Genomic DNA, 127,784 nt, shown 5'->3' on the forward strand with positions numbered 1-127,784 from the left:
TCTGGTTTTTTGTTACATGAAATATTGTTTTCCATCCTTTGACTTTTAATCTGTGTGTTTCTTTTGGGTCAAATGTGTTTCTCCTCTGCAGCATATTGTGGAATCGTATTTCTTGATACATTCTGTCAACCTGTATCTTTTGATTGGTGAATTGAGGCCATTTACATTTATGGGTATAACTGATATGTACTGGCTCAACTTTGCCATGTTATGTTCCAGTTTTTTTTTTTTTTTGTTTTGTTTTTGCTTTTCACCCTCGTTTAATTGGTTGTCCAGCCTGGTGATTTCTTTCTTTTGTTGTTCTGGGGATTGTGGTCATTTTTATCTTCATCCAGTATGTCTTTCAATACCCTTTCTAGGATTGGTTTGGTGGACACAAATTTCTTCGGTTGTTCCTTGGAATAACTGTAAGTATCTTCTTTCTCCATTAAATTTGAAACAAAGTTTTTCTGGGTACATCAATATAAGTTGAAAGTTTCTTTCTTTCAGGGCTTGAAACACCTCATTCCAAGCTCATCTTCACTTTAGGCTTTGTGTTGAAAAGTCTTCCATGATTCTAATGGGTTTTCCTTGATAGGTGAGTTGTGTCTTTTTTCTAACAGCATTTCATATTCTGTTTTTATGCTGTAACTCTGGAATTTTAATTATCGTATATTTGGGTGTAGATTTATGTTGGTCATGAGTGTTTGGCATTCTATGTGCCTCACTTATGTACATATCAGAGGTTTTCCCCATGTTGGGGAAATTTTCTACTATTACTTCTGTGAATAGTTTACCAATGTCATCATGTTGACTCCCGCATTTTCACTGATGCCTATTGATCTTATATTGTTTCTGTAGCTAGCATCTTGAAGCTGTTGGATTGTCATTTCATGCTGCTTTGTTATTTTTAAAAGTTCTATATTTACATGATTGTGTATCTTAGGGTCCTACTGTGTAGCTGATGTTTGTCCAATTGTTGGGACCCACAATGAAGAGGTGGTGGTCACATGAATTTGTCCTGCAGGGCCTGTTTGATGAGTCCTATATTCTTTTTAGGCTCATAAGCTTAGGGGTATTGATGTAAATCATCCCTTAGTTCCTACTGTTACTACATCTTCAGGTTGTTCCAGGTCACCAGATCTCCCTGTCTATAGTGTTTGCCTTGGCTGGAACCCTACTGTTTCACTAAATGTCTCTTAAGCCCTTTTAATTGTCTTCAGATTGGGGGAGGCCTTATTGGCAACCTCCTCAACCTACCTTATGTTCTCTGTGTGGAGGAAGGACTCACCCACTCTTGCCAAGCTCGCAAAGTTCCTACTTCTGGATGGGGCTTTGCTGTTGCTCCTGTTTACACACTGAAGGTGGCAAACTCTATTCCTATTTTAGGGGCCAACTCACCACACTAATAGAAGCCTACTGAAGTCTTCCTTTTGGATGAGGGGTTAGTGAGTATCTCATCGACACAGCACAGTTAATCCACTGCAGTCCAACGTTCTGGGCAGAGGAGTGGGAGCTGAAGATCAACAGCAATACTAGGTCCAGGAGCTGGGGGTTCCTGAGGGCAGTGGTGGGAGCAAGAGAGTGGAAGGGGCTGGCTCTGGCCTGGCCCTGTGCACCAATAGAGGTCTTCTGTTTGATCATTTTCATGCTTATATCTTGTAATCTGAGCAACAAATTTGAAGATATCCATATAAAATATATCATCCATTGTAAATCTTCTATTACTTTGTTTTGAATCTTGTGTTATCATTTTAATTCTTTTTTCATTTTAAAATTAAAGGAAAGAAACTGAAAGAGGAGTCAACTTCAAGAAGTGGTATATAGATGAAAAAAAATATGTGAATCCAGCAAGCATAGAAATGGTGGTGGTAAGTTTTCATTTGCTTTTCAGTCACTCTAGCACCTCTATGCCCTGGTGGAAAAACAATGGCACATATGCTGCAGCTGGATGCTTGTTGTCACAAAATCAACAAAAGGTTTGCCATCACTGCTGTCATAGAGTCATGTTGGAGTAACTCAGATCACCTGGGAGGTTGCACTTTGGAGACATTGTAGGCAGGTTGTCTCACACACTCCTTAGCACACCAGTTCCCCTGGTGAGCTGTTCTGCTGCTCCAGGTGTCACTGACTAGAGTTCAACTTGGTCCACCAATATTAAATTGAAACATCTTAATTCATAAGCTTTAAAATAACAGCTACTCTGAGTAGTACTGTTATGTCCAGTGGAACTGGAGTTACCAGCTCACTTGCATACATTCTTAGAGTTTTTCTATCTCACAACTTGGAAAAAAAGGAAGCAGAGTCAGAAGACAGTGTTAGGTGAAAGTAAGTTTATTTATAATGGGGAGTGCTTCAAAGTCATTCCGAAGTCTGGGGGCCTCGGATTTTGATAACTGCTGAATGTGAGGCAGTGATTCTGTTTTTAAGGGGCATGGGCCCAGGGACCCCTCCCTCTGAGAGCAGTTACTCCTGCTTGGGTAGGCACTTGTTAGGGTTTGGCTCATGCAGGAAACCCGCACAGGCAGGACAACCTGCACAGGGACAAAGGAGGCTGCGTGCACAGAATCAAAACCACAGGCTTCTTGCTTTACAGGAAAACTACAAAAACATCTACTGCTCATTGTCACAGAGCATTGTAGAGACTGCTTCTTCTGCCTCTTAAAGGGCCATGACCATATTTTGATTCTGCTTAGGGGTTTTCCACCTTTCCCTACAGCACAATGAACTGTGTCACTTTCTCACACCATCCCAAGGGACATAAATCAATCCTCTGTCTTATGTATCTACACTGTATATGTCACTCTCCCATTAGTCACATAGTAGCGATCTCAGTTATCACATACACTGTCAGTGTCACACTGTGTCTTAGTTGTTTTCCCCATGCTGAGACAAATTACCCAACACCCATAAGTTAAAGGAGGAAAGATTTATTTTAGCCAACAGTTTGTAAATATTTCAGTGCATAGTCAGTTGGCTCCAAGGCAGAGAGACATGACAGAGAAGCATCACAGAGGAGAAATAGTCCAGAGAAAAGCAGGTAAGAGACTCTGAAGCAGCAAGCAGAAGCAAGCTTGCCCTCCCTCTCTTTAATGTTCCTTTCAGGCTCTCAGGCTATTGATTGGTGCCACCCACACCCAGTGTGGCTTTCCATTATCCACATACAGAACTACGCTCATTCCAATCAGTGAACCAATTTAAATTTTTAATTTTTATTTTAGAGGTAATAAAACCAAGCAAAATATAACAGAATAAAACCAATCAAAACAAAGCAATGTTACATGGGATTTCAAAACAAATAATAGGAAACCAGCAATAGTTAGCACAATGCCTCATTGTCTTCAGAATAACTGTCCATACCTTCAGACATATCAAAATCAAGCAAAACAGAAGAGAATACAACCAATAAAAATAAAACCCCATGAATACAATATAGGACTTCAAACAAAATGATAGTAAATCTTAAATGACTATCATTCGATAGCTTTTCTTTGAAATAATGCCCATGCCTTCAGATACAATAAAATCAAATGAGACAAAACAGAATAAAACCCAACCAAATAAAACAAAGTGATACAAGATTTCAATACAAGATAATAGAGAATTAACAATGACTATCATCATCCAAAGGAGATCCCCCATAGATGCTATACTGTATATTGTTATCCTCTAAATAGATGATCAGACTACTGGCTGTAGGACTGCAAAGTCAGTGAAACACTAAACCGTACAAGCATTATGTTGTACTTTACCTCAATAGTTATCATCTCAGCCTGTGTTTCTCTGAATCAGCAGGTCACTTACAGGGGTTGGTGGGGGACATTAGCGCTTCTTGTCTCTCAGCCCACATGCCTACAGGGGCTAGCATCTGGTTCTCTTCCCAGTGGCCTGTGCATGGAGCCTACTCATAGGAATGGCTCAGCTTCTTGATCTCCTCTCATACAGTCTGCAAGTGATGCCAAACTACCAGAAAGTTGGCATCTGGGTCCCCCCACAGTGGCCAGCATGTGGTGCTGACTCACAAGAAGGGCGTAGCTTCTTGCTGACTTCTTGTTATCCTCTCCTACAGTCCAAGAATGGAGTCAAATCACAGGAAAAGGATGATGTCTTGTTCTCCTCCTGGCAGTCTGTGCCTTGCACTGACTTGCAGGAAGGGCTTCTGTCGGTGGACTGATTTAGTACCACAAATCCTTAATCCCAGTATCATATCCTTAATCCACATTTACACAGCCTCATTCAGTCACCTTCAAAACTCCCCACCTATGATCTCGTGAAGCTTTGAGGAGCCAACTAAATACAGGCATAATAATGCTATACTCAGATAACTCTTAATTTTGCTTAATAATAGTTCCAAAGCACAAGAACAATGAGGCAAGTAATGCAGAGATGCTAAAGAGAAGCATTGAAGCACTCTTTTTAAGTGAAAATGTGAAAGTTTTCAAGTTCATAAGTATATACAGAATACACAGGGTTGGTGCTGTCCACAGTTTCAAATGTCTGCTAAGGGTTTTGTACTCCACCTGCATGGCAAGGGGGAATTACTCTATGTGAAGACTTGGCAAAAGCTGGCAATGTACTGAACACCAGGCTACTACTCCCATTAACCCACGAACTGAATTCTTTGCAGCTGCCCCCTTGCATATAAATGACAGTTGCTTTAGTAGCTCCCAGAAGCTCTGAGTTTTCCAAGGCATTTCACTGATGAAGCTAGCAACATGATGAGACAGTTACAAAATTTCCTACTATATTGTATTGGTGGACTATTAGTCAAGAAGACCACATGCTAGATTTTATTTTAATTTTAAAGAAATTAATCTCTGCAAAGAGAAAAAGTTCTCCAGGACCTACACTTTCCATCCCAGTCTTTATTTGCTCCTAGAATATATGAATGCTTTGTTTTGTTTTGTTATCAATGCCAATTAATTTTTATAAAATATTGATTTTGACAGGTATATTTTATTCATATTCATGCTTCTATTACTCTATATCTTTCTCCTCCCTTATGTATTTCCTTTTGTTTTATAATAACCTTTTTATATTCCACATATTATGGAGAATATATGATGCATTTCTTTCAGAGTCTATCTCATTTTGATATAATGATCATTAGTTTCCTTCACTTTCCTGTTAATAACAAAACTTTATTCTTTGTGGCTAAATAATTCACTATTGTGAATATATAGAACATGTTCTTCATCCATTCATACTTTAATGTGCATCAAAGCTGGTTTGACATCTTGACTGTTGTAAAATTCACCCCCAATAATCATGGGTATGTGGGCATTTCTTTAGTATGCTCACTTCAATTCTTTCATGGTAGAAAAACTAAGAGTTTTTCAGGTACTTATATTTTTATTAGTACTTTTTCTAAGAAGGATTTCATTTCAATTGTCTGTTTTTGGATTAGGTATTTTATTTGAGGTATTCTTTTATTTTGAGTTCTTTATATATTCTAGATATTTCTCTTCTGTATGGGGAGTCATGGGCAATGTCCTTTCCATTCTATACTTTGTATCTTCACTCAGTAGCTGTTGAATTTGATATAGTTCCATTGGTTAACTATTGATATTACTTTTTGTGCAGTTGGGGCTCACTGTTAAAATCTCTGTTCTGGATTAAGAACTGGTGGTCAACTTAATGCCAGCTGGATTACATCAACATAGCACTGAGCAAAGATGCTCCACCTGAGGAAAGTTGTCAGGATAAACAGGTGGAGAAGAAGGGAGGTGTGGAGGTGTTGAGGCATTAATGCATTGTTGCATTGAGGCATTGTGGGTTCTCCCATGAGATGCTGTTTGAGCCGTTGGTTCTCCTGGAGAAGCTTTGGTCCTCATATCGAGCATTGCTTCCTGGCTCCAGAGGGGAAGACCTGTGCCGCTTGGTCTCCAGGATGAACTCGCCACACTGCTTCCTGGCATGTACCCGACTGTGCTTGTTGTTGGAGGAGCTCAGGACCTCCATGTTGCCAAGGATGGCTGTGGTGCCTTTCAGGACAGCCCTGGTCTTTGTTGTGAGTGTGACTTCTCTGCTCCAGCATAGAACAATCATTCCACCAGCACAGCTCCTTCACCTTGCTGGCATGGACTTTCTGGCTTCTACTGCTGACCCTTGGGTCTTCCCAGCACGGATCCATAAAAGAGACTGGCGTGAGTCCTTCTTGTGGGCTCTGGATCTCCATTTGGACTCATGGGAGGCATTGTCCTGAGCTCTGGGTTTTTATCTGGACTCATGTGGAACACTGCTGTGGGATTTAGGCTCTTGACTAAATACTCTATGTCTTTGGTGTTGCAGCTAGATTCCCTGCATTTTCTTGTGTTAGCTCCCAGTGACCATTATAAAAATAATATTATAAACTCCATGTACTGATTCTAATTGTTGTCTGCATAACCCCTGACTACAACTTCCCCATATGCTTATATGTGAGATTTTCTGATTTTATTCAAGCAGATTACTTGTTTCTGTTTTAATATCTAGATCTTTTGTCCATTTTTATTTTAATTTGCTACCTGGTGATCAAAATGGATCTAGATTCAACTCCTACATGTATGTGATCAGTTTTCTCAACAAACTTTCCCAAAGAGGATATATTTTCTTTGTATGTATTCATTGTCCTTTTTCTTAAAGATGAGAAGACTGATTACCCTTGAGCTTATTTCTGCATCCTCTATTCTGTTACTTTGATCAACACATCAATTTTCTGCCACTTCTGTACTGACTTTACCACTATAGTTTTATGTTATAACTTACAATCAGGAATGTGAAGATTTCATCTTTGTTCTTGTTACATAGGATTGTTTTTGTTATCGAGGACCTCCTCTGGCTCTATATAATGCTTTACATTTTTTTCTAATTCTGCAAGGAATGTTGTTGGTATTTTGATTGGAATTATAATAAAGCTATAAGTCAGTTCTGGAAGTATGATCTTTTGACTGTATTTGTCCTAGAGTTGAGGACTTGTTCCATTTGTTTGTTTGTTCTCTTTTGGAGACAGGAGTCTTCATCATGCAGTTAAAGCTGGCCTTCAGCTCACTTTGTAACCCAGGCTGGCCTCAAACTTGCAGTGATCCTCTTGCCTCCGCCTTCCAAGTGCTAGGATTAAAGCATGCACCACACGCCTGGATTGTTAAACATTCTTCCATTTTCTGATGTTCTCTTTGATCTCCTTTTCCAGAATACTGTAGTTTTATTATAGATATCTTCAATTTCATTGCTTAAGTTTGCTCCTATTTAATGATTCTTTTTTTTATTTAAAGAAAAAAATACAGAAAAAGGGTAGAAATAATACATAATTTCTAAAAACTAAACAGTAAGAAGTCACTAGTTGGTAATTACATATCCTCTTACAAATAGTTGTTCAAGTTACAAAAGTGAAGCATATAAAGTGGACATTCAAACAGCAAGACTGCAAACAGTTCTGTTCAAATATCCAACAAAAACTTAGTAATATGGTTATCAATCCTATACACTTAAACATAGATGCAGTTATATCCTTTAGAGCACTTTCTTTTCCTCACTCTTTTACAATAGCAATTACACATTTGGGGTTTTATTACTCCTACATTTCTTATTACTTTTTACACTAGAGACACAATGTGATATTTATAAATATGATTCTTGTTTACTTCATTAATGAGGATAGCCTCAAGTTGTCTCCATTTGCTTATGAAGGCCTTATGAAGACCTCAAGATCATCCTTTTTATAGCTGAGTAATATGCCATTGTATAAAAATACCACATCTTTTTCATTCACTCTAGTTGGTGGGCATCTGCTGTGAACATGATGCACATATATCACTGTGATACGACCTTTTCAGATTTTCTGGGAAAATACCCAGGAGGGGAATAGCTGAGTTAAATGGAATTTCCAACTCTAGCCTTCTGAGAATACTCCATACTGATTTTCATAGTGGTTGCACCAGTCTACAACCTCACTAAGAGTGGAACAGTGTTCCTCTTTCCCTGAAGCATCATCAGTGTTTGTTATTAGTTGATTTCTTGATGGCAGCCATTCTTTCTGGAGTGAGATTAAATCTCAGTGCGATTTTAATTTGTATTTCTCAAATGACTAGTGATGGTGAACATTTCTTCATGTATTTATTTGCCATTTGTATATCTTCATCTGAGAACTGTGTGTTCATCTCAGATGCCCATTTTTGGAGAGGGTCTTTGAATTTGGGGGGGGTGGTGTTTTTCAATACTTTATATGTTTTGGATATAAATCCCTTGTCTGAGGGGTTGCTGGCTATAATTATTTCTTATTCTGTGGGTTTTATTTTCATTCTGTTGGTGATTTGTTTTGAAGTGTAGAAACTTTTCAATAACATCCCAGTTGTTGATTCTTTAAAGTGTTTCCCATGCAGTTTGCATTTTGTTCAAGAATTTTTCTGCCTACCCCTATGCTTCCAAAACTTCTACCTACCTTGTCTTCTGTCGATGTCCGCTCCCGGCCGGCAGGAAGGACACACGACAAAGTCTGGTAGTGGACAACCTTTTCTTTTTATTTTCCTTCTCCGTACAGCCTGCCCTGGGTTCTCCCAGCTGAAGCCTCCTCTGGTCCGCTCCCCGCGGCTCCTTTTGTGCTTCAGTCTGCCCCAAAGCCTCTACCGGTCCGCTCTCCGCGGCTCCTTTTGGGCTTCTACTTCCGGGCTTCTATCTGGCTTCTTCTTCCGCCCAGGGGTGGCACCGGTATATATACGGGTACAGTGTCCAATCATGTTAAAGTAAGCAAGGCAAGCTGATTGGCTAACATCATCAGTTGCCAGGCAGACTATATTGTTGAGCGGGTTGTTTACGCGGTAAGCAGGAAACTAACATATTCGATGGGAGGGGTAATCTACCTCAGGCCTCACTCTTTACTACAGGCCTCACGTCCGCCAAGTGAGGCGACCGGGCTCGGGGCTGCGGCTCCCAACATCTCCCCCTTTTTTATTTTTTATGAATGTGCGCATCGTAGCCCTTCCTGGACTGGGTGCAGAGGCTTATGCCCTATGCGTAGGCCCACCGTAGGTCCTTGGCTTAGACCCTGGTCGGCCGTCCCATGGTCTGCCAAGGCCCTGAGGCCCTCGTCCTTTTTCTAGGGCCAGGCACAAACTGGACGGAACCTGGATGCACACAAGCTTGCACTCATTCTCTCTCCGTAAAGAAATCCCCTCGGAGAGAAATTTAGACCTGGGCAGCATCTAACAGTCCAGCGGCTTACGTGCAGGATGGGGTAGGGCCTGGCTTAGGTCGAGTCATGCTGGGGAGGCACGCTCTTACCCGTCATTGACTCATCTACCCTGCTATATCATAATTTTTTAGAGGAGGAGTGTGGGAAGCTCACCGTCCCTAGACTCGGTCGTAGGCTAGGCGAGCGAGCCATGCATATGCCTGAGGATCTTCTTGTCCATTTCGGGCTACCGCTATTTCTATTCATCTTGTTGGTTGGTCTGTGATGGATCTCCAGTAGGGCAGGTCTGATCTTTAGTCGAGGGCTTTGTTGTCCGTGTCAATCTCTCCGGTATCCACAGTGGTTCTCGTCCCGATTCCTGTGGGAAAACACAAACCGCGCCTCGGTTCCAGCTGACCACTGGATCCGGGCCCATCCATTGTCCTGTCAGGACATCTTTCCACTTCACCCACCCTTTATGGTTGGGGGAAGGGTTGCAGTGCTCCACAGCTGGGGAGCGATTATCATTATTTAAATTTAAAAAATTGTGTGTGAATAGTGCCATGGATAATCGTGCCTTTGGGGCCAGGCCTTGGCCTACTCCCCCTTTTTGTTTTTGTAAAATTTCTTTGAGGCTTCTATGAGCCCTCTCAATGATTCCTTGACCTTGGGGATTGTATGGGATACCATGTTTTAATTGAACCTCCATCATTTTGCAGAACTCATTGAAGGCTTTGCCTATATAGGCTGGTCCATTATCAGTTTTTAATATTTTTGGTTTGCCCCATGCGGCCCAAGCCGCCAGGCAATGATTGATCACATTAGACACTTTTTCACCTGTTTCTGCTGTTGCAAATATGACGCGAGAACAGGTGTCTGTGGAAACATGAACATATTTAAGAGTCCCAAACTCCTGTATATGTGTGATGTCCATCTGCCAAACATCACCAGGGATCAAACCTCGAGGGTTTACTCCCATCGGTATGGCAGGTTTGTATGTGGCACAGGAGTCACATAGTCGCACGATATCTCGTGCATCTGCTCTAGAAACATGGAAATGGTTTGCTAGTGTCCTGGCATTAACATGAAATTTATCATGGAAGGCACGGGCTCGCTCGATTGGTGTTAGTAAGGTAAAAATCCATAACGGGCGAGTGGCAGTGTCAGCAGCCGCATTCCCCTGTGCCATAGGCCCTGGCAGGGATGTATGTGCTCTTATGTGGGTGGTGAAGACCTTATGGTGTCTGTTCTGAAGCAATGTCTGGATAGACAGGAACAGCCCAGCCACTGTGGAAGTGGATCTAATTAAACCGGCAGTCTCAAGCACTTGCATAGCATTGACCACATACCTAGGATCGGAGACAATGTTAATGGCCTCTGAGAACCGTTCAAGAATCATTTTAACGATCTGCAGTTCCACCACCTGAGGCTGATCTGGTTCAAATTGTATGGTAACCGGGGGCTTGCCTAGGATCACATAGGCGCCTATCCCCGTCTTGGAGCCATCTGTATATATTGTAGTTGCTGGGACTAATGGCTCAGAGGCAGTAACCTTTGGAAAAATTATAGGGTGCTGAGTGACAAATGACAAGATAGGGTCTTTAGGGTATTGATTGTTTATATCCCCATGGAAAACACATCTCAGAATGGCCCAAGTATCTATGCAGGCAGCCAGGGTCTTGATCTGGCTGGCGGTATAGGGTACTCGGATGGCTTGTGGTCCTGAGCCAAAATGTTGGACAGCTCTATCATGCGCTTCAAGGGCCAATGAAGCGACTGCCTCCGGGTAATGCTCTATGACTTTTGCAGGTGAGACCTTAGGGTGTATCCACAGTAGTGGTCCTTTCTGCCAAATCACCGCTGTAGGCTGTAGACTAGTCTGTAGCAAACAGACATCAAAGGGTCGCCCTGGTTCAATTCTGTGTAAGGTAGCCCCACCTAAGGCTTCCTCCACTCTCTGTAAGGCAGCTCTTGCCTCAGGAGTGAGCCTCCTGTGGGAGGCTATATCTGGGTCTCCCTTCAGAAGGTCAAACAGGGGTTTGAGATCTGAATTTGGTATATGTAAATATGGCCTAATCCAATTAATGTCTCCCAATAGCTTTTGCATGTCATTTAGGGTCCTAACGCCATCCGTCCTAATGGTGACCTTCTGCGGAGAGACTAGCATAGGGGAGATTCTCGCGCCTAAGTAGGTCACCATTTCTCCTCCCTGAATCTTGTCGGGGGCAACATGTAGATTAGCTTGTCTCAGGGCCTCGACCAACTGGCTGAGCATATTATTTAGCATGTCTGGGTCCCTGCCGCTGAGCAAAAGGTCGTCCATGTAATGCATACATCTTATCTTGGGAAAGGATTTTCGTAGGGGGGCCAGTAGGGAATCAAGGTAAATCTGACACATAGTGGGACTGTTGGCCATGCCTTGGGGCAACGTTACCCACTCGTATCTGAGATCAGGGCTTTCTTGGTTAATGGTGGGCAAAGTAAAGGCAAACCTATGAGTGTCCTCTGGGTGCAGGGGAATTGAGAAGAAACAGTCTCTAAGGTCTATAACATAAACTGGCCAGGACTGAGGGATGGCTGAGAGAGCTGGCAGCCCCCTCTGGACCGCCCCCAGGGACTGCATCTGCGCGTTGACCGCCCTTAGATCATGGAGCAGCCTCCACTTGCCAGACTTTTTCTTAATTATAAAAATGGGGGTGTTCCATGGGGAGGTTGACGGCTTAATATGTCCTAATCTGAGTTGTGTACTGACTATTTCTGACAAGGCTAATAGCTTCTCCTTAGGCAGGGGCCACTGAGGTACCCAAACCGGATCATTTGATTTCCAGGTGATTTTGATCGAAGTGGGTAGGAGAGCTTCTTCAGCGGCCCCTAAGAAAAACCCAATCCTTGCCTACCTTTTTTGTTTTCTACTGGTATTGGGGATGTCCGACCCTGTAGGGCATTGCCCAAGCCTTTGCCGGGGGTATATCCCTGGTTCCTGAGTATATCCTTAGCCTGGGGGGAGCAGTTTGACGTAAGCGTGACATCCATCTGAGTGAGGATGTCCCTTCCCCATAGAGACACTGGCAACTGCAACACAAACGGTTGGAAATGGCCCTGATGACCCTCCTCATCGCACCAGAGCAGGGTTGAAGCACTAACCTGAGGAGCTGACACCATCCCCAGGCCCTGCAGCGTGTTATCTGCAGTGTTGGTGGGCCAGTTGGAAGGCCAATCCTTTCTGGAGATAATGGAACGGTCAGCTCCTGTGTCTAGGAGCCCTGTTATATTCTTGCCATTGACCTTAAGTGAGAGCATGGGCCTTTTACCAAGTGTCATATGGAGTCCCTCAAAGACTTCCCCTGAGGAACCGAAACCTTGACTTTCTCTAATTTTCTGCTTTGAGGGAAATCTCTTGTGGAGACTGGGGAGCAGCAAGAGCTGCGCTATCTTGTCTCCTTTATTAATTACCATAGTACCCACAAGAGATTGAACCATAATTTTAATATGTCCTGTGTAGTCTGAGTCTATGACCCCCGGGACTACTGTGAGACCCCGAAGGGCCGTGGAGGATCTCCCGATCACCAGACCCACGGAATTTTCGGGTAACGGTCCCTTAAAGGTGGTTTCAACCACTTGAACACCCATATCAGGCACTAATATAAGTCCTGAGGCGACACTGAGGTCCACACCTGCTGACCCAGGGGTGGCCCTTGTTGAAGGCTGCCACCCTGAGCTGTCCTGTCTCTGGGGCGGGGGCCCGCCTTCGAAGGGGGCCCCCTCTGGCCGTTTTTTGGCTCTCTAGCATCTTGTCCACAAATACGGTTGCCCTGAGCATCAAAGACCGACCTACACTCCTCAGCTTTGTGTGATCCCTTCTTGCATCGCCCACAAACATATGGTTCTTCATTCCTAGGGCGAGGCCTAGCATCTGCATTGTTTGGGCAGTGACGTTTAATGTGTCCTGGCTCCCCGCAGGCAAAACACCCTTTAGCCTTACATTCCCCTTCTAACCCGCGAGGTCCCCTCTGCTGTATAGCCGCGGCCAGGAGAGCAGCCACTCCCGAGTTGGAGAGCGGCCCCCCTATCTCTCTGCATATCCTAATCCAGACATTGAGGTCCTTGTTCTTATGAGGAGCTATCGCTGCCTTGCACTCCTTTGTACACTGTTCGAAAATCAGCTGCCTTACCAGCGGTCGAGCCACTCCCGGATCAGAAAATATCTTATCGGCAGCATCTTGCATTCGGGCCACAAAGTCAACAAATGGCTCTGTGGTACCCTGAATTATTTTTGAAAGACACAAGGAGGCTGTTCCAGCACCACTTACTTGCTTCCAGGCGCGGAGTCCTATGGCATTGATTTGCTCATAGACAGCGCCGGGGAACTGGGTCTGGTCATCAGCGTGCCGACCTTCTCCCATAAGCATTTCCTTGTTCCACCCCCGGTTTCCTCGATTGGCGTTTTTCTCAGCCTGCTCGGCAGAGAACTCTGCATACCAGGCTCGCCAATCCAGGTAACTGCCCGAGGGCAGACAGGCCTTTGCCAGCTGAATCCAGTCCGCGGGGGTGAGGGGCCCAGAAGACAGATTCTCCAGCATGGCAATGGTGTAAGGCGCAGTCGGCCCAAAGGTTGTAACTGCATTTTTAAGTTCTCTAATCTGCTTTATCTCAAAAGGCTCCCATACATTGCGTCCCTGGCCCATAGCTACTTGTACAGGAAATATCTCGTAGGGGCCACTATCTATCCCAGGTGGATGTACCTCATGAGACAAGCGTCCCCCCTGCCAAAGCCGCCTGTAAAAATACCGACCCGCCGGCGGCGGAGCATAAGACGGCGGCCGTGATTGGGCGGAAAATGGGGGCCCGTGCATCACTTCCTGTTCTGGCGAAAGGGGAGGGAGCTCCCAGGCGGCCGCCTCGTGGCGAGGGACCGCCTCCCTCTCGCGCCGGGGCGCACTCAGGAGCTCTCTACTCCTCCGCAGACCAGGTTGAGCAGAGCGCAATTCGCGGGGCAACGCTGGAAAAGAACCCTGCGACTCCTTATTGAGCGATTTAGGCTCCTGACAGCTGGTCTCTTTGGCCTCCTTGCCATTCAACTTTCCCTCGTCCTCGGAGTCAGACGACTCCGAGGCTAGAGCCCCGTCCTCCTCCTTAGCATCCTTGTTCCCCTTGACAGACACCTCTCGGGAGCTCCCTGACTGGGCCTGCTCAGATACCCTGCGTACTTTTGTAAGCTCTTGAGAGCTTTCTCCACAACCACCCTCGCTCTTAGTGCCGCTACCTAGCATGTTTCCCATCTTTTAATATGTTACTCACCGCGTGAGGCCCAAGGAATCCGCCACTTACGCGTGAGCCTGAGGGGAGTCTAAAAGCCCTGTAGGTGCGCGCCACCCAGAGCCCAGGCTTATCCCCAACTCACCTGTCTCGCAGCTCTGTACTGGAGCGTTGTCCACTTCCACGTCTCGGGGGTGATCAGTCCCCGGGTGGGCCTCCAAATGTCGATGTCCGCTCCCGGCCGGCAGGAAGGACACACGACAAAGTCTGGTAGTGGACAACCTTTTCTTTTTATTTTCCTTCTCCGTACAGCCTGCCCTGGGTTCTCCCAGCTGAAGCCTCCTCTGGTCCGCTCCCCGCGGCTCCTTTTGTGCTTCAGTCTGCCCCAAAGCCTCTACCGGTCCGCTCTCCGCGGCTCCTTTTGGGCTTCTACTTCCGGGCTTCTATCTGGCTTCTTCTTCCGCCCAGGGGTGGCACCGGTATATATACGGGTACAGTGTCCAATCATGTTAAAGTAAGCAAGGCAAGCTGATTGGCTAACATCATCAGTTGCCAGGCAGACTATATTGTTGAGCGGGTTGTTTACGCGGTAAGCAGGAAACTAACATATTCGATGGGAGGGGTAATCTACCTCAGGCCTCACTCTTTACTACAGGCCTCACGTCCGCCAAGTGAGGCGACCGGGCTCGGGGCTGCGGCTCCCAACAGTCTTCCAGTAGATTTTATTTCTGTTTTGGTATTTAAGTCTTTGATCCACTTAGACTTTAGTTTTGTGCATGGTGATAGGCATGGATCCAGTTTCAGTCTTCGGCCTGTGGAGAGCCAATTTTTCCAGCACCATTTATTAAAGAGGCTATCCTTCTTCCAGTGAACATGTTTAGTCCCTTCATCAAATATCAGATGGCTGAGTGTTTTGTACTTGTGCTTGCAACTTTTAATTTCTTCCATTGATCCTCAGGTCTATTTATTTGCCAGTATCATGCTGATTTTATCACTGTGGCTTTGTAGTATATTTTCATCAGGAATTGAGATGCCTCCTGTCTTGCCTTTGTTGCCCAGAATTGCCTTTGTTATTCCAGGTTTGTTATGTTTCCAAATGAATTTTAGGAGTGTTTTCTCTACATCTATGAGGTATGTTAATGTTATTTTGATTGGGATTGAGTTAAATCTATATAACAGTTTTGGAAGTAAAACCATTTTCACAATGTTGGTTTTTCCTAGCCAAGAGCAAGGAAGAACATCCTTCCATTTTCTAATATCCTCTTCAATTTCCTTTTTTAGTGTAGTGTAACTTTCAGCATATAGATTTTTTACATTCTTGGTTAGGTTGATTCCTAAGTATTTCATTTCTTTAGATGCTATTGTGAAGGGCAATATTTCCATAATTTCTCTCTTGGTGAGTTTTTTGTGTGTTACAGGAATGCTATTGATTTCTAAGCACTGACTTTGTATCCAGCTACATTCCTGAATTTGTCTATTACTTCTAGAAGTCTCTTAATGGAATTTTTTGGATCTTCTATAAAAAGTATCATGTCATCTGTAAATAGTGATAATTTAATTTCTTCCTTTCCTATCTTTATTCTTTTTATTTCTCTCTCTTATCTGATTGCTCTGGCTAGTTTTTCCAGAACTATTTTGAATAGAAGTGGTGATAATAGACATCCTTGTCATGTTCCTGATTTTAAAGTGAAAGCTTTCAGTTTTGCTCCATATAGTATAATGTTGGCTGTTGTTTGTTATTGATGGCCTTTATAAGATTGAGGTAGACAACGTGCATTCTGAGTTTCTGAAGGGTTTTTATCATGAACTTGTGTTGGACTTCATCAAAAGCCTTTTCTGCAACTATTGAGATGACCATGTGGTTTTTGGTTTTGGCTTTGTTAATGTGGTGTATTACATTTATTGATTTGTATGTGTTAAAATATCTGTGCATTCCTGGGATGAATCCCACTTGGGCATGATGTATAATCTGCTTGAGGATTTGCTGCATTCTATTTGCCAGTATTTTATTCAGAATCTTTGCATCACTGTTCATTAGTAGACTGGCCTATAGTTCTCCTATGGTTGAGTCTTTCTCTGTTGTTGGTATAAGAGTAAAACTTACCTCCAGTAATGACTTAGGGAAGATTGCTTCCTTTTCAATTTCATTGAAAAGTTTGAGAAATATTAGCATCAAATCATCTCTAAATTTCTTGTAGAATTCCATCAGGACCTTGGCTTTTCTTTCTTGATAAGTTTTTCATTACATTTTCAATTTCAATTGCTGATACTGGGTTATTTAAAATTGCTGTATCTTCTTGGTTGAGCTTTGATAGTTCATATGTTTCTAGAAATCTGCCCATTTCCTCTGTGTTTTCCACTCTATGTGAGCAGAGATTTTCTTTTTTTTTAATTTTTTTATTTTTTTTTTATTTAAGAGGAAAAAGAGAAAAACACAAAACAAAACAAAGCAGTGTAAGGTTACATATAATACAGAACTACAAAAACAAGCATAACAGTAAGAAATCACCTGTTAATAGATTACATATTATCATCTTGGAAATAGTTGCTCAAATCACAGTATCAAAGAATACAAAGTAGACATTCAAACAGAGAGACTACAAACAGCTGTGTTCAATGATCCAAAAACATTAATATAGTCAGCTATTCAACATCCCTATACACACTTGCTGTTATATCCGTTAGAGCTCTTTTTTCCCCTTCCTCTCTTTTTACAACAAAATTTACACATTTTAGATTTTATTACTCCTTAGTTCTTATTACTTTTGGGGGGGGAGAATAAAGTCAAATATGGCAGAACAAAGCTGTCAGTGAAAACCAAGGATAGACTTAGCACATGATGTAGAACAGAGTATACGGTTATTAACAATAGTTATCAACGTTGTCTCTTGTTTCCTTAAAAAGATTTGTCTATCTCATTAGATATTATAAAGTTGGACAAAACAGTAGAGAACAAGACCAATAAAACTTAGACATTGTAAACATTACAGGACTTCCAAAGGAGACAATAGTCAAACCAGAATGGGCATCTTAGTGAATCTTACTGCCTTCAAAGTAGTTGCCTATACCCTCGGACCTGATACTATCCCACAGAATGGAACAGAGTCTAATCAGTCAAAACAAGATCGTGGGAGCATTACAGGACTTCAAAACAAGTTAATGGGAAATCGAAAAGAGTTACTATTATATATCCTAATTTTTTAAATTTTTCCCTTAATTAAAATAAACATAAGAAATAACTAAATAATTTTTTTAAAGAATAATAGTTACCATAGTGTCTGTCTTTTTCCTTGAGATATTTGGATAAAACTTCATATACTATAGCTTCAAATATTTCCATATCAAGAAGCCCGGAATAAAGCCTTTCTAATTAATAAGTGAAAATTTTATAAGGCTTCAAGGCCACATAATGGGGAATCATGATTGCCACATATTTTCATATATTTGAATCATTACTTACATTAGGGAAACTATTCGGTATTCATACATGCGAGATTGATTTATTTCACTTATGAGTATGGTCTCAAGCTGCGCCCATTTATTGATAAATATCTCAATGTGATCCTTCTTTATAGCTGAATAATATTCCATTGTATAGAAATACCACAACTTTTTTATCCATTCCTCAGTTGATGGACACTTGGGTTGTTTCCAAGATCTGGCGATTACAAATTGTGCTGCTATAAACATAGGTGCACATAAATCACTGTGGTATGATGCTTTCAGTTCTTCTGGGAATATGCCTAGAAGTGGAATAGCTGGAATAAATGGGATTTCCAATCCCAACTTTTTGAGAAACCTCCAGACAGACCTCCACAAAGGCTGTACCAGTCTACACTCCCACCAACAGTGCAGGAGAGTTCCTTTTTCCCCACATCCTCTCCAGCATTTGTTGTTGTTGGTTTTCTTGATCCTGGCCATTCTTTCAGGAGTGAGATGGAATCTCAGTGTGGTTTTAATTTGCATTTCTCTGATGAACAATGATGATGAGCATGTTTTCATATATTTATTTGCCATTTGCATTTCTTCATCTGAGAATTGCGTATTCATCTCAGATGCCCATTTTTGGATTGGATCTTTGAATTTTGGAGGTCTGAGTTTTTTTAATTCTTTATATGTTTTAGACAAGAGTCCCTTGTCTGAGAGAGAGTTCACTAAAATCTTTTCCCAGTTTGTGGGTTTTCTTTTCACTATGCTGGAGATTTCTTTTGACATGCAGAAACTTTTTAATAAGATGTGGTCCCAGTTATTGATTCTGGGAAGTGTTTCCCGTGCGGTTTGAGTCCTGTTCATGAATTCTCTACCTACTCCTATGTCTCCAAGGTTTCTACCCACTTTGTCTTCCAATAGATTTAGTGTTTCTGTTTTAATATTCAGATCTTTGACCCATTTAGATTTTAATTTAGTACATGGTGATAGACATGGGTCTAGCTTTAGTTTTAGGCAAATGGAGAGCCAGTTTTTCCAGCACCATTTATTAAAGAGACTGTCGTTCTTCCAGTGAACCTGCTTGGCTCCTTTATCAAAGATAAGGTGGTTGAGTGTGTTCGTAGTTGTGGTTGTATCTTCTAATCTATTCCATTGATCTTCGCCTCTGTTTTGATTCCAATACCATGTTGATTTTACTACTGTTGCTTTGTAGTATAATTTCAAGTCAGGGATTGTGATGCCTCCTGCTTTGCCTTTGCTGCTTAGAATTGCCTTTGCGATTCTAGGTCTCTTCTGGTTCCAGATGAAATTTAGGAGTGATTTCTCTAGATCTATAAGGTATGTTGATGGTATTTCTATTGGGATTGCATTGAATCTGTATAAGAGTTTTGGGAGAATGGCCATCTTCACAATGTTTGTTCTTCCTATCCATGAGCAAGGGATGTCTTTCCATTTTCTGAGATCATCTTCAATTTCCTTTTTCAGTGTATTATAGTTTTCACTGTATAAGTCTTTCACTTCTTTCGTAAGAGTAATTCCTAAATATTTCATTTTTTTGCTTGCTAATGTGAATAGTCCAGTTTCTCTTATTTCCCTCTCTGTAATTTTGTTGTTCGTGTATAGGAATGCTATTGATTTCTGAGTATTGATTTTGTATCCAGCCACATTACTGAATTTATTTATTGTATCTAAGAGTATTTCAATGGAGTTTAGGGGGTCTTCTATGTAGAGTATCATGTCATCTGCAAACAATGATAACTTAACTTCTTCTTTTCCTATCTTTACCCCTTTTATTTCTCTTTCTTGCCTAATTGCTCTGGCTAGTACTTCCAGTACTATATTAAATAGGAGTGGTGATAAAGGACATCCTTGTCTTGTGCCTGATTTTAAAGTAAAGGCTTTCAATTTTTGGCCATTTAGAATGATGCTGGCTGTTGGTTTGTCATAAATGGCCTTTATTATATTGAGGTAAAGACCATCTATTCCAATTTTCTGTAGAGTTTTTATGATGAATAAATGTTGGACCTTATCGAAGGCTTTTTCTGCATCTATAGAAATGATCATGTGATTCTTATTTTTGGCTTTATTGATATGGTGGATTACATTTATTGATTTGCGTATGTTGAACCATCCTTGCATTCCTGGGATGAATCCCACTTGGTCATGGTGTATAATCTTCTTGATGATTTGCTGGATCCTATTTGCCAATATTTTATTGAGGATTTTTGCATCTGTGTTCATTAGGGAGATTGGTCTATAGTTCTGTTTTTTAGTTGGGTCTTTCTCAGGTTTTGGTACTAGAGTAATATTTGCTTCCAGGAACGACTTAGGAAGGATTGCTTCCCTTTCAATTTCATTGAACAGTTTGAGGAGTGTCGGCATTAGGTCTTCTTTGTATTTCTTGTAGAATTCTGCAGTGAATCCATCTGGGCCTGGGCTCTTCTTGGTGGGTAAGGACTTAATTACATTTTCAATTTCAGTAACAGAGATTGGGTTATTCAACAGTTTTACATCCTCTTGATCTAGCTTTGGCACTTCATATGCTTCTAAGAATCTGTCTATTTCTTCTGTGTTATCAAACTTTTGAGAGTAGAGGTTTTCGAAGTAGGTGTTGATGATCTTCTGTATTTCTATTGGGTCTGTAGTGATTTCTCCTTTTTCATTTCTTATTGCATGAATTTGAGCTTTTTCTTCCCTTTTTTAAATAAGGTTGGCTAGGGGCTTATTGATTTTATTTATTCTTTCAAAGAACCAACTCTTTGATTTGTTGATTCTTTGGATTGTTTTCTTAGTCTCTATTGCATTGATTTCTGCTCTGATTTTTATAATTTCCTCTCTTCTTTTGGCTTTGGGCTTGACTTGCTCTTCTTTTTCTAGCTGTTTGAGGTGTAGCATCAAGTTATTTATTTGTATTCGTTCTGTTTTCCTGATGTGGGAACTCAGTGCAATAAATTTTCCTCTCAGAACGGCTTTCATTGCATCCCACAGATTCCGGTAAGTTGTATCTGCATTTTCATTTTCTTTTAGGTATTGTTTAATTTCTTCTTTAATTTCTTCTGTGACCCACTGATTACTCAAGAGTGTGTTATTCAGTTTCCATGTGTTTGTGGGATTTTTGCAGTATCTTTTATCATTAATTTCTAATTTCAGAGCGCTATGATCCGATAACATGCAAGGGATGATTTCAGCTCTTTTGCACTTGTTTAAATATGTTCTGTGAGCTAATATATGGTCTATTTTAGAAAATGATCCATGTACTGCTGAGAAGAATGTGTATTCTGATGTTGTTGGGTGGAACATCCTGTATATGTCTATCAAACCCATTTGTTCACAGGTATGATTCAGTTCTGTTATTTCTTTGCTCATTTTCTGTCTGGTTGATCTGTCCCTTGGTGTCAATGGCGTATTAAGGTCTCCTGTTACAATTGTGTTACTGATAATTTGAGTTTTCATTTCTGTTAATAATTGTTTTATATAACTTGGTGCTCTGGAGTTTGGTGCGTATATATTTAAGATAGTTATCTCTTCCTCTTGGAGTTTTCCCCTTACAAGTATGTAGTGACCTTCTTTGTCCTTTATGGTTATTGTTGGTTTAAAGTTCACGTTGTCTGCAAACAGAATGGCTACTCCTGCCTTTTTCTGGATTCCTGCTGCATGAAGAATTGTTTTCCATCCTTTGACTTTCAGTCTGTGAGTATCCTTCTGGGTTAGATGGGTTTCCTGTAAACAGCATATGGTTGGATTTTGTTTCTTGATCCATTCTGCTAGTCTGTTTCTTTTGATTGGTGCATTGAGACCATTTACATTAATGGTTATTACTGTTAAATGCTGGTTAATTGTAGGAATGTTATCTCTCTGCTGTTGCATCTTTATCTTTCTGTTCTGTTTAATTATTTGCTTTGCTTAGTGGTTTTTTCCTTTGTGTATCTAAACTGTCTTTCAATATTTTTTGCAGGGTCGGTTTGGTGTTCATGAAGTTCTTCATCTGTTCTTTGTCATGGAAGTATCGTATTGCACCATCTATTTTGAATGATAGTTTTGCAGGATATATCAGTCTTGGTTGGAAATCATTTTGCTTTAGGATCTGGAATATTTCACTCCATGCTCTTCTTGACTTTATCGTTTGTGCTGAGAAGTCTGCTGTGATTCTGATAGGTTTTCCTTTATAAGTGATCTGTCTTTTCTCTCTGACAGCTTTTAGTAATCTATTCTTGTGTTGGATTTCTGGGATGGTGATTATTATATGTCTGGGTGTAGTTTTATTTTGGTTATGACTGTTTGGAGTTCTATATGCTTCACTGATCTTGATGTCAGTTTCTGATCTCATGCTTGGGAAATTTTCAGCTATTACTTCTCTAAATATCCGCTTGACATCCTTTATGTTGTCTCCCTCTCTTTCATTAATCCCTATCATTCTTATGTTATTCTTCTTTGCATCGTCTTGCAGTTGTTGAATTGTTGTTTCCTGATTTCTTGTTATTTTCAAAAGATCTTTCCTTTCCTGTTCACTAGCTGCAATCATGTCTTCAAGGTCTGAAATTCTATCTTCACTTTCATTAAGGCGGTTTTTACAACTTTCAGTGGAGTTTTTTATTTCCTGTATATCTCTGTGCATCTGCATTATGTATTCTGTTTGTTTCTTATATTGCTCATCTAGGGATTCTATCTTTTTGTTTAGTTCCTCCAATTTTTTATCTGTGTTTTCTTTAGATATATTTAGAATCTCTTTCATTTCTTTTATCATTTCTTCTTTTATCTGGGAGATTATTTCGAGTTTGAATTTCTTTAAAGCTTCCTGGAGTTGTTTGTCAACTTCAGTAGCTATTATGTCCGATATATGAGGTGGATCGGATATATTTTCTTCTATATACATTGCTCCTAGGGTTTCCTGAGATGGGCTGGAGGTTTGAGGTTGTAATTTGGTCTTTCGTTTTGTCATTTTGTATATTTCTGTGTTTCAAGTGTTATTTGAAAGCTTCCTCAGGATCTGTTGAAAATCCCCTTCTATGCTTGGAGCTACTGAGCCTCTGACACCGCACTACCCCAAGCCATTGGGCCTGCAGAACCAGTGTCCCTCCTCTGCCTGCTCAGAACTCCGCAGTTCCAGACAAGCTGGGCCTCAGGGACACTGTGCGCCCACCTGCCCCTTGGAAGATTCACAGCTCTTCAATTGCAGCCGGGTTAGGGTGCTCTCCACAGGCCACAGTGCCTCAGGAGCCTGTGATCCCTCCCTGCTTGCAGAGATATCCACAGTCCTCTAGGCAAAGGAAGGGACTTCTGCAGGCACTCCAGATCCGCCCAGCTCCTCCTCTGCAGGCAGATGGCTAGGCGCGGCTGGGCTCGGGGGTTAGTGTAGGCCCGCCCATCCGTCAGGAGCTCAGCAGACTTCCAAGTGTAGCCGGGGGGGGGGGGGGGGGGGGGAGGCAGCTGTTGTGGCCTCTAACCCACTGCTCCACTTCACTGCACCCAGAAGCCTGGGGGGTCCGGAACAGTCTGAGATTTGGGCAGACTGTGCTGGGCACTCACCACAGGCTGAGGTGCCTCAGGAAGCTGCGATGCCTCCCTGCTTGCAGAAGTATTCAGTCCTTCAGACAAAGGAACGGGCTTCTGCAGGGACTCCGGATCCGCCCAGCTCCTCCTCTGCAGGAGATGTGAGCAGAGATTTTCACAGTAGGTATTTATGTCCTTTTGAATTTCCATAGAGTCTGTCATAATTTCCCCCCTTTTCAGTCCTTATTGTGTGAATTTGGATTTTTCGTTCTTTTTTCTTGATAAGGTTAGCTAGAGGTTTATCAATTTTGTTTATTCTCTCAAAAAAACAGCTTTTTGATTCATTAATTCTTTGTATTTTTTTAGTTTCAATTGCATTCATTTCTGCTCTACTCTTTACAATTCCCTCTCTTCTATGAGCTTTGGGTTTAACTTGCTCTTTTTTTTTTTCTAGAACCTTGAAATGAAGCATTAGGTTGTTTATTATGCTCATTCTGTTTTCTTGATATGACAGTTTATTGCTATGTATTTCCCTCATAAGATCACTTTCATTGCATCCCACAGATTGCAATGTTATTTCTGCATTTTCATTGAATTGTAGGTATTGCTTATTTCTTTTTTAATTTCATCTGTAGCCCACTGGTTGTTCAAAAGTTTCTTATTTAATTTTCATGTATTTATGCTGGTTTTGCAATTTCTTTTGTCATTAATTTCCAATTTAAATGTGCTGTGGTCAGATATGCATGGGATAATTTTAATACCTTTGCACTCACTTAAGAATGTTTTATGGGATATTATATGATCTATTTTGGCAAATGCCCCATGTGCAGCTGAAAAGAATGTGTTATTTGATGTGGTTGCCTGGAACACTCTGTAAACATCTACTAAGTCCAATTGCTCACAGGTATGATTCAGTTATATTATTTCTTTGTTGACTTTTTGTCTAGTTGATCTCTCTCTTTGTGACAATGGGCTGTTAAAGTCCCCTGTTATAACTGTGTTCTTGTGTATTTAGTTTTTCACGTCCATTAGTAACTGTCATATATAGTTGGGTGCTCCTGTATTTGGTGCATATATATTTACAATTGTTATTTCTTCCTCTTGAATTTTTCCACTAATTTGTATGTAGTGACCTTCTTTATCTCTTTTAGTTATTTTAGATTTGAAGTTCACATTGTCTGCAAATAGAATAGTTACCCCTGATTTTTTCTGGGTTCCTGTTGCATGAAATACTGTTTTCAATCCTTTGACTTTTAATCTATGAGTTTCCTTTTGAGTCAGATATGTTTCTTTTTTAAAATTTTTTTGTTTTACAGAGATTAAGAAGAAAGAAGACATAACAAAGCAGATATAACTTGCACAGATGTGTGCAAGTAACACAGCATTTTACCACAAGACAACTCAAAATTATCAGCAAATACCATAGTGTCTCTTCCTTTGAAATAGTTGAGCATAGTTTCATATACAATAGTATCAAGTATAACAAAAGAGTATAAAATCATTCAAGAAAATGAATGCCTTACAATGCTTTCAGAACCAATTTGCAGAGAATGAACAATGGCTACTATATTATCTCATTTTACATAGAAAATTTATTTATATTATCACACATAAAGGCAACAGAAAAACAAAAGCATAGTAGGATTTCAGAGTAAGATGATACTACATCAGCTCTGGCTATTATAATGCCTTCTTTCCTTTAAAAGAGCTCCTATACTATCACAGATAATAAAATCAAGCAAACTAGGATAAAACCATTCCAATTAATGAATGCAGACATTATAAGGCAGTGTAATTGGGAATCATGATTGTTATAAACTCTTATGTACCCTCACCATTTCTTACACTATAGAGACAATTCGGTATTTATACATGGGAGTTTGATTTGTATTGCTAATGAATATGGTCTCAAGTTGTATCCATTTATTTATAAACATCTCAAGGTGATCCTTCTTTATAGCTGAGTAGTACTCCATTGTATAAAAATACCACAACTTTTTTACCCATTCTTCAGTTCATGGATACTTAGGTTATTTCCAATATCTGGCTATTACAAATTGTGCTGCTTTAAACATGGCTGTACATCTATCACTGTGGTATGATGTTTTCAATTCTTCTGGGAATATGCCTAGAAGTGGAATAGCTGGAACAATGGGACTTCCAATCCCAGCTTTCTGAGAAATCTCCAGAGTGACCTCCACAATGGCTGCACCAGTCTACACTCCCACCAACAGTGCAGGAGAGTTTCCTTTTCCCCACAGCCTCTCCATCATTTGGTAGTTTTGGTAGTTTGGTAGTTTTCTTGATCCTGGCCATTCTTTCAGGAGGGAGATGAAATCTCAAAGTGGTTTAACTTGCATTTCTCTAATGAGTAATGATAAAGAACATTTTTCATGTATTTATTTGCCATTTTTTTGTATTTCTTCATCTGAGGACTGTGTATTCATCTCAGATGTCCATTTTTGGATGGGGTCTTTGGATTTTGGGGTCTGATTTTTAAAAATTCTTTATATGTTTTAGACAGAAGTCCTTTGTCTGAGGGACAGTTCACTAAGATTTTTTCCCAGTTTGTGGGTTTTCTTTTCACTATGCTGGAGATTTCTTTTGACATGCAGAAACATTTTAATAAGAGGTGTTCCCAGTTATTGATTCTAGGAAGCATTTCCGATGTGGTTTGATTGCTGTTCATGAATTTTCTTCCTACTCCTATGTCTTCAAGATTTTTACCTAATTTATCTTCCAACAGAGTTAGTGTTTCTGTTTTAATATTCAGATCTTTGATCCATTTAGATTTAATGTAGAATATGGTGATAGGCATGGGTTGAGTTTTAGTTTTCAGCATGTGGAGAGCCAGTTTTTCCAGCACCATTTATTAAAGAGTCTGTCCTTCTTCCAATGAAACTGTTTGGCCCCTTTATCAAAGAAAAAATGGTTGAGTGTGTTGGTATTGTAGTTGTATGTTCTAACCTATTCCATTGATCTTTGGCTCTGTTTTTATTCCAGTACCATGTTGACTTTATTACACTTTCTTTGTAGTATAACTTCAAGTCAGAGATTGTGATGCCTCCTGCCTTGCCTTTGCTGGTTAGAATTGTTTTGCTCTTCTAGTTTTCTTCTGGTTCCAGATGAATTTTAGGAGTGATTTCTCTAGATCTATGAGGTATGTCTATGGTATTTTCATTGGGATTGCATTGAATCTGAATAACAGATTTGGGAGAATGGCCATTTTTATGATATTTATTCTTCCTATCCATGAGCAAGGGATGTCTTTCTATTTTCTGAGGTCCTCTTCAATTTCTTTTTCAGGGTATTATAATTTTCCCTGTATTCTTTTACTACTTTTGTGAGATTAATTCATAAGTATTTCATGTTTTTTTTTTTTGGATGCTAGTGTGAAGGGTGTGGCTTCTTTTATTTCTTTCTCAGTGATTTTGTTGTTAGTGTGTAGAAATGCTATTGATTTGTGAGTATTGATTTTGCTTCCAGCTGTATTACTGAATTTATTTATTATATGTAGGGGTCTTTCAATGGAGTTTTGCGGGTGTTCTATGTAGAGTATCATGTCATCTGCAAATAATGATAATTTAACTTCCTCTTTTCCTATCTTTACCTGTTTTCTTTCTCTCTCTTGTCTCATTACTCTGGCTAGTATTTTCAGTACTGTGTTAAATAGGAGCGGTGATAAGGAACATCCTTGTCTTGTGCCTGATTTTAAGGTAAAGGCCTTCAGTTTTTGACCATTTAATATGCTGGCTGTAGGTTTGTCATAGATTATCTTTGTCATATTGAGTTAAAGGCCTTTATCTTATTGAGGTAAAGATCATCAATTCCACTTTTCTGTAAGGTTCTTATTACGAATGAGTGTTACACCTTATCAAAACCTTTTTCTTCATCTATAGAGATGATCGTGTGATTCTTGCTTTTGGCTTTATCGATATGGTGGATTACATCTATTGACTTACATATGTTGAACCATCCCTGCATGCCTGGGATGACTCCCACTTGGTCGTGGTGTATAATCTTCTTGATGATTTCCTACATCCTGTTTGCCAATATTTTATTGAGGATTTTTGCTTCTGTGTTCATAAGGGAGATTGGCCTTTAGTTTTCTTTTTTAGTTGGGTCTTTCTCTGATTTTGGTACTAGAGTTATATTTGCTTCCAGGAATGACTTACGAGGAATTGCTTCCCTTTCGATTTCATTGAAGAGTTTGAGGAGTGTCAGCATTAAGTCTTCTTTGTATTTCTTGTAGAAGTCTGCAGTGAATCTGTCTGGGTTTGGGCTCTTCTTTGTAGGTAGGGACTTAATTACATTTTCTATTTCATTAATAGAAATTGGGTTATTCAGCAGTTTTGCATCTTCTTGACTCAGCTTTGGTACTTCATGTGTTTCTAGGAATCTGTCTATTTCTTCTGTGTTATTGAACCTACGAGAGTAGAAGTTTTTGAAATAGGTGTTGATGATCTTCTGTACTTCCAAAGAGTCTGTAGTGATTTCACCTTTTCCATTCCTTATTGCATGAATTTGAGCTATTCTTTCCTTTTTAAAATAAGGTTGGCTAGGGGCTTTTCAATTTTATCTATTCTTTCAAAGAACCGTCTCTTTGATTCATTGATTTTTTGGATTGTTTTCTTAGTCTCTATTGTATTAATTTTGGTTCTGATTTTTATAATTTCCTCCCTTCTTTTGGCTTTTTGCTTGACTTTCTCTTCTTTTTCTAGATGTTTGAGGTGTAGCAACAGGTTATTTGTATTTGTTTTTTTTTTTCCTGATGTGAGAACTCAGTGCAATAAATTTTCCTCTGAGGAATGCTTTCTTTGCATCCCACAGATTCTGGTAAGTTGTATTTGTATTTTTGTTTGCTTGTAGGTATTTTCAATTTCTTCTTTAATTTCCTCTGTGACGCACTGATTGCTCAAGCATGTACTATTCAATTTCCATTTGTTTGTGGTTTTTTGCAGCTTCTTTTATCATTAATTTCTAGTTTCATTGTACTCTGATCTGATAACATGCATGGGATGATTTCAATTCTTCTGCATTGATTTAAATATTTTTGATGAGCTAGTATATGGTCTATTTTAGAGAATGTCCCACGTGCTGCTGTGAAGAATGTATAATGTGATGTTGTGGGATGGAACACTCTGTATATGTCTTCCAAGTCCATTTGTTCATAGGTGTGATTCAGTTCTATTATTTCTTTGTATCAATGGTGTGTTAAAGTCTCCTGTTATAATTTTGTTATTGTTAATTTGATTTTTCATTTCTATTAATACTTTGTATACCTGGGTGCTCTGGAGTTTGGTGCATATATATTTAAGATAGTTATCTCTTCCTCTTGAAGTTTTCCCCTAACCAGTATGTAGTGACCTTCTTTATCTATTAGGATATTTCTGGGTTTAAAGTTCACATTATCTGCAAACGAAATAGCTACCCCTGCTTTTTTTGGGGGGGGGGGGTTCCTGTTGTGTGAAGTATTGTTTTCCATCCTTCGACTTTCAGTCTGTGAATTTCCTTTTGGGTTAGATGGGTTTCTTACAGACAGCATATGGTTGGATGTTGTGTCTTGATCCATTCTGCCAGTCTGTTTCATTTAATTGGTGATTTGAGACCATTAATGGTTATAACTGTTATATATTGATTTATTGTTGACATATTATCTTTCTGCTGTTGTATCTTTATCTTTCCATTCTGTTTGGTTGTCTACCTTGCTTAGTGGTTTGTTCCTATGTGTATCTAGACTATTTATCAGTGTTCTTTGGAGGATTGGCTTGGTGTTCATGAAATTCTTCAGCTGTTCTTTGTCATGCAAGTATCTTATTTCTCCATCCATTTTGAAGGAAAGTTTTGCAGGGTACATCAGTATAGGTTGAAAATCATTTTCCTTTAGGATCTGAAATACTTCATGCTCTTCTTGACTTCATTGTTTGTGTTGAGAAGTCTTCTGCAATTCTGATAGGTTTTCCTTTATAAGTGATCTGTCTTTTCTCTCTGACAGCTTTTAGTATTCTATTCTTATGTTGGATTTCTGGGATAGTGATTTTATATGCCTGGATGTAGTTTTATTTCGGTTATGGCTATTTGGATTTCTATATGCTTCACTAATCCTAATGTAAGTTCCCATGCTCATGTTTGGGAAATTTTCAGCTATTACTTCTGTGAATAGCCTTTTGATATCTTTTGTGTTGTTGCCTTCTTTTCCGTTTATCCTTATTAATCTTATGTTGTTTTTCTTTGCATCATCTTGCAGCTGTTGAGTTGTTATTTCCTGATTCCTTTTTTTTTAAAAAGGTCTTTCTTTTCCTATTCACTAGCTGCAATCTTGTCTTCAAGGTCTGAAACTCTATCATCATTTTTGTTGAGTTGGTTTTGACAACTTTTGATAGAATTTTTGATTTCTTGTATATCTCTTTGATTCTGCTTCATGTATTCAGCTTGTTTCTTACATTGTTCATTCAGGTATTCTATCTTTTTGTTTTGTTCCTCTAATTTTTAAACTGTGTCTTCTTTAGATGTGTTCAGCATCTCTTTCATTACTTTTATCATTTCTTCTTTTACCTGCAAGATTATTTCTAGTTTGAATTCCTATTTAAGCTTGGAGTTGCTTCTTTATTTCAATTGCTATTATTATATGTATTTCAAGTGCATGATATGTATTTTCTTCTATGCACATGGCTCCTAAGCTTTCTTGGGATGGGCTGGAGGTTTGAGATTGCATTTTGGTCTTTTGTTTTGTCATTTTCCTATATTTCTGTGTTTCAAGTGGTTTTCTTAGGCTTCCCCTGGATGTGTTGGAAATCATCTCCTATGCCCTAGGTTCCTGGGACTGAATGGAGGTTGCTAAACATGTCATCAGGTCCTCCTGTGCCACTTTCAGTGTTCTGGGGAGCTGGACAGGAACCTAACCACTGTGGATGATGGGCTAAAGCTCTCTCTGGGCAAAGACCAATACCCTGGAACTCACTTCACCTGCTCTCAACTCCCATAATTGAAGAAGGTCTATGGGGGTAATCTACTCAGGCTGCAAAACCTCCCAAGGCTAGTCTAGTGTGCCTGGGCTCTGTACGGGTCCCTGAGTTCTGGAAGCAATGATCCCAGGCTTGAGATGGTGTGCAGACTCACCCCAGCTGCCACCTGAGTTTCTGGGTTTTGGGTTCCTGAGAAGGTTGCTGGGTGTGTCTTGCACAGGCCTGAAACCTGCTGGGTGAGTGCAGCCTAGTATGGCTGGGCTATGGGTGGGTCCTTGAGCTCTGGGAGCGATGATCTTAATACAGTCTCCTGGGCTCTGGATGGCGCGCGGACTCACCCCAGCCGCCAGCTGAGTTTCCCTAGATGTGTTTCTTGTATACAGCATATTGTGGGATCTTCTTTCTTGATCCATTCTGTCAGCCTATTTCTTCTGATTGGTGAATTGAGGCCAATGACCTTTTATGTATATCACTGATATGTACTGGCTTGACTTTGCCATGTTATGAACCAATTGTTTGATTTCTATTTCTTCCCATTATTTAATTGCTTGTCTTACCTAGTGGTTTCCTTCTGTTGTTGTTCTGGGGATTGTGGTCATTTTTATCCTCATCTAGTATGTCTTTCATTACTCTTTCTAGGGTTGGTTTGGTGGACATGAATTTCTTCAGTTGTTGTTTGTCATGGAAGTATCTTGTTTCTCCATTAATTTTGAAAGAAAGTTTTTCTGTTTACCTCAATCTGGATTGAAAGTTTCTTTCTTTCAGGGCTTGAAACATGTTATTCCAAGCTTGTCTTAACAGTTTATGCTGAAAAGACTGCTGTGATTCTAATAAACTTTCGTTGAGAGCTGAGTTGTGTCTTTTCTCTAACAGATTTTTAGTATGCTGTTATTATGCTGTATGTCTGAGATCTTAATTATTATATGTCTGGGTGTAGATCTATGTTGGTTGTGTCTATTTATCATTCTATATGCCTCACTAATGTGCATATCAGATTTTTCCCCATGTTGGGGAAATTTTCTACTATTACTTCTGTGAATAGTTTAGTTGTGTCATTTGCATTGACTCCTGCATCTTCACTGATGCCTATTAATCTTACATTGTTGCTCTTGGCATCATTTGAAGCTTCTGGATTGTCATTTCATGCTGCTTTGCTATTTTTAATTGTGATCTTGTCCTCAAGGTCTGAAATCCTATCCTCGGCTTCATTCAAATGTTTCTGCCAGCTCTGAATAGATTTTTTGTTTGTTTGTTTCTTGGGTGTCTCTTTGTGTTTGTTTCATTAATTGTGTTTGTGTTGTATACTGTTCATTCAAGGTTTCAATCAGTTTTCCATGCTCCTGTACTTTTTTCTTTTTTCTTCTTTAGCTGTGCTCAGCAACTCCTTTTCTAAGGTTGTTATTTCTATCTTTACATGGCAGAGTACCTCTAATTTGATTTCCTCAGTAGTCTCATGGAGTTGTTTTTTTTATTTCACTCCCTATCTTTTCAGAGATTTCTGGTGTGTTACTTTTGAAGTCCTCTATTTCAATGTCTCCTGTACTTGTTCCTGGTGGACTAGATGTTTGAGATTGCATTTTGTTTTTTCATTTTGCCATTTTCCCCTTTCAAGTTGCTATTTGGTCCTTCAGTCCTACTAGTGAAAACTGTTGGTAGTGTGTATCTTGGGGTCCTAATGTAAGGTTGATGTTTGTCCAGTTGCTGGGTCCTTCAGTAAACAGATGGGCCAGTCACTTCACTTCCCACTGCAGTGCCATTTGGGTGAGTCCTATATTCTTCCTGGGCTAACAAGCCTAGTAGTATTAATGTAGGTCAACTTTTAGTTCCTGTTACTTCTTTATCTTTAGCTTATTCCTGGTCACCAAATCTTCCTGTCTATAGTGTTTGTATCAGCTGAGGCCCTACCGTGTCCCTATTGTGGGCCTGTGTGTCTCATAAGCCCTTTTGATTTTCTCCAACTTGGGGGAGTCCTTATTGGCACATTCCTCATCCTGCCTGATGTTTTCTTTGTGAAGGAAGGGGTCACCCACACTCTTGCCAGACTCACCCAGGTTTTACATTTAGTTGGAGGGAGCTTTACTATTGGCCCTATTTACCTATTGTGCACCTCTATTTTAGGGGCATACTCACCACACTGAACAGAGCCTGCTGAAATCTTCTATTTGGGTGAGGCAGTTACTGAATCTCCCTTCAAGCTAGCACAATTAACCCACTATATTCCAAGGTTTTGGGAGAAAGGGTGGGAGCTGAAGATCAACAGCAGTATTAGGTTCAGGAAGTAGGGAGTGTCTTTGAAGGGCCAGCAGATGTCCTGTGTCCAGGTGTCTGCTGGTCACAGGCCAAGGTCCCTGGGTGGCATGGTGCTCCTTAGTGCTGGTTGGAGTTGCATCTATTTCTGGGTTTTGAGAGATGTTTTAAAGCTTGCTTTGGTGCTCTGGAAATCAACTGGCCCCTTTTGGCTTTTGGGCAAGACTTGTGGCAACTCCTTGCCACTTGGTGTTTGCTGGGTGTGGGTCAATTGCACTTGCAGGGACTTTGTGTGTCCTTTGGTGATTTCAGACACAGGGCACGATCTTACTGCCTGTGAGTGAAGTTCTAAGTCTTCCCCTTGCACAAGAATTAAACCCCCACTAGGTCAAGGCCCAGGACTAGATTCCAAACCCTGCTTGCTGCATGGAGCTCATTGAGCATGGCCCAGTTAGGTCTTCAGGTACCTCCTGTGTGTCTTAGGGTGATTTCAGATGCAGGGTGTGGTTGGTCATACTGCCTGGGAGCAAAGTTCCAAGTTTTCCTGCTGTGCTGGAATTCAACCAGGGTGTGGTCAGGGCCCAAGACTAGATTCAAGGCCCTGCTTGCTGCTTAGAAGTGGCTCGGTGTGGCCCAGTGAGGCCTTCAGGTACCTCTGGTGGGTTTTAGGGTCATTTCAGATGCAGGGCATGGTCTTATTGTCTGGGAGCAAAGTTCCAAATTTTCCTGGTATGCTGAAATTCATCCTGCTGGGTCAACACCCTGACTGGATTCCTAACGATTCTTAAGACTATTTAAAATGATATTTTTTTAAAACAATTTTTCTGTGGGTTGGTTTTTAGTGTAAATGAATGCTACTATTTTTGTGTTGATTTTGTATCCTGCTACATTATTGAATTTGGCTATTAGTTCTAGGAGTCTTATGGTATAATTTTTTCACATTGTCTGTAAAAAATCATGCTGTGAGTAATAGTAGTTCATGTCTTTCATATTAGATATTCCATTTTTTTCTCTTTTGAATACTACATTAAACAAGAGTGTTGATAGTGGATATTCTCGTCTTTCCCCCATTTTAAAGGAACTGCTTTAAGCTATGTTTTTAATATTATGTTGGCAGTAGATCTATCATGAATGTATATTACTGGATTGAGCTAAGGTCCTTCTATATCAATTCTTTAATGGCTTTTATCATACAAAGGATGATGGATTTTTGCCAGAGACTTTTTGGATCCCCAAATACTTGATGGGGAGGATAGGGAATAAAGAAGAACAAAGAGATGAAGTTCAGAGACAAAATGGTAAGACTAGGAGGTAACCAGTCTCTAGTGAGCAGACATGAGAACCTCCATAGTCAACTCATCATTAGTATCCAGCAACAAGGGAGATGGAGAGGTGGCCCTTGACTGTGGCAGACAGGGAAAAGTTAATGAAAAACAAGTTCTTCATTATGTCCAAATGCCTGTGTTCTTTATATTGTCCTTAGCAGATGTGGTCAGTATCTTGGCTCCCTAGCATCCCTTACACAGCCTGGTTCCCGGTAGATTTTGTCAAAGCCTTTTGTGCATCTATTGAGACAATTACACAATTTTTGTTCTTGCCTGTATATATATATATATATATATATATATATATATATATATCATACATTATATCCATTAATTTATATATGTTGAACCATCCTTCCATTACTGCAGTGAAGTTGACTTAGTCATGACGTATATTTTAAATTATTTGCTGCATTCCATTTCTTAGTATCTTGCTGTGGGCTTTCACATATTTATTTATTAAAAGAATGACCTATAGTTTTCTTTTTAGTTGAGTCCTTGTCGGTCTTTAAAATCAAGGTAAAGCCAGTGTCCAAAAATATATTTGTAAATATTTCTTCCCTTTCAATCTCATTAAGAGCTTGAGGAATATTGGTACTAGATCTTCCGTGAAGTTCTTGTAGACTTCAACAGTTATTCTATCAGGCCAAATTTTTTTCATAGTTGGTGGAGGTTACTTTATTACTACGTCCACTTAGTTGCATGTTATTAGACTTTTTAATATTTGTTAATTCTACTCAGACTTTCTGGATTACAGCAGTACATGCAATTTCTAATTCCTGTTCATTTCTAATTGTATTTAAAAATATTTTTTATGGGTGGAACAAAGATGGCAGATAGATAACAGCTGGCTACTGAGGCTCCCTGAGATAGTCAACTGAGAATTCAACATAATACAGCATGGGGAGCCCCAAACAGAGAGAGATGAATTCTCTCATCCCAAGAAGAAACTAAAGTGAGAAGAACCAATCAAACATATGGTCCTGGTGCTATTATTGGAACAGCTAAAGGTTCAGTGCTCCCACTACAGGATGGGTTGCCTAATTGTCCGAGGTCCCACAGCTTTGACTCACTGGAGGCTCAGTCACACTGAGGTTGGCGGTCGGCCAGCTGAATGGAGAGCTGAGCTGGCAGGGAGCCTGCATCAACCTGGGGTGAGTGATGAGAGTGGAGCCATTTCATATAAAGGGTGGTTCTGGTGGATGACATTCTGGGACTGGGCATGATTGGCAAGTACAAGGGGCAGCAGTGACTTCAGTCAGTTGTTCCCTTCCCAAACAGGATTGGTGGAGTAGGCTAGGCCTGGGTCACAAGATCTGGCTGAAACCAAATATGTTATCTGAAACCAATTCCATATGGCAGTGCACACTAACCACAATAATGCAGTGAAGCCTCAGAGGATTGACTGATCCAGAGGGGAGGCAGCACATAGTAATACAGTGCAGGCCTCAGCAGCTTGACTGATCTGAGGGGTTGGTGCAAGCGTATGCTGCACCTGCCTGCAACTCACTAGCACACTGCAATGGGAAGGGTCACCTAGCCAGCATGATTCAGAAGAATTGTAACCAACAAAGAAATAAACTGGGGCCTCCTGGAAGAAACAAAAAGGTTAGAAAGAGGAAGCAACAAGAAAGAGTCCCCAGATCCCAACCCTGAGAACATTCACCCAGGACCGGTAAATACAAAGGAGAATGAGAACAGCGAATGTGCAATTTCAGACATGGCACCAGTGGACATAAAGAGATACCTTCGTGACCTCATAGATGAGTTCAAAAGTGAAATATTTAGCCAAGTCAAGCAAGATATAAGACCATTAATAAAAGAGATGCTAAGCACCCCTCAAGCAGACACAGACAGAAGAAGGGAGGAACTCAAACAAAGGAGAGAATCATTTGATGAAGAATATAAACAAAATATAGAATACATGAAGCAGATTCAAAGAGATTACCAGGAAATTAAAAACTCTATGGCAAATCTGCTTGAAAGAAACTAAGGATATATTATCTAAACTGGAGGAGAGTTTTGCAATGTGGGATTATGAAAGGAAAAACTTTTTAAAAATAAAAAGGAAACAAGCAGTAACAATACAAAGGCTAGAAGACAACAAGAGGATCTATAACTTAAGAATAAAGAATGTGAATGAAGAAGCAGGGTTACCAACAAAGGAACTACAAAGGTGATTCACAGAAATAATTAAGGAAAACTTCCCAAACATAAGAAAAGGAAATGATATTCAGATCTATGAGGCATACAGAACTCCAACCACCTACAAACAAAACAGAGGTACACCCAGACACATAATAATCAAGATCCCAGAAATTCAATATAAGAATAGAATTTTAAAACTTTAGGGGCAAGAAACAGATAACCTATAAAGGAAAACCCATCAAAATTACAGCAGACTTCTTGACACAAACCATCAAATCAAGAAGAGCCTGGAGCAAAATATTCCAAGCCCTAAAAGAAAATAAGCTCCAACCCAGATTGATATACCCTGCTAAACTTTCTCTAGAAATTAATGGAGAAACAAGCTGTTTCCAAGACAAAGAGGAACTTGGGAAATTCACAACCACCAATCCAACTCTATAGAGAATACTGCAGGGCATTCTACAGAGAGAGAAAAGTACTAGGATTCAAGGAACAGTGGCAGAAAGGCCTCAATCAATGGAGCAGAAAACAGAATGAAGAAGATAAGCAGACAACTGATGGGAAAAAAGAGCATAACAGAAATGAGGCAGAGAAGGTTGGTTATAATCTTTAATATAGATAGTCTTGATACACTAAATTTAAAAAAACACATGTGCAGTATATCAGGAGATAGGGTCCACTGAGATGCTATTTATAGGAAATATAATTAACATGAAAAAGTGTACATGAACCAAAAATCAAATATGAGAAAACAATGCTCTATATGACAGAGAACCAGAGAGTAACAGGGGCAACTAGACCAGGATTTGTGGATAGGTTGGAAAAACAGGCTTTAAATAGGTAAAGAAATACAATTAGATATCAAGCCCAGGAGAGAGAAGGTTCGGAACCACTTAGGTAAATAGCATGCTGCCCCCTCCCCAATTTAAAACCAAGGGTCTTGGTGAGACCCAAAAATGTACAGTGTACCCTCAGGAAGTGAAAGGGGAGAGAGAATCTTAAAAAGGATGGCAGAAGATATTGTTAATAGCATATCAGGATTTAAAATCCACGTTACTTGCACCACGCTGCTTAGATAGATTTTATTCTGTCCCAGCTTGTCTACTTGCATTAGATTTGAGGGCACACATTTCTGGGAGAACATGGTGGATAGATAGCAGCAGCTTTGGAGGCTCTGTGAGAAACCACTTAAAACACAGGAAGGTGCTGGGTGAGAAGTCCTAAGCAAGGGGAGATATACTTTGCCAACCCAGGAATGAACTAAACTAAGAGAAACCAACTGGAAACGCAGTCCCAGTGATATAACAGGAACAGATAAGGTCTCAGCATGGAAGCAGGAGCCCACGCCACTGGAAGCCATAATTTGAATTTCCTGCAGCTGCTGCTGTGTCCCAATTGGCAGGGCAAGGAGAGAGGTGCGAAAGCTCTGAGAGTGGGAAGCGGTGAATGGAGTTGAGAGCGGGACTGGCCAGGAGCCCTGCATCGACCTGTGGTGAGTGAGCAGATCGAGGACCCTTCCATAGAGTAGGAGGCTTCAGCAAAGAACATATTGGGACTGGGCAGACTAGCCGGAATAGGGCGCTGCAGTGACTTCCAGTCACATATTCCCCTCTCAAGTGGGATTGGTAGGGAGTGCCTGGCTTGGGTGACGCCACTGACTAAGACCCAGTAAGCTAGCCCAACCAGGTCCCAGTGCCTGGAGGTGCACCTTAGCAGTGAAGCCTTCAGTAGGTTGACCTGGAGGGGCAGGCCCAGCATAGGCTGCCTAGGTCTCTGTCTCCCTAGTACACTGCAGTGGGCAGGAACACCTAGCCAGCGCAATTCAAACAAACTGTAACCAACAAAGAAAGAAACTGGGCCTCCTACATATGCTTGTATAAAAGGAACAAAAAATATGGGAACAATAAGAAAGGGTCCTCGGCCCCTAAACCTGAGAAACATGCAATATCAGACATGGCACCATTAGATATAAAGTGATATCTCCATAGCCTCATAGATGAGTTCAGGAATGAAGTTATTAATGACCTGGAGCAAGATATAAGTAAAATAGTTAGAGAAATGCTAAACACTACCCAAGAAAAAACAGATGGTGGAATGGAAGAACAGAAAAAAAGGGGAGAATTGTTGGGTGGAGAAAATAGAGAAAACATACAATACATGAACAGGTTCAAAGAGATTACCAGGAAACTAAAAACTCTACTGAAAGCTGGCATAACAGCTTGAAAGAAACTAAGGATAGATGGTTTGAACTGGAGGACACACTTGTAATGTGGGAGCATGAAAGGAAAAACTTCTTAAAACTAACAAAAAAACAAACAGCAATAATACAAAGGCTTGAAGATGATAAGAGGATCTATAACTTAAAAATTAAGAACATAAAAGAAGAAGTAGGGACACAAACAAATGGACTACAAAAGCTATTCACAGAAATAATCCAAGAGAATTTCCTTAACTTAGCAAAAGGTAAAGATACTCAGATGTATGAGGCATACAGGACCCCAGCCACCTACAACCGAAACAGAGCTACACCCAGGCATATAATAATCAAAATTTCAGAAATCCAATATAAGAACAGAATATTAAAATCCATCAGAGACAAGAAACAGATCACTTACAAGGGAACACCCATCAGAATTATAGCAGACTTGGCACAATCCATCAAATCATGAAGAGCGTGGAGAGAAATAATTCAAGCTTTGAAATATAACAACCTCCAGCCAAGATTGATATGTCCTGCACAACTGTCCCTAGAAATTGATGGAAAAACAAGGTGCTTCCAGAATAAAGAGGAACTAGGAATTTGTAACCACCAATTCAGCTCTACAGAGAATACTGCAGGATATTCTAAAAAAGGAAAATATCAAGATTCCAGAAATAGTGGCAGAGAGGCCACAATGAATGGAGCAGAAAGCAAAATGAAGAAGACAAACTGACAACAAACGACAGAAAAAGACCTCAACAGTAATGAAGCAGAGAAGATCAGATGGTAGGAACAGCTATTTTCAAGAAAACAAGACATCATAATAGCTAGTGCTGATTTAGTATCATCTTGTTTTGAAGTCCCATCAAACTGTATTCTTCTGTCTCCATCGGTCTTAAAAGATTGTATCTTATTGGATTTTATTATATATGACAATATAAGCAAAAACTTTTATAGACAAGGAGATTATACAGAAACCATTGTTCATATTCTGCTAATTGGTTCTAAATACCCTGTAATAATGTTATTCTCTTGAATGGTTTTATAGTGTCTTGATATGTTTGGTCCTACAGTATATGATGTTATACTCAAAGATTTCAAGGAAAGAGACACTATGGTAAGTACTTTTTATGTCAGGATATTTTGTGGTAAAGCACTATTTTGCTTAAACGGTTATGTTTTGACCTGCACTGTTCTGTTGTTGTGCCCTCTTTTATCTCAATTCCCCCCCCCCTTTTTAAATTATTTACTTTTTTATTTTTATCTTCTTAGTTAAGGGAAAAATAAATACAGCAGGATACATTATAGTAACGTACTTTGATTTCCTATTAACTTGATTTGAAATCCTGTATTGCCCTCACCATCTTGTTTGGACTGATTTTCCCCTATTCTGCTTTGTTTGATAGTACCAAGTTCGAAAGTATAGGCAACAACTGTGAAGACAATAAGATTCATTATGATGCCCATTCTGGTTGACTATTATCTTCTTTTTTTTTTTTCACATCTTGGATTTTATTACTCCTTAGTGCTTATTACTTTCTTTGGGGGGGGGAGAATACAGTCAAATATGGCAAAACAAAGCTGTCAGTCAATACCAAGGATAGACATAGCACATGGTGTAGAACAGAGTACAAGTTTATCAACAATGGTTATCAACGTTGTCCCTTGTTTCCTTAAAAAGAATTGTCTATCTTATTAGATATTATAAAGTTGGACAAAACAGTAGAGAACAAGACCAATAAAACTTAGGCATTGTAAACATTACAGGACTTCCAAAGAAGACAATAGTCAAACCAGAATGGGTATCTTAGTGAATCTTATTGTCTTCAAAGTAGTTGCCTATGTCTTCAAACTTGATACTATCATATAGAATGCAACAGAGTCTAATCAGTCAAAACAAGATCGTGGGAGTACTACAGGACTTCAAAACAAGTTAATAGGAAATCGAAAAGAGTTACTATTAAAAATCCTAATTTTTTTGAATTTTTTCTTTAATTAAGACAAACATAAGAAATGACTAAATAATTTTTTTGAAACAATAAGGGGGAGATTGAGATAAAACAGGACATAACAATATAACAATAGAGGTCACAGCATGACTGTTTCAATAACCTAGTACTTCACCACTATATAACCTGACTTAATAGTAGTTACCATAGTGTCTTTTTCCTTGAAATATTTGGGTAAAACTTCATATACTCTAGCTTCAAATATTTTCATATCAAGAAGCCAAGAATAAAGCCTTTCTAATTAATGAGTGAAAACTTTATAAGGCTTCAAGGCCACCTAATGGGGAATCATGATTACCACATATTTTTATATATTTGAATCATTACTTACATTAGGGAAACTATTCGGTATTCACACATGCGAGATTGATTTATTTCACTTATGAGTATGGTCTCAAGCTGCGCCCATTTATTGATAAATATCTCAATGTGATCCTTCTTTATAGCTGAATAATACTCCATTGTATAGAAATACCACAACTTTTTTATCCATTCCTCAGTTGATGGGCACTTGGGTTGTTTCCAAGATCTGGCGATTACAAATTGTGCTGCTATAAACATAGGTGCACATATATCACTGTGGTATGATGCTTTCAGTTCTTCTGGGAATATGCCTAGAAGTGGAATAGCTGGAATAAATGGGATTTCCAATCCCAACTTTTTGAGAAATCTCCAGACAGATCTCCACAAAGGCTGTACCAGTCTACACTCCCACCAGCAGTGCAGGAGAGTTCCTTTTTCCCCACAGCCTCTCCAGCATTTGTTGTCGGTTTTCTTGATCCTGGCCATTCTTTCAGGAGTGAGATGGTATCTCAGTGTGGTTTTAATTTGCATTTCTCTAATGACCAATGATGATGAGCATTTTTTCATGTATTTATTTGCCATTTGCATTTCTTCATCTGAGAATTGCATATTCATCTCAGATGCCCATTTTTGGATTGGATCTTTGAATTTCGGAGGTCTGAGTTTCTTTAATTCTTTATATGTTTTAGACAAGAGGCCCTTGTCTGAGAGAGAGTTCACTAAAATCTTTTCCCAGTTTGTGGGTTTTCTTTTCACTATGCTGGAGATTTCTTTTGATATGCAGAAACTTTTTAATAAGAAGTGGTCCCAGTTATTGATTCTGGGAAGTATTTCCCGTGCGGTTTGAGTCCTGTTCATGAATTCTTTACCTACTCCTATGTCTCCAAGGTTTCTACCTATTTTGTCTTCCAATAGATTTAGTGTTTCTGTTTTAATATTCAGATCCTTGACCCATTTAGATTTTAATTTAGTACATGGTGATAGACATGGGTCTAGCTTTAGTTTTCGGCAAATGGAGAGGCAGTTTTTCCAGCACCATTTATTAAAGAGACTGTCGTTCTTCCAGTGAACCTGCTTGGCTCCTTTATCAAAAATAAGGTGGTTGAGTGTGTTCGTAGTTGTGGTTGTATCTTCTAATCTATTCCACTGATCTTCAGCTCTGTTTTGATTCCAATACCATGTTGATTTTACTACTGTTGCTTTGTAGTATAACTTCAAGTCAGGGATTGTGATGCCTCCTGCTTTGTCTTTGCTGCTTAGAATTGCCTTTGCGATTCTAGGTCTCTTCTGGTTCCAGATGAATTTTAGGAGTGATTTCTCTAGATCTATAAGGTATGTTGATGGTATTTCTATTGGGATTGCATTGAATCTGTATAACAGTTTTGGGAGAATGGCCATTTTCACAATGTTTGTTCTTCCTATCCATGAGCAAGGGATGTCTTTCCATTTTCTGAGATCATCTTAAATTTCCTTTTTCAGTGTAATATAATTTTCACTGTATAAGTCTTTCACTTCTTTCGTAAGAGTAATTCCTAAATATTTCATTTTTTTGCTTGCTAATGTGAATAGTCCAGTTTCTCTTATTTCCCTCTCTGTATTTTTGTTGTTCGTGTATAGGAATGCTATTGATTTCTGAGTATTGATTTTGTATCCTGCCACATTACTGAATTTATTTATTGTATCTAAGAGTATTTCAATGGAGTTTAGGGGGTCTTCTATGTAGAGTATCATGTCATCTGCAAACAATGATAATTTAACTTCTTCTTTTCCTATCTTTACCCCTTTTATTTCTCTTTCTTGCCTAATTGCTCTGGCTAGTACTTCCAGTACTATATTAAATAGGAGTGGTGATAAAGGACATCCTTGTCTTGTACCCGATTTTAAAGTAAAGGCTTTCAATTTTTGGCCATTTAGTATGATGCTGGCTGTTGGTTTGTCATAAATAGCCTTTATTATATTGAGGTAAAGACCATTTATTCCAATTTTCTGTAAAGTTCTTATCATGAATAAGTGTTGGACCTTATCGAAGGCTTTTTCTGCATCTATAGAGATGATCATGTGATTCTTATTTTTGGCTTTATTGATATGGTGGATTACATTTATTGATTTGCGTATGTTGAACCATCCTTGCATTCCTGGGATGAATCCCACCTGGTCATGGTGTATAATCTTCTTGATGATTTGCTGGATCCTATTTGCCAATATTTTATTGAGGATTTTTGCATCTGTGTTCATTAGGGAGATCGGTCTATAGTTCTCTTTTATAGTTGGGTCTTTCTCAGGTTTTGGTACTAGAGTAATATTTGCTTCCAGGAATGACTTAGGAAGGATTGCTTCCCTTTCAATTTCATTGAATAGTTTGAGGAGTGTCGGCATCAGGTCTTCTTTATATTTCTTGTAGAATTCTGCAGTGAATCCATCTGGGCCTGGGCTCTTCTTGGTGGGCAAGGACCCAATTACATTCTCAATTTCATTAGCAGAGATTGGGTTATTCAACAGTTTTATATCCTCTTGATCTAGCTTTGGTACTTCATATGCTTCTAAGAATCTGTCTATTTCTTCTGTGTTATCAAACTTTTGAGAGTAGAGGTTTTCGAAATAGGTATTGATGATCCTCTGTATTTCTATTGGGTCTGTAGTGATTTCTCCTTTTTCATTTCTTATTGCATGAATTTGAGCTTTTTCTTTCCTTTTTTTAATAAGGTTGGCTAGGGGCTTATCGATTTTATTTATTCTTTCAAAGAACCAACTCTTTGATTCGTTGATTCTTTGGATTGTTTTCTTAGTCTCTATTGCATTGATTTCTGCTCTGATTTTTATAATTTCCTCTCTTCTTTTGGCTTTGGGCTTGACTTGCTCTTCTTTTTCTAGCTGTTTGAGGTGTAGCATCAAGTTATTTATTTGTATTCGTTCTGTTTTCCTGATGTGGGAACTCAGTGCAATAAATTTTCCTCTCAGAACGGCTTTCATTGCATCCCACAGATTCCGGTAAGTTGTATCTGCATTTTCATTTTCTTTTAGGTATTGTTTAATTTCTTCTTTAATTTCTTCTGTGACCCACTGATTACTCAAGAGTGTGTTATTTAGTTTCCATGTGTTTGCGGAATTTTTGCAGTATCCTTTGTCATTAATTTCTAATTTCAGAGCGCTATGATCCGATAATATGCAAGGGATGATTTCAACTCTTTTGCATTTGCTTAAATATGTTCTGTGAGCTAATATATGGTCTATTTTAGAAAATGATCCATGTACTGCTGAGAAGAATGTGTATTCTGATGTTGTTGGGTGGAACATTCTGTATATGTCTATCAAACCCATTTGTTCACAGGTGTGATTCAGTTCTGTTATTTCTTTGCTCATTTTCTGTCTGGTTGATCTGTCCCTTGGTGTCAGTGGTGTATTAAGGTCTCCTGTTACAATTGTGTTACTGATAATTTGAGTTTTCATTTCTGTTAATAATTGTTTTATATAACTGGGTGCTCTGGAGTTTGGTGCGTATATATTTAAGATAGTTATCTCTTCCTCTTGGAGTTTTCCCCTTACGAGTATGTAGTGACCTTCTTTGTCCTTTATGGTCATTGTTGGTTTAAAGTTCACGTTGTCTGCAAACAGAATGGCTACTCCTGCCTTTTTTTGGATTCCTGCTGCATGAAGAATTGTTTTCCATCCTTTGACTTTCAGTCTGTGAGTATCTTTCTGGGTTAGATGGGTTTCCTGTAAACAGCATATGGTTGGATTTTGTTTCTTGATCCATTCTGCTAGTCTGTTTCTTTTGATTGGTGCATTGAGACCATTTACATTAATGGTTATTACTGTTAAATGCTGGTTAATTGTAGGAATGTTGTCTCTCTGCTGTTGCATCTTTATCTTTTGGTTCTGTTTAATTATTTGCTTTGCTTAGTGGTTTTTTCCTTTGTGTATCTAAACTGTCTTTCAATATTTTTTGCAGGGTTGGTTTGGTGTTCATGAAGTTCTTCATCTGTTCTTTGTCATGGAAGTATCGTATTGCACCATCTATTTTGAATGATAGTTTTGCAGGATATATCAGTCTTGGTTGGAAATCATTTTGCTTTAGGATCTGGAATACTTCACTCCATGCTCTTCTTGACTTTATCGTTTGTGCTGAGAAGTCTGCTGTGATTCTGATAGGTTTTCCTTTATAAGTGATTTGTCTTTTCTCTCTGACAGCTTTTAATAATCTATTCTTGTGTTGGATTTCTGGGATGGTGACTATTATATGTCTGGGTGTAGTTTTATTTTGGTTATGACTGTTTGGAGTTCTATATGCTTCACTGATCCTGATGTCAGTTTCTGATCTCATGCTTGGGAAATTTTCAGCTATTACTTCTCTAAATATCCTCCTGACATCCTTCATGTTGTCTCCCTCTCTTTCATTAATCCCTATCATTCTTATGTTATTCTTCTTTGCATCGTCTTGCAGTTGTTGAGTTGTTGTTTCCTGGTTCCTTGTTATTTTCAAAAGATCTTTCCTTTCCTGTTCACTAGCTGCAATCCTGTCTTCAAGGTCTGAAATTCTATCTTTACTTTCATGAAGGCGGTTTTTACAACTTTCAGTGGAGTTTTTTATTTCCTGTATATCTCTGTGCATCTGCATTATGTATTCTGTTTGTTTCTTATATTGCTCATCTAGGGATTCTATCTTTTTGTTTATTTCCTCCAATTTTTTATCTGTGTTTTCTTTAGATATATTTAGAATCTCTTTCATTTCTTTTATCATTTCTTCTTTTATCTGGGAGATTATTTCGAGTTTGAATTTCTTTAAAGCTTCCTGGAGTTGCTTGTCAATTTCAGTGGCTATTGTGTCCGATATATGAGGTGGATGGGATATATTTTCTTCTATATACATCACTCCTAGGGTTTCTTGAGATGGGCTGGAGGTTTGAGGTTGTAATTTGGTCTTTCGTTTTGTCATTTTCCTATATTTCTGTGTTTCAAGTGTTATTTGAAAGCTTCCTCAGGATCTGTTGAAAATCCCCTTCTATGTTTGGAGCTACTGGGACTCTGGCGCCGCGCTACTCCAAGCCATTAGGCCTACAGAACCAGTGGCCCTCCTCTGCCAGCTCAGAACTCCGCAGTTCCAGACAAGCTGGGCCTCAGGGACACTGTGCGCCCACCTGCCCCTTGGAAGCTCCACAGTTCTTCAATCGCAGCCGGGTTAGGGTACTCACCACAGGCCGCAGTGCTTCAGGAACCTGTGGACCCTCCCTGGTTGCAGAGATATCCACAGTCCTCCAGACACGCAGAGAGGCTGGTGAGGGCACCCCAGATCTGCCCAGCTCCTCCTCTGCATACCTATGGCCAGGCGAGGCAGCTAAACAGCCTGGGCTAGGCTGGTAGTGTGGTCCAGCCCACCTATCGGGAGCTCAGCAGGTCTCCAAATGAAGCTGGGAATGGGGAGGCTGATGTGGAAGCCTCAAACCCACCTCTCCCCTTCACTGCACCTGGAAGCCTGAGGGAACTCCAGCAGTCTGGGCGCAGAAATCCAGAGTCCTCCAGACACGCAGAGAGGCCAGTGAGGGCACCCCAGATCTGCCCAGCTCCTCCTCTGCAGACCTATGGCCAGGCGAGGCAGCTAAACAGGGCTAGGCTGGTAGTGTGGGCCAGCCCACCTATCGGGAGCTCAGCAGGTCTCCAAATGAAGCTGGGAATGGGGAGGCTGATGTGGAAGCCTCAAACCCACCTCTCCCCTTCACTGCACCTGGAAGCCTGAGGGAACTCCAGCAGTCTGGGCGCAGAAATCCAGAGTCCTCCAGACACGCAGAGAGGCCAGTGAGGGCACCCCAGATCTGCCCAGCTCCTCCTCTGCAGACCTATGGCCAGGCGAGGCAGCTAAACAGGCTGGGCTAGGCTGGTAGTGTGGGCCAGCCCACCTATCGGGAGCTCAGCAGGTCTCCAAGTGAAGCCGGAATGGGGGGGCTGATATGGAAGCCTCAAACCCACCTCTCCCCTTCACTGCACCTGGAAGCCTGGGGGAACTCCAGCAGTCTGGGCGGAGATATCCAGAGTCCTCCAGACACGCAGAGAGGCCAGTGAGGGCACCCCAGATCTGCCCAGCTCCTCCTCTGCAGAGCTATGGCCAGGCACGGCAGCTAAACAGGCTGGGCTAGGCTGGTAGTGTGGTCCAGCCCACCTATCGGGAGCTCAGCAGGTCTCCAAATGAAGCCGGGAATGGGGAGGCTGATGTGGAAGCCTCAAACCCACCTCTCTCCTTCACTGCACCTGGAAGCCTGAGGGAACTCCAGCAGTCTGGGCGCAGAAATCCAGAGTCCTCCAGACACGCAGAGAGGCCAGTGAGGGCACCCCAGATCTGCCCAGCTCCTCCTCTGCAGACCTATGGCCAGGCGAGGCAGCTAAACAGGCTGGGCTTAGGCTGGTAGTGTGGTCCAGCCCACCTATCGGGAGCTCAGCAGGTCTCCAAATCGGATTGCTCTTCTGGGCAATTCCATGGCGAATGCAGCAGATTTTAGTCCACAGTCTGCTGGCTCCGAAGCAGGGCAGCATAGCAGAGGGACATGCAGAGGAGAACTGGACAGGGCTGCTATGGCATGGCAGTGAGCAAGCCTAGAGAGTCTATTATCTTCTTTTAAAGTCCTGTAATGTCTCCAATGTTTTGGTTTTATTCTTTACTATTTTGTTCAATTTTATTATAACTGATAATATAGGCAATTCTTAAAATAGCAAGAGGCACTATGATAACCATTGTTGATCACCCTGTATTTTGTTTTTACATTATCTATTATGTCCATCCTTTTGATTTGACTGATTCTGTTCTGATATGTTGCATTTGGTTTTACTCTCTTCAAAAAAAGTAATAAGAACTGTGGGAGTAATAAAACCCAAAATGTATAATTGTCATTGTACAAAAGAAAAGAAAAGAAAATGCTTTAAAGGTTATGACTGCATATATGTTTAAGTGTATAAGATAGATAACCATATTCCTGAGTTTTTTTTTTGGATCATTGAATAAAACTGTTTGCACTCTCACTGTTTGAAAGTCCACTTTATATGCTTTAATTTTGTAACTTGAACAACTATTTCTAAGATGAGAATATGTAATCTATTAACTAGTGATTTCTTAGTGTTTAAATTTTGTATTACTTGTACCCTTTTTCTGTTTTTTTTTTCTTTTTCTCCTTAAATAAAATAATAAGATTTAAGGGCACAGATAGCCATCCCAAAAACATCAGGATATAACACAGTAATCACCTTTAATTTCCTATTGACTTAATCTGGAGCCCTGTATGACTTATACTGTTTTATCGTGACTGATCTTAGTTAAATCTTGTTTGTTTGATTGCTGTTTGGCATCAACAAATTTATTCAAAACTGATATTATTGATAGTATCAAGTCTGAGAGTATAGGTAACTACACTGAAGATGACGAGATTCACTACGATACACATTCTGGCTTGATTACTGCCTGTTTTTGAAGCTTTATACTATATACAAAATTGTGTTTTTATTATTACTGTTATGTACTGATATATTCAATTATACTATGTCTGATGATGTAGCCAATTCTATTGAAGATAAACAAGAGACAACACAGAAACTATGGTAGATTGTACAATGGTCCTATATGTCATTTTCATTTCATGTGTTTATAGGAATATGTTTTGTCTTGTCTTGCTTTGTTTTATTTCTCCCTCTAATTTGGAAAGGATAGAAATACATGTTAAGACTCACTCATGTGTTGAATCTATAAACAGTTAATGAGAACTCATCTTATGACCCATGATGAAATGAACAGATACTTTGAAGAAAAAGAGACACTAAAGTACCCAGTACTGATCCTGGAGTATCATAATGTGAAACCCAACAGTAGTACTATTCTTTGTTCAGAGTGATATTAGCCTGCTTGAGTTTGTTCAATCTCAACATAATTGAAGATATGGATAACTGCATGTATGTTTAAGTGTATAGGATTGATAAGCATATTTCTAATTTCATATTTTGCTGGATAGTTGAACAGAACTGGTTGCAGTCTCACTGTTTGAATCCCAACCTTATATGCTCCACTTTAATATCTTGAATAACTATTTGTAAAAGGACAATCTGTAATCATCAAATAGTGATTTCTTATTGCTTATTTTTTTTCTTTGAAAGTTTGTATTATTTTTACCCATTATCTGTTTTGTTTAGCCTTTCTTTAAATAAAATTTTTTAAAAAGACACTACTGTATCCAGTGCTGATCCCAGAGTGTCATGATGTGAAATCCAGCAATACTATTATTCTTTGTTCAGAATGACTTTGGCCCAATTTAGTGTGTTTAATCCCAACAAAAATGAAGATATGGATAACTGCATGTATGTTTAAGTGTATAGGATTGTTAACCATATTACTAAGTTTTTGTTGGACAGTTGAACAGAACTGTTTGCAGTCTTGCTGTTTGAATCCCCACTTTATATGTTCCACTTTTGTATCTTAAACAACTATTTTTAAAAGGACAGTATGTAAACATTAGGTAGTGATTTCTTACTGTTTATTTTTTTCTCTGAATGTATGTATTATTTCTACCCATTTTCTGTTTTCTTTAGTCTTTCTTTAAATAAAATTTAAAAAATATTTTTTTTATTTTAAAGAGAATAAAACAGAATAGAGTAAATCAAATAAAGCAGAATAGAGTAAATCAAAATAAAACAATGACTATGATACAGGACTTTAAAAGAAGATAAAAAGAAATCAATAATGGCTACCATAATGCTTCTTGTTATCTTCAAAACAACTGCCCATGTCATCAGGCATAATAAAGTCAAACAAAACAGAAAAGAATAAATTCAATCAAAACAAATCAATGAAAGCAATGCAGAACTTCAAAGCCAGATAATAGGAAATCAACAATGGCTACCATAATGCCTCTTATTATCTTCAAAGTAGCTGGGTATACCATTAGACATAATAAAATCTGACACAACAAAATACAATAAAATCAATTAAAACAAAACAATGAAAGCAACACAGGGCTTCAAAACAAGATAGTAAATCAATAATGGCTACTATAACATACTTTTTTATCTTTGAAATAACTGCCCATGTCATCCAATATAACAAAATTGAACAAAACAAAACAGAGTAAAACCAAACTAAACAAAACAATGACAGCAATATAGCTTTCAAAACATAATAGATTAAGAACTGCCACTGCCTTCCCTTCTTAGACATTTTCTTCCCTTTCCCTTTCACAATACCTATTGTGTATTTTAGATCCCACTAAGTCTAATTTCTTATAGTAGGTAGACAACACAGTGTTCACCCACGTGGCTCTCAACTGTTTCACCCATGAGCATGATCGCAAGTTGTATCTATTTATCTACAAGAGACGTGTGGTAAATTTTCTTTATAGCTGAGTAGCTTTCTATTGCATAAAAATTTTGCAGTTGATGGGCAAACTACCCCTGCTTTTTTATGGTTCTCTGTCACATAGAGCATTGTTTTTTCTCCTTTTACTTTAAATCTATGAATTTTCTTTCAAGTGAAATATGTTAAAAATATATTGATGTACCCTGTCTCTTCATCCACTCTGCCTGTGTTTCTTTTTTTGTTTATTTGTTTTGGTGAATTGAGGCCATCTGCATTAATGGTTGTGGCCAACATGCATTAACTCATCTCTGCCATGTTATTTTCCTGTTGTTGGCTGCCTACTTTCCCCTTCATTCAACTGTCTGCCCCACTCAGTGATCTCTGTCTGCTGCTGTTTTTGGAACTGTGGTAATTTTTATCTATCTCTAAAATGCCCTTCAGTATTCTTTGTAGGGTTGGTCACAAATTCCTTCAGTTATTCTTTGTTGTGGAAGTATCTTCTCTCTCCATTAATTGTGACAAACAGTTTTGCAAGGTACATCAATCTGGGTTGGATGTTGTTTTCTTTCAGGACTTGAAATACTTGATTTCAACTTCTTGACTTGATGGTTTGCATTGAGAAGTCTGTCATGATCTGATGGGTTTTCCTTTATAGATGATCATTTTTTTTCTCTAACAAGATCTTAATATTCTGTTCTTGTGCTGAATTTCTGAGATCTTGATTATTATATGTCTGGATGTAGATTTATTTTGTGTCTAGCTGGAGTTCTATATGCCTTAGTGATCTGTGTGACACATCTTTCTCCCATGCTTAGGATGTTTTCTTCTGTTACTTTTGTAAACAGACATACGTCATTTGTGTTGACCCCTGCCTTTTTGCTGACACCTATCACCCTTAAATTATTTTTCTTTGCACCATCTTGGTTGAATTGTTATTCTCTGGTTCCTTGTTATTTTTAAGAGATCTTTACTTTTGCAATTGCTAGCCACAAACTTGTCTTAAAGGTCTGAAAGTCTGTCTTTAGTTCCTTTCAAGTAGTTTTGCCAGTTATCAATGCAGTTTTTAATTTTATGGATATCTCTTTGTAGTGGGGTCTGACTTAGAACCCCAATCTCCCAAACTACTGTATAGTGAAGGCTTAAATAAATGACACAAGTGATATGAATTTAGGACTCTAAGAAGGTCAAAACCCTTTTGCAGAATTCTTGACTCTGTGGCTGTCATGAGGGCTAAGACAAAGAGCTTTTCTGGGCTACTTATATTTATTAGGCATTCTAAACAAAGCAGCAGGGAAACTAAGGAAAGTTCAGGAAATGAGTTGGACCTTGGGACTCACTTTAAAGTTTTCTCCAAGTAGTGAATTATGCCTATTAAGAAGAACCATCTTACCTCCATGATGACATTTATGGTAGGAGTGAGACTGCAGGAGTGACATGCCTGCAGCTGCAGTCTCTATCTACCTAATCTTGTCTTTTGAGATATCTCTGGCATCATAGGCCACTAAAGACCTCAGCCAGGATCTGTGATTCATAGAGATTCACTTACTGCGAATCATCTCCCATTGCCAGGTAAGGCAGACTCACAGATAAACATAGAAAGCCAATTATTTAATTTTAAATCCTGCTCAGAACCATTTTAGTGGTCTCCAACATCTTTGAATGTGTTTCATGCATTCCAAATCTTTCCTATATTGTTCATTCAAGGTATCTTTTCATTTTCCTCTGCTTCTTTTTTATTGATGTCTTCTTTAGAGATGTTTAGCGATTCTTTTATTGTTTTTCATTTCTTCTTTTTGTATGAGATAGTATTTCTGTTCTAATTTCTTTTATAGCCTCATGAAATTATTTACTTACTTCAGTTGCCATCACTTCAGAAATTTCAGGTAAGGTGTGTGACTCCCCGTTTCTTCCATGTTTACCTCTCCTAGACTTGCTCTACATGGGTTGGAGGCTAGAGACAGACTTTTACTTCTTCACCTTGATATTTTCCTGAATTCTTCCAGACAAGTGGGTAGTGGGGTTCCAGGCACTTCCTTCAATGGCTACAATTTCTCCAAAGTATGACTGGCTGGTTCTCCTGGTTAGTACTGGCTACAAGTATCCTGTGGTGGCCATTGGGTGCATTGGTACAGGGCTGGTTGCTGCTTTTCCCAGCCTGCACCAACCAGCTACCAGTGGTGGGAGACAAATGGCAGCTGGTGTACACATGGGGGCAGGGCAGGCTGATGCTTCCCAGACTTGAGCTGGTTGCCTGCAGGAAGCATCCCCAATGGCTGCTCATGTGCATGTTGGGGCAGGGCTGGCCACTATCCCTGGATGTCAGCTGGTTACTGGTTGGAAGCCCAATGGTGGCTTCTAATTGTATTATTAAGAGTCTTTTCTTTCCTTTTTTTTTTTTTTTTTTTTTTTTTTTTTTTTTTTTGCGGTTTAATCAAGGGCTTATCTGTTTTTTTCTATTTTTTTTCCTTTGGTACCAGGGATCAAACTCATGACCTAGCACTTGCCAGGCAGGTGCTTATGCTGCTAAGCTAAATCCCTGACTCTGTTTTGTCTATTCTTTTAAAGAAACACCTCTTCCATTCATTGATTTTTAAAATTGTTTTTACATTCAATATCATCAATTTCTACTCTAATCTTTATAATTTTCTTCCTTGTACCAGCTTTGGATTTGAATTTTTCTGGTTTTTCTTGGACCATGTGTTACATTAGGAGGTATATTTTGCTTTTTCTCTTATGTGTGCATTGATAGCAATAATTTTCCCCCTGAAGACTGCTTTTATTGGATCCTCTATGTTCTATTATACTCTATTAGCATTATCATTTGATTTCAGTAAAAACTTGGTTTCTTACTTGATTTTTTCTGGTATGCATCAATTGTTTAAGAGTGTTATTTAATATTCACATGTCTTTGAAATCTGTTTTGTTTTGTAAATGACTTGCAGTTTCATTGCATATACAGTAGGCATGGTAATTTAGATTCTATTGTATATATTTAAGAAAATTTTATGGAACAGAATGTGTTTTATTTTTGCTGTCATGTGGTACTGAGAACAATGTGCATTCTGTTGTACTAGGGTTGGTCACTCTATAAATCTCTGTTAAGTCTACTTACTTGAAGGTGTGGTTAAACAGTGCTTTTTCTCTGTCGATTTTTTTTACAATTTGATATGACTGTGATAGGGGGTATTGATTCCTCTCACTGTGACGCTGCTGATGTTATTTGAATTTTTTTTAAACCAATAGCTTTTCTTTGTGATGTTGGATGTGGCAGAAAGTTTTATATATATTTACAATTATTATCTCTTCCTGTGGAATTGTTCACTTGACCAATACTTAATGCAATGACCTTCTTTGCCTATTCCAATCAGTTTTGAAGTTTCAATCAGTACATTGAAGTCTACTTTGTCTGAAAGTAGGATATCTAATCTACTTCCTTTGAGGCTCCACTCGCACAGGCATATTATTCATCCTGGTTTTTTACTCTAAATTTCTTTTATGGCTTAAGTGTGTCTCTGTATGAAGCACACCATTGGGTTTCATTTGTGGATCCAGTCTGCCCATGTGAGTGTTTTAATTAGAGAGTTGTGGCCATTTCCTTCAAGAGTTATTCCTGAAATGTATTGACTAATTTATTTTGTAGTTGTTTTGTTTTGTTTGGTACCAGGGATCGAACTCACAACCTTACACTTGCCAGGCAGGGGCTTATGCTGCTGAGCTAAACCTCAGTACTTATTTTCTGATTTTGATTGTTTTTTCACTTGGCTCAACTGATCACTGTGTTTAATCCATTCACTTCCTTATACATTTTGGTGTTATTGACCTCATTGTCTCATTGACTATTTTTTGTAGTGTATTTTGGTGGCCGTGAAGTAGTATTCATCATGTGGTGTCCTAAGTTCCCCATCATTTTTGAAAAGTTGTTTTGCAAGATATATAGCTTAAGTTAAAACACTTGATGCCCTGGTCACTTGGCCATTAATGTTTGTGTTAAGCTATCTGCTGTGATAGTAATGGGTTTACTTTTATCACTGACTTGTTGCTTTACTCTAACGACTTTTAAGAGTCACTTCTAGTGTTGGACTTCTGGGTGTCTGAATTTTATGTGTTGTTTCTGCTTGTGACTATTTGGGGCTTCTACATGTTTTGCTTAAGTAATTTGCTTAAGTATTTTCCTAATCTTGGAAATATTCTGCTGTCATATTTCTGAATTTTTTATTTCTTGTGTAGAATACTCTGACTTTTCTGTAACTTAGCCTTGGACTTATTTTCTTTGCATCATCTTGCAACTGTTGGATTAGTTATCTTTGTTTTGTTTTAAATGTGTGTCTGAGAATATGATCATGTACATCAGATTGATCTCCTATTTCTGATGCAGTCTCCCAACAGTGCTCACTTCTGCTGACCATACTTGCAAAAGAATTCATTATCTCTTGGATTTCTGTTTGGCATCTTTTCATGAATTCTACTTCCTTGTTAAATTGATCATTCATATTGAATTATTTTAGTAAGCTCTTCTATTTTTTATTTATGCTTTTAGGCTCACTGCTCAATTTTTATCAAGTCTGTTGTCTGTTTATTTATAGCATCATTGAATTTACAGAGTTTCTTTGTTTTTCCTTTTATCTCTCTGAGTAAGTTTCTGATTTCTTTCTCACTGATAACTCGGATCTGATTTAGGGGAGTTTGGAATTCTTGGAGACTTTTTTTGCTCTGATTTCTCATGTTTCAATTTTGTGTTTGAATTGTGAATATTGAAGATCAAATAGAATGAGAGGACTTCGTTGTTATTATGATTATCTCTTTGGGTTAAAATAAAAGACCTCTTTAGTTTGTTTTCCATCTCCTCCTGGTCATGATGATCCTGTGCTAACAATATTAATTGTACTTCATGGAGATTACAGCATATGCTAGCTTCTTCTTTATTTGTTCAGCATTAATTTTCAAAAAAACAGTGACAGCACAAGCTATTCTTTTTGATGAACTCACAGAAATTGGTAGTATAGTTATTTATCTTGTGTGCATATACACATACAGTTATATTTGTGTAGCTGCATACATATAATCTTTTCCTTTCTTCCTTTTCTCCTTTCCTATCCCAGTCATTCTTCCCTTTCAAGCAACCTCTTTCCCTTTCATTATTACAGTATAAAATTGTTTTCTTGTTCTCAGTTCATTACTGATATATAGAAAAGGCTTTGGTTTGTGAATGTGCACATGATATGCTGCTATACTTTGCTGCATTTTTATCAGCTGTAATGGGCTTTCAGTGTAGTCTAGCTGATTTTCTTTGTATAGGAGTATGTCATCTACAGAAGGATAATTTGTCGTCCTTCCTATTGTATTGTTTTTTCCTCTTCCTACTTGTTCAACCTACAGTTACCATTTATGTTGGGTAGGATTGGTATGAATGGACATCTTTGTCTTATTACTCATTTTAGAGGGAATTATTTCTTTTTAAAAGCATGAAGAGTGGTGAAGGGTGTGCATTTGCCATATGTAGCTTTTACTGTACTGAGTTATAATTTCTTCAGGGATTTTATAATGAATGAGTATTGAATTTTGTCAAAAACATTTTCTGTACCAATAAAAATTAAGAGCCTGGTAGCTCACCATTATCACTGATGCGCATCTGTGCTGGAGAAGCTAGAGACCAACATACAATGGCAGTTGTATGTTGTCAGAAGAACAGAGCTCCTCCAGTAAAGAAACAATTACTTCTTTCCTGTTTTCTTCTATTTAGGCTATGGGTTGGTGCAACACACATTTAAAGTGGGTCCTTTGTCCTTAGTTTATTAACCTATCTAATAATCACCACAGACACACAAATTTAATTTTCTACTACATGGTGCTTAGGTCAAATTGACATATCACAATTAAAGTTCACAATTTACCCTTTGTCATCATGATAACCAGACATACTTTTATACAATATGTAATCTCCAAACAGTATAGCAAGTTCATAATTATATGTATCCTAATACAGTTGTCCTGTACAGAAATGAAAATCCTGTAACTTCCAGAAAATAAGAGAATGTTTTTCTTTTTCTTTGAGCTATGTTTATTCCTTTTTTGTTTTGTTTTGAAGAGAATAAAACCAAATGAGACAAAACAAAATGGAGTCAGTCAAAACAAAAGAATGGACATAGTACATGACTTAAAAACAAAATACAAGGTGATCAACAATGGTTACCACAATGCCTCTTGTTATCTTCAGAAGGATTGCCCATATTATCAGGTATAATAAAATTGAATATAATAGTACAAACAAAACCAATAAAAACAAAACATTGGAGAAATTATAGGACTTCAAAAGAAGATAATAGTCAAACCAGAATGGGTATCATAGTGAATCTTATTGTCTTTGAAATAGTTGCCTATACCCTCAGACTTGATACTATCAAACAAAACAGATTTGAATAAAATCAGTCAAAACAAGACAGTGAAAGCAATACAGGGCTTCAAATTAAGTTGATAGGAACTCAAAAATGGTTACCATAGTATTTCCTGCTATCTTTGTAATAGCTGTCCATGCAATCAAATCTAGTACAAGTATACAAACTGGAATAGAATATAACCAAACTAAACAGAGCAATGAAAACAATATCGGTTTCAAATCATATTAGATTAACAATGACCACTTCCTTCCATTGTTAGACAGTTTCTCCCCTTTCACTTTCACAGGATGCATTGTACATTTTGGATCCTACTAACTTCTTTAGTTTTTATATTAGAGAGGCAACCCACTGTTCACCTAAGTGACTCTGGACCTTTTTACCCATGAGCATGATCTCAGGTTGTATCCATTTACCTGCAAGGGGCTCAAGGTTTTCTTTCTTTATAGCTGAGTTCTCCATCCTATAAAAGTGTCACATCTTTCCAACCAATCTGCAGCTGATGGGCAAGCTACTCCCACTTTTTTCTGGTTTCTTGTCATATTGAGCATTGCTTTTTCATCTTTGACTTTCAGTCTATGAATCGCCTTTCAGGTAAATTATATTTCTTATATAGAACATCTTGATGGACCCTATCTCCTGATCACTCTACCTGTGGTTCTTTTTATTGGTGTATCAAGGCCATCTATATTAATGAATATGACCAATCTTCTTTGTCTCATCTCTGCTGTGCTATATTTCTGCTGTTGGTTGCTTACTTTTCTCCTTCATTCCGTTGTCTGCCCCATTCAGTGAGCCCATTGTGTCACTGTTCTTGAAACCATGGTCTTTTTTTCTCTCTCTAGAATGTCTTCCAGTAATTTTTGTAGGGTTGTATTGGTGGCTACAAACTACCTCAGTTACTCTTTGTCATGGAAGCATCCTGTTTCTCCATTAATTTTGAGAGATAGCTTTTCAGGGTCCTTCAATCTGGGTTGGAGGTTATTTTCTTTCAGGACTTGGAATACTTCACACGAAGCTCTTCTTGATTTGTGTCAAGAAGTCTGTTGTGATTGTGATGGGTTTTCCTTTATAGGTGATGTGCTTCTTCCCTCTGACAGCTTTTAATATTCTGTTCTTGTGTTGAATTTCTGGGATCTTGATTAATATATGTCTGGGTGTAGATCTGTTTTGGTTGTAGTTTGCTGGAGTTCTGTATGCCTCATATACCTCAGGATCATTTCTTTCTCCTATGCTTGGGAAGTTTTCTTTAATTATTTCTGTAAATAGACTTTCTATCTCATTTGTTTTTACCCCTGCTTCTTTACTCACATTTTTTGTTCTTAAGTTATAGATCCTCTTGTCATCTTCTAGCCTTTGTATTGTTACTTCCTGGTTTCTTGTTATTTTCAAGAGATCTTTCCTTTTGTGATTGCAAGTTGCAAACCTGTCTTCAAGGTTTGAAAGTCTATCTTTAGTTTCTTTCAAGCAGTGTTGCCAGCTTTCAATGAAATTTTTAATTTCCTGGTAATCTCTTTGAATCTGTTTCATGTGTTCTAAACTTTTTTATATTACTCATTGAAGGTTCCCCCCTTTTTCTATGCTCCTCTATTTTTCCATCTGTGTCTTCTTGAGAGGTGCTTATCATTTCTTTTGTATGTTTCTTACATCTTTCTTTACTTGTAATAGTATTTCTGTTTTAAGTGCTTTTATAGTTTCACAAAGTTGTTTCTTTATGTCAGTTGCTGTTACTTCAGAAACTGCAAGTGTGCAACTCCCAATCTTGCCTCTGTTTACCTCTTATGAATCAGTATTGCTTGGGTTGGACCCCAGAGACTGCCTTTTGCTTTTTCCTCTTGTGATGTTAAGGGTTTCTTCCAGACAAGTGGGTAGTGGGGTCCCTGGCACTTCTGGAGTGTGCTGGCTAGGGATTTCTGCTATTTGCTGCTTTATGCCATCTGCTGGTGACTTCTGGAGCATAAGCAGGGATAGGGCAGGCTGGCCCTCCCTTGTGAGCTGGCTAACCACTGGGAGTCTTCCCCACATTAGTGTATGCCATGTGGGTGGAGTTGGTTAGGGATAGATTTAGGGGAACCTCAGCATGACTATTGGACCATGCACAGGGGTGGGACTCAGCCCAAGCAATTTTCACCAGTCTTCTCTGCACTCAGAGTGGCTGAATGAAGCCAGTTGCACTTCCAGCTCCAGGATTATCCTGCCCAACTCCAAAATGGCACCTGGCCAGTCGCCCACTCCCACAGGAAGACTGAGTCCCCCACACTCACTGACAGCCAGTGCAGTTCTCAGGTCCAGTGTTCCTTTCTGCTACCACGCCTCCCTGCCAAGGCTTTCAGGCTTGCCAGCCACCAGCTTCACTGTGACCATTCATCTCAGAACAAACAGATTAGAAGCAATAAAAACAAAACAATGAATGCAATAAAGAACTTCAAAACAAGCCAATAGTAAATCCGAAACAGCTACCATAACATGTCTGGCTATCTTTTAAATAGCTGCTCATGCCATCAGATTTAACACAATCAAGCAAAACAAAAGAGAATAAAACTTAACACAACAAAACAATGAAAATGATATGATTTCCATGCGAGGATTACTTCCTGGTGAGGTCTTGTTCTCTCTCTTCCCAGTCCTCAAATGGCAGTGACTCACAGAGACAGGCTTGCATCTGACTGTTCCCATTCCAGCAGTGGCCCATACACAATGATGGTTTCCTGGTGGTGATCACCTCTTTTGCTCCTGACTTTTTAAAAATCTTTGTATTTTAAAGAGAATAAAACCAAGCAAAATAAAACAGAATAAAGCCAATCAAAACAAGACACTGTAAGTAACACAGGGTTTCAAAACAATACAAAATCAACGATAGCTACCATAATGTCTCTTTTTGTCTTCAAAACATTTGCAGATATCTTCAGATGTAAAAATCAAACAAAACAGAACAGGATAGAATTAATAAAATCAAAACAATGAACACAATAAAGGACTTCAAAACAAGATAATCCAAAATGGCTACCATAATATATCTTGCTATTATTGAAATAGATGGCCATGCCATTAGATATAATAAAATGAAATGAAACAAAACAGAATAAATCCCAGCCCAACAAAATAATGAAAAAGATGCAGGACTTTAAAACAAGGTCATAGGGAATTACGAATGTCTACCATCTTTGAAAGGAGATATCCCATTGATAATACATTGTGTATTGTTATCGTCTGAGTAAATTATCAGACTGCCAGGTTTAGCCCTACAAAGTCAGTAAAATACAAAACAGTTACAAGCATTAAATTGTATTTTACTTTGAAAGCTATCATCACTGCCTGTGTTTCTCTTGATCATCTGTGTTTCTCAGTACCACACTTATGGGGTGGGGCATTGGTTCTTCTTGTTTTCTCCCCAGTGGTCCCAACATAGCACTGATTCACAGAGACGGCTTGTTTCTTCGTGAATACTTGTTCTCTTATCTGTGAATGGTGCTGACTCACTGGTAAAGGCTGGGGTCTGGCTGTCTCCCTGGCAGCCTGTGTGTATGGTGCTGATTTGTAGGGAGGGCTTGCTTCTTGGTTACTTCTTGTTCTCTCCCACTGCAGTCCATGGATGGTGCTGAATCACAGGAAAAGTCTGGGTGCAACTGTATCTCCAGTGGCCCATACATGGCACTGATTTGCATGGAGGGTTTGGTTCTTCACTCATGGGGTTTTTACCTCTTATTTCTGTCCAGTCTGGCTTGCACATCTGAACATTTTGCACAGAAAGTATTCCTATATGTCTAGTTCAATCAACACAGCACCCATTAATGTCCCAGTATTTCACTTTTATGATATTCTTGTACCAGGAATCAAAGGTATATCTATTCTCACAGAAAATCCAAAATCTAACTTTCAACAACTTTCATTCTTCCCGGATACTTTCAGAAACAATATTTCTAGATACATAAAATTCTTGTTAGATGCTAGGAATTTAATGGTATCAGTGAAAATTTGCACTAAGTCACATTCAGTAAAGACAGTATAGTGTTTGAGTGATCAGGACTTCTTCCTCCTGGCTGTTCACTGATGTACCCACAAGCCCTTGAGGCCACCATTCAATGGTTGAGGCCAACACATGGACTATCTGGATCTCCAGTGATATTGTAATATAGAAGGTTAACATCATGGTCCCATGTCCATTAGTCTGAAAGACTGACCCCAATCTGCTTTTTTAAATAGAAGGAAACACCCTAAGAAGACAGAATATAATTTGGGTGGCTCATCTACTTCTGCCAAGAAATTCTCCATGTTCATAACTGGAGTCATGGAACCTCACATCTGTGTCCTCCCTCGCTCTCCTGATGGAGTATTTGAGTTAGAATTTGGATCTGTATCAAAAGGGAGAAAGTATGGTAAATATAAAATGATAAAACTAAACTGCTGGAATTTAAAAAATTTTAAAAATTACAGCACTCACCCATGACTGAGAATCCTGAGTTGCAGAAGTTCCTCTTTTGAGTAGAGCTTCAATGGCACTGAACAAAATAGAATTATACCTTTTAACATTGACAAGCTCTGCACCTTGACTCACTCACAACTGCTAGACACACTCTAAGCCCAGGATTCCTCATATGGTCCCTTGACTGTTGCCTAAATCTGAACTTGTGGATGAATACCCTTGCAGTCCAAGACTTGCTTTAGAGTCTGGGATATAGGCAAAAGGGGTCCTTGGTGTAGCTCCCTCCTTGAATTTTGCTGAGTGTGCTTTTCCTCCGAAGTTTCCCACGGTGGTCTATGGGCACAAAGGGACCACAGACATATAGAGAGACAGAAATTGCTGGTGTACCAGGAACTGGCAGCTCTTTGCTTACGATTAGTGAGGACACCATCTGATGCTGGAAACAAGACCTAGAAACTGAGCGAGGTGGCTCCTTGGCATCCTCCAGCATTAGCCTAGCTGGCTCCATAAAGTCCTGTGATAACAAGTGATCCAGCCACTTCACCAGGTGCAGGATGCTAGCAGAGACTGAACCAGAGAGAAATTGGGAAGGAAGAAAAGCACATGGGTCAGGGAAAGAAAAAAGGAAGGAGAGGTATGGCTTTCCTGATGGAAAAGAAGCCAGGTAGGCTTTTTTGTGGTGGTAAGTTAGCATAATCACAGGTTCCAGGATTTGGGTATGAACATATTTAAGAGGTCATTATTCTGCCTATCACAAGTTACACTCAATAAAAGTGGGAAAGGGATATCTGACAGAATTTGAAGAATTCTAGTTCACAATTATATGGCAGTGTGACACTGCCCTACTCTTCTCTTGCCTACCTGACAGAAGAGAATCTCTCTTCCACCCTCATCTTGTCTACCTTTAGGAACAGAAGGCCTTTTATTGCCTAAGGGAACTGCCTGAGTGTCACCAGACCAACTCTAACTTTATTATAACCCCATTTGCATGTGAAATGACATCACCCACAGTGCCATACAATTGAGAATTGCCTTGAAAATAATCCAACAGGACCATGGAAGGAGGGAGGAGATAGTAGTGCCTACATTCTCAGATACTCTCCCACCAATTCCCAAAAAGCATAAAAGTATTACTCCCTGTTATTAGCCTATACCTCCACTTAATTTTTTACCTTATATCCAGAATCATCCACTCCTTGCCCTCATAGGTCTAGAACTCAGTTTGGAGTTTTTCTCCACTTCTCCTTTTCTTGGTTAAAAATGGTATTTGGTTTTGCAGCACACTAATTGTTTGGACTTACTGTTGATTTCACAATTCTGAAAAGCAAAAAAAAAAAAAGATCCAGTCTTGAGTAAAAATCCAGTGACTGATTTAGAACCTCAGATCAAATATACTGTAACAATTTATGTCCCACATTGGAAAACCAATTCTTTTGAAAATGGAAGCTACAAAACAGCAGTCAAAAAATGTTTGAGGGATTGATTTTTGTTGATGTAGGCAGAGACTCAAAAACAGAAAGTCATGGGCTGTCTGGCATGATGCTCATTAATAGACAAAGTTCAACTATTGCAGAATTTTTAACAAATGAGAGAGACAACTGGGAAACAGGAAAATTTTACTAGGTGCACATGATTTGGTTGGACTTCTGTCCAAGAGAGATTATCAAACAATGGAAAAGCTCCAGGTTTTGTTCATGTGACCAGGGATAGACCTCTTTAGTGGTGTGGAAATGGGTGAGGTTACACGCAAAGGCACTTATTCATGTAGTGACAGTTTGATGACTTCAGTCTTGGAAGCAAAACAGAAACTTTGATACTTCAGGGGCAGGAGAGAGTAATAAAACTGTATATTGTGAATGATATAGGGTGCTATAGGGCTCATTCTTCAGGGCCATAATTGTCATTCTTATCAGGAGCAGAGCAAAGGTCAGCCTTGAAGGGAATCAGGTCCTGATGGGAACAAGATGCCACAGTTTTCTGTTTAAATAAAGAAATATATTTATTAATCTTATCTGTAACCTCAAAGAGCTGTGTACTTTCAGGGAGTGGAATTTGGGGGAGAAGTTGCTCAAGCTTGGTTTTCTTCTGAGTTGTGCTTTACAGTCATTTCAGTTTGAGTGACCATCTTAAGAGAAAACCATGGCTCCTGATGCCTCCCTCTTGCCAACCTCTTCTACAATATCCTGGGGGATCAGCAATATGATCAAGGGAGGAGCCAACACAGATTGTGGACAGTGCTCATACAAAGAAGGCCACTGTCCTTCTCCAGATCATACTTTCCTTTTAAAGACAGTGTTGCTCACATTGAGTACACATATTAATTTAATGGCTGTTAAACTTTTCTATGATTCAGTGTTTGTCAAGGAAAATGCTTTTAGGCTTGTTTCAATTCTTTTAGGTTGTGCAGATCCAGCACACCTGTGCTGGCACAGGGAGAGTTTAAGATCATTGCTCCCAGTGTTTAAGGACTCACCCAGCTTCCAGCCATACTAGACTGGGCTCTGCAGGATTTGCAGGCCTAGCTGGGCCATGCACAAAGAACTTCTTTAAATCTGGAGAACTGGGGCTGCGCGAGGTGAATTCCAGCACACCAGCGTAGGCCCCGGAAGAGTTTAAGATCATCACTCCCAGCACTAGACTAAGCTTGGGAGGTTTTGTGGCCTGACTAGACCTTGCCTAGTGACCTTCTTCAATCAGGGAAGATGAGGACATGTGAAGTGAGTTCCAGCACATTGATGCTTGCCCCAGGAAAGTTTTGGACTATTACCCACAGTGGTAAGGAGCCCTCCCAGCTTCCTGGAAAACCAAAGGTACAGCAAGTCCTGTGGGTCATGCTCAGCAACCTCCATTCAGTCCCAGGAGCTGAGGGTATAGGAGATGATTTCCAACATGCCCAAAAGAAGCTTTGGAACATCACTTGAAACACAGAAATATAGGAAAATGACAAGATGAAAGACCAAAATAGAATCTCAAACCTCCAGCCCATTCCAAGAAAGCCTAGGAGCCATGTACTTAGAAGAAAACATATGCCATCCACATGAAATACCTGAAATAATAGCGACTGAAATAAAGAAGCACATCCAGGAAGTTTTAAAGGAATTCAAATTAGAAGTAATCTCCCAGGTAAAAGAAGAAATCATAAAAGTAATGAAAGAGATGCTGTCTAAAGATGACACAATTAAAAAGTTAGAGAAACAATGCAAAAAGATAGAATCCCTGAATGAACAATATAAGAAGTAAACAGAATACATGAAGCAGACTCAAAGAGATATACAGGAAATCAAAAATTCCACTGAAAGTTGTCAAAACTGCCTCAGTGAGAGTGAAGAAAGAATTTCAGACCTTGAAGACAAGACTGCAGCTAGTGAACAGGAAAGAAAAGATCTTTTAAAAATAACGAGGAATCAGGAAATAACAATTCAACATCTTCAAGATGATTCAAAGTAAAACAACATAAGATTGATATGGATAAATGAAAAAGAAGGGGACAACACAGATGAATTCAAGAGGCTATTTACAGAAGTAATAGCTGAAAATTTCCCAAACATGAGAATAGAAACTGACATTCAGATTAATGAAGCATATACTTTAGTACCAAAGCATGAGAAAGACCCAACTGAAAAAGAGAACCACAGGAAAATCTCCCTAATGAACACAATGCAAAAATCCTCAATAAAATATTGGCCAACAGGATGTAGCAAATCATCAAGAAGATTATACAGCACAACCAAGTGGGATTCATCTGAGGCATGCAGGGATGGTTCAACATACATACATCAATAAATGTAATCCACCATATCAATATGGCCAAAAGTAAGAATCACAAGATCATTTCTATAGATGCACAAAAAGCTTTTGATAAGGTGCAGCACTCATTCATGATAAGAACCTTATAGAAAAGTGGAATTGATGATCTTTACCTCAATAAGATAAAGGCAATCTATGACAAACCAACAGCCAGCATCATATTGAGTGGCCAAAAACTGAAGGCCTTTACCTTAAAATCAGGCACAAGACAAGGATGTCCCTTATCACAGCTCCTATTCAACATAGTACTGGAAATACTAACCAGAGCAATTAGACAAAAGAGAGAAATAAAAGGACTAAAGATAGGAAAAGAGGAATTTAAATTGTCATAACTTGCATATGACATGATACTTTACATAGAAGACCCCCAAAACTTCATTGAAAACTCCTAGATATAACTAAATTTAGCAATGTAACTGGATACAAAGTCAATACTCAAAAATCAAAAGCTTTCCCATACACTAACAACAAAATCAATGACAGGGAAATAAGAGAAACCACACCCTTCATACTAACATCCAAAACAATGAAATACTTAGGATTAATCTCATGAAAGAAGTAAGACTATCAGCCAAGCCCAGCCTGTTTTGCTGCCACGCATGGCCATCGGTGTGCAGAGGAGGAGCTGGGCAGATCTGGGGTGCCCTCATCGGCCTCTCTGCATGTCTGGAGGACTTTGGATATCTCCGCCCAGACTGTTGGAGTCCCCCCAGGCTTCCAGGTGCAGTGAAGGGGAGAGGTGGGTTTGAGGCTTCCACATCAGCCTCCCCATTCCGGTTGCACTTGGAGAACTGCTGAGCTCCCGACGGGTGGGCGGGCCAACACTATCAGCAGAGCCCAGCCTGTTTTGCGGCCATGCCTAGCCATAGGTGTACAGAGGAGGAGCTGGGCGGATCTGGGGTGCCTGCATCAGCCTCTCCGTGTGTCTGGAGGACTGTGGATATCTCTGCAAGCAGGGAGGGACCACAGGTTCCTGAGGCACCGCGGCCTGTGGTGAGTACCCTAACCCGGCTGCAACTGAAGAACTGTGGAGCTTCCAAGGGGCAGGTGGGCGCACAGTGTCCCGGAGGCCCAGCTTGTCTGGAACTGCGGAGTTCTGAGCAGGCAGAGGAGGGCCACGGGTTCTGTAGGCCCAATGGCTTGGGGTAGCGTGGTGCCAGAGTCTCCGTAGCTGCAAACATAGAAGGGGATTTTCAACAGATCTGGAGGAAGCTTTCAAATAACACTTGAAACACAGAAATATAGGAAAATGACAAAACGAAAGACCAAATTACAACCTCAAACCTCCAGCCCATCTCAAGAAACCATAGGAGTGATGTATATAGAAGAAAATATATCCCATCCACCTAATATATCGGACACAATAGCTACTGAAATTGACAAGCAACTCCAGGAAGCTTTAAAGAAATTCAAACTCGAAATAATCTCCCAGATAAAAGAAGAAATTATAAAAGAAATGAAAGAGATTCTAAATATATCTAAAGAAAACACAGATAAAAAATTGGAGGAACTAAACAAAAAGATAGAATCCCTAGACAAGCAATATAAGAAACAAACAGAATACATAATGCAGATGCACAGAGATATACAGGAAATAAAAAACTCCACTGAAAGTTGTAAAAACCGCCTTAATGAAAGTGAAGATAGAATTTAAGACCTTGAAGACAGGATTGCAGCTACTGAACAGGAAAGGAAAGATCTTTTGAAAATAACAAGGAATCAGGAAACAACAATTCAACAACTGCAAGATGATGCAAAGAAGAATAACATAAGAATGATAGGGATTAATGAAAGAGAGGGAGACAACATGAAGGATGTCAGGAGGATATTTAGAGAAGTAATAGCTGAAAATTTCCCAAGCATGAGATCAGAAACTGACATCAGGATCAGTGAAGCATATAGAACACCAAATAGTCATAACCAAAATAAAACTACATCCAGACATATAATAATCACCATCCCAGAAATCCAACACAAGAATAGATTATTAAAAGCTGTCAGAGAGAAAAGACAGATCACTTATAAAGGAAAACCTATCAGAATCACAGCAGACTTCTCAGCACAAACAATAAAGTCAAGAAGAGCATGGAGTGAAGTATTCCAGATCCTAAAGCAAAATGATTTCCAACCAAGACTGATTTATCCTGCAAAACTATCATTCAAAATAGGTGGTGAAATATGATACTTCCATGACAAAGAACAGCTGAAGAACTTCATGAACACCAAACCAACCCTGCAAAAAATATTGAAAGACAGTTTAGATACACAAAGGAAAAAACAACTAAGCAAAGCAAATAATTAAACAGAACAGAGAGATAAAGATGCAACAGCAGACAGATAACATTCCTACAATTAACCAGCATTTAACAGTAATAACCATTAATGTAAATGGTCTCAATGCACCAATTAAAAGAAACAGACTAGCAGAATGGATCAAGAAACAAAATCCAACCATATGCTGTTTACAGGAAACCCACCTAACCCAGAAGGGTACTCACAGACTGAAAGTCAAAGGATGGAAAACAATTCTTCATGCAGCAGGAATCCAAAAAAAGGCAGGAGTAGCCATTCTGTTTGCAGACAATGTGAACTTTAAACCAACAATGACCATAAAGGACAAAGAAGGTCACTACATACTCGTAAGGGGAAAACTCCAAGAGGAAGAGATAACTATCTTAAATATATACACACCATACTCCAGAGCACCCAATTATATAAAACAATTATTAACAGAAATGAAAACTCAAATTATCAGTAACACAGTTGTAACAGGAGACCTTAATACGCCATTGACACCAAGGGACAGATCAACCAGACAGAAAATGAGCAAAGAAATAACAGGACTGAATCACACCTGTGAACAAATGGGTTTGATAGACATATGCAGAATGTTCCACCCAACAACATCAGAATACACATTCTTCTCAGCAGTACATGTATCATTTTCTAAAATAGATCATATATTAGCTCACAGAACATATTTAAGCAAACGCAAAAGAGTTGAAATCATCCCTTGCATGTTATCAGATCATAGCGCTCTGAAATTAGAAATTAATGATAAAAGATACTGCAAAAATTCCGCAAACACATGGAAACTGAATAACACACTCTTGAGCAATCAGTGGGTCACAGAAGAAATTAAACAATACCTAAAAGAAAATGAAAATGCAGATGCAACTTACCGGAATCTGTGGGATGCAATGAAAGCCGTCCTCAGAGGAAAATTTATTGCACTAAGTTCCCACATCAGGAAAACAGAACGAATACAAATAAATAACTTGATGCTACACCTCAAACAGCTAGAAAAAGAAGAACAAGTCAAGCCCAAAGCCAAAAGAAGAGAGGAAATTGTAAAAATCCGAGCAGAAATCAATGCAGTAGAGACTAAGAAAACAATCCAAAGAATCAACGAATCAAAGAGTTGGTTCTTTGAAAGAATAAATAAAATTGATAAGCCCCTAGCCAACCTTATTTAAAAAAGGGAAGAAAAAGCTCAAATTCATGCAATAAGAAATGAAAAAGGAGAAATCACTACAGACCCAATAGAAATACAGAAGATCATCAACACCTATTTCGAAAACCTCTACTCTCAAAAGTTTGATAACACAGAAGAAATAGACAGATTCTTAGAAGCACATGAAGTACCAAAGCTAGATCAAGAGGTTGTAAAACTGTTGAATAACCCAATATCTGCTAATGAAATTGAAAACGTAATTAAGTCCTTACCCACCAAGAAGAGCCCAGGCCCAGATGGATTCACTGCAGAATTCTACAAGAAATACAAAGAAGACCTAATGCCGACACTCCTCAAACTATTCAATGAAATTGAAAGGGAAGCAATCCTTCCTAAGTCATTCCTGGAAGCAAATATCACTCTAGTACCAAAACCTGAGAAAGACCCAACTAAAAAAGAGAACTATAGACCGATCTCCCTAATGAACACAGATGCAAAAATCCTCAATAAAATATTGGCAAATAGGATCCAGCAAATCATCAAGAAGATTATACACCATGACCAAGTGGGATTCATCCCAGGAATGCAAGGATGGTTCAACATACGCAAATCAATAAATGTAATCCACCATATCAATAAAGCCAAAAATAAGAATCACATGATCATTTCTATAGATGCAGAAAAAGCCTTCGATAAGGTCCAACATTTATTCATGATAAAAACTCTACAGAAAATTGGAATAGATGGTCTTTACCTCAATATAATAAAGGCCATTTATGACAAACCAACAGCCAGCATCATACTAAATGGCCAAAAATTGAAACCCTTTACTTTAAAATCAGGCACAAGACAAGGATGTCCTTTATCACCACTCCTATTTAATATAGTACTGGAAGTACTAGCCAGAGCAATTAGGCAAGAAAGAGAAATAAAAGGGGTAAAGATAGGAAAAGAAGAAGTTAAGTTGTCATTGTTTGCAGATGACATGATACTCTACATAGAAGACCCCCTAAGCTCCATTGAAAGACTCTTAGATACAATAAATAAATTCAGTAATGTGGCTGGATACAAAATCAATACTCAGAAATCAATAGCATTCCTATACACAAACAACAAAATCACAGAGAGGGAAATAAGGGAAACTGGACTATTCACATTAGCAACCAAAAAAATGAAATATTTAGGAATTACTCTTACGAAAGAAGTGAATGACTTATACAGTGAAAATTATAATACACTGAAAAAGGAAATTTAAGATGATCTCAGCAAATGGAAAGACATCCCTTGCTCGTGGATAGGAAGAACAAACATTGTGAAAATGGCCATTATCCCAAAACTCTTATACAGATTCAATGCAATCCCAATAGAAATACCATCAACATACCTTATAGATCTAGAGAAATCACTCCTAAATTTCATCTGGAACGAGAAGAGACCTAGAATCATAAAGGCAATTCTAAGCAGCAAAGACAAAGCAGGAGGCATCACAATCCCTGACTTGAAGTTATACTACAAAGCAACAGTAGTAAAATCAACATGGTATTGGAATCAAAACAGAACCGAAGATCAATGGAATAGATTAGAAGATACAACCACAACTACAAACACACTCAACCACCTTATCTTTGATAAAGGAGCCAAGCAGGTTCACTGGAAGAACGACAGTCTCTTTAATAAATGGTGCTGGAAAAACTGACTCTCCATTTGCTGAAAACTAAAGCTAGACCCATGTCTATCACCATGTACTAAATTAAAATCTAAATGGGTCAAAGATCTGAATATTAAAACAGAAACACTAAATCTATTGGAAGACAAATTAGGTAGAAACCTTGGAGACATAGGAGTAGGTAAAGAATTCATGAACAGGACTCAAACCGCACAGGAAATACTTCCCAGAATCAATAACTGGGACCACTTCTTATAAAAAAGTTTCTGCATGTCAAAAGAAATCTCCAGCATAGTGAAAAGAAAACCCACAACCTGGGAAAAGATTTTAGTGAACTCTCTCTCAGACAAGGGCCTCTTGTCTAAAACATATAAAGAATTTAAAAAACTCAGACCTCCAAAATTCAAAGATCCAATCCAAAAATGGGCATCTGAGATGAATACGCAATTGTCAGATGAAGAAATGCTAATGGAAAATAAATACATAAAAAAATGCTCATCATCATTGGTCATTAGAGAAATGCAAATTAAAACCACACTGAGATACCATCTCACTCCTGAAAGAATGGCCAGGATCAAGAAAACCAACAACAAATGCTGGAGAGGCTGTGGGGAAAAAGGAACTCTCCTGCACTGTTGGTGGGAGTGTAGACTGGTACAGCCTTTGTGGAGATCTGTCTGGAGATTTCTCAAAAATTTGGGATTGGAAATTGCATTCATTCCAGCTATTCCACTTCTAGGCGTATTCCCAGAAGAACTGAAAGCATCATACCACAGTGATATATGTGCACCTATGTTTATAGCAGCACAATTTGTAATCGCCAAATCTTGGAAACAACCCAAGTGTCCATCAACTGAGGAATGGATAAAAAAGTTGTGGTATTTCTATACAATGGAGTATTACTCAGCTATAAAGAAGGATCACATTGAGATATTTATCAATAAATGGGCGCAGATTGAGACCATACTCATAAGTGAAATAAATCAATCTCGCATGTGTGAATACCGAACAGTTTCCCTAATGTAAGTAATGATTCAAATATATAAAAATATGTGGTAATCATGATTCCCCATTATGTGGCCTTGAAGCCTTATAAAGTTTTCACTCATTAATTAGAAAGGCTTTATTCTGGGCTTCATGATATGGAAATATTTGAAGCTAGAGTATATGAAGTTTTATCCAAATATTTCAAGGAAAAAGACAGACACTATGGTAACTACTATTAAGTCGGGTTATATGGTGGTGAAGTACTAGGTTGCTGAAACAGTCATGCTTTGACCTCTATTGTTATATTGTTATGTCCTGTTTTATCTCAATCTCCCCCTTATTCTTTTTAAAAAAATTATTTAGTCATTTCTTATGTTTGTCTTAATTAAGGGAAAAAATTTAAAAAATTAGGATATATAATAGTAACTCTTTTTGATTTCCTATTAACTTGTTTTGAAGTCCTGTAATACTCCCACAATCTTGTTTTGACTGATTAGACTCTGTTCCATTCTGTATGATAGTATCAAGTTTGAGGATATAGGCAACTACTTTGAAGGCAATAAGATTCACTAAGATGCCCATTCTGGTTTGACTATTGTCTTCTTTGGAAGTCCTGCAATGTTTACAATGCCTAAGTTTTATTGGTCTTGTTCTCTACTGTTTTGTCCAACTTTATAATATCTAATGAGATAGACAATTCTTTTTAAGGAAACAAGAGACAACGTTGATAACCATTGTTGATAACCTTGTACTCTGTTCTACACCATGTGCTATGTCTATCCTTGGTTTTGACTGACAGCTTTGTTTTGCCATATTTGACTGCATTCTCTCCCCCCCCCAAAAAGTAATAAGCGCTAAGGAGTAATAAAATCCAAAATGTGTAAATTTTGTTGTAAAAAAGAGAGGGAAAAAAAAAAAGAGCCCTAACGGATATAACAGCAAGTGTGTTTAGGGGTGTTAAATAGCTGACTATATCAATGTTTTTGGATCATTGAACACAGCTGTTTGCAGTTTCCCTGTTTGAATGTCCACCTTGTATTCTTTGATACTGTGATTTGAGCAACTATTTTCAAGATGATAATATGTGATCTATTAACAGGTGATTTCCTACTGTTATGTTTTTTTTTGTAGTTCTGTATTACGTGTACCCTTACACCGCTTTGTTTTGTTTCGTGTTTTTCTCTTTTTCCTCTTAAATAAAATTTAAAAAAAGAAGTAAAAGATCTATACAGGGAAAATTACTATACCCTGAAAAAGAAACCAAAGCGGATCTCAGAAAATGGAAAGACATCCCTTGTTCATGGATAGGAAGAATAAATATTGTGAAAATGACCATTCTCCCAAAATTTTATACAGATTCAATGCAATCCCAATGAAAATACCATCAACATATCTCATAGATCTAGAGAAATATCTCCTAAAATTCGTCTGGAACCAGAAGAGACCTGGAGTAGCAAAGGCAATTCTAAGGAGCAAAGGCAATTCTAAGCAGGAGGCATCACAATCCCTGACTTGAAGTTATACTACAAAACTACTATAATAAAATCAACATGGTACTGGAATAAAAACAGATCTGAAGATCAAAGGAATATATTAGAAAATACAACCACAATGACCAACATACTCAACCACCTTATCTTTGATAAAGAGGCCAAACAGGTTCACTGAAAGAACAACAGTCTCTTAAATAAATGGTGCTGGAAAAACTACCTCTTCATATGCCAAAAATGAAAACTAGACTCATGCCTATCACCATGTACTAAACTAAAAACTAAATGGATTAAAGATCTGAATATTAAAACAGAAATACTAAATCTGTTAGAAGAGAAATTAGGTAAAAATCTTAAAGACATAGGGGTAGGTAGAGAATTCGTGAACAGGAATCAAACTGCACGGGAAATACTTCCCAGAATCAATAACTGAGATCACATCATATTAAAAAGTTTCTGCATGTCAAAAGAAACCTTCAGCATAGTGAAAAGAAAACCCACACACTGGGAAAAAAATCTTAGTGAACTGTTCCTCAGACAAAGGACTTCTGTCTAAAACACATAAAGAATTTTTTAAAAATCAAACCCTTGAAATTCAAAGACCCAACCCAAAAATGGGCATCTGAGATGAATACTCAGTTCTCAGATGAAGAAATACAAATGGCAAATAAATACATGAAAAAAATGTTCATCATTAGTCATTAATGAAATGCAAATTAAAACAGCACTGAGATTCCATCTCACCCCTGAGAGAATGGCCAGGTACAAGAAAACTACCAACAACAAATGCTGGAGAGGCTGTGGGGAAAAAGGAACTCTCCTACACTGTTGGTGGGATTGTAGACTGGTGCAACCATTGTGCAGGTCAGTCTGGAGATTACTTAAAAAGTTGGGATTGGAAGTCCCATTTGATCCAGCTATTCCACTTCTAGGCATATTCCCAGAAGAACTGAAAACATCATACCACAGTGATATATGTGCAGCCATATTTATAGCAGCACAATTTCTAATAGCCAGATCTTAGACACAACCTAAGAGTCCATCAACTGAGGAATGGATAAAAAAGTTGTGGTATTTTTATACAATAGAGTACTACTCAGCTATAAAGAATGATCACACTGAGGTATTTATAAGTAAATTGATGCAACTTGAGACCATACTCATAAGCAAAATAAATCAAACTCACATGTATAAATACTGTATCATCTCACTAGTGTAAGAAATTTTAAGAGTACATAAAATTTTATGGTAATAATGATTCCCCATTACATTGCTTTGAAGCCTTATAATGTTTTCATGCATTAGTTGGAATGGTTTTATTCTGATTTGTTTGATTTTATTTTCTGTCATAGTATAAACAGCTATTTTCAAGAAAATAGACATACAACAGCCAGTGCTGGTTTAGTATCATCTTGCTTTGAAGTCCTACCATGATTTTGTTCTTCTGTTTCCATTGGTTCTATCATGTTGTTTCTTAATTGGGTTTTATTATGTGTGATATCATGAACAAATTTTTTATGGGAATGAAGTAATATAGTAGCCATTGTTCATTTTCAGTTATTTGGTTCTAATGCCCTGTAATACATTCATTCTCTTGAGTGGTTTTATACCATCTTGTTATGTTTGATAGCATTGTATGTGAAGGTATGCTCAACTATTTCAACAAGAGACATTTTGGTAGCTGCCGTATGGGGAGTAAAGGTTTGGAGACCTGGTTGAGGGCACTGATAGAGGAGATGGTCTGAGCAGAGCTGGATCCTAATGTCTTCAGCAGACTGAGTGAGTTGCCGTGCCAGATGATGCCCCGCTTGGCTCCAACCCCAGAATCCCTCCTCATCCTGCAGGGATGTCATCTAGCCACTGCCCCCAACCAGGTCTTAGCCCTGCCTATATAAGACAACAGGCCTCCGCATTAAAATTGGATGTGGGCCATCAGCCTTGTCTCCAGTGTGATTGCTTCCCACCATGCCTCTGCTCCACTTCCTGGGGGCCCAGGTCCTTGCAGTGGCAAGTGGTGCCTGAACCCCACCTGAGTACCCCTCGGGATTTGGTAAGCAGTCCCTGCTCTCATGATGGGTTTCGCACTTTGCAAAGAGCCGCACCTGCAGACACAGGCTCTTGCTGCCCTTTTGCAGGCTACACACTGCAAATTTTCATATAAGACCCTTTCTCAGTACTGGGAACTTCTTCTTCCCTTTAACCCCCCGGCTTCAGAATGTCTTCCTTTGGGACCCAAAAACTTGCACCTGCCTCATCAAGCGGATCCAGGTGGCTGAACAACATGAACAGAGAGTCTTCCGTTTAGGACTCTTACTGGCCCTACTCACTATAAGAGCCTGTGTAACAGGATCTGACAGTGTTACCGGGGCTGACTCCAAGCCTTCCTGGTATTGGTGGACTCCATCGCTTACGCAGCTGCAGCGTCAGCTGCCAGTCCATCTCTCACCCAGGAATTAGAACAAGATCTCTCCTTATATACAAAGAATCAGACAGAAATTAAAAACAACAAGACCTGCACCCCACCACCCTATTTCAAAAGGTTATACCCTTCTCTCAAGCCTTTAAAATGGGAGACAAAGATGGCGCTGAGCGGAAGCTCCCCTCCCCAGGAGAGTTCTGCACTTTCAGACTAAAAGTCTTGCCTTAAAATGAAGGTGGATCCAACCTGGGATAAGCCTCCAGTTTATCCTTCATTGCCATCTGCTGGTGACCATATATCATTACACCCCAAAGGACCCATGGGAGCTCTATTGACAGACAAACACAAAGAAAAAGACACAGGTTGTCACTGAATGGAATGATTACTATGAGGCACTATGCTGCACTAGGGGGATAATCAGGCTAAACATTGGGAATGGGAAGAAGGTACCGATGAGATGTTTCCTGTTAATCTGCATCAAAACCTTGCTCACCTCCTACATTGGTATCCACATGAGCATGCTACTCTCAAATGCCTTAGGGAAGCAGTAAAGGAGGATGGCATTCAGGGGCCTTTTGCTCAACAGCTTCTAGAGACTGTCAGTATGGAACTTAATTGCCCTACTGATTCGAAACAATTGGCACATGCCATCTCCACGGTGGACAATATTTGGACTAGTTGGCTATTTACAAAGATGAATGTGACCAACAAGCTGATAGTAATGCCCGAGCCAATGTTGCTCTACACTATGAATGTCTGTTGGGGGAAGGCATATATGCCTCTCCAGTAGTCCAAGCCCAAGGCTGCCCTCAGTATTTCTATCAGGTTAGGCTGGCAGCTTTGCAGGTGTTCAACGGGCCACACTGGGCCCGTTATGCCTATGAGTAAACTCATACAGGGAGCAAATGAAGGCTTTGGTTCCTTTGTTTCCAAAGTCCCAGAATCTTGTAAACATAAAGTACAGCATGAAGGAGAAGCCAATGCATTAGCCAAGGACTATTTGAGGGAGCTACCCCTACATGCAGAACTCTGATAACTCCCATCAAAAATGAAGATCTTGACCGATGGATAATGGCTTGCTGAGAGGTCAGTGCACAAGGGGCACAAGCCCTTGGCAGCAGCCCTTGTGGCACAGCTACAAATTGGCTCCAGCTCCATGCCTCTCTGCTTCAATTGCAAGGTCGCAGGCCACTTTGCCAGACAATGCCCAAAAAAGGGACCAACAGGTAATAAGACTAAACCTCCTACATCATGTTCTAAATGTAAGAGAGGATACCATTGGGCAAAAGATTGCCAACCCAAGATAGATTAAAAAGGGCAATCCTTTAAACTCCAAGAAGGGCAACCCTCAGCCCAACAACAAAAGAGAGAAATAAAAAATGCATCACAGATTCTATGGACAGCGCCTATTAGTCAAAACAAGGCACTATTGACTCTCGAAGTGAAACAAATGTCAGTATCTGGACTTATTGATTCACTAGCAGAATAGTCCTGGCTTGCCGATTGATCCATATATAGCACTTTTTCCAGGAATGTTAGTACAGGGAGCCACAGGCCAACAGCCTGCCATACAAACAGCTAGCCTCCTATCTTGGAGAGACCCTGATGGACATTCAGGATACTTTCAACACTTATTTCTCAAAAGCCTCCCATACGTTCTATGGGGAAGAGACATAATGTCTCAATTAAAGGTTAAACTAACTACTGAACCTCCCCGCCTTCATAGGGGCCATTGTTCCCATGGTCAGACCACAACCCTGGGACACTGATATTCCTGTGTGGGTGGACCAGTGGCCCTTCTATCCCCAAGACGTATAGCCCTCCAGCAGTTGCTAAAAGAACAGTTAGCACAAAACCACATAGAACCCTCTGTTAGCCCTTGGAACACACCAGTGTTTGTCATTCACAAAAAGCTCAAAAATAAATATAGGCTGCTTTACAACCTTAGAGAGGTAAATAAACACATTATAAAAATGGGAGCACTACAACCAGGGCTACCATCCCCTACTGCTATCCCCAATGATCATCATATAGCCATCATAGATATTAAACACTGTTTTTTTCCATCCCTCTCCATAAACGAGATTGACCCAGGTTTGCCTTTTCGGTCCCCACAATTAATCACTAGGCCCCTAACCAATGATATCAATGGAAAGTACTCCCTCAAGAAATGATTAACAACCCAACCATTTGCCAAATGTATGTAGATCATGCAGTGCGACCCCTTAGGGCATCGCACCACTGAATCCATTGCATAGATGACATCCTGCTCTCTCACTCGGATCCCCAATTGCTACAGCAGGGATTTCAACAACTGATCTCCAACCCTAATAATTAGGGCTCAATATTGCTCCAGACAACATCCAAATAAAGCCTCCATATACCTTTTTGGGCCACCATATTACAGACAAAATCACCCCGATAGCACCTCAGTTGTCTAGACAGACTTGATACTCACTGGCTGAATTGTAACAGCTATGTGGAATTATTAATTGGATGTGGACAGCAATGCCCCTATTCTCTAAATACTGCATCCACTCTATGATTTATTACAAGGCAAGCCTGACCCTACATCTCCTAGTGTCCTTTCCCCTGAGGGTCATTTAGCACTAAACCACGTGATACAGGCCATTCAATGCGCCCATGTCACAAAATTCAATCCAAAAAAGCCTTTATTAGCCTTTATACTGGTCACCCCAAATATGCCCATGGGGCTTTTGTAGCAACAAGGTCCTATTTTGTGGGCCCACGTTGCTTATTCTTACCTGTCAAAAATAACTCCTTTACTGACACCCTTTGTCACATAGGAGTACAATTAAGAAAATTAGCCACTTTACATTATGGCTGTGAGCCAGATATCATCATGTTACCATTAACCCAACATCAAATAGAAGCTCACCTTCCATGTAATCTAGACTTACAAATGTTATTAAACTTCCCAGGACAGCTTTCCAATCATTACTTATCTAATAACCTTCTTCAAGGTCTACAGCACCTACCCATTATAAGGCCCACTCACTTTCACTCCTCCACACCCATTCTATATGCATGGGTGGCATTTATTAATGCATCTAAAGGGCTATATGCTATGATTATTCATCAACCACATGACTATAACCACCCTAAAATACAGGTGACCAAACATACCTTCTCCAATCAGGTAGCAGAGTTTCTTGCTGTCATACAAGTCCTACAACACTGTCCCAATTGGCTTGTCAATATTTTTTTTCTGATAGCCATTATGTTGTTCAGAATATGTCATGTCATACCCTATGCTACCTTAAAACAAAAAGATACATCATTAGACAAGGCTCTCAAGACATTACAAAATACTCTTCAACATCACCATCATCCCTGGTATATTCAACATATATGCTCACACAGTGGGCTCCCTGGCCTGCTTTCCCAAGGTAACCAACATGCAGACCATCTAGTGACTATTATGTCCCCAAAGCCACATGCAAGCACTTAGTTTGCAGTTGTGCAACTGTCACACCTTTCCTGCCTCTAGGACCACTTCAACCTCAAGGGGACTCTTCCCTAATGCCAGATGACAAATGGATATCACTCACTACTCCCCTTTCAGAAAATTAAAATATGTTCATGTGCTCAAAGATACTTACTCTGGCACCACAATGGCCATTGCCATGACTGGTGAGACAGCACAACACACTACGTGCGCACTAGAAAAGGCCATTCTCATGCTGGGGATACTTTGGGATCTAAAAACAGACAATGGACCATGTTACACCAGTCAAACCTTCAAAAATGCATGCTTTAAATACAACATAATCTTACACCATGGCATTCCTTATAACCAACAGGGTCAAGCCAACATAGAAAGAGCCCATCAAACTCTTAAGATAATATTTTAAAAAGAGGGGGAATTCCCCCGCACACCAGATGAGCTACTTACAAAAGCTCTTATAATCATAAACCCGTTAATGTTTGATGACAAAGGCTTCTCCCCAGTGCATAAACACTGGGGTCTCTTATTAACCCCACCTACCCCTCCCCCAACTTGTCCACTGGAGAGACCCTGACTCAGCAATGGCAACCCCCAGCACCCTTGTTAACACAAGACCAAGTCTTTGCTTGTGTCTTTCCAGAAACAGAACGTCACCCAGTGTGGGTCCCTGCCCGGAATGTCCACCCTGCCACCACCATTGACCTCAGAGACGCAACACCTGACCCTTGATGAATGATTTCCGGGGTTGGACTGATACAATGCAGGAGGAGAACCCCTCACACCACCATTTCCTCCCCGTTTACCTAGGGAGCAATCAAGGCCCTCTGCAAACAGGCCCGCCACGCCCTTCCCACAAAAGAACAAACACCTGCCAAGCTATTCCTAATGATGTGTGCTATCATCTCCTTCAACTCTGCCCAGGTTGAGGTCTCTATCCCAGTTTGGGCCATTCTACACAAGCCACCTGGTCTTTTAATTGTTAGCGCTGATTCCCCAGTCCTGCCATGCTTCTTCCTTACTAATTGTACATTTGGCGCCTACCATGTGACCCCCATTCTTCTCCCAGTCAGGTCTCCTTCTCCAATTGGACCTCTCCTGCGACTCTCCCTAATCCTTTGACCTTCCAGGTGCTCCCAAATAATGAGACTATGCCAGCTGTCTGGAACATGTTTACTCCTATACGTCTAACCTTTTTTCCTTCTCAAACAGGAGACTTCTCCATGGCTTCCTCCACATTCCTCAGGACAGATATCCTTCTCCCCTTTAGGTCCTGTGACCCTCAGAGCACCACCAATACTACTTGCTCCCAGATCATTCACCAGTTTCCTGCTAGACCCTTATATAGCCCTTGCAGACCTAGACCCTTATATAGTCCATCGCAGCTTTTCTGCATGGCTTGACGTCCTACCTTGGCACCGTTGTCTCCCTATCTCTGCCCTTTATAAAAATGACGACTACACCATGCTCCAGAGCACCCCCCTTTTTCATGCAATCTGACCCTCAGTTTAACAAATCTGACCCTCAGTTTCCTAATACATTTGCTAAACGCGATCCAAAACAACACCTTCTATCTGTTTTCGGGGCACACATGGTCTGTGGGACTTTTAGGTGGCTCAATATACTACCCTTGATGTTAACAGGTAACCAGTCACTCTTCAATGGGACATACAACTCTACAGAGGACAAGTTTCCAGGAGATCTACAAACCACTCGCTCTAAAACCATTCAACTGCTGCCTGTGTTGCTTCCCCATTTCTTCTGCATCCCTCCACAGGAGCGACTTTTGACTGCACCATTAAGGAGATCTGCTGGTTATCCAATTGCTGGAATGGAACTCCTTCCTTCATGTTAATCCTCCGCACTCCCTGTATTTTATGAGTCCCAATAAACATAACAAATTGGGTGGCTCCAGGCCCACCTTTTCAACTTTCCTCCAATGCCCTACAAGTTCGCACTAAGAGAGACTTCGGAGCATCTGCCATTGCTGCTTTAATAATAGCTTTTCTTACTGCTGCCGCTGCAGGGACTGTCACTGCTGTCTCCCTCACCCAATCAACCCGGACAACAGCCCGAGAACTCAACAGCCTGTCCCATACTGTAGCAGAAACCTTTTGTGTACAACAGCAACTAAATGCTTATACCCACATGGCCCTCTTGAACTTACAACAACAGGTACATCTATTGGATTCCGAGCTGCAAGACCTTTGGCGCGTCGCCACAATCTCTTAGGATAGCCAACTCTCTATGAGGTTGCTGTGCATTACACCAAAACCTGCTAACCACTCTTCCGTGGGCCTCACTCTGGGCGATTGGTTCCTTGGCTCCTATAACAGCACCTATTAGAATTTATCGCTCCAGCTCACCGATCAGATACGAACCATTAGCTCCATATAAGTGCTTATTCTAACAGACACTCTTCTCACTGATATTCTACACAGTCTGCAGTGCTTATTGTCTCCAGCCAATCTTTTAACCCTGGGACTCTTGGGTATTTTGTGGGATAACAATTCTTCATATGATTCACTCTCAGGTCCAAACATTATGCTCACAACAAGCTATGATGGTGTCCATTCATTTGGCCTTAATAAAAAAAAAAAAGAGGGAGAATCCATGGGGAGTAAAGGCCTGGAGGTCTGGCTAACAGCCTTGGCAGAGGAGAGTGTCTGAGCAGAACGACCCCGAATGTCCTTGGCAGATGGAGTGAGTTGCCCTGCTAGATGCTGCCTCACTCCAGGCCCGCCCATAGAAGCCCTCCTCATCCTTCCAGGGAAGCCATCTAGCCACTGCTCCCATCTGGGTCTTAGCCCTGCCTGTATAAGACAACAGGCCTCTGCATTAAAATTGGAGGTGTGCCATCAGCCTGGTCTCCGGTGTGATTGATTCTCGCCATGACTCTGCTCCACTTCCTAGGGCCCAGGTCCTTGCAGGGGCACTGCTGTTAATGTACAGTTGTCTTGTAGTGAAGTACTGTGTTACTTACATCGTTCTTTTCTGATCTGCTTTGTTCTGTCCTCTTTTGTCTTGATCTCTTTAAAATAAAAAAAAGAAAGTTCTTTTAGAAACTTTCAGGAAGATAGTGGAGCCATAAGCAGTAGAGAAAATAGTCTCTCTGAGAGTCACTGTCCAGCCACTGGAATGCAGCTTTGTGAGAAAGACAAGAGGGAAGGAACTCAGTCCCTTGGACCCAGGAACAAGAGGAAGTGCAAATTGAAACCCACAGAGAGTAACAGGAAAACTTTAATGAAGAAGGGAGTAACTGGTGATGTCTACTCCCTGAGATGGACTCATTGAGTGACACAAGATTTTGGAACCTGGGAATGCATGGTCATGGTGATGGTGGCAGCTGGTGACTCCAGAGGCCTCTGCAGAGAGATGTGGCAGTGGAGGGAAGAGGTGGACATGGAGGACTGTGCTGATGCTGGAGAGTGCTGAGGACTGAGTCCTCCCACGGGGAGACAGAGATTGGCCAGGAGCTATTTTGGAGGCAGATCAGATAATGCCAGAATACAGAACTGTTTCTGGCTGTGTCTAGCAGCTTCTAGCTGGGCACAGACCCATAAAAATCTCTTGGACAATGAAGACCCCATTGAGTCTGGTCTCAGGGCAGGCCCACTGAACTTATCCACTACGCACCATAAAATAGTTGCTGGCTTGCTTGGATAGAGTGGCACAATTCAGGACTTGGTCTCTAGTCTACTAGTGAAACCTGAGAGACTTCTGCAAGGGGACTTTGTTAACCTTTTCATTTTCATTTTTTTTTTTAGTTTGTTTTTAGAATTTTTTTCTCTTTATCCTTCTCCTTATCCTTCATTGTATTTTTATAAGTGTGAAAGTGGTTCCTAACTTCTTTGTGAGTCTGGTTCTGTTCTGTTTCTTTTATCGTTACCATTTCTCTTTTTCTTCGGACTTCTGCACCAGTTTCTCCATGTTGGTATGATCCCCCTTTGTTCTACAACCTTACTTCTAATCTCTTTCTCTTCTTCCACTTTATTTTCTCCTTAATCCATTTTAAGTTTAACTCTGAGAGCAAAATTGGCAGATTACAGACTTGTATACTGAATAGAATTTTCTGGCTTGTTTTATATTTTGTTATATAACCACAATTTGGTACATACAGTTAAAAGTTGAAAATTAAGGGTTGGCTCATTTTGTTGTTTTCTAGGCTGTGTTTAATGCTACTGGTAACATTATAAACAAAATTGACACAGTCGTTCTATTTTTTTTATTTAAGAGGAAAAAGAGAAAAACACAAAACAAAGCAGTGTAAGGTTACACATAATACCGAACTACAAAAAAAAACATAACAGTAAGAAATCACCTGTTAATAGATTACATATTATCATCTTGGAAATATTTGCTCAAATCACAGTATCAAAGAATACAAAGTAGACATTCAAACAGAGAGACTGCAAACAGCTGTGTTCAATGATCCAAAAACATTAATATAGTCAGCTATTTAACACCCCTAAACACACTTGCTATTATATCCGTTAGAGCTCTTTTTTTTTCCTCCCTCTCTTTTTTACAACAAAATTTACACATTTTGGATTTTATTACTCCTTAGTTCTTATTACTTTTTTGGGGGGGGAGAGAGTAAAGTCAAATATGGCAAAACAAAGCTGTAAGTCAAAACCAAGGATAGACATAGCACATGATGTAGAACAGAGTACAAGGTTATTAACAATGGTTATCAACATTGTCTCTTGTTTCCTTAAAAGGAATTGTCTATCTCATTAGATATTATAAAGTTGGACAAAACAGTGGAGAACAAGACCAATAAAACATAGGCATTGTGAACATTACAGGACTTCCAAAGGAGACAATAGTCAAACCAGAATGGGCATCTTTGTGAATCTTATTGCCTTCAAATTAGTTGCCTATACCCTCAGACTTGCTACTATCGCACAGAATGGAACAGAGTCTAATCAGTCAAAACAAGATCGTGGGAGTATTACAGGGCTTCAAAACAAGTTAATAGGAGATCGAAAAGAGTTACTATTATATATCCTAATTTTTTTAATTTTTCCCTTAATTAAAATAAACATAAGAAATAGCTAAATAATTTTTTTAAAGAATAGTAGTTACCATAGTGTCTGTCTTTTTCCTTAAAATATTTGGATAAAACTTCGTATAGTATAACTTCAAATATTTCCATATCAAGAAGCCCAGAACAAAGCCTTTCTAATTAATAAGTGAAAATTTTATAAGGCTTCAAGGCCACATAATGGGGAATCATGATTATCACATATTTTTATATATTTGAATCATTACTTACATTAGGGAAACTATTCGGTATTCATACATGCGAGATTGATTTATTTCACTTATGAGTATGGTCTCAAGTTGCGCCCATTTATTGATAAATATCTCAATGCGATCCTTCTTTATAGCTGAATAATACTCCATTGTATAGAAATACCACAACTTTTTTATCCATTCCTCAGTTGATGGACACTTGGGTTGTTTCCAAGATCTGGCGATTACAAATTGTGCTGCTATAAACATAGGTGCACATATATCCCTGTGGTATGATGCTTTCAGTTCTTCTGGGAATATGCCTAGAAGTGGAATAGCTGGAATAAATGGGATTTCCAGTCCCAACTTTTTGAGAAACCTCCAGACAGACCTCCACAAAGGCTGTACCAGTCTACACTCCCACCAACAGTGCAGGAGAGTTCCTTTTTCCCCACAGCCTCTCCAGCATTTGTTGTTGTTGGTTTTCTTGATCCTGGCCATTCTTTCAGGAGTGAGATGGTATCTCAGTGTGGTTTTAATTTGCATTTCTCTAATGACCAAAGATGATGAGCATTTTTTCATGTATTTATTTGCCATTTGCATTTCTTCATCTGAGAATTGCGTATTCATCTCAGATGCCCATTTTTGGATTGGATCTTTGAATTTTGGAGGTCTGAGTTTTTTTAATTCTTTATATGTTTTAGACAAGAGTCCCTTGTCTGAGAGAGAGTTCACTAAAATCTTTTCCCAGTTTGTGGGTTTTCTTTTCACTATACTGGAGATTTCTTTTGACATGCAGAAACTTTTTAATAAGAAGTGGTCCCAGTTATAGATTCTGGGAAGTATTTCCCGTGCAGTTTGAGTCCTGTTCATGAATTCTCTACCTACTCCTATGTCTCCAAGGTTTCTACCCAATTTGTCTTCCAATAGATTTAGCGTTTCTGTTTTAATATTCAGATCTTTGACCCATTTAGATTTTAATTTAGTACATGGTGATAGACATGGGTCTAGCTTTAGTTTTCGGCAAATGGAGAACCAGTTTTTCCAGCACCATTTATTAAAGAGACTGTCATTCTTCCAGTGAACCTGCTTGGCTCCTTTATCAAAGATAAGGTGGTTGAGTGTGTTTGTAGTTGTGGTTGTATCTTCTAATCTATTCCATTGATCTTCAGCTCTGTTTTGATTCCAGTACCATGTTGATTTTACTACTGTTGCTTTGTAGTATAATTTCAAGTCAGGGATTGTGATGCCTCCTGCTTTGTCTTTGCTGCTTAGAATTGCTTTTGCGATTCTAGGTCTCTTCTGGTTCCACATGAAATTTAGGAGTGATTTCTCTAGATCTATAATGTATGTTGATGGTATTTCTATTGGGATTGCATTGAATCTGTATAAGAGTTTTGGGAGAATGGCCATCTTCACAATGTTTGTTCTTCCTATCCATGAGCAAGGGATGTCTTTCCATTTTCTGAGATCATCTTCAATTTCCTTTTTCAGTGTATTATAGTTTTCACTGTATAAGTCTTTCACTTCTTTCGTAAGAGTAATTCCTACATATTTCATTTTTTTGCTTGCTAATGTGAATAGTCCAGTTTCCCTTATTTCCCTCTCTGTGATTTTGTTGTTTGTGTACAGGAATGCTATTGATTTCTGAGTATTGATTTTGTATCCAGCCACATTACTGAATTTATTTATTGTATCTAAGAGTCTTTCAATGGAGCTTAGGGGGTCTTCTATGTAGAGTATCATGTCGTCTGCAAACAATGACAACTTAACTTCTTCTTTTCCTATCTTTACCCCTTTTATTTCTCTTTCTTGCCTAATTGCTCTGGCTAGTACTTCCAGTACTATATTAAATAGGAGTGGTGATAAAGGACATCCTTGTCTTGTGCCTGATTTTAAAGTAAAGGCTTTCAATTTTTGGCCATTTAGTATGATGCTGGCTGTTGGTTTGTCATAAATGGCCTTTATTATATTGAGGTAAAGACCATCTATTCCAATTTTCTGTAAAGTTCTTATCATGAATAAATGTTGGACCTTATCGAAGGCTTTTTCTGCATCTATAGAAATGATCATGTGATTCTTATTTTTGGCTTTATTGATATGGTGGATTACATTTATTGATTTGCGTATGTTGAAACATCCTTGCATTCCTGGGATGAATCCCACTTGGTCATGGTGTATAATCTTCTTGATGATTTGCTGGATCCTATTTGCCAATATTTTATTGGGGATTTTTGCATCTGTGTTCATTAGGGAGATCGGTCTATAGTTCTCTTTTTTAGTTGGGTCTTTCTCAGGTTTTGGTACTAGAGTGACATTTGCTTCCAGGAATGACTTAGGAAGGATTGCTTCCCTTTCAATTTCATTGAATAGTTTGAGGAGTGTCGGCATTAGGTCTTCTTTGTATTTCTTGTAGAATTCTGCAGTGAATCCATCTGGGCCTGGGCTCTTCTTGGTGGGTAAGGACTTAATTACATTTTCAATTTCAGTAACCGAGATTGGGTTATTCAACAATTTTACATCCTCTTGATCTAGCTTTGACACTTCATATGCTTCTAAGAATCTGTCTATTTCTTCTGTGTTATCAAACTTTTGAGAGTAGAGGTTTTCGAAATAGGTGCTGATGATCTTCTGTATTTCTATTGGGTCTGTAGTGACTTCTCCTTTTTCATTTCTTATTGCATGAATTTGAGCTTTTTCTTCACTTTTTAAAATAAGGTTGGCTAGGGGCTTATCGATTTTATTTATTCTTTCAAAGAATCAACTCTTTGATTTGTTGATCCTTTGGATTGTTTTCTTAGTCTCTATTGCATTGATTTCTGCTCTGATTTTTATAATTTCCTCTCTTCTTTTGGCTTTGGGCTTGACTTGCTCTTCTTTTTCTAGCTGTTTGAGGTGTAGCATCAAGTTATTTATTTGTATTCGTTCTGTTTTCCTGATATGGGAACTCAGTGCAATAAATTTTCCTCTGAGGACAGCTTTCATTGCATCCCACAGATGCCAGTAAGTTGTATCTGCATTTTCATTTTCTTTTAGGTATTGTTTGATTTCTTCTTTAATTTCTTCTGTGACCCACTGATTACTCAAGAGTGTGTTATTCAGTTTCCATGTGTTTGTGGGATTTTTGCAGTATCTTTTATCGTTAATTTCTAATTTCAGAGCGCTGTGATCCGATAACATGCAAGGGATGATTTCAGCTCTTTTGCACTTGTTCAAATATGTTCTATGAGCTAATATATGGTCTATTTTAGAAAATGATCCATGTACTGCTGAGAAGAATGTGTATTCTGATGTTGTTGGGTGGAACATTCTGTATATGTCTATCAAACCCATTTGTTCACAGGTATGATTCAGTTCTGTTATTTCTTTACTCATTTTCTGTCTGGTCGATCTGTCCCTTGGTGTCAATGGCGTATTAAGGTCTCCTGTTACAATTGTGCTACTGATAATTTGATTTTTCATTTCGAATAATAGTTGTTTTATATAACTGTGTGCTCTGGAGTTTGGTGCATATATATTTAAGATAGTTATCTCTTCCTCTTGGAGTTTTCCCCTTACGAGTATGTAGTGACCTTCTTTATCCTTTATGGTCATTGTTGGTTTAAAGTTCACGTTGTCTGCAAACAGAATGGCTACTCCTGCTTTTTTTTTTTGGATTCCTGCTGCATGAAGAATTGTTTTCCATCCTTTGACTTTCAGTCTGTGAGTATCCTTCTGGGTTAGATGGGTTTCCTGTAAACAGCATATGGTTGGATTTTGTTTCTTGATCCATTCTGCTAGTCTGTTTCTTTTGATTGGTGCATTGAGACCATTTACATTAATGGTTATTACTGTTAAATGTTGGTTAATTGTAGGAATCTTATCTCTCTGCTGTTGCATCTTTATCTTTCTGTTCTGTTTAATTATTTGCTTTGCTTAGTGGTTTTTTCCTTTGTGTATCTAAACTGTCTTTCAATATTTTTTGCAGGGTTAGTTTGGTGTTCATGAAGTTCTTCAGCTGTTCTTTGTCATGGATGTATCATATTTCACCATCAATTTTGAATGATAGTTTTGCAGGATATATCAGTCTAGGTTGGAAATCATTTTGCTTTAGAATCTGGAATACTTCACTCCATGCTCTTCTTGACTTTATTGTTTGTGCTGAGAAGTCTGCTGTGATTCTGATAGGTTTTCCTTTATAAGTGATCTGTCTTTTCTCTCTGACAGCTTTTAATAATCTATTCTTGTGTTGGATTTCTGGGATGGTGATTATTATATGTCTGGGTGTAGTTTTATTTTGGTTATGACTATTTGGAGTTCTATATGCTTCACTGATCCCGATGTCAGTTTCCGATCTCATGCTTGGGAAATTTTCATCTATTATTTCTCTAAATAGCCTCTTGACATCCTTTATGTTGTCTCCTTCTTTTTCATTAATCCCTATCATTCTTATGTTATTTTTGTTTGCATCGTCTTGCAGTTGTTGAATTGTTGTTTCCTGATTCCTTGTTATTTTTAAAAGATCTTTCCTTTCCTGTTCACTAGCTGCAATCCTGTCTTCAATGTCTGAAATTCTATCTTCACTTTCATTGAGGCGGTTTTTACAACTTTCAGTGGAATTTTTTATTTCCTGTATATCTCTGTGCATCTGCATTATGTATTGTTTGTTTCTTATATTGCTCATCTAGGGATTCTATCTTTTTGTTTAGTTCCTCCAATTTTTTATCTGTGTTTTCTTTAGATATATTCAGAATCTCTTTCATTTCTTTTATCATTTCTTCTTTTACCTGGGAGATTATTTCAAGTTTGAATTTCTTTAAAGCTTCCTGGAGTTGCTTGTTAATTTCAGTAGCTATTGTGTCCGATATTTGAGGTGAATGACATATATTTTCTTCTATATACATAGCTCCTAGGGTTTCTTGAGATTGGCTGGAGGTTTGAGGTTGTAATTTGGTCTTTCATTTTGTCATTTTCCTATATTTCTGTGTTTCAAGTGTTATTTGAAAGCTTCCTCAGGGTCTGCTGGAAATCCCCTTCTATGTTTGCAGCTCCTGAGACTCTGGCACCCCTTTACCCCAAGCCACTGGGCCTGCAGAACCAATGGCCCTCTTCTGCCTGTTTAGATCTCCATAGTTCCAGATAAGCTGGGCTTCACGGACACTGTGCGCCCACCTGCTTGTTGGAAGCTCGACTGTTCTCCAAATGCAGCCGGAATGGGGAGGCGGGTGTAGATGCTTCAAACCCACTTATCCACTTCAGTGCACCCAGAAGCCTGGAGGGTCCCGAACAGTCTGGGTTTTGGGCAGAGTGCACTGAGCACTTACCGCAAGGCACGGGGCCTCTGGAACCTGCAATGCTCCCCTGCTTGCTGAGATATCTAGTCCTCCAGACACACGGGGAGGCGGATGCAGGTGCCCCAGATCTGCCCTGCCCTTTCTCTGCACACCGATTGCGAGGTGCGGGAGTCCCAAATAGGCTGGGCTCCAGGGATAGCGTGCGCCCGCCTACTTGTTGGAAGCTACACAGTTCTCCAAGTGCAGCCGGGATGGGGAGGCAGATGTAGAGGCCTCAACCCCACTTCTCCACTTCACTGCACCCGGAAGCCTGGAGTGTCCCGAACAGTCTGGGCTTTGGGCAGAGTGCGCTGAGCACTCACCACAGGCTGCGGGGCTTCTGGAACCTGCAATCCTCCCCTGTTTGCTGAGATATCCACAGTCCTCCAGACACACAGGGAGGCGGATGCAGGCGCCCCAGATCCGCCCAGCCCCTCCTCTGCACACCAATGGTGAGGCGCAGGAGTCCCAAACAGGCTGGGCTCCGGGGATAGTGTGCGCCCACCCACCCATTGGAAGCTCCACAGTTCTCCAAGTGCAGCTGGGATGGGGAGCACTGCAGGATATTCTAAAAATGAAAAATACCAAGATTCCAGAAACAGTGGCAGAGCAGCCACAATGAATGGAGCACAAAGCAAAATGAAGAGGACAAACTGACAACTAATGACAGAAAAAGAGCTCAACAGAAATGAGGCAGAGAAGGTTGGATGTTAGGAACAGCCATTTTGAAGAAAACAAGACATCATTATAGGTAGTGCTGATTTAATATCCTCTTGTTTTGAAGTACCATCAAGCTTTTGTTCTTCTGTCTCCATTGGTTTTAACGTGTTGTGTCTTATTGGATTTTATTATATGTGATAATATAAACAAAAACTTTTATAGACAAGGAGATTATACAGAAACCATTGTTCATTTTCTGTTAGTTGATTCTAAATACCCTGTAATACTGTCATTCTCTTGAACGGTTTTACTTTGTCTTGATATCTTTGATAGTACAGTATATGAAGTTACACACAAAGATTTTAAGGGAAGAGACACTATGGTAACTACTATTATGTCGAGAGTATCCTGTGGTGAAACACTACTTTGCTTAAATGGCTATGTTTTGACCTGCACTGTTTGTTATTATGCCCCCTTTTTTATCTCAATCTCCTTTTTATTTTCTATTTTTTCATTTTTATCCCTTTAATTAAGGGAAAAATAAATAAAAAATAGCAGGATATATTATAGTAACCCACTTTGATTTCCTATTAACTTGATTTGAAACTCTACATTGCTCTCACCATCTTATTTTGACTCATTTTCCTCTATTTTGTTATGCTTGATAGTACCAAGTTTGAAAGTATAGGCAACAACTATGAAGACGATAAGATCCATTGTGATGCCCATTCTGGTTGACTATTATCTTCTTTTGAAGTCCTCTAATATCTCCAATGTTTTGGTTTTATTGGTCTTATTCTTTACTATTTTGTTCAATTTTATTATAACTCATGATATAGGCAATTCTTTTTAAGATAACAAGAGGCATTATGGTAACCATTGTTGATCACCTTGCATTTTGTTTTTACATTATCTATTATGTCCATCCTTTTGATTTGACTGACTCTGTCCTGGTATGTCACATTTGGTTTTACTTTCTTCAAAAAAAAAAAAGTAGTAAGAACTGTGGGAGTAATAAAACCCAAAATGTGTAGTTGTCATTGTACAAAAGAAAGGAAAAGAAAGCTCTCTAAAAGATATAACTGCATATATATTTAAGTGTATAAGATAGATAACCATATTACTGAGTTTTGTTGGATCATTGGACAAAACTGTTTGCAGTCTCACTGTTTGAAAGTCCCCTCTATATGCTTTAATTTTGTAACTTGAACAACTATGTCTAAGATGACAATATGTAATTAGCTAGTGATTTCCTACTGTTTATTTTTTCTGAAATTCTGTATAACTTGTGCCCTTTTTCTGTTTTTTTTTTTTTCTTTTTTCTCCTTAAATAAAATTTAAAAAAAAATTACACCTGAAAATGACAGGCAAGGTATTGGATATCAGCAAGATTTTTGACAAGGGCTTCTCCCCCCAAAACAGTTCTGCCTTTACAATGGAAAACTAAGGAGCCTGTTTGGGTAGATCAATGGCCCCTTAAAAATGAGAAGCCAACTCAATTACACAAATTAGTCGAAGAGCAATTACAGCAAGGCCATTTAGAAAACTCAGTTAGTCCTTAGAATACTCCTGTCTTTGTTATTCCAAAGAAGTCAGACAAATGGAAGTTGTTTTGGGATTTAAGAGCTGTAAATGCCTGCTTACTTCCCTTAGAGGCCCTGCAGCCAGGTCTGCCAAATCCAGCTGCAGTTCCCAGAGACTGGCCTCTCATCATAATTGATTTAAAAGACTGCTTTTTTAACATTCTTATTTTTCCCACAGGTAGACCAAGTTTTGCCTTTTCCATGCTTACTTTAGACTTAAAAAATCAATACAGCTAATAACGTTGAAGTGAGGTTATGCTTGTGTTTTAACAGGTGAAAGATCCACAAGATATACACAGCATTGGTGGCAGAAACAACCAATGCTGAGGACAGCCTTAGAAGATGGCTCCACAAACCTAGGCCCAGAGACCTGCCAATCAGCCAGAAAACTGGTTTCCAGCTCTCCCAAGAGACCAAGAGAAAAGATGAATGGTCCAGTGAAACAACATTCAAGCAATGATCCATGAGGCTAGAATGTAGTCACCAGAAGGGGGACTCCACCAACCCCTGAAAATCTTTTGGTTGCCTTAATGGCCCTGCTTGCAGTATCTGTATATATGGCACCTGTACCAAGACTGAAGTGATGAATTTATGTCCCTAATCCACTACTACTTAGACCCATTACTTGGGAAGATTCTCCACCTGAGATTTATCATGAACTAAACTTGGCTTCCTACATTGTGCATTATAAGGCCACTTGTTTCTGCATAATTCCCTTGCCTTAGAACAAATCTATGCATTCTTGGGAGGATATAAAGAAACATATACAAGAAGCTATCCATCAAAATATTATTATGGACATTGATGCACTCCAGAAGGAGGTTTTGTCAATATCTCAACAAACCCAAAAATTTGATGAACAAATTCAAGATTGGGACAAATTTTCTGATGCTTTACATAATTAAATCCATTCAACTATCTCAAGGCACATTTCTGGCTTTCTGTTGGTATTTTTGGAGTAATCTGTGTGTTTCTCCTTATTCTACTCATAGTCTGTTGAAGACGAGCCAAGATGGGCCAACTCGTAGACAACATGCAACCACACCTCACCTTGATCCAGTTGTTATTGCAAAAGCAAAAGGGAGGAGATGTTGGAGACCACTGTGAGGTGCCACTGAGCAGGATTTAAATTTTACTAATTGGCTCTCTGTGTTTATTGTTGAGTCTGTCTTAGGCCTCAGCCCCTTGCCTAGTGACAGGAGCTGTTTCATACTAAGTGAACCTCTACAAATGACTGGTCCTGGCCAGTATAGTGGCCTTTATGGCCAGAGATACCTCCAAGGGCAAGATAAGGCCACAGCTGCAGACACTCTGGCTCCAACCCCAATTAAGGATGTAGAGACTGCAGCAGCAAAGATGACTCCTACGGTTTCACTTCTACCATGTCTTCATGATAAGACAATTCTACTAATTGACTTGATTCGTGACTTGGAGACATCCTTGAAGTGACTCCCAAGGTCCTGCTCATTGCTTGCACTTTCCTCAGTTTCTCTGCCCTTTGTCCTTGTTCCTAAGGTAAGTGACTGATCAGAGAATCCTTTATCTTAACCCTCAAAGTCTCAAGCTTAATTAAAGGATTTTGAACCTCCTGGAGCCCTACAAAATCATACAATTTGTCTCTTTTCATTTAATCTCTGCCATACACTCATTTGGGAGATCAGGGATCTAGGTGAGAACCCCATATGCACACATGCAAAAAAGTCATAGAAGGTATGGGGTGGGACCAAGTCCTTTACAGAGTACAGAGAGTTATCCAAACAGAATTCCCAAGGGTTACAACATTGCAAACTGTGTGGAGAATGATGAAGGTCTGTGTCAAGTACGTGAAAGTCATATTGGTATGTAAACATGGCTGTCCACTTTATCTTTGACAAAGACACCAAACATGTTCACTGGAAGAAAGCGTCTTTAATAAATGGTGCTAGAAAAACTGGTTCTGCATGTGCCAAAAATTCAAAATAGACCCATACCTATCACCATGCATTAAAGTCAAAATGGATCAAAGATCTAAATAATAAAACAGAAACATTATATCTATGGGAAAATAAAGTAGGTAGAAATCTTGAGGACATAGAGGTAGGCAAAGAGTTCATGAACAAAAACCAAACTGCAGTTGCTGGGGATTTAGCTCTGTGGCGAAAGTGCCTGCCGGGCAAGCATGAGGTTATGAGTTCAATTCCTGATACAAAAAAAAAAAAAAAACTGCATGGAAAATACTTTGAAAACTAACAACTGGGATATTAGTTTTGCACATCTAAAGAAATCACCAGCAGCAAAAATGAAAACAAAAAAAAACACAGATTGAGAAAGAGTTTTGCCAACTGTCCCTCAGATCATAAATTTTTACCTAGAACATTGAAAAAAATCAGGTCCTCCAAACTCAAAGACCTAATCCAAAAATGGGTGTGAGAGATAAATACACAGTTCTCAGATGAAATACACACAAATGGCAGATAAATATGTGCAAAACTTGTCAACATCATTGGTCATACAAGAAATTCAAATTAAGACAGCACTGGATCTCATCTCACTCTAGAAAGAATGGCTAACATCAAGAAATCAACCAGTAACAAATGCCAGCAGGACTGTGAGGAAAAAAGAACCCTTCTCCATTGTTGGTGGGTTTGGAGACTGGTACAATCACTGCAAAAATTCCCTTTAAATGTAGAATATGAGGTTCCATTCAATTCAGTTATCCTCCCTCTGGGTATTTTCCCAAAACACTTAAACACAGCATACCATACTGACATATGTGCACCATTGTTCATAGCTGCACAATTTGTAATACCCAGATCTTGGACACAGACCAAATACCCATGAACTGAAAAATGGATACAAAAAGATGTGGTATTTTAATGCAATGGAATACTACTAAGTACTAAGTAGTATTGTATTGTGTAAAAAGAATGATTAACTCAAGACTTTTGTAGGTCAATGGATTCCACTAGAAACCATACTCACAAGTGAAATAAATCAGACTTGCATGTGTAAATACCATATTGTATTGTTAATGTAAGAAACCAAAGGAGTAAATGAGATGAAAGTATAAAACATTGGCAGTCAGAAAGGGCCAGGCCCTCAATGAGTCAGTGCAGAAGAAAAGAACATTTTACAACTGTGGCTTGAGGTCCATTCCTGTAGGCAGCTGAGTGACAGGCATTGCTGCCTCCATGCCTCTCTCTATGGGCACTGCGTCTGCCTACATTAACCATAATCCTCTCCTGCTTACGTCACATATCCGGATGTGACGGTGACCCTGTTGTATTCATCTGTTTAACCTCTTCCTGTCCCAGCTCCCGCCCTTAGCCTATAAAAGGTGTGATCATTTTCTGAATAAACCGAAGGCTTGATTGGATTATCTCAACTTGCCTTGTCTCTTTTGTCTCCCCCATGTCTTTTATTTAATCCCCATTCCCCCTCCAGGAGTTCTGGATAGGTTGATCTGCAGGCCGGATCACATTCCTTAAAGGTGAGACCTCAAGAAAAACACTGAAAGACCAGGACTACATGCCTGTTGGAGGGCTAGGCGACATACTGTAGTGCATCCACCTAGTCCAATAAGGTCAAGATAGGCAGCAGCCATCCAGGTGGTAAGCGGGACCTCCTGACTCATCTCATCCAAAGAGGACCCTTGCCCTTCCCATGCACACTTGCTCCATGGCTTGCTCCCCATTGGATCAACATTACTTAAGCAGCTGTACCTGTAATCTTATTGGTTGTTTATAGTTTTGTCCCATGTTGTATGCACTTCATGGTTTTCTATCCACTTCATCATTTTGTTCCATAAAACTTCTGCAAAGTGGAGCATGAGCCAGATCATTTTCTGGGTCCCTTCCTGGCTCTCTCAGTAGCTGTCCTCTTTCTCAATAAAATCTCCTACTCATAGCCTCCATTGCTCCTTATACTTCATGGTTTAATTTTGGAGAAATGAACTTGGCATACCAGACATCTAGCAGGTTGAGAGTTACATTTATATCCCCTATATCATTTGGAAGTCCTACAATAAGCTCTTTTTCTGGTCTCTTGATGCAAGTCCCAAGGTCATTTGGGGCGGTTGTCTGGTGGTGTTTGTTTGATCTCTGGTTATTGTTTCGCTTTGCTTTGCTTTGCTTTGCTTCATTTTCTAACTTTACCTTTAACTTCCTTCTGAGGGGGCTCTCTAGGAAAGTTTGATTTTAACTCCGTCTAGTCAAGATCAGACCTAAGGAGGCCCCTGTTTCATTTTCCCGGCTATACACACCTGTCTCTACATCACCTGGCAGAGCAAAGCTGTTATTCAGATTCCCGTGCATAGATCTGGGGCTGCAGCCGGATTGGAGATCAGGATGCAGGGGGAGATGCAGAGGTCAGTGCAGGATGGAGGAGAAAATGTTGTCACACAGTGAGCCCATGTGACATGTGAGACCCCAGCAGGTGCCCCAGAAGGACACAAGATTGTAGCATGCATGCACTTCTGGACTTGGTCCCCTCTCTGTGCTGGCCAGGCCTGGGGTGGGAGTGGGGTTGAGGACAGGCTTACATTTCTTCTGTGAAGTTTCTGTTTCCCTTTCAGAGCACTGTGTACCCTACAGTGCGGTCTGGCTTGTAAATTAGTGATATGGGTCTTCATGCTGCTGACGAGAAATTATAACAGCCGGATCTCACCTGTCAGTGGTCCCAGTAGGCAGCCACCAGTGTATTTGGCTTCCTTTGATGACAAAATAATGCTTTATAGAAATTATTATAGTCAGGCATAGAAACACACACCTATAACCTCAGCATGTCTGCAGGGTTAGACAGAAGGTTTGCTAGTTCAAGGTCAGCCTGGACAGTGTAGTGAGCCTTTTATCAAAAAATAAATAAGGCAGCAATCCAAATCAGTGGTAGAGGGCTTGCATAGCATGGGCAAGGCCCTGGGCTCAAGCCCATGTGCAGAAAAAATCTTTTAAATGTAGTAAAATATATATAAGTTAAAACTGACCATCTCAGTCATTTTAAGTGTGAGGTTCAACACTTTTATTGAATTCACCTTGTTGCCCAACAATCATCATCATCATCCCCAGAACACTTTTCATCCTGCAAAGTTGAAACTGCACCCCTTAATTAGTAGCTCCCCATTCCCACTCCCGCATACCTGAGAACCACTCTGCTGCTCATCAGCATGAATTTCTTTGCTATAAGGACCTCATGTGAGTGATACCAAACAACTTTTCATGTTTTGCATCTGGCTTATTCACTGAGTGTAAGATGTTCCAGGTGCATCCACCCTGTGGCATGCTCAGGATTCCCTTTGTCTTCAATGCTAAATAAAACTCCACTGTCTATACAGGTTATTCATTAGTCCATCAAGAGGCTTCTGTTTGTCTATTTTAAACAATGATTAAACAAATGTCTATTTTTTGTCTCTCCCTTCAATTCTTTTGGTTATATATCCAGAACTGGAATTGCTAGATGCTGTCATAATTCTATATGGGAGCAGGAACCTCCAAAGTTCCTTCCATTCAGATAAGTGCTGTCATTTTGGTGGTACAATAGAGATGTCAGCAAAGAGTCTTCTTGGTCCCCTGACTGCTGGGAGCAGGACAAGTGGAGGTCAATGGAGCTCCTGGCACATCGGTGGAGCTGCTTGGTGGACAAGGGACTTCTACAGCACCTCCTGCTATCAAGTGTCTCTTTTTATTCTCCCACCCAGTACATACCCCAATTTGGATATCTACTGAATTCCAGGCTGCTTTTTTCCTCAGGATAAAATCTCCTTTGTGACTCAGCATCTTTATTACTTAGTATACCACTTTCAAATTAAACTCTTGCATATAATTGCATCTGTTACCTAATCTAAATTGGAATCTTCCAATTTTTGTTTTTACTCTGCAAATGTGTAGAATGGTCATGAATCTCATAATGTGCACCAAATTTGTCTTCACTTCACCACAGAAACATTAAGATTATGGGTCTCACATTTGTCATCATTGTACTTAGTTCTAAACCATCCTGAGACTCACGTTGTTCCTCAGGTCTGATTTTTCCTATCACAAGAACAACAACCAGGATTGTGCCCTGAATGAATCTGGTGGCAGGCTAAGAGCAGTGGCTGCCTATCTGACTTCCTATGAGTTCACTGGGCCTGTCTGCACAAAAGGTAAGTTTCTCCTCCCTGCCCTTTGCTTTGTATCCTAGCTGGTAACTTTCTATTCACTGCCATGATGACTTCAAATGCCCCAAGTCACATGTGTATCTGCATACTTTGTGCTCCCCTGTTTCCTAGAGAAAAGCAGAGCAACATGTTGGGTCCCCATTTTGGAGCAACCAAGACAGAGTGTTCAGCTTGCCTGGGTCGAACTCACTTCTCCGGGGCTGGAGCTGGGGTGGTCTCCAGGTCCCTTGGAATTGAGCCCTCCATTTTCTACAACTGTCACTGCTGTTTGTCTTCATGATATCTCTGGAACAGTGGAAGGGTTACTTTACAATAGGACTAGGATCATGTTTTAGTGAAAACTGCTTCTGGACAAGAGATTTTGATTAAGTCTCCAACTCTGGAAGACTAATTTGTCAGGTTAAGCTGTTCTGTACCAGATTTTTGTGTACCTGATAAGAATGTTGTTTTCTTTGGTCCTTGGATTTAAGAGACTCTTACCTCCCCTCTGAATTGAGTTAACAGTTCTGTCCCTGATTTGCCACCCTGAGATTGTGTTCTGCCAATCTGTGAATGTTAAGAGCTCTAATCAGGGATCCACATCCCGGAAGGTTACAGTTCCTATAGACCTTTAACAGTTCCTGACTATCACAGTGGTTTGGCTCTCAAAAACATTTATGCTGACAAAACAGAGAAAAAGTAGGAGGAAGTTTATAGAATAAAATGACAAAAAATAGCCATTAGCGAGGAAGGGTAGACATAGACATCAAACACTCACTAAGGTAAAACCCAAATAAATCCTCCAGCTTCCCTCAGTTTTAGTTGACTTAAAAATAACTAATTTGCCATATCACACAGCCAGGAAATTCATTACTAGTCTCCCACCAGTTTTGCTGTAGACAATACCTCTGCTGTATGGGTTATAAAAACAATTTCCTGAGTCAATCCCAGGACCCTGATGGCCATTTCTGCTGAAGACACTGACACTTTCCTCAGGTCTGCTTTCCAGTGGATGAGTGGAATGGGATGAAGAAGGTTGGGGCCTCTGCCCCCATTTGGTGTCTTAACATTTCTGTCAGATATTGCTCAGCTCTGCCTGTAGACATGTGGGTCATCTGGGAAATATTTTGTCCAGAACTGTAGCCTAGAGTTGACTTCACCTACATTTTCCTACTCTCTTTCTCCTTCAAGGGAGAAAAGACATCACCAAGAGCCACAACAAGAAATATCAGACCGTAAATGTAACAAGAAGTTGGCAAGTGAGTTCCTGGAAAACTTGTGTCTATTTCCAAAAAGAACATGAATGTTCCTGTCCTATATTAGCCTGTCTCACTCTCCCTTATTCTTCCTACCTATATCTGTGACTCCCCAATATTCCTAGGTTTAAGTTGATTTGTGAACAAAGCTACCTCTTCTTTTTTATTTTAAAGAGACTAAACCCGTACAAAAGAAAAAAAAAAATAAAGCCAATCAAAAGAAAAGTGTGATGCAGAATTTCAAAACAAGATAGTAGGAATTCGACAATGGCGGCCTCCTCTTGGAGTCTTTGAAATAGCTGCCCCTACCATCAAACATACTAAAATCAAACAAAACAGATCAGAATAAAACCAATAAAAACAAAACAATGAATGCAATACAGTACTTTACAACAATAAAATAGTAAATCCAAAATGTCTACCATAATATATCTTCTTATCATTGAAATAGCCATCCATGCTACCAAATATAATAAAATCAAGATAAAACAGAAAAAACAAATAAAATAAGACAAAGAAAATTATACAGAACTTTAAAACAAGATAATATGGAATCAACAATGGCTACCATCATCAGAAGCAGATCCCTCATAGATGCTATATTGTGTATTTTTACCTTCTCAATAGATGATCAGACTGCCAGTTTTAGGCCTGCAAAGTCAATGAAACACTAAGCACTACAAGCATTAAGTTGTATTGTACCACAATAGCTATCATCTCATCCCATGTTTCTCCAGATAAGCTGATCACTTACAGGGCATGGTAAGGGAGACCATGGTTCTTCTTGCTTCCCAGCCCATATGCCATAAGGGGCTGGCATCTGGTTCTCCTGTGGCCCATTGTGGCACTGATTCACAGAAGAAACTGGTGTCTGGTTCTCTTCCCCATGGCCCATGAAAGGCAAAAACTCATGGAAGGACCTGGTAGCTGGTTCTCATCCCTGTGGCCATTGAAAGGCACTGACTCACAGGAAGGTGCTGGCACCTAGTTCTCCTCTTTGTGACCTGAAAATGATGCCAATTACAAGGTTACTTCTTCTTTATTAGTTGGCCAGCAAATGAAATCTTTCTTCCTTCTTGTCATCTTTAGGGCATGGGTTTTTCTTTTTTTTTTTTTTTTAACATTTTTTTTTTATTTAAGGAGAAAAGAAAAAAAAAAGCAGGGAAAGGGTACAAGTTATACAGATTTACAGAAAAAAATGAACAGTAGGAAATCACTAGTTAATGGATTACATATTGTCATCTTAGAAATAATTGTTCAAGTCACAAAATTAAAGCTTATAAAGTGGACATTCCATCAATGATACTGCAAACAGTTCTGTTCATTGATCCAATAAAACTCCGTGATATCATTTTCTATCTTATACACTTAAATATACATGCAGTTATATAGTTTGGAGCACTTTCTTTTCCTCTCTTTTGTACCATGACTATTACACATTTTGGGTTTCATTGCTCCCACGGCTCTTATTACTTTTTTGGAAGAGAGTAAAACCAAATGTGACATAACAGAACAGAATCGGTCAAGTCAAAAGGGTGGACATAATAGATAATGTAAAAACATAATACAAGGTGATCAACAATGGTTACCATAATGCCTCCCGCTATCTCTAATAGAATTGCCTATATCGTTAGTTATAATACAATTGAACAAAACAGTAAAGAATAAAACCGACAAAACCAAAACATTGGAGGCATTGTAGGTCTTCAAAAGTAGATAAAAGTCAACAAGAATGGGCGTCATAATGAATCTCATTATCTTTACAGCTGATGCCTAAACTTTCGAACCTGATACTATCCAGCAAAACAGAATAGGGGAACATCAGTTAAAAACTAGATGGTGAGAGTAATACAGGGCTTTAAATCAAGGTAATGAAAAGTCAAAGTGGGTTACTATAATATATCCTGCTATTTTTTTCCTTTAATTAAAAGGATAAAGATAAAAAAGTAAATAATGGAGTGGAGATTGAGATAAAAGAGGGCATAACAACGAAACAGCGCAGATCAAAACATAACCATTTAAGCAGAATAGTGTTTCACCACCAGATAATCCTAACCTAAAAGTATTTACCATATTGTCTCTTTCTTTGAAATCCTTGAGTACAACTTCGTATACTGTAGCATTAAGTATATCAAAACAATGTAAAACCATTCAAGAGAATGACAGCATTACAGAGTATTTAGAATCGACTAACAGAAAATGAACAATGGTTTCTGTATAATCTCCTTGTCTTTAAAAGGTTTTTGCTTATACTATCGTACATAATAAAATCCAATAAGATACAGCCTATTTAGACCATTGGAGACAGAAGGACAAAAGCTAGATGAGACTTCAAAACAAGATGATACTAAATCAGTATTACCTATTAAGATGTCATTTTCTCCAAAATAGCTGTTCCTATCATCCAATCTTCTCTGCCTCATTTCTGTTGAGCTCTTTTTCTGTCAGTAGCTGTCAGTTTGTCTTCTTCATTTTGTTCTCTGCTCCATTCGTTGTGGCCTCTCTGCCATTATTTCTGGATTCTTTGTATTTTTCTTTTTTTAGAATATCTGCCAATACTCTCTGTAGAGTTGAATTGGTGGTTGCAAATTCCCCCAGTTCCTCTTTATCCTGGAAGCACCTTGTTTTTCCATCAATTTCCAGGGACAGTTGTGCAGGATATCTCAATCTTGGCTGGAGATTATTATCTTTCAAAGCTTGAATTATTTCCCCCCACGCTCTTCGTGATTTGATGGTTTGTGCAGAGAAATCTGCTGTAATTCTGATGGGTGTTCCCTTGTAAGTGGTCTGTTTCTTGTCTCTTACAGCTTTTAATATTCTGTTCTTGTATTGAATTTCTGGAATTTTTATTATTATATACCTGGGTGTTTCTCTGTTAGGGTTGTAGGTAGCTGGGGTCCTGTATGCCTCATACATCTGAGTATCTTTACCTTTTGCTAAATTAGGAAAATTCTCCTGGATTATTTCTGTGAGTAGCTTTTGTAGTTCACTTGTTTGTGTCCCTACTTCTTCTTTTATGTTCTTAATCCTTAAGTTATGGTTCCTCTTATCATCTTCTTGTCTTTGTATTATTGCTGTTTGTTTCTTTGTTATTTTTAAGAAGTTTTTCATTTCTCCCATATTACAAGTCTGCCCTCCAGTTCAGATAGTCTGTCCTTAGTTTCTTTCAAGCTGTTATGCCAGTCTTCTATAGACTTCTTAGTATCTTGGTAGTCCCTTTGAACCTGCTTCACGTATTCTATGCTTTCTCTGTTTTCTCCATCAAACAATTCTCCCCTTTTTTTCTGTTCTTCCATTCCACCACCTGTTTTTTCTTGGGTGGTACTTAGCATTTCTCTAACTATTCTGCATACTTCTAGCTTCAGGTCGTTGATAACTTCATTCCTGAATTGGTCTATGAGGCTCTCTATATGGTGCCTTATGTGTATTGGTGCGGTGTCTGCTATTGCCTGTTTCTCAGAATTGGGGGCCGAGGAGCCTTTCCTGTTGCTGCCTCTTCCCATGCTGCCTCTTCTTCTCTGTTCCTTATATATGCAAGCTTATATAAGAGGCCCAGCTTCTCTCCCAATCAGCCACAGCCTGATCGAATTGCACCAGTTAGGTGTTCCCGCTCACCGCTGCGCACCAGGGAGTTACGGACCAGGCAGCCTACGCATCTCCCCTCCCGGCCACCGTCAGGCTCTGGGATCTGGGTTGGGCTAGCCTACCGAGTCCGCCAGCAGCGTCACGCAGGCCAGGCACTTTTCACCAATCCCACCCAAGAGGGGGATGTGTGGCTGGAGTCGCCACCGCGCCCTGCTCCCGCAGGACTGCTCGGGCCCAGAAAGTCCTCTGCTGGAGTCAAACTGTGGTAGAGTGTCAGTTTCTCTCACTCACCTCACCACAAGTCAGTGCACGCCTCCCTGCCGTTCGCAGATTGCCGTTCTCAGAGCTTCTGCGCGTCTCTCTCCTTGCCGAGCCACTGTAGAGGCAGCCAGCCGCCGCGCGGCGGGAAACCCAAATCGCGGCTTACAATGGCACGGGGTCCAGCCTCCACACCGAGGCTTTTCTGTTCATGTTTTAGCACCAGGACTGCATTCCAAGTTGGTTTCTCTCAGCCCAGTTCGTTCCTGAGTCAGCAGAGCATATCTCCACCTGCTTATGTCTCCTTAGTCCGCACCATTCCTGGCTTCTGAGCCGAGTCTTTCAGAGAGCCTCCGGTAGTTGCTGTTATCTGTCCGCCATGTTCTCCCAGAAGTCAGGGCATGGATTTTTCTGTGTAATGAGTGTCAAGACTTGAATACAGTCACATGTTTAAATGTCAACCTCAATTGTGCGAAAGATGATGGATCAATAAGTAGCAAGTAAAGATCCTCTCAGAGAAACAGTTCAGACACTATAAATTAACATCATGGAGAAGACCAGAAGAAAGGAGAGGGATTCTCATGACCCAGAAAGAAACTAAGGAAAAAGAAAAAAGAAAACATGGACAGATGTGTGGAGCCAGATGTGCTCTAATCAGTGCCCATCACACTATGCACAAGGCACAGCTGGAGTCTGACTCCCTGTAGTCTTGCTGAAGTTGGCAGTTGGTGAGCTCAAGGACCTTTGCAGGAGCACACATTGCAACAGAGAATGGAGCTGGCATGGAGATCTGCACCAGCCCTCGGTGAGTGCTCAGAATTTGGTCCTTTCACAGGAGATGGAGATCAGCTGGGTGACATTTTGGAATTGGGCAGGATGGTTCTGAACTCAGAACCACAGAAGCTTCAGTTGGCCCCTCCTGGTGCAGAGCAGATTGGTGGGAACTGCGTTGGATTGGGTCCTACCTCTGCGTGAGATCCAGTGGCCATGGACAAAATTGCCACTGTCCTGAACCAGTTCCATCCACATAGCTCACACAAATGTGATGAAGACTCCTGGTGGTTGACTGACTTGGAGGGAGGGGTTGGCCTGCACCACCACTGCTTGTACCTCAGTGATCAACAGCAGACTAGAGAAGGCAGCAATCCCTAGCCAGCATACTGCAGAGTAATCATAAGCAATACAGAAAGAGTCTGGAATCTCTCTTATATACTTGTCTAGAGGAAACCAGAAACATGACAGAGAAAGAAACAAAAGAAAGTCTCCAGGCTCCAACCCAAATAATATTGGTCCAGGAAAGTTAAACACAGAAGAGATAGAGGGCAGAATATCTGCACTATCAGAAGCAGCAGTATTTAACATAAAGAAATATCTTGCTGATATTATAGAACACAAAACAGAAATATTAATATGAGTAAAGCAAGATATAAGAAGATTAATAAAATAAATGCTAAGCACCTCTCAAGAAGACATGTACAGAAAAATGTGGGGACACAGAAAGAATAGGGAAAACTTTGATGAATATTTTAAAAATCTAGAAAACATGCAACAGATTCAAAGAGATTACTAGAACATTAAATCTCTGTTGAAAGCTGGCAAAACTGCTTGAAAGAAACTAAAAATAGACTATCAAAACTTGAAGACAGGTTTGGAATGTGTGATCATGAAAGGAAAGATCTCTTAAAAATGACAAAGAACCAGAAAGCAACAATACAAAGGCTAGAAGTCGACAAGAGGATCTATAACTTAAGAAGAACAACTGTGAGTGAAGAAACAGGAGTAAACACAAAAGAAATCCAACAGCTATCCACAGAAATAATTAAGGAAAACTTCCCAAGCATAGGAAAAGGAGAGGATATTCAGATATACGAAGCATACAGAACTCCAACTAGCTACAACCAAAATGGAGCTACACCAGACATATCATAATCAAGATCCATGAAATTCACACCAGAACAGAATACTAAAAGCTGTCAGAGAAAAGAAATAGATCACCTGTAAAGGAAAACTCCTCAAAATCACTACACACTTCTTGACAAAAACCATCAAATCAAGAAGAGCTTGGAGGAAAGTATTCCAAGCCCTGAAAGAAAATAAACTCCAACCCAGATTGGTGTATGCTGGAAAACTGTCTCTCAAAATTAATAGAGAAACAAGATGCTTCTATGACAAGGAGGATGGAAGAGTTCATGACCACCAATCCAACTTTACAAAAAATATTGAAGGAAACTTTAGAGAAAGAGAAAAAAAAAAAACCTCAGCTTTTCAGGAACAGTGGCAAAGAAACCTCAATGAATGGAGCAAACAGTGGGATGAAGGGGAAAATTAGACAACCATGACAGAAAAATAGCATAGCAGAAATGAGGCAGAGAAGGTTGCCTATAATCACTAACATAGATGGTCTTGAAACACTAAAAAAGAAACACAGGCAAAATGAATCAGGAGATAGGGTCCATCATGATGTTCTCTATATAAGAAATATTATTAACCTGAGAGAGGATTTATGGACTGAAAGCCAAAGATGAGAAAATAATGCTCTATGTGACATGGACCCAGAGAGAAACAGGGACAGCTGGCCCAGTAGCTGCAGATAGGTTAGAAAGACATGACACTTTTTTGCAATGGAGAACTACTCAGCTATAGAGAAGGAAAGCACTGAAGCTTTTGTAGATAAATAGATACAACTTAAGATCAAGCTCAGGGGTATAAAGGTTCAGAATCACTTAGATAAATAGTGGGTTTCCTCCATAATCTAAAAACTAAAGGAGATAGTGAAATACAAAGTTTAAAATGCATCCTGTGAAACTGAAAAGGGTGGAATTCTCTAAAAAGGGAAGGCAGAGGACATTGTTAATAGTGCATCATCACTTAAAACCCACATTGTTCTCATGGCTCTGTTCTGTTTGGTTGTATTCTGTTCCCGCGTTCTACTTGTACTAGATTTGATGGCATGGACAGCTATTCCAAAAATAGCAAAATACACTATGGTAACCATCTCTAATTTCCTATTAACTTAATCTGAAGCCCTGTATTACACTGTCTTATTATAACTGATCTTATTTGATTCTGGTTTGTTACATCACTGTCTTGTTTTAACTGATTTTATTTGAATCTGTTATGTTTGATAGTATCAAGTCAGAGAGTATAAGAAACTACTCTGAAGATGACAAGAGTCAGTAGGATACCATACTCATTTGACTATTACCTGCTTATGAAGTCCTATAATGTCTCCAATGCTTTGTTTTTATTGATATTGTTCTGTACTGCTATGTTCAATTTTACTATGCCTGATGACATAGAAAATTCTATTGAAGATAACAAGAGACATCATAGTAACCATTGTAGATCACCTTGCATTGATGTTTTAGTCATGTCCTATGTCCACCCTTTTCTTTTGAATGACCCCATTTTTTTATTTCTCATTTGGTTTTATTCTTTTCAAAATAAAAAATAGTCAGTGTCAGTTTTGGTGAGGTTTTGTTTCATTTCATTTTGTATTACATTTTTGTTTTTAAAGACAGGGTCTCAATGTGTAGTACCGGATGACCTTGAACATACTTATATATCCCAGGCTGATCTCAGGCTCTCAATTACTGGGTGCAGGTATACCCCAAACTAGCAATCTCAGTTTTAGTCTTGATTCCCTCGCACGACACTGAGCTACGCAATTAAATCCACAGTCTTTTAACTTTTAAACTTGCAGGTTCCTTAACTGCAAATGATATTACTTATTCAGAAATTTGTCCTGTTACTGTGTCTATGAAAAAGAGAAATTTTAAATCATTAGGGAATGATTATAGAGCACTAACCAAATAGAAAGCTGAATTTGTAGCACAGTGTACGATGAGGTTCCAGTGTACTTGCCCCCTCTCCCTCCTTCAAAAGGTGGGTGAGAGGCCACCATGAGGCACATGGACATCTGCTCAGAATGAAAGGTCACTAATGGAAGAGTCAGGTTGGTTGCCAGGATCCATTCATGCTCATAGTCTTTTCTGAGACAGAAAAGCAGAGAAAATTCTCCAGCAATCCAGCTACGTAGCATAGAGCCTTGGAATGGTGACAAAGCTGTAGAGTTTTGCCCCTCCACCGGTGGCCTGCAGAGGGAACATTCTGGAAGGACCTGGAGGCTGCATAAGACAGCTCTGGGTGGTGGAGCAGGCACTCCTGGCAGAGGACCCCACTGAAACAAGTATCTCTCAGCAGTACAAATGTGCAATGAGTGTGCAGGGTGTGAGGGAGCCCGAGCTGATGGATGCTGCTGGGGGATGCGGTAAGGAACGCATGCTGAGGGCAAGGAAGGAGGGAGTTCAGCACTGCCCCATTTTGGTGTGTGGACAAATCCGTGGCTCTACACTCTTTCTGTGGTGAATCATTCTCCCAAAGACCACAGCAGTCCCACGAGCACAATGAGCTGAGCTGAGAAGGATCTGATATGTGGGGTCTGAGGTTGCTCAGTTAGGTAGATCAACAAACAGGGTCAGGTGAGGGAGGCATTCAGAGGGCAGCATATTTGGGGTGTGTGGCCCTGAGCTGGTCCAAAGTTGTGACTTTCAGATTCTCTGTCAGGCACCTGGGGCTGTCTGCTCAGAGGAAGCCTCAGCCCACCACTGAGACCACAGAAGTTGCCTGGACCACACAGCTCAGGATAACAGTCCAAACTTCAACAGGTAAGTTGGAGATTCCTCCTCTTGATCCTCACAGCATCTAGCAGAGAAACATTATTGTCAACATTTTATACGTGAGTTCAGAGAGGTGAAGAACCAGCCCCAGTCACAGAGTTGAGCAGCATCACATCCTGGACTTGTACCCAGGTTCATGTTACACTACTTCCCTCTCCCAAGGCCCTGGGAGCACACAGATGGGCACATGAAAATTCCCAGGCTCAACTCTAATGCCAGGCTGCCTGAGACACGACCAGGCAGCCCCAAGAGCACTTGGATGTTAGCATGACCGCAGGGCTGGAAACAGAGCCCACCTGTCCATTGGGGTAGTAACCTTAAAGCTTGCCCAAGAGTGTCTCGCTGGTCCAAAGAGTTTCTTTGGAGGTGAAAAGGAGCCCAGAAGTGGTTTCAGCCACTCCACCAACCTGCTCTGCACCAGACCCTAAGGGATAACAGGCCTTAGAAGCAGACTGGCATACCCAGAGTTTCTAGAAAGGAGGCTGAGCAGACAGATGACAGCCTTCACTGTGACCTTTCCCTAGACGTCTGCTCAGCCTATGGGAGAAGCAAGAAGGCAGAGGTATTGCTGTGCCATGTCCACATGTGACAGAGAGGGGCAGGTTGCAGAGCCACGTGCTCTGTATCATCCTCATCTTGTAATTCTAAGATCACTGGCTAGGATGTGGACATGGCCAGAGTAGAGATTTGTGCTTGTAGAGGCAGAGATAAATTTAGAACCTTTTGGAGGGTTAAAATTTCATATTGGTGTTTTAGTCACAAAGTCAAGGCCAGTGTGACTTCCATTCTGCCTCCCAAATGCTGCATGACCTGGGATAGTCATTTCATCTTCCTAAATCTCCTGTGCAATGAAGTTAGGGATCCATGCCCAGCTGACCTAAGCAAGTTGCTGCCCTCTGCTGGGACTGGCAGAATGTGTTACACTGGGAAAGCAGACTATAGGCATTGCTACCCATGAAGGCTATAGGGACCATGGAAATCAGGGGACAGGAAGCCTGCGCTGGCTTCTTAGATCCAGGTGATTACAGATGAAGAGAGTGTGGGCCCAGCTGCCACATCCCCCAAGTACTGAATATCTGATGTAAAAGGGACAAAAAATTACATTTGAAATGAACAACAAAGTACAATTTAAACCTCACATAAAAAACACCATACTTAGGACTGGGGATTTTACTCAGTGGCATAAGTGCCTACCTGTTAAGTATGAAGTTGTGAGTTTGATTCCTGATACAAAAAAAAAAAAAAAAAAAAAAACTTGACAAAAATAATGCCACACTCATGCACACTCATGCTTATCACCCAGACTTAACTCTGTGCAGTCAAGCATTTGCAGCCTGGGTCTTACAGGCGCCAAGGCCATCTCCTTGCATGTTCTTTCTTATGTTTCTGGGTCTTTTTAATGCTGGCCTAGGAATCCTCAGCATAAAAGGACTCTGATTCTCCTATCTACTCTCCTACAATTGGACAGTTAGTTATCTCCCTCTTTTTTGTGTAAAAACCAAAGCCACTATGAACACAATCCTCACACCTTTTCACACTTTTTACCTTGCACGCCTTACTTTACTATCTGTGCCATGGAGATCTGGAGTTAGGTGTTTGGCCATGTCTGGAGGATATTTTTTTTTGTCTTTTTCCTTTTTATCGGTACCAGGGATCGAACCCACGACTGCCTGCTTCCAAGGCAGGTATTTATGCTGACTTAAATCGCTGGCCCTGAAAAACATTTTTAAAATTTATGTGAAAATGAAAAAGAACCACAACAGCCAAAGAAATCCTGGAGCAAAAAGAGAAACTCAGGAGGCATCCCAATACCCTATTCCAAATTACACTACAAAGTTGTAGTAACATAAATAACATGGTACTGACACAAAATTAGACATAAAATTTTTGGCATTGGGGATTTAGCTCAGAGGCATAAGCACCTGCCTGGCAAGTGGGAGGTTGTGAGTTCGATCCACAATGAAAACAAAAAAAAACTGGAAACCTTGAAACTGCTAAAAGGAAAGATAAACATTTGAATTGATTGGCACAGGAAAAGACTTCCTGAATGAAAGCCCAATAACACAGGAAGTATGGTAAAAATTAACGAAGAGATTATATCAAACTCAAAATCATTTTTAAAACAAAAAAAATCAACAAAATGAAAAGAGAGCCTATAGAGTAGGAGAAAATCTTCGCTATTTACTCTTCTGATGGAGAATAAAAACCTAGACTATATAAAGAATTCAAAAAAAATTTGCACCAAAAAACCCCAATCTTAATAAGTAGAACAAAAATTTCTCAAAAGTTTAAGTGTACAAAATATAAACATATGAAAAAGCATTTAACATCTTTAGCCAATATGGAAATACAAATCAAAACTGCTTATCAGAATGGCTTTCATCAAGAGTACCTAAAACAAGGGCTGCGGCTACAGCTCAGCAGTAAGAGCACTTCGTCTAACATGTGTGCGACCCTGAGTTCAGTCCCCAGCACGATAAAATGCGAAAAGAAAAAAATCAAGAATAGTAAAAACAATAAATGATGGTGTTATGGCTCAGGGCATAGTTTATGTCAGTGGCCCCCAAGCCTCATGCATTTATGCATTTGGGATTGGTTCATTGTCTAGAGCTGCAATTAGTGGTGTGAGTGCTACACCCGCCTAGGGGTGGAGCCAGGATATGATGTAATGGCAGGAGGAAGGTCTCTCTCTCTCTCTCTCTCTCTCTCTCTCTCTCTCTCTCTGTCTCTGTCTCTGTCTCTCTCTCTCTCTCTCTCTCTCTCTCTCTCTCTCTCTCTCTCTGTATCTAGCAGGTTGACGCCTTGCCATCTGGAGCCACTATGAATGACGGCCCTGCCATGCCATGCCAAAGCATAAGAAATAAACCTTTGCTTCCTTCGTTTGGGCATCAGGTATTTTGTCTCAGCAATGAGTAAAAAGTAACCAAGACAGCTCATATCTAAGTTTCCCCCTCAATCTTGATTCAGTCATTGGTGGGGTGTGTGAACGGGGATTGAATGTGATGCATAGGTTAAGGTAGTGTGTAACAGAAGCACAACCCTGGGAGGGGTGGAACGGAATTACACCTTGGTTGGAATATAAAAGGAGGGAGGGAAGGTAGGCTGGCTGCTGCTGCTTCACTGTTTCACTGCTTCCCTGCCTTCTACCTGCCATGCCACGAAGGCTTTCTCCTCTGTGATACCCTCTGCCATGTTGCCCTGCCTTCAAACCAGATGACTATGGACTGAAACTTCTACGAACTGTGAGCTACAATAAACTTTTCCTCCATTAACTTTGGTTGTTGGATGTTTTGTCTCAGCAATGAGAAATATAAGCCACCTGGTAAGAAGACAGTGGGGACAGGATCTCTCATACATTTTGCTGGAATATAAGTTCATATAGCCACGATGAAAATAAGTGTGGCATTTTATCAAAAACTTTAAAATCGAGGTGCCACATGACCCATCTATACCGCTCTTGGGTATCTGTGAAGGAATTAAAATCAGCGTGATATAGGAATATCCACTGTCTCATATTTCTTGCCACAGAATTCGAAATACCCAAAATATAGAACTGGCCTACATACCCATCATGATGAATGAAAGGGAAAAAACATATACACATAGTGGAAAACTATCCAGCCATAAAAAGAATGAAATTGCATCACTTACAGGAAAATGTACAGATCTGCAGATAATCATGTTTATATAAAATATGTTGAACTCAGAAAGAAAGTGTGGTGGATTGACATATTCAACTTGCAACACCAGTTGAACAGAATCAGCATGATGCTGGGTGTGAATGGCCCACCTGAGGATTGTGGCCAATATAAAAAGACCTGGAGAATAAGAAGAGTTGTGTGGTGGTGTTGGTTCTCCTGCTTGTTGTTGGTTATCCTGTTGCCATCAGTTCTCATGGAGGAGTTTGTCGAGCTTCTTTCCTGATACGAACTTGGTTGTTCTCATCCTCACAGCAGCTCGAAACCTCATGGTCACTGAGAATGCCTGTGGTTCACTTTGAGGAGCACTGGTGCTTACTTTGAGCATCGATTCCAGGCTCCAGCAGGGAAGATGTGTGCTGTTCAAGCTTCAGGAGAAACTTCTCACGCTGGCTTCCTGATATGAACTCACTTGTTCTCATTTTTGGAGGAGCTGGGGACCTCCCTGTCACTGAGGATGGCTGTGGTACTTTTGGGGGGAGCTCTGGTATTTTGAATGTCACTTCCTAGCTCCAGTGCACAACCCTTAGCTTAGTGGCACAGATCCTTCAACTCACCGGCCAAAACTTTCTAGTTTCCATCCTGACCTTTGGGGCTTTTCAGGACACATCTATGAATCAGACTTGCATGAGACACTGTCATGGGCTCTAGGCATCCAGTTGGACTCTTGGGGGCATTGTCATGGAGTCAAGGTCTTTAGCTGAACTCATGAAGAATCGATTTCCTCAGATTGATTCTTTGAGACTTTAGTGTGTAGACAGATTTTCTGCACTTTCTTTGTATTTAACTCTTTGGGTGACCATAATAAAATAAGTCTATAAATTACGTGTCCTATATTGAATTATTTTTCTTTAAACCTTGAATGAAATGGGACCTATCTCCAAATTTGGCACTAGGGTTTAGGGTTTGACAGATAAATGTGGGGAACACATTTTGGTCTTTAACACTGGTTTCTTCATCTAAAGTGTCCAATGGGACAGCAGTTCCTAAGAGCAATATTAACTGCTTGTACTCAAAACACTTTTCACTCCACTGCACTGTCCTGTGATCCTATTCGTTTTTGCCTCACCCAGAGAGTGAAAACTCGTAGAGGTTGTCATTGAGCATATTCTGGACACACTGAGCCGTGAAGATCTACAGCAACTGCTGACTGATGTCACCTGGGAGACACTGGTGGAGATGACCCAGATCCCCACTGGGCTGGGGTTCTCAGGGGCAGACCCAGCTCCTCCAGGCTGTTTCTGTGATTTTGGTCCAAAGTGCCCTTTCTCCAGAGTCCCTGAGGGAAATGCTCTCCATGTCATCCCCTGGCAGTGAATGGCCTCAGGGTGAAGGGACCGGGCACCCACAGTGGGCAGGATCCCTGCTGCCGGCTGTGAGTGGTGTGGTCTCTGCTCCTCTCTTCACCACATCCTGCCTTAGTTTCTTCATTCTTTGGGTTTCCTTGTAGGAAAGATAAGATGCTGTGTGAAAGTGCTTAGCATGTGGCTGACACATGGCAGGGGCTCCAGCAAAGGTAACTATGACCAAGGGTAGGAGGGCAAGAGCAGGGCTAAGGGTACGCCTTGCACATGGGATCCAAGAAGGACTTGCTTGAGGAAAGTCATATAAATGTGGGCTTCATCAGTTGCATTTCTGAGCCTTGTGGCTCAGGCGATTTATCTTTGCATTTGAGGAGTTGTACAAACACAACAAGACAATAATTTTTGTGGTATTTTAGAGAAAATCACTTGCTGTGTTTCATGTGATCCAGGCTGACCTTGAACTCCTATGTTGCTCAGGCTGGCATCACACTGACCATCCTTCTGCTTCAGCTTCCTGAGTGCTAGGAGGGTTGCTGTGGACCACCATGCTGAGCCAGGATGCAGAGGCCACAGTGGAGTAGGATAAAGCAGGATGGGACCCCGACTGTCCATCAGGTCCAGGTCCTCAGGCTCTCACAGGTGCAAATTGCCACTTTTCGTGGAGCAGCAACTCAATGTGATTACACCATAATGAGCTGGGAGTGGAGGGAGGAAGATGCCCTTCCCTGAGGCCCACAGGAACCTGCAACAGGATCACATGCAGGGCTGGGGTTGGAGCAGATGGGGTTTGGGATAGAGCAGTAAGAAGGATGGGGCTGCAGGCTAGGACCGAGAGAGAGAAGGCAGGTGCTGAAGGTTCAGAGCATGGGGAGATCATGGGCCCAGCAGAGGACACAGAGTCAGCGAGGGCTCATTTCCTGTCCCTGTTATGACCCATCCCTCATAGTTCACAGGGCTGTGATGGGGGATGCTTATCTCCTTCACACCCTGTTGGTCACTGAGGAGTTCTCTGATATCATCTGCGACCCTCTTCTCTTCCCACATAATAGCTCTGATCTTGGAAGGCATCAGCCTTGTGACAGATTCCTCAGGTAGGGTGGTTGACAACCTACTTTTGTGTTATTTGAGAGGCTGAGGACACAGAGTCCCCACCACAGAGGGGACTTTCTCTATTGTCCTGTGCAGTTTCAGGATTCTCAGGCTCTAGATTCAGAGAAAGCTATCCAGGTCTCCCAATTCTGTGCATGGCCTTTGCACAAACTCAGGAGAAATTTCACTGGCTTAGGTGCCATTTTGGCTCATGACATCTGAATGGAAGGTCCAGGTCATAGGGTCAGGGGCACATCTGAAGTGTAAGGTATGTAAAGAGGGCTGGAGCAGGGTCAATGGCCAGGGCTCCTTCTTTCCAGTCAGTTCTGGCAGCAGCTGGATGCTTCATCTTTGGTTCAAGTGCAAAGAGCACCTGACACTGGAATAGAATAGCATTTGTGGGAGGACAACTGAATTTTTTTATCTCTTTTGCCTCAAAGTATTCACTGTTTATATCTTATTACTCAGAGTTAAAAGAAACAGAAGCACAAAGCACAACGGCATAGTCCACGCCATGGACTTATGACATCATCCAGGCATCCATCATACTGTAAGGATGAGCATCCATTATAAAAAATTCATGGAATAAGGAATGTTTATATGATAGATGTTTTCTCATTTTGAAATATTTCCTGATACATTAAGAGCTGTCTTCAGAATGTCATGCAAAACAAAACATGAAACTCATTTATGATTCTCTGCAACTTGTATGCATAGCATGAATATAATTTCCTATGATCCTGTGATTGAGTTCGACTATGAACCGTCCTATAGGTCAGGCATGGATCTTTCTACTTGTGGCATCATGTCAGTGCTCAAAGGTTTTAGATTTTTCAGATCTATGTTTTTGGTGTGGGTTTGCTCAGTCACTGTAGGCTGGAGAAAAACACAGACACTCCTAACAGTCAGGATGTTCCAGAGGCTGCAAATCATGCACTAGCAGCTGAGGATAAAGTGCAGACTTCCTTTGATGAAGGCTAACTCCTCACTATGCACTAAGATTCTCTGAACTAAGGCTCTACATCAGCCATCTTGAATCCTGTTACCGTTGTCCCTGAGAAATTTTTGCTTTCTTTTCCCTGCATTGCTTCTCCCCATACCACAGATAAAGACAATCATTAATTGGTATCTGGGGTTTTGCTACCAGATCCTGGTGATATTGGTCTCAGGAATGTGCATAATATCTTTGACATTAGCTTGAGAGAAACCAGGTGCATTCCAGCTGCAATGGGTTCACTCTGCTCAAGTTCATGAGGATCCACCATTCTTGCTTCTGCCCTTGACCAAGAATCTGTACAAAGACATTCAATAAAGCTTAAGTTCTCTAATTCTGAATCTTTCTCCCTCTTTCTTTGTTCTGATGGCAACCTCTTTCTTTGGCAGTTGATTAATCTATACCTAATTTCCTGGGAATAATCAGGTAATATTTGTTAAACTAGAATATCAGACAGAAACAGACACATATGAGGTATTATCATGCACAGCACCCCGCCCCAACAGACTGAAAACCTGAAGTTAGAGAGGTTGATCTCTTGCCACCCACCTGATTGATCTCTGTGGAACTCCAGGTTCCCTGACATATTCCTGGAATCTGGTTTCTTCCGCCTCCCAGATTAACGACCGCTCCAAAGCAGCACTTGGAATTTCAATACAATTTCGATGAAAAGAGCGCTGGACACATGCCAAGTGCTCCATGAACTCTGCTGTCATGGGCACCACGATCACCCCTGTCAAGAAGTCACAGTCTAAGCCAGGCACCATGCTGCCTGCTGGCAACTTCAGCATTTCAGATGCTGAAGCAGGAGGATTTTTAGTTCAAGGTGAACCTGACTATAGAGTGATAACTTGTCTCAAAACAGTGGAGGAGGAAGAGGAGAAAGAGATAGAGATGAAAACAGAGAAAGAGAAGAAGAGGAAAGGGTAAGCTAAGAGCACTGACAATGAAGGGCAAGTACGAAGGGAAGGGCAGGAGGAGGAGCACTGGAGGAGAAGAGGAGGGAGGGAGCAGGTTGTACTGGAGGCCAAGGCAAAGATGAGGTGACACTGGGAAAGAGCACTGGGGAACCAGGAAACAAAGTGATGCTGCTGGATGTGAGGCTGTAGAGGGGTCAGACAGAGCAACACCTATTTCTTATTCTTATCTTTTAATAGTGCGTGTTTTGCAGTACATAATGACGATACTGACCATGGGGGTTAGTCCGTAAGCATAAACATCTTAATTCTTTTACTTCCCCTGCCTCTACCCTCCCCCACTCTTGCTCAATCTCTAGGTCTAGTATTGCTGTTGATCTTCAGCTCCCACTCCTCTGCCCAGAGCCTTGGACTGCAGTGGATTAACTGTGCTGTGTCAATGAGATACTCAGTAACCCCTCATTCAAAGAGAAGACTTCAGTAGGCTTCTATTAGTGTGGTGAGTTGGCCCCTAAAAAAGGAATAGAGTTTGCCACCTTCAGTGTGTAAACAGGAGCAACAGCAAAGCCCCATCCAGAAGTAGGAACTTTGTGAGCATTGCAAGAGTGGGTGAGTCCTTCCTCCACACAGAGAACATAAGGTAGGTTGAGGAGGTTGCCAATAAGGCCTCCCCCAATCTGAAGAAAATTAAAAGGGCTTAGGAGGCATTTAGTGAAACAGTAGGGTTCCAGCCAAGGCAAACACTATAGACAGGGAGATCTGGTGACCTGGAACAACCTGAAGATGTAGTAACAGTAGGAACTAAGGGTTGATTTACATTAATACCCCTAGGTTATGAGCCTAGAAAGAATATAAGACTCATCAAACAGGCCCTGCAGGAGAAATTCATGTGACTGGACTACCTCTTCATTCTGGGTCCCAACAATTGGACAAACATCAGCTACACAGTAGGACCCTAAGATACACAATCATGTAAATATAGAACTTTTAAAAATAACAAAGCAGCATGAAATGACAATCCAACAGCTTCAAGATGCTAGCTACAGAAACAATATAAGATCAATAAGCATCAGTGAAAATGCGGGAGTCAACATGATGACATTGGTAAACTATTCACAGAAGTAATAGTAGAAAATTTCCCCAACATGGGGAAAACCTCTGATATGTACATAAGTGAGGCATATAGAATGCCAAACACTCATGACCAACATAAATCTACCCCCAAACATACGATAATTAAAATTCCAGACTTACAGCATAAAAACAGAATATGAAATGCTGTTAGAGAAAAGACACAACTCACCTATCAAGGAAAACCCATTAGAATCATGGAAGACTTTTCAACACAAAGCCTAAAGTGAAGATGAGCTTGGAATGAGGCGTTTCAAGCCCTGAAAGAAAGAAACTTTCAACCCATATTGATGTACCCAGAAAACTTTCTTTCAAATTTAATGGAGAAAAAAGATACTTCCAGTTGTTCCAAAGAACAACTGAAGAAATTTGTGTCCACCAAACCAATCCTAGAAAGAGTATTGAAAGACATACTGGATGAAGATAAAAATGACCACAATCCCCAGAACAATAACAGAAAGAAACCACCAGGCTGAACAACCAATTAAACAAGGGTGAAAAGCAGAAAACAAACAACTGGAACATAACATGGCAAAGTTGAGCCAGTACATATCAGTTATACCCATAAATGTAAATGGCCTCAATTCACCAATCAAAAGATACAGGTTGACAGAATGTATCAAGAAACACGATTCCACAATATGCTGTATAGGAGAAACACATTTGACCCAAAAGAAACACATAGATTAAAAGTCAAAGGATGGAAAACAGTATTTCATGCAACAAAAACCCAGAAAAAAGCAGGGGTAACTATTCTATTTGCAGACAATGTGAACTTCAAACGTAAAATGATTAAAAGAGATAAAGAAGGTTACTACATACTGGTTAGTGGAAAAATACAACAGGAAGAACTAACAATCATAAATATACATGCACTGAATAAGAAGCACCCAACTATATAAGACAAATACTAAAGGATATGAAAAACCAAATACCCAAGAACACAATTATAACAGAGCACTTTAACAGCACATTGTCACAGAGATCAACTAGACAAAAACAGAGCAAAGAAATAATACAACTGAATCATACCTGCGACCAATTGGACTTAGATGTTTACAGAGTTACCCAACCACATTGGAAAACACATTCTTCTCAGCTGCACATGGGACATTCTCCAAAATAGACCATATGTTATCTCTTAAAACATTCTTAAGTAAGAGACAATATGGTAACTACTTTTAGGTCAGGATTATCTGGTGGTGAAACACTATTCTGCTTAAATGGTTATGTTTTGATCTGCACTGTTTCGCTGTTATGCCCTCTTTATCTCAATCTCCACTCCATTATTTACTTTTTTATTTTTATCCTTTTAATTAAAGGAAAAAATAGCAGGATATATTATAGTAACCCACTTTGACTTTCATTATCTCAATTTAAAGCCCTGTATTACTCTCACCATCTTATTTTTGACTGATGTTTCCCTATTCTGTTTTGCTGGATAGTATCAGGTTTGAAAGTTTAAGCAACAGCTGTGAAGATAATGAGATTCATTATAACGCCCATTCTCGTTGACTTTTATCTACTTTTGAAGACCTACAATGTCTCCAATGCTTTGGTTTTGTCGGTTTTATTCTTTACTGTTTTGTTCAATCATATTATAACTAACGATATAGGCAATTCTATTAGAGATAGCGGGAGGCATTATGGTAACCATTGTTGATCACCTTGTATTATGTTTTTACATTATCTATTATGTCCACCCTTTTGACTTGACGGATTCTGTTCTGTTATGTCACATTTGGCTCTACTCTCTTCCAAAAAAGTAATAAGAACCGTGGGAGCAATGAAACCCAAAATGTGTAACAGTCATTGTACAAAAGAGAGGAAAAGAAAGTGCTCTAAACTATATAACTGCATGTATATATAAGTGTATAAGATAGGAAATGATATCACAGAGTTTTATTGGATCATTGAACAGAACTGTTTGCAGTATCATTGTTGGAATGTCCACTTTACAAGCTTTAATTTTGTGACTTGAACAATTATTTCTAAGATGACAATATGTAATCCATTAACTAGTGATTTCCTACTGTTTATTTTTTTTCTGTAAATCTGTATAACTTGTACCCTTTCTCTGCTTTTTTTTCTTTTCTCCTTAAATAAAATTTAAAAAAAAAAGAAAAGAAATTATCCCAAGCATAATATCCAATCACAGTACATTTAAACTGGAAACTAATGGCAAAAGAAATTGCAAAACCTGCAAAAATACATGGAAATAAAATAAAAACCTTTTGAACAACCAGTGGGCTACTGATAAAATTAAAGAAAAAATTAAGCAACACCAACTCAATGAACAAGCAGAAAAACATACTGCAATCTGTGGGATGCAATGAAAGTGGTCTTAAGAGGGAAATATATAGCAATAAATTGTTATATCAAGAAAACAGAATGAGTACAATAAACACCCTAAAGCTTCATCTCAAGCTTCTAGAAAAAGAAGAGCAAGTTAAGCTCAAAGCTCATAGAAGAGAGAAATTGTAAAGATTAGAGCAGAAATCAATAAAATTGAAATCAAAAAAATACAAACATTTAAAGTATCAAAGAGCTGGTTTTTTAAGATAACAAAATTGGCAAACCTCTAGCTAACCTTACTAAGAAAAAGAAAGAAAAAAATCCAAATTCATGCAATAAGGACTGAAAAGGGGGAAATTATGACAGATCCCATGGAAATTCAAAAGATCATAAATATCTACTTTGAAAACCTCTACTCATACAGAGTGGAAAACACAGAGGAAAGGGACAGACTTCTAGAAACATATGAACTAGCAAAACTCAACCAAGAAGATATAGCAATTTTGAATAATCCAATATCAGCTATTGAAATTGAAAATATAATTAAAAACATACAACAAAGAAAAGCCCATGTTCTGATGGATTCATGGCTGAATTCTACAAGAAATTTAGAGAAGATTTGATGCCAATACTCCTTAAACTCTTCAATGAAATTGAAAAGGAAGCAGTTCTCCCTAAAGCATTTCTGGAGACAAGAATTACTCTCATAGCAACAACAGAGAAAGACCCATCAAAAAAGGAGAACTATAGGCCAATCTCACTAATACTATTGATGCAAAGATTCTCAATAAAATACTGGCAAGTAGAATGCAGCAAATCATCAAGAAGGTTATACATCACAACCAAGTGGGATTCATCCCAGGAATGCAGGAATAGTTTAACATATGCAAATCAATAAATGTAATAGACCACATCGACAGAGTCAAAAACAAAAACCACATGGTCATCTCAATAGATGCAGAAAAAGCTTTCAGTAATGTCCAACACATGACAAAAACCCTTAAGAAACTCGGAATACACGGTGTCTACCTCAATCGTATAAAAGCCATCTATAAGAAGCCAACATCCAACATTATACTAAATGGACCACAACTGAAAGCTTTCACTTAAAAATCAGGAACAAGACAAGGATATCCACTATCACCCCTCCTATTCAACATAGTTCTGTAAATACTAGCCAGAGCAATTAGATAAATGAGGGAAATAAAAGGAAAAAGATAGGAAAGAAAGAAGTTAAATTATCACTCTTTACAGATGACATGATATTTTTATATAAGATCCAGAAAACTCCATAAAAAGACTACTAGAAGTGATAAAGAAATTCAGCAGTGTAGCTGGATACAAAGTCACTGCTCAAAAATCAAGAGCATTCCTGTACACAAACAAAAAGCTGAACAAAAGAGAAATTATGGAAATATCACCCTTCACAATAGCATTTAAAAAGCTGAAATACTTAAGAATCAACCTAACTAAGAATGTAAAAGACTTGTATACTGAAAATTGTGCTCTGCCAAAAGCAGAGACTGAAGAGGATATTAGAAAATAAAAGAATATTCCTTGCTCTTGGCTAGGAAGCATCAATATTGTGAAAATGGCCATACTCTCAAAACTGTTATACAAATTTAATGCAATCCCAATCAAAATGCCACTAACCTACCACAGATTTAGAGAAAACACTCCTAAAATTCATTTGTAAACAGAAGAAACCCAGAATAAAAAAGGCAATTCTGGGCAACAAAGGCAAGGCAGGAAGCATCACAATTCCAGACTTGAAAATATACTACAAAGCCACAGTGATAAAATCAGGATGATACTGGCAAAGAAATAGACATGAGGATCAATGGAACAGATTACAAGATGCAAGCACAACTACAAAGATATTCAGCCACTTGATATTTGACAAATGTCTAAACATGTTCACTTGAAGAAGGATAGCCTCATTAAAAAATTATGATGGGAGAATTGGCTCTCCACATGCTGAAGACTGAAACTACATCCATTCCTATCATCATGCAGTAAACTAAAGTCAAAATGTATTAAGGATCTAAATATTAAAACAGAAACACTAAATCTACTGGAAGACAAGTTAGGTAGAAGCCTTGGAGACATAGGGGAAGGCAGAAATTCATGAACAAAATGCAAACCACACAGGAAATACTTCAAAGAATCAACAACTGGGATCTCTTATTATTGAAAAGTTTTGCACTTCAAAAGAAATCACCAACAGAGTGAAAAGAATACTCACAGAATACGAAAGAATTTTACCCAGCAACCCCTCAGACAAAGGACTTATATCCAGAACATATAAAGACCTGAAAAACATCAAGCCCCCCAAATTCAAAGATCCTCTCTGAAAATGGGCATCTGAGATGAACACACATTTCCCAGATGAAAATATACAAATGGCAAATAAATACATGAAGAAATGTTCACCATCACTGGTCATTCAAGAAATGCAAATTAAAACAGCATTGAGATTTCATCTCACTCCAGAAAGAATGGCTGCCATCAAAAAAAATCAGCTGATAACAAATATTGCTAAGGCTGCAAGGAAAAAGGAACTCTGCTCCACTGTTGGTGGGAGTGTAGAATGGTACAGTCACTATGGAAATCAGTATACGGAGATTCCTCAGAAGAAAAGGATCAGAAGTTCCATTCAATCCAACTATTCCCTTCCTAGGTACTTTACCAGAAAAATTAAAACGTCATGTTGCAGCAATGTACGTACACCATTGTTTACAGCAACACAATTTGTAATAGCTAATTTTTGGAAAAAACTAAAATGTCCATCAATCACAGAATGGATGAAAAAGATGTGGTATTTTTATACAATGAAATATTATTCAGCTATAAAAAGGATTATCTTGAGGTAAGTGGAGGCAATTTGAGACTTGCCTCATAAGTGAAGTATATCAAACTCACAAGTGCAAATATATTGTCTCTCTAGTTTAAAAATGAATAACAATAAAAACCTGAAAGAGTAGTAAGATCCAAAATGCACAATAGATATTGTAATAATGAAAGAGAAAGAAAGTGCTCAAAAGGAAAATAACTTTGTGGAGAACTTGAGATTGGATTGCCATGTAGTAGTCCCTTCTCTAATCTGAATACGTCAGGAGAATTAGGGTCTGTAATGTGGGAGTGAGACCTAGATTCTTATTCTCCCTCTAACCTTAAGCCTTTATTTCCTCCAAATCCTCTTCTATACGAGGGGTACCATTTTCTCAGTGTTGACGTGAGAATGAAACACAAAGTGTATTTCAAAGATCTCAGTGCAAAGCTGGTTGCTGCCCTCCTGGTACAAACAGGAAATGACATTTGCTTCCTTCCTCTGTCCTTTTAAACTCGTGCAGTGCACACTCCTTCCCCAGCTTCCTCTGTCTCCAAAGAAAGGATGTATATTGATGAAGAGTTAATAACTCTTTTCCTTCTGTGTCCATCTAGTTAAAATTTTCTAATAATAAATGGTATTTGATATTTACCATCACTGTATCATATATTCAAGCCCTCTATAAAATCCACCCCAGGTCTTGCACAGGATGGTGGAACATAGATGCACATGACTAACTCTCAAAGCAGTCATCATTAGGGATAAAGACAAAGAAAGAAGGGGCTGGGGATTTAGCTCAGCGGCATAAGCACCTGCCTTGCAAGCAGGCAGTCGTGAGTTCAATCCCTGGTACCGATTAAAAAAAAAGAAAAAAGAAAGAAAAAGACAAAGAAAGAAGACTACAGACTGCATTAAAGCACTCCAAAAAGACTTTGGGATCACTGTACTGTGACACGTGACGCTACCGGTAAAGATATAAATGGTTTCTTAGAAGCTTTGCCTTGGTGTGGCCTTTGAAGGATCTTAATATTTACAAGAGATGAAATCAAGTGTTTTCAGAAAAGGAAACAGCTCAAGAAAGAACATAGCTAAACAGAATGTACATAGCATTAAATGACAGAAATCATCTCAGCTGTTTCTTTCTTGATACCACCTTCCTATCCCTGAAGTTTTCTGCTCAGAAAAGCCATATACCACCACAAAGAAGACTCATGGGAAAGGAGATTGAAATATCTTCTTCAAGTCATGTGGAACTGTGTGATGACATCACTCACCAAACTGTGATTTTAATAAAATATCCAGAAATCCTCCACTGGCATTTTATTTGGCATCACAAGACATCCTTATTTCCCACTCATGAACCAAGATCTGATTCTTGCCCCAAGAAGTCAGTTGAATAAAGAATTTAGAAGACTGATACATATAGAGTAATTGGTGGCTTTGTCACTGGCAGCTGCAACTACAGGACAGCGAAGTATCCTACCCTCTGAGAGAAGGCGCAGCATCCTTCTAGCCTGAGGAAACCAGAAGCCAGAGCCCAGGGCAGCCAGGACTGGAGGAGACAGAGGGGAAAGTGCTAAAGGAGACGCTGGAGAGGGAAAACTCTAAAGCCTGTGTTTAGTGTCGACCCAGTGTCTGTCTAATCCTGAGTCACACACATGAAGCTAACTAGCAGGACCCAGGAATCAGACCTTAATTGCTTCCCATCCCAGACAGGACAGTTTCCTAGCTAATGCTCTCCAAGTCAGTTGCCTGATAAAGAAAACGCTATCACTGGGGAAATACAACCGAATTCCTAGCCTCTCTGCTGTACCATTCATAACTTCAGGCTGTAATGAAATGTACTTGACATAGAAAGAATGGAAAATGCAACCATTCTCAATAGAAAACACAAGATCAACCCTGAAATGACACAGATGTTGGAATTAACAGATAAAAATGCAAAATACAAATATAACTTTCTCACACCTGACTTAGGGCTCTGCATTCCTCGACACAGTTTCCAATGCTGTAACGCTCGGGAAGCCTGTTTGGGTAAGTCACTAAATCCAATAAAGGCTGTGACTCATGTATGGCTCTTCTAGCTGTGTTCTCTGACTTGTGTGTGTGTATTCTTGTGTGTGTGAGAGAGTGTGCATGTGTGGCCCCAAACATGCCCAGATGCCCACGGAGTCTGTCAGTACTAAAAGCTCCTCAACCTATCCAGGTATCATTGAAGCTGGCACACCATGCCACTCCCATGGTGAGGTCCCCAAAGGAGCGTGTGCAAAGGAAGCCCTGCAGGACCCTTCTGTTGAGGCCCCTTATGATGGCTCTGGGAATCAAAGCCACCAGTTGAATTGATGAAAAAAGCTGGTCACCAGAACCCTGGAGAACCCAAAGACCAGAAAATTGTTGACCAATATCTGCAGTGAACATACTTGCAAGAATCCTTAATGAAATATCTTCAAAATACATCCAGCAACACATTGAGATGTCACATACCATAACCCAGCTTATTATCCTAGAGATACAAGAATGAGTTCACATGTGTGATCAATACAATCATAAACTACACAAATAGAATAAAAAGCAAAAGTCATATGCTCATTGTGATTGGTGCAGAAAACGTTTTTGAAAGAATTCAATATCCACTCCTTACAAAATCCATGAAAAACTTAGTTATTATACATCAATCTCAATATAGTATAAGTTACCTGTGGGAAACTCACACCTTATACTGCTCCAAATGCTTTTTGAAAAGAAAAAATTTCTTCCAAAATTAGGAGGAAGACAAAGATGTTTACTGCTTCCTTTGTAGGTAGAATACTAGAAACTGTAGGGAAAAAGCAATACAATAGAAAGATGACAGACTCGTGTGCAAAGAAACCAGACAGGCTCCACTGAAATGCAAACAAAACACAAAAACAAACACACTCTAGACCAACCCAGCCAAGGAGGAAAGTGATCTCTAGAGTGAAAATTATGGAACACTATAGAAAAAAAGTGAGGAAGACACTAGAATATGTACAATCTGCTGTGATGTGCCATTAATAATGCTAGAGTGAGAGCATCATGACCAGGGGTGGATGGCAAGGTCGTGTAGCTTCTAAAATGTGCCCATGACAGAAGCATGGAGCCAAAAGTGGAACTAAAGAGAACATGCAGGAGGCCAAATGAGAAAAGAAATGCAGTGGGCCTAACTCCAGTGTCAGGAGTGTTTCAAAGGGGAACCTGGCCATTTCTAGGCGGAATGCTACCTACACTCCAGGTGTGCCATACATTGGCTACCTGAGGGAGGGTGCCAGCACCTTAACAATGCTTTAACTAATGGAAAATGCCCACAATCACTCTAATCTCCCCACTGAGTTGTCCACTTTGGTGGTATTTACACAAACCAGAACAAGTGCCAGAGTGCAGTATGTGCAGACATTGGCAATGAACCCAGAATTGGAAAGCAAATGTGCTACTCTGGTTACAGATCTGGATCAGAGCACTGATAGGATGGAGCCTTGAAGCTGTGTGAGCAGCACCTGAGAAGGGAGGGACTTTGGGGGACAGAGAATTGACTGATCAGTGAGTAATGAGCCACCATCTCACCCCCATACACCAGATTGCTGTTCTTGAGGGACATCCTGTGTGCTGTCCACAGCACAGCACAACATGTGCCTATGGGGGCACCTTCAGTGCCCTCTACAGACTCTGCAGAGAGCAGAGATCTCTGGGGTTGGGTCAAGTATCTGGAATAGACAGTGAGGCCTGTGGGACAGTGACTAAAATAAGACCATGAGAAGATGGACAGAGAAAAGTGCATAAGTCACGGGGGACACAGTGTGCTCCCACGTGTAATACACGACACTTCACAAGGGGAGCCCTTCTGTAAGCCTTACCTTGTGAAAGGGCACATTAGCCTGCTGCATATACCAGCAAGCACTGCGTGCACTGGAAAGCCAAGATCAAAGTCTACTTGAAAAGAGGTTCAGAAGGTGGGGTGTAGTCAGTGGCACAGTGCCTGCTTTTCAAGCTCAAGGGCAAGAGTTTGATTCCCAATTGGGAAAAAAAAAAAAAAAAAAAAAAAGCAGAAAAATGTCTTTACTAAATTTTGGTCTTGCCTTGCTCTCCAGACTTCAGGGATGACCTGGAGTTTCCAGCTGCTCCCAAAGGTCAATGCTTTTAATCTGCAGTTTCTCTGGAAGTCAGAAGTGATCCCAAAACCCCAGGAAATTTCCCAAGCCAGGACAAACCAAACCAAACCAAAAGGAAGACTCTGCAGTGAGGAGATAAGAAGGCAGCCCTTCATCTTTACACCAGCACACTGTTTGGATTTTCACGCCAGGGGACTGTTCTGGGGATAATTTCTTGAAAGCAATCAGCCTGAATCAGGAAGTAGTTCAGTCTGTATAGAATTTGAAGTGGGAGCCTTCTAGTAAGCCACGCAAACTGCACAGGTTCCAGGAAGAGAAAAGTCACATAGCACCTCCTGAGAGCCTACTGGTGCACAGGCTGAGAATCAAACCTCTCTCCCCACTGCCAAGCAACTGGCAGTACAGAGAACAGGCTGAGTCAATAACAACTAGACACATAAAGCAACTAAATGCTTGTATTGTTTGGTTGATTATACTGACCTGGGACCAGAGGTCTGAGCATCTCTTGGGAGGATGATAGTATGCAGTATGGCAAATATGGGGGATTTCCATCGAAATCCAATATTGTCTTCAAAATCCAACATTGTTCTCAATGGCCTCCTGCCAGCTTGAACTGGGCTCCCTGAAGGTTTCACCTCAGCTCCTTGACCTCCTGCTGACTTGAACTTGTTTCCACCTCCCCCTGCTGCCAGGAGCTACTGGGTGGAGCCAGCACTTGCTCTGCATTTGGAAGTCTGTTGTCCACTCTCCAAGATGTTTACTGGCCTGTCCCATTCTCCTAGGGCACATCTGTACTCGAATAACTCATCAGCCATTGCAGTACACAGTGTCCACTGCTCCACTGCACTGGTGCCTTCTCTGTGGAGTCCTCTGGGATTTCCAGTAGTCACCATGCATCCAGAGTTTCAGGCCACACAGTGAGACAGGGCTCAGGGAAAATATGCTGCTGGCCACCTCACTCTTCATTGTTGAAGTCTCTGTTTGTTCTCCCCATGGCTACAATTTTCACCTCAGATCCTCACTAGGCCTCAGGAACCCATCTGAAACCCCACTGCAGGTCTCAGGCACAAATCTGAGACAGGCTGTTCCTCTGCTGTTCTCCACTCTGCCTTCTTCCCAGAAGCTGAAAGCATCTTGATCTTACTTCAGCCATCTGGAATCCTGTTATCATTGTCTCTGAGAAAATCTTTCTTTCTTTTCCCTGCATTGCTTCTCACTACGCCATAGATAAACACAACCATTAACTGATATCTGGGATTTTACTACCAGACCCAGGTGATATTGATTTCAGGAATGTGTCTAATGGTTTTGAAATTAGCTTAAGAGAAACCAGGTACATTCCAGTTTGGATGGGCTCACTCTGGTAAAGCTTATGAAGGTCCACCATTCTTGTTTCTGCCTTGACCAAGATTCTGTACAGAGAGACTCAACAAAGATGAGACTGTTTAATCCTGAATCTTACTGCCTCTTTCTCTGGTCTGATGATATCCTTTCTTTGACAGTTGATTAATTTATACCTACTTTTCTGGGAATAATTCTCTTCTTCTCCTTCTCTGTTTTTATCTCAATCTCTTTCTACTCCTCCTTTTCCTCTTCTTCCTCTTTCTCCTTCTTTTTTGAAACAAGTTCTAACTCTGTAGTCAGGTTCACCCTGAAGTAAAAATCCTCCTGCTTCAGCATCTCAAATGCTGAAATTTCCAGCAATAATCAAATAAGCATTAATATTTGTTAAACCAGAACGTCAGAGAAATGTGAGATATTATCCTGTACAGCAGCCCCTTCCCAACCTGAAAGTTCAGACAGGTTGATTTCTTGCCACCCACCTAGTTGATCTCTATGGAACTCCAGGTTCCCTGACATTTTCCTTGAATCTGGTTTCACCCCCCTCCCAAATTAATGACCGCTCCAAAGCAGCACTTGGAATTTCATTAGAATTTTGATGAAAAGAGGGCTGGACACAAGCCAAGTGCTCCATGAATTCTGCTGTCATGGGCATCATGATCACCAATGTCAAGAAGTCACAGCCTAAGCCAGGCACCGTGCTGCATGCTGGCAATTTCAGCATTTAAGATGCTGAAGCAGGAGGATTTTTAGTTCAAGGTGAACTTGACTACAGAGTGAGAAGTTGTCTCAAAAAAGTAGGAGGATGAAGAAGAGGAAGAGGAGGAGGAGACAGAGATGGAGATGAAAACAGAGGAGGAGAAGAAGAGGAAGGGAAAACGAAGCGCACTGGAAATGAAGGGGAAGTACGAAGGGAAGGGCAGGAGGAGGAGGAGTCGGGGAGAAGAGGAGGGAGGGAGCAGGTTGTACTGGAGGCCAAGGCACAGTGAGGTGACCCTGGGAAGCAGTGCTGGGGAACCAGGAAGCAAAGCGATGCTGCTGGGTGTGAGGCTGTAGAGGGCGCAGACAGAGCAACCCCTGTTTCTTATTCTTATATTTTACTAGTGCGTGCTTTGTAGTACATAATGATTATACTGACCATGCGGGTTAGTCCATGAGCATAAACATCTTCATCCTTTTACTTCCCCTGCCTCCACCCTCCCCCACTCTTGCTCCATCTCTAGGTCCCCTTAACACTCCTGTTTCTTCTGTGTTTCCGCAAGTGTAACCCGGCTTCTCACCTCTTCCACCTCTAGGTGGTCCTGATCTTCCCAATGTTTGCTCCTACATTGTCTCTATTTGTGCCACCAAAGTACACTCAGCACAAAACAAACACATTTTCCTATCGCCACACTCTCTACTACTCCCTTATTACCACTAATTTCAGACTCCAGATTCCTGACTTACGTTGACC

The 127,784-nt window shown here is 39.9% G+C and overlaps 1 long non-coding RNA gene across 1 annotated transcript; it reads left to right on the forward strand.

The window, feature by feature from the left end:
• Nucleotides 1–23,255: 23,255 nt before the first annotated feature.
• LOC134473453 (uncharacterized) lies at nucleotides 23,256–91,646 on the forward strand. Its single transcript, XR_010043650.1, has 2 exons — nucleotides 23,256–23,482; nucleotides 90,992–91,646. It is a non-coding gene; the product is annotated as an uncharacterized LOC134473453 (long non-coding RNA).
• The last annotated feature ends 36,138 nt before the right edge of the window (nucleotides 91,647–127,784 follow it).

This window comes from Cavia porcellus, unplaced genomic scaffold (assembly GCF_034190915.1).
Source record: "Cavia porcellus strain 051 isolate PalLab524CR breed Dunkin Hartley unplaced genomic scaffold, mCavPor4.1 scaffold_27, whole genome shotgun sequence".
NCBI lineage: Eukaryota > Metazoa > Chordata > Mammalia > Rodentia > Caviidae > Cavia > Cavia porcellus.